This window comes from Lytechinus variegatus, chromosome 14 (assembly GCF_018143015.1).
Source record: "Lytechinus variegatus isolate NC3 chromosome 14, Lvar_3.0, whole genome shotgun sequence".
Lineage (NCBI taxonomy): Eukaryota > Metazoa > Echinodermata > Echinoidea > Temnopleuroida > Toxopneustidae > Lytechinus > Lytechinus variegatus.
The window spans coordinates 21,640,232-21,755,017 of record NC_054753.1 but is presented as its reverse complement, the minus strand read 5'-3'; the positions used below and the strand labels follow the sequence as shown (position 1 = coordinate 21,755,017).

General features: G+C 36.8%; 4 protein-coding genes across 4 annotated transcripts; 2 read left to right on the top strand and 2 right to left on the bottom strand.

Annotated features, from left to right (window-relative positions):
- The first annotated feature begins 6,539 nt into the window (after positions 1–6,539).
- LOC121427799 (ileal sodium/bile acid cotransporter-like) lies at positions 6,540–14,450 on the top strand. Its single transcript, XM_041624360.1, has 4 exons — positions 6,540–7,353; positions 11,948–12,141; positions 12,524–12,728; positions 13,415–14,450. The coding sequence occupies exons 1-4, from the start codon at positions 7,024–7,026 to the stop codon at positions 14,051–14,053; spliced, it is 1,368 nt and encodes a 455-aa protein (XP_041480294.1). The 5' UTR covers positions 6,540–7,023; the 3' UTR covers positions 14,054–14,450.
- An 8,918-nt stretch (positions 14,451–23,368) lies between these two features.
- Positions 23,369–27,946, bottom strand: LOC121427211 (signal peptidase complex subunit 1-like). Its single transcript, XM_041623490.1, has 4 exons — positions 27,762–27,946; positions 27,187–27,246; positions 25,405–25,491; positions 23,369–23,930 (listed from the first exon to the last, which is right to left on the bottom strand). The coding sequence occupies exons 1-4, from the start codon at positions 27,792–27,794 to the stop codon at positions 23,787–23,789; spliced, it is 324 nt and encodes a 107-aa protein (XP_041479424.1). The 5' UTR covers positions 27,795–27,946; the 3' UTR covers positions 23,369–23,786.
- A 52-nt stretch (positions 27,947–27,998) lies between these two features.
- Positions 27,999–68,895, top strand: LOC121427210 (ubiquitin carboxyl-terminal hydrolase 48-like). Its single transcript, XM_041623489.1, has 26 exons — positions 27,999–28,229; positions 33,804–33,924; positions 35,927–35,986; positions 38,749–38,836; positions 39,422–39,521; positions 39,911–39,968; positions 42,360–42,484; positions 43,014–43,122; positions 43,754–43,887; positions 44,992–45,074; positions 45,931–46,113; positions 47,101–47,208; positions 47,695–47,898; positions 48,781–48,944; positions 49,524–49,693; positions 50,683–50,855; positions 53,605–53,736; positions 54,616–54,740; positions 58,309–58,425; positions 59,148–59,323; positions 59,955–60,070; positions 61,385–61,584; positions 62,345–62,479; positions 63,117–63,294; positions 67,636–67,665; positions 68,295–68,895. The coding sequence occupies exons 1-26, from the start codon at positions 28,099–28,101 to the stop codon at positions 68,315–68,317; spliced, it is 3,243 nt and encodes a 1,080-aa protein (XP_041479423.1). The 5' UTR covers positions 27,999–28,098; the 3' UTR covers positions 68,318–68,895.
- A 6,066-nt stretch (positions 68,896–74,961) lies between these two features.
- LOC121427451 (succinate dehydrogenase [ubiquinone] iron-sulfur subunit, mitochondrial-like) lies at positions 74,962–90,677 on the bottom strand. The gene is made up of 9 exons (XM_041623845.1): positions 90,558–90,677; positions 85,033–85,113; positions 84,134–84,192; positions 82,929–83,072; positions 82,154–82,232; positions 80,946–81,062; positions 78,659–78,760; positions 77,574–77,696; positions 74,962–76,185 (listed from the first exon to the last, which is right to left on the bottom strand). Exons 1-9 carry the CDS (start codon positions 90,621–90,623, stop codon positions 76,105–76,107), a joined length of 852 nt encoding a protein of 283 aa, XP_041479779.1. The 5' UTR covers positions 90,624–90,677; the 3' UTR covers positions 74,962–76,104.
- Positions 90,678–114,786: the final 24,109 nt, after the last annotated feature.

The window sequence follows — 114,786 nt, the reverse complement described above, 5'->3', positions numbered from 1 at the left end:
GGACGCGATGAACTGGTCAATTGTCGCCTGGGCATCGGGGGGGATATCTGCTGTGCGGGTGTTATCAGCCTGTTGCTGCGAGGTGGGCGTGGTCGTACAGCTGCAATCACGCTGGATGTGCCCAGGTTGTTTACAACTGCGGGACGCAACCGGGTTAATGCAACTTGAACGATGGTGCCCTTCGTTCAAGCAGTTGGAGCATACTACCACCTTGCTTGTGTTGGTTGTAATTTGCCCTGGGTGGAAGATTCTCCCTTTGAAGAGGCCGAAGGTCATGAAACGAGGGAGGGGTTGGGATGGTTGCTGGATGTAAACAGTCCTATCTCCAGTTAGACAGTCTGTCAACTGCATGCCCATCAACACGGAGCCGTTGGTAGGTGGGTTTCCCAACAGTTTTATATTTCCTCCTCTCTAGTTCGTCACAAATCAAGGAGTCATGGGCTGACAGGGGTATGTCCTTAATTATGAGGCGAATACATCCATCCATTCCATCATTTAAGAATGGATTTTTATCGTATACTGCGATATTGACATTCCTAACGTTCAGGCCTTTTGTGATGAGCTCTATACGGGAGTCTTGGGACGTCAGATATAAACGCCATAAACCTCCGATTTTTTGAATCCCTCTAATGCCGCTACTTTTTGTTGTACGAGCAATGCACTTGAAAAGTTCTTCACTTGATATATCTTTGTCATTACGAGAGGGGATGTCCTTGTGTTTCACAAAAACCGGTTTAATGTCAGTTGAGTCTATTGGAGGTTTAAACCGGGCTTTTTCTGCGTAGGCCGCCATCTTTCAAAAATAGCCTGGGCGTTAACCTCAAAGTTGGAATCTCAAAATATCAAGACCATGCAACAACATCCAGTTTCCAAATAGATATATATGTTATGTCACTATATTTACCTTAGATTCCACTAGTCCTTTTTCAAAATATATGTCCAAAAACGTTAGAAATATAGGGTTTAATCACTCTCCGGGAACGGTCGTGACCTTATCCAGCGAAGTTGAATTGCGCCCTCCATACAGCTGTTTGTAAGTTAAGAGCGACTTTAAGAACGACTGGTGACCCTTTCTTACACGCTAAACCATCACCAATGAACATACCATTTCCAACAAGAAGGGATCACCAGTCGTTCTTAAAGTCGCTTTAACTTACGAACGGCTTTATGAAACACCCACCCGGCCTCCTAACACAAAAATTAGCGATTAATCGCTAATTTGAAAGAACAATTCTGATTAAGATGTGGAGTCCCACAAGGTTCTGTTTGGGGGCATCTCCTATTATGCGTTAATGATATCATAAAATGCTCAAACATATTTTGTTTTGCTCTATTTTGCTGACGATACTATAGTTAAATTATCCCACAAAAAACATTTACTTATATCATCAGCTAATCTTGAATTACTTAAACTGATATCTTGATTTCAGAGCAATAAATTACTTCTCAATTTTGAAAAAGAAAACTAAAAATATATGTTATATTTCATTAAAAAACAGGAGAATCCATGAAAATCCTGATACTATATTTGTTCAGAATAATACCCTTCAATGTGTTCCATCGACAATCAACATTATTTCTTGGCATTACTGTGGACAAGTTCCTGAACTGGAGGACACATAAAGATAATATCTCCTTGAAAATATCAAGAATTATTGGCATATCATATAAACTTAGGCATTTTGTTCCATAAGGTGTTAATGTTGCTTTATCACTCAATTACATTACCACATTATCATATTGTTATATCACTTGGGGTAATTCATGTTCATCTCATATTGGCAATCAAAGAACTCTTCAAAATAAAGCTATTCGAATAATAACTCATTCAGAATATAACGCTCATAGTAACCCTTTATTTATATAAAAAAAAAGGTCAAACATTATTCCAGTTCACGAACTTGTACCACTAAATACACTTATATTTCTGTCTAATTTTCATTTTGGTAATATTCCTTTAAAAAGTTTAAAATGTGTTTATAATTAATACTTTCGTCAATACGTACAACAAAAGGCATAGAATTTTATCACATAAACCCCGTGTATGCACTACCAAAACAATAAACTTCTTTTCATATGTATAGGATTAAACAAATGAAATGATTTAGACTACATGATCAGGTCACCTTTCACTTTATCAAGTTTTAGGGAATTACGTAAAAGGGAGCGTTTTAGAAACTTAAAACCGTATCCATTGTGAATGTTTTTTTTCTGCTGAGTACAATTTGTTTTCTCTGTCTTTCTATCTATCTTTTTCTAGATCACTTTCTTGCTTTTCCTCTGTTCGTTCCCTCATGTTGTTTTTTCTCCTTTACCTCCTTTATTTTTGCTACTTCATGATTTGCAGTTGATGTAAAGGTGTGCAAAACAGGTTGTGTGTTTGATGTGTGAGAGTGGGATTGAGGGGGTTTGTGTGTGTTAATGCGTACATGTAAGTTACATGATGACCAGCCAAGTTTATTGTTCACCCTTTATTTTTGTGTTTTTTGTATTGTAAATTACCTTTAATGTGAAATGTGTTTGACTATATGTTGGGCCCCTATTACAAGCATTGCTTCTCTGTGCCAGGTAAAAATGACAGAGGTAAAAATGGCAGAGGTAAAAATGGCAGAGGTAAAAATGGCAGAGGTAATAATGGCAGAGGTAAAAATGGCAGAGGTAAAAATGGCAGAGGTAAAAATGGCAGAGGTAAAAATGGCAGAGGTAAAAATGGCAGAGGTAATAATGGCAGAGGTAAAAATTGCAGAGGTAAAAGTGGCAGAGGTAAAAATGGCAGAGGTAAAAATGGCAGAGGTAATAATGGCAGAGGTAAATATGGCAGAGGTAAAAATGGCAGAGGTAATAATGGCAGAGGTAAAAATGGCAGAGGTAAAAATGGCAGAGGTAATAATGGCAGAGGTAAAAATGGCAGAGGTAATAATGGCAGAGGTAATAATGGCAGAGGTAAAAATGGCAGAGGTAAAGATGATAAAGATAAGCTACATCATAATAATTATCATCCATGACCGGACTCTTGTCGACGAAATGGGCTATAAAAACTGATTTAATATTATGTTGTTTTTCGTCATTTAAGATCTATACTCTGTCATTTATATGACTAAACTCAAGCATTTTCTTGCCAAAATGATTTCAATTAGTGACTGCATGATGAAAGGATCTTAAGCTCGTAAGCAGAACAACGCTTTACATACAAACCCAACGATTTTTTGGAATGTAAACACCAATGTGTGCATCCACAAACCCTCTGAAACGAACAAGTTCGGGTCTACGTCGAACTACTTTCATAATTTAAATTGGATAAAAAAAATAACTGAACATTCTGTAATAAAAGTATTTTTTTTTTATTTCCAATATGGATCATGATGAATAGATATTGATGTCCATGGCGGATCCGTGGGGCACAGCTGGCCCGTGTTAATTAATTAATTAATTAATTAAAATCTTAGCAAATATGCTAACTCAAGTGTGCCCCTTTTAAAGCGAGACCCTTTTCTGCTTGCTAATTATTTTTGTGGACGAGTTAGTAGGCGAAAAACTTTTTTGCGTGTCATTTTTCAGGAAAATGTGCCCCCCTTGGAAAATCCTGGATCTGCCCCTGATTAATGTGATACATAATGATACAATTATTTTTCAGCAATACCTCAATGCAGCTAGTCAAAGTGGATGCCAGGTTCCCAAAGGGTTTGACGTCATGGGAAGCTGCCCCATGACATTTTATGCACTAAAAATGGTCCATAATTGTTTTTTTTTAATATTTCAGGAGCGTCAGTGAAATGACTTGTCTCTTGATATATACTGAAGATAAAAAAAAACATTTTGATTTCTTTTCTAGAAAATTACATTTCATTAATATTTTCTATACACCAAATATGGGAAAGCTGCTCGCAAATGACGTCATCATTGAAATATAAAAGTATTGCTTTTTAATCTTTGATTGATTTCCTAAAACCCTCACAATATCATTTTATTTTTTTCTGCTATTCTACAATGACTTTTAACTGAGGTTGAACGTCCCCTGTAATGAATTAAGTACAATTGCGATCAAGAGTGTGCTTCAAATTTGAATACAGCGATTTGACATGAGAAGGCCGTCCATGAGAGTCCAGAAAAAATAAGATATTCTAGCCAAAAGATTATCAATTTGGTGCAGACGATCTATCTATGATTTTAAGAATGTCACCCTTTCCATTATTTTTTATTTTCTTAGAACCTTTCTTAGTTAAAGGTATTGTTTAACTTTGTGAGCAGCCGATTTAAAAAATGCTCAAACCAAGATGAAACATGTGTACAAGTGCATGTATGAGAACTAATAAACCCTGAAAACAACCATTATTGAGAATGAAAAGCTAAAACTACAAGGCAAATCCTGATTTTGTAAATAGGCGTCTTATAGACACCAAAATAGTACACATAAGTGTATGGGATGAAATTAAGATGGTGTTTCCGGTCACTTTATATTTCAATTTTTGAAGCACTAAATAATCATTTTCGAACACAATATTTTCTGGGTTTCATTTTTGTAACATATCAGACACAGGTGACAAGTGTGACCTTCTAGCTCATATGTTAACCAATCACTTTAAGCTATGTAGGGCTTACATGCTGGGGCTTTTTGATTTTTTTTTTCATGGGGGTTTAAAACTCTTTTTACCTATACCATTATGACCTTTGCCATTTTTACCTCTGCTATTTTTACCTCTGCCATTTTTACCTCTGCCATTATTACCTCTGCCATTTTTACCATTGCCATTTTTACCTCTGCCATTTTTACCTTTGCCATTTTTACCTCTGCCATTTTTACCTCTGCCATTATTACCTCTGTCATTTTACCTCTGCCATTTTTACCTCTGCCATTATTACCTCTGCCATTTTTACACCGAGCCTGCTTCTCAGGGGCCGAATCCTTTAATTCATTTGTATTGCATTTTTGCAAATATTTTGTTGCATTTGTTTTTTTTATTGGTTGAAAAACCTTAAACTTGAACCTGAAACTTGCAAAATAGGACATCCGGTTCCCAATCACGCACCTCTAAGAGTGAGAAAGCAGACAAGTTCTTTGGAGTGAGATTTGCATCTTTGACCCGTTTTGGGAGTGACAGAGAAAATGAAGCATATTTCTTCCCTATATAGTATCACTCCAAAAGGATTGTGATTAGAGACTAGATTAGTTCTAAGGACAAGTCCACCTTAACAAAAAATTGATTTGAATAAAAAGAGACATATCCATCAAGCAACACTGAAAAATTCATCGGATGTAAAATAAAGATATGACATAATTCCTGGCTGGTGTACAAATAAGGAGACTATGACTTCATCCACTCACTATTTCTTTTGTATTTTATTATATGAAATATTCTAATTTTCTCCTTATTGTCAAGAGTTAAAACAATTAATTCCTCCCTGAACATGTGGAATTAGGATTATTTAATACTATAGGTTCAGTCAAGTTGGTCCTTATTGTCAAATCTACATGTATACAAAATGAAATATTTTATAATTCAAACAATAAGAAACAAACGAAATAGTGAGTGATGGACATCAAAAACTGTTTTACTCAATAATATTGTGCATATCACTGTTTTGTGAAAAATAAGCGAAACTTTAGAATATCATAATTTTTTTCATTTTACATCCGATTTTGATGACATTTCCAGCACTATGCTTGTTTCATTTTCTTTATTTATTCAAGTCAGTCTTTTCTTGGGGTTGACTTGACCTTTAAGAGACTACCACTTCTTGTATTAGTAGTACTATTACTACTACTATTACCACTACTTACTACTACTACTAATATCACTACTATACTTCTACCACTACTGCTACTACTACCACCACCACGGCTATTTACTCTTATATCTACTGCTACACTCTAAAATACATTGGGTAAAAGTGCTCCATGACGGTAATTATGTGTCCAACCGTCATTGGGCATTTCATTTGGGCAGATTTATTTTTCCAGTGTGATGAAAATGTAGCCAATTCCGAAGTAATTGCTGATTATTTTTTTAACCTTACTGGACATTATCGGGTAAAATATTGCCCAAAATTGGCTGGACACATAATTACCCTCTTGGTGGTAAAGAGTTTCCCAATATTTTTTTACAGTGTATTAACTTCTACTAATACTATTAGTAACAATAATTATAACAATAATAATGATATTAATAGTTTTAATAATGATTAGAATTTACTATACACGCTCTTTAAGAGCTAAATTAGCACTTCATGATTTTTTAGAGGGAATAATGACCTAAAATAACAATCATGTAGCATTATAATATCATCTACTTTGATTATAGGGAACGGCAATTTCACTGCTATTTTCTAGAAGGAAAGGTATGTAGATTCAATTGTAATGTTGTTTTTAATGAAAATATCAATCAAAATATAATTGATTTATTTAGAATGTAAGGAAGGACTTTTGTGGAACTTAAAAACCTTTGAATACACATAACAAGCACCTGGCTGTACGGGGAGACCAGCATGGGTGCTGAGTATAGTTAACCTCGGCTACACAATGGTTCAGTAACACCGACGAGACCTTGAAATATTGCTGGATTTCAAATAACGCATTCGTCGTGGATTGGTCTGGTTTTGGCGTTCGTGGTGTGGCCGGGGCGTCAGATATGATTATAAACGGGTCATGATCGTGGTGAGGGCCAATTTTTAGATCGTGTTCGAAACAAGTGAGTTGTCATTGCCGGATCATCCAAACCCATGATGGATTTTGAACAAGATCGAACTTGGTTGGCATGTTGACGATTTTCCAGTGAGGATTTCTGTCTAATTTTTATATATATTATACGGATTTATAGGGTGTACCGCTATAAATTCTTTACCGAGGATAAAAGTCCCTTCCAATTTGATTTTACGCTAATTATTCCACCAGCTTGATTACAAATATGCTCTTCATGGAATTAGAAACAGTGATCTGTTAAATGATCAGCAGAGAAAACATACAACAGATTGTGTAAAATTGAAGATTTCTGTTTCTACATCACTAAAGCCGGTTCTGCCAACATAATGGAGGCGACATTGTCTTCGCAACCTCCTGACACTTTACTTATAGATGGAATGAACAGCTCGATCGCGATGTCCTCTGTATCATCCCCTGTCTCCCTATCACCGATTTCGACGTCGACGGCGTCGATGATGACGTCTGATTTCGAGACCACCATGATGGGGTTTTTGAACGGGACAGAAGACTACCTGAACGGTACGACCTCGGGGTACTCAGAGCCGCATTACCTTACGGTCCTGAAGATCTTCCAGAAATGGCTCTTGACCGTGGCCCTGGTTTGTATTATGCTTTCCATGGGAGCTGTCATCACGCTCAATGACTTTAGAGAAACGGTAAGCGATTATGTTTGTTTTTTTACTTTATGCTTAAAGGGATGATCCGGGCTGAAAGTATTTGTAGCTTAATAAATAGAGTAGAATTCATTGAGCAAAATGCCAAAAATTGCATCAAAATTGGAAAACAAATAATAAAGTTATTGAATTTTAAAGTTTAGCAATATTTTATGAAAACAGCTGTCATGAATATTTATTAGGATGGCTGATGATGTCACATCACCACTTTTTCTTTTGTATTTTAATATATGAAATTAGGTTTATTCAATTTTTTCCTCCAAGAAGTAGAAAAATTAAGATTGGCAACTGATTAGTGCATTAGATATTTATTGCTGCAACTTATTTCATTAAAGGGAGACATATTATTTACACAAGTATGAAATCATGAACATCTGACTATGAATTTATGTAATAACATAAGAAAACGGAAAGTGGGGATATGACATCATCAGCCATCCTAATGAATATTCATGACGACTGTTTTCACAAAATATTGCTAAACTTTAAACTTAAATAACTTTATTATTTGTAATCCGATTTTAATGAAATTTTCGGCATTTTGCTCAGTGAATTCTACTCTATGTATCATTTGAATTCTTTTATTTCTGACATATTATTCCCCACTGATTTAGAATGGTGAAAATTAATGCGACTCAAATTCTTGATTGTGTCTACCATTTCAATTTCAGAAGCTCACGTAAGATATGCGTTAGGCAAAGAGGAGGCAAACAACTGAATACATCCTCACTCCCCCCCCCAAAAAAAAAAAAATCAAATAAATGATAAATACGGTAGTATCAATAACACCAACAGCAATGATAATAATAGTAGTAATTATGATAATAATGATGATAATACAAATAATTATACTAAAGGTAATTATTACTATTCTTATTATTATCATTATTATTATCATTATTATTATTATTAATATTATTATTATAATGATGATATATATTAATGATGATTAATCAAAAAATAAATGACAATTGAAAAATACAGGTTAAATAAGAAATGGGAAAAAAATGAATAGAGCCTTCAGAAATATGTACCGATTTTCATTTGCAATTGCCCTCTCGTAAAGAAACAGTCCTAGACTGAGACTTATTTGAGCTCTAATCTGCGATCTCTACTTTATTTGAGCTCGAATCTATAATATGTACTTTGCCCAGGGGTTATAACACTCTGCATTAATTCGTTACCGTGCATGAAGTAGATAACAGCAAGTTAATCGAATAATTAAACTGAAGATATCTCGTTCTAAGATGATCGAGATTTGTAGCCCGTGACAGCATTCCTGCTCCCGGTCTTTAAAGAGTTACGATCGATCCATTCAACCACAACTATGGAAAGCAACGTCAATATTTGAAATACTTTTTGTTAAAATATTCTGTAGATATGATGTATATTTACACATTAAATGTTTTTCTTGACCATTCAGTTCACGGGACATTTGGCAAATTTCCTATAGAAAAAATATAGCATTTATAGGTTTCCATGTACTCGAGGTTGACTCTTTGTAAGACGGGGCCCGGATGTACATGTACTTGTACAACATTTTCAATGCCCGTTCTTTATCTTGTATCAACATTCGGTGAATTATGCCTGGATATGCAGAGGGCCCAAAAATATGAAAGTGTAGAAATACCCCCCCCCTCCTTCATCCCTCACACTCCACCACCCTTTCTTTCTCTCTCGCAAATAAATGGTCTGACAATAATATTTTAAAAGAAAAGCACTTAGCTGATGTGACACAAATAGTGCAGACGCACTGTCATCCAAATATTAATTTTACAAAACGTTTTCAGTTGCAAAAATATTTGGCTTATTTATGTTTGACTTGGTTCTTTCCTGAATACCCCGTGATATTATTGACACGCTCTTTAGGCACGTGAACATTCTATCACATTCAAATTTGACGAAAAGTTTGACTCGGTCTCAATGTTACTAAAATTCTGTCAGGAAATCCATTATGAGGTGAACTTGAAAAAAAAAACCGGCCATTAACCTTGCACTACTGCAATGTTTAGTTTACGGATTTGAAGTTGTCATTTTGGGAGTATCATTAATTGATCTTATCTCAGAGCAAAGTTATTAAAGGCCCCCACCGAAGCAAATTTTAGGAATGTTTTATTTAGTAAAAAAGGCAGTAATTGGAGTTTTAATGAATTAGCCTTGATAATTTTCACTGGATTAAAGTATCACCAAGGCATAAGTGCTCGGTCCTTCGCGTCAGCATAATTTGATTAAAGATATAATTTATAGCTTTACACAATTACCACATCTCACAAATGACTATAATCTTTTTTTTTTATAAAGAACGTAATTTTTTGGGGGACAACAATGTCACTATTTTAAAAATAGTGACATTGTTGTCCCCCAAAAAATTACGTTCTTTATAAAAAAAAGATTATAGTCATTTGTGAGATGTGGTAATTTTGGTCTAGTCATACTGGGATGATTTCACGAGAATCGGGTCAGTTGACTAGTTTATGACGATTAGAATATGTACATGGGATCTGGTTTTGTCATCGAATCTTACCTTACTATTTTTTTCATTACTTTGCACAATCATGCCAGTGTTGTCATGATGAATAGGCAAGCTCCCTGTAACCTACTGCACCGATAGGCAAATTGTTTCAACATAAAATATATGTGAAATTTGGAGGGGAAAGGTGGTTAAACAAATCAAAAGAAAGGATAAGAATGTGTAGTGCCCTATCAACAATTCTATTATCCATCACAATGTTTAATAATATATCTAACGATTGAATTCGATGTCAAGACTGGATTGCCAGTTCTATTGAGGTAAATGATTCGTTAACAAACCAAAAAAAAAAAAGATTGCCAAAAGAATTCTATCCTTTTAAAAGTAATTCAGAAACATTCTATCGTAATGCAATTTTAATTTTCAAGGGAGTTAACCCTTTTCAGTCTTACAAATTGCACAAACTTGGTAGCACACGAATTACCCGAATGTGTACCTAACCTGATAATAATTTCCCCCATGTTTGCTTGACAAGGGCAATTAAAGGCTAATTGATTATTCTTTATAGACTTTGTTCGATTGATTTTGGTTTAGGTTTGGTTTTATTCATCTATGAAAATCAAAATAAAGAGTCGGGTTGAATATCACTTATGAAAATTGTAACATGATGAAACTAAAAAGAAATAATAATGATATGTCCATCTATATCATGTATATAGCGCAGTTGCTATGTGCATGAACTAAACTGCATGTGCTTTAATCCTTGGTATCATACTCCGGCTGTTGCTGAGCCGCCATATAAATAGGTGCTATAAGCATTCGAGTAATAAATCATACCGGGTACCCATTCACCTCACATGGGTCGAGTGCAGCACAATGTGGATAAATTTCTTGCTGAATGAAATAACGCCAGAGCTGGGATTCGAACCCACGACCCTCTGTTTCAAAGTCTAATCCACTGGGCCACAGCGCTCCAGAAATACGACTGGATCACTTTATCAACAGCGATTATAATGGCTCAATCATCCCGAGACGACCCAAAATGGAAATTCATTGCAAGGAAAAAAAACAAATCTGCATCACAAAAAGTAGAATGTAAAAACTTACCAACTATTGCAAAATATCAAGTTTTGTTTTACACTTTAAACAGAACATGATGACTTTTAAAAATGGTTGGATGGACCATGACCCGATGGTGGATCAGAATCTCACTTGAATTTCATTGGTTGTCCTCTCCAATACAAATCCAGTCCATTCTGTGAACACTGTATACATTAACTTAAATCACTAATGAGACTTTTCCAGGGTTTTCTCATTTATTTCTGAAAAGTTTCCTTACGTTTCTCAGTGACCGATCTTGCTGGGTTATACACTTTTTGTATCATGACTTCTGGTTGGCCCATGCGCCTGACCCAGATCTGGCACTACATTATGTAAATAAATAATTATGTTTCAGGAAAATGGTGAATGGAAAAGTTATAAAAATGGGATTTGGGAGGAAGATAGGGACAGCACCGGTTCGCTATTTAAAAGAAAAAACATCAAACTTGGATTTGAAAAGGAAAGTGATTCGTGCATTCGAGTATACCAGTACGTCTGTACCCATGTGTTGTGTATCAGGAAAGGAGATCGCGATTCAGGAAGTTATCATTTTAAATGTAATATTTAACAAAGTACATACAAATGAAAGGAATAAGTATTCCGGATGTCTGATGATATCCAACTATTGATTCATGTGGCATAGATATCCAGAGGCAGGATCCTACCTAGGAAGGGGGTACCAATAAAAAGGGGGGGGGTGGCGACAACCCCTTACTGTTTCTCAAGTAGTATAAGCGAGGTGCCTTGGCCGAGTGGTCTAAGGCGCCGGATAACGCCATGACAGTCCGGGGTTCGATTCCCAGCACGGCCCTTTTGTAAATGAAAATGCTTGATGCATTATTACCAAAAAAAAGATAAAATGGGAACGAGAAGAAACTCTCTAAAATTCTTATCTAACCTCACCCTGCCGCCTTGTACCACTATCATAATACCCCGATATCTTCCCGTTAATAGCTGCATGCCTTTGTTTTCTTCCTCAAACAATATTTATTTTCTTCTATCTAGTTTCGTCATCCGGTCGGTTTTGTCATCGGGTTCCTCTCCCAGTTTGTGACGATGCCTCTTATTTGTTTCTTGACCGCCCTCGCTCTCCGGCTGGACCCACCCTTTGCGCTGGGACTTCTTATCATCGGTTGCTGTCCCGGAGGGACGGTGTCGAACCTCTTTACGTTCTGGACTAATGGTGACGTTTGCCTAAGGTAATTGATGCAAGTTAATGGTGTAAGGAACTTATGATGCGCACCATTGTGACGAAAAAGATGACGATGATGGTGATGATGATGATGATGATGATAATGATGATGATGATGATGGTGGTGGTGGTGATGTGATGATGATGATGATGATGGTGGTGGTGGTGATGATGATAATAATGACGACGAAGATAACGCCCTTGAGAATTATATTGGCGGGATAGGCCTATATGAATATTTTAAATAGGCTTGATGATAGTGGTTTTGTAAATTATGATGATGTGATGATGATGATGATGATGATGATGATGACCAAAATGATAAATAATGCCAATATAGCTACCTAAACTAGTCTAAGCCCAAATTTCGTTTCCTTCCCGTTAACCAGTGTGTGCATGACGTCGATATCGTGTGTTGCTGCGATCGGGATGATGCCGTTGAACCTCCTTATCTACTCGAGACGATGGACATCGGAGCAGACCAAAGTCCCTTTCATGAATATTTTCACCACCCTCGTCACCATCATCGTCCCCGCTGTCGCCGGCATGATCGTCAGAAGATATAGCATCAAATGGGCCGACAGAGTCTCAAAGGTAGCTAGGCCTACGATGGCTGTTACAAAGAACCCTGGCAGTACACCATATTGGGTGTTTTGAACATTATTTTTATAACCGGATGGTTTAAACATTTACCCCCAAAAGGCTGTTCTAATGCACTTTTTTACAAGATTTTTCGAAAATTATAAGTCACATTGTATTTCAGCAACCCCCCCCCCCCCTCCATGTTAATAAACTTGTAAACACAGTCATCTGGGGGAGTTTCATGAAAGGACTTGTCAGACGTTTTATCCGACAAGTCCCATTTTATCCGACAGTTACCATAGGAACAGTGCCTCAGCCAATCAAAATCATGGAAAGATGTCAGATCAGACAACTTGTCGGATGAAAATATTGATGAAACGCTCCCCAGATTGTGATTTTCTTTATTATATCCCCCCACGCGCGCGCGCACACTAACACACACACACACTTTCAAAATCGATCCACTGTCCCTGGAGATGAAGATTTTGTTATTAATTCAATTGCCTTCAATTCCCAGATTTAATTTGGTTATAATTAATTTGGTTATAATTATATATATTCCCCGAATCCAATATTGGACCTTTTCATGACTTCAAATCTCTTCGTGGCTCATTGCACACTGGGACCAGGGAATTGAATAAATACGTCCTTTAATATGTGTATTTCCCCCTTTCTTTTCCAAATTTGAATAACTCTAGTTCGGAAGCATCATGGGGCTCGCGACGATCCCAGTCTCGATCACCCTGATCGGCATCATCAACCCAGGCATGTTCACAGCCAGCTGGGAGATATGGACGTCGACCGCGGCCCTCCCCTTCGTGGGCTACTTCTTCGGATACGGCGTCGGCCGGATCTGTCGACAACCGAGTTACAAGTGCCGGACCATCGGGTTCGAGACCGGGATCCAGAATTCGGCTCTGGCAGTCACGATCATGCTCCTGACCTTCGCCGACACGGATCTGCTGTATGATATGCTGACTGTACCGTGTTTCTATGGCATCCTCAGCTTTGCTGATTTTCTGTTTTACGTCGCGTTTTTCCGCATTCGGGCCCGCTATCGACGCCGCAATGCATCACGGGAGAAAATAGATAAGGATGACGACGAAATCGAGTATGCTGGGAAGGATGTGACGGGAGAGAAGGGAAAAGACATTGAGCGTTACCATGGCAATGGCATCCCGATGCGGGAAGAACTAGACAAGAAATATCAGCCAATAAAAACAGCGGGAGACGATGACGTCACTCATCAGTCGAAATCTAACGGACAATACCAAATAATCGGCGAAGCCGATGACAGTAAAAATCTGGATATTGCTTTAACGATTAATGAAGATTAGCTAGGATTCGTCGCTTCTAAAATCATAACATTTGATAAATGGCGTTATCAAGATATCTATAGGGCATGGAAAAGTGCACATTGGTAAAGAACGGTGCGGTTGTTAAAGAAATGCATCAGTTGTGAAAAGTTGAGCTGGTGTTTCTTCTTTGGGGTATCGACTAGGGGAGACGAAGATACCCCAGGAGAAAATAGGACAAATTAATTGCCGTTTTCCCCTTTTTCCTAAGATTAAAAACAAATCATATGATATCTACAAATAGAATGTACAGTGTATACAAATAAGGTGAAAATTTACGACTGGTTGCCAATATTCAGCTGCAACTAGAATTATTGCTACAGGGGCCCTTTGCAGAAAGAGTTGCGTTTAAACGCAAACCAAAAAATAAATTGCAAGTCCCAAATGCGCGCTGCTGATTGGTTGAAAATCAAGTTGCGCATGATTTTTAGAGTTGCGATTGATTGCAACTCTTTCTGCAACGGGCCCCTGGTCTTTCATGACGCCTGTACAATGTAAGACAATTGTGTAGCAAATCATAAAACGAAATGTCCATTGAGAATGATACTAAGAATCACATGATTTCTTTCCAGAGTGGAGGGGACGAATATGGGGATGAAGGAAAGGAGCTGTCACTTGATGTTATCTTCATCAAACCCTTTTGCAATGACAATTTCCAAAACCCTATCGCAAATGCAAGGGCTGAAATCTCTCCCCAAAGGTAGGGGACCAGGGGCTGGAAAATTTGAAAGCAAAACAAACGAACAAAAAAGGTTATCACCCCAAAGTAAGGTCATCTCGTCCAAAATACATGTTTCATTTCGATTTTGAATGATGTATTTCTTTGAATCATAAAATACAAAAAATAGTAGGGGGCATTTGATATGTGTCCGCCCACTACTTTTTTGGGTAGGGGAACAATCCTGTATCCGCTTGGTCGTTGGGGCCCGTTGCAGAAAAAGTCGCATTTAAACGCAAACCCCCAAAATCAATCGCAAGTCCAAAATGAGCGCTGTTGATTGGTTGAAAATCAAGTTACGTGTGATTTTTTAGAGGTGCGATTGATTGCAACTCTTTTTGCAACGGGCCCATGAATTCTCAACCACACACTCTCCCTCTTAGGGAAAAAGTCATGCAATCATAAAATTGATGAAGGTCAATGCAAACTCTCCAAATTAATTGCCCCTAAACCAAAAATAATAATATTTAAGTATTATCAGTATACATTTGCATTATTGTTTGCATTTTCAATGTCGTAACATGTCACATTAAATGGTTAACAGTATGTATCGATGTTTTGCCATAACTATACATATATTCTATCGTGTCGCCTTTTTGTTACAAAATGCTATATACCTGTAACCTGGATTCCAAAAGAAACTCAGCCACCCACCTTTACGGGGTCCGACCACTTGACCGAAGGTCCGCGAGACCGAGGGTCCGCGAGACCGAGGGCCCGCGAGACCGAAGGCCCGCGAGACCGACTTTTTTTTCCTTCATCAGGGGAGCGTTTCATTAATATTTCCATCCGACAAGATATCAGATCTGACATCCTATGGTAACTGTCGGATAAACTGTTTACGGGGGGGGGGTAGAGCCAAAACATTTCCCGGTAGTGGGCTGTAGTGAGCACGCGAATCGTGTGAAACACTTACTGCTCGCCTGAAAGGGCTCTCGGGGGGTGTTTCCGATACTTACAGTAGAAACTTACGTTGCCTAATTTCACTGACACTACTTAATCATTACCTCTACTCATTTAACGTTTATTTTTTATGGTAATTCTGCTACATGATCTTGTCCATTCAATGTTTAACAAGAAAACAGGAAATATTATAGAAATAATACACCTGGAACATTGAACCTTCATTATGGGCAATCCAATCTTACATGTCCTAGATTTTTTTCATTTAAACAACCAAAAAAAAGGAAGACCAAGAAGGTGAAAGTTTTAAAGAAAAGAACGTACATTAATTTGTCACTCAATTAAGAGTGCCGGTTGAAATCAGTATTCCTCCGGGAAGCCTGTCCTCGAGGAATGGTCCTCCGGGGGAGTTTTCATGGGGGAGTCGCCCTCCGGAGGAGTAATCCTCTCGGTGAGTTGTCCCCCCCAAAAAAAGAGTATGAAGACGAGTGAATATAATAAGAGGAGAGGAAGACTTGAAAAAAGAAATCTTTCATGTCACTGTATAAAATTTTCGCTCGCGCTTCGTGCTCGCATTGCCTGTCAGGTGATTCACATATCTTGTTCAACATGGAGGCTTAAATATCAAGTTTGGAATTCAATATACAAAACATATTTCTCCTTGAAAATCGAACTTTCATTAATTTGTGTGATTTACAAATTGATGGTTAAAAAAATGCTCTGCTGTAAAAATGTCAGTTTTATGGTCTGAATATTAACATTTTCTGCTCGCTCTCGCGAAATTGATTTATCAGGTACCTATTATTCTCATGCCTTCCCTAAAGTTTTCAAAATATCCCTTTTAACGTCTGATTGTCAAAATGTATCAGCTAGCGCTGCCATGCTTGCATTTTGATTTGTGAGGTATTTATGTCTCAAAAAACTACTTAAAATCCCCTTTTCATGGCAGTTTATAAGAAAATTTCGGCTCCCGATTTGCGCTCGCATTAATGGTTAAAAATATGTCAACTGATTACTGAAGCATCCTATTCATGATTATAAAAGTGCTTGAAATGTACATTGTTCAGGCCATAATATCATCAGATTCCTTGCCCTCATTATGCATTAATAAATAAGGTATCAATTTAATAATTGTCCCTTTTGTTTAATCTCGCGCTTAGCAAGATGAATAAGAAGATATATAGTCATCATATTCATATGATAACATGTCCTAAGGATGTCTAGGTCCTTTGTCCCAAACTCAAAGTAATAATAAAAAATATCAGCTCTTTATCAAGTGCGATTTTATATCCACCTTACAATTTTCCTACAAGTGTTTGAAATATAAAGCTGAAATTGACCCCCTTTTTCAAATCGGAATATCAAATATTTTAAGCTCGCGCTTCGCGCTCACCTTTATTTTCATGCTAAAAGATGTATTTAGAATGCCTAGATTCTGTGTCTAAATCTGAAACACGCGCGCGCATGTTCATTCAGTTATCAAGTTTTTTATCAATATCAAAAACTTTCTGCAAGCCCTTTGTGCTCGAATTATTAATGTAAGAAGATCCCCTCTTACTCATCCTTTTCATGATTTACAAAACATGAATAGTGTCCCGTTCTAGGTCTAAAACTAGAATTTTTCCGCTCGTGCTTCGCGCTCGCATCAATTGTTTAGTTATGTAGCTATCTTTTCATGATTTTCTTTATGTAGAAATGTCAAAATTTTTCTGCTCGCAATTCGCGCTCGCCTTATTTGATTGTTGAAATATGTAACATCTTTATGGCTAACTGCAAGCAGGTAGGCCTACATTTCCGATCATTTCAAAACGTGTATCAAAAATTTCTGCTCGCGCTTCTCGTTCGTAGTAATAATTGCAGGCACATCTTTTTATTCAGAATGTTCAAATTTTAGGAAAAAATACATACAATCAACAACAAAAAAATTGCTCGCGCTTCGCGCTCACATTATTGAATAAGGATTATGATATTATATATTTACGTTGATTTAAAGAATAAAGATGAGAAGTGACTCATATGACTACTCCCTTCAAAGAAACAAACAAAAAATCATCTTCGAGCGGCCGATCGGGGAAAATATGGCTGAAAAAAAAATCCGGGCCCCCTATTTGCGGAGGCTGGATCCGCCCCTGCCCCTCTATACACACATTTGGATATCTATTTATCGAGCGGTCGAAGCGAACGAGCGATAAAGAAAAACTTTTCTCGTTTTTAATCACATTTCATAATATAAATTTTAAAATATTATGAGAGAGCGAAGCGAGCAACCCCAAAATAACCACTTTTTTGGTTTTCAATCGCATTTTCAAATAGAAATTTTAAAGTATGTTTTTTTTTACTAATTACTTAAAATATATTTTCTTCCCTAAAAAGTGGGGGGATATTTGTACACGCCAACCGCCCACTCCAAAAAGTGAGTGTGTGGGGGCGGGGGTATATCCCGGGGTTTACGCCAATGGTTGAGTATTCTGATGTATGGCCAGCCTTTTTTTAATATAGATTTTTTTAACGGATTAAGGTGAGCGAGAGCAGCTAAGGAACAATTCAAAGAAACGTCGGACCTTCCTCGTTTCTCGCGGGGGGGGGGGGTAGGTACACCCCCCTCTCCCCTCCATGCATCCCCCCCCGGAACGCGCTTCCCGTGCTCACTACTGGCACCTAAACTGAAATCCTAGTTACATGTATCGGAAATATCTATATATATACTCGGAAATATTTGGCTCTGCCCCCCCCCCCACCCCCTCCTCTGATAACAGACACCTGTTACGCCGCTGCAACGAGTCGCCTTAAACCACTCGACCGCGTCAACCAATGAAGGGAAAAAGTCGGTCTAGCGGACCCTCGGTCTCGCAGACCCTCGGTCTCGCGGACCTTCGGTCTAGCGGGCTGTCACCAACTTTACAAGGGCACTGCACAAATTTCAATTATACCCCCATTCCACAGAGAACAAGACCTAAAGACCTTTGAAAGACCATGAATTCTGGTTGATCTTTCAGAGGTCTCTCAATGAACCTACAATGGTCTTTGAGGTCTTACGCGAGTCCTGATCAATCTTTCAGTGGTCTTCGTAGTCTTAACGGTTCAAAACAGTATTACAACGGTCTTACAGAAAAATGTTTGTTTTTCAGTGGTCTATCAGCAGTCTTTCAGCGGTCTTTCGATGAACTTTCAAGGGTCTTAATGGTCTTGTAATGATCTTTCGGCAGTCTCTCAAGATTTTTGCGGAGACCATGCAGGAGAGATCATTGAAAGATCATTCAAAGATCATTCAATGAAAGACCAGGCAAAATCCATGGAAAGAATTCTGAAAGATCTCTTGTTGCATAAAAGATCTCCGAAAGAAGGACTAGGAGTCTAAGACCAGTAATACAAGAAACATCCAACTGTCTTTCAAAGTTATTTGAGGGGTCTTTCTGAGCCAATCAATCAATTTCTCCAATCAATTCCCCTAATCAATCAATCAATCAGTAAATCAATCAGTCAGTCAAGCAATCGATCAATCAATCAATCAATCAACTAACCAACAAATCAATCAACCAACCGATCAATCAATCAATCAATCATTCAATCAATCAACCAATCAATCAACCAATCAATCTATTCCCCCATCAATCAATCAATCAATCAATCTATTTCCCCAATCAAACAAACCAATCAATCAATCAATCTATTCCCCCAATCAAACAAACCAATCAATCAATCAATTAATCAGTCAATCAAACAATTGATTAATCAACCAATCAATCAACCAACCAATCAACAAATCAATCAATCAACCAACTAACCAATCAACGAACCAACCAACCAATCAATCTATCAATTAATCAGTCAATCAAACAATTGATTAATCAACCAATCAATCAACCAACCAATCAACAAATCAATCAATCAACCAACTAACCAACCAATCAACGAACCAACCAACCAACCAATCAATCAATCTATCTATCAACCAATCAATCTATTCCCCCATCAATCAATCAATCAATTCCCCCAATCAAACAAACCAATCAATCAATCAATTAATCTGTCAATCAATCAATCAATCGATTAATCAATCAATCAATCAACCAACCAATAAATCAATCAATCAACAATTCAATCAATCAACCAACCAACCAATCAATCAATCAATCTATCTATCAATCAATTAATCTATTCCCCATCAATCAATCAATTAATAAACCAACCAATCAGTCAATCAATCAGTCAGTCAATCAATCAACCAATCAATCAATCAATCAACCAACCAACCAACCAACCAATCAATCAATCAACCAACAAATCAATCAATCAATTAATCAACCAACCAATCAATCAGTCAATCAATCAACAAATCAATCAACCAACTAACCAACCAATCAACGAACCAACCAACCAACCAATCAATCAACCAACCAATCAATTAATCAATCAATCAATCAATCAACCAATCTTTCGAATAATGAAACATCTATATAAGATGACATGACTCGTGATCCAACATGAGATGCTTATCGTTTTTATGCAACTTCTCGTCTCTTTACCTTCTTCAGCAATCAGGAGCCCGGAACACAAAGATAAACGAAGGAGCGTTGTGGCCCAGTGGGTTAATCTCCGGACCTTGAAACAGAGGTTTCCTTCGACAAGAAATTTATCCACGTTGTGCTGCACTCAACTCAGGTGAGGCGAATGGGTACCTGGCTGGAATTTATTCCTTGTAATGCGTGTGCGATGTAATCTCAGTAATTACGGCTGCCAAGTTACAGCTGGGGTATTAATATCCAAGTCTTTTGGAAGCGCATATAGAGACATAATTATAATTGTGATATGCGCTCTACAAGAGCTGTGTATTATCATGATCATTAAGTGATGAAAAGGAAATATAAAAGAACACTTCTTATTGGGTTCTGGTCAGTATTTTGAAGTAAATGTACTTGTAACATTTATCTTGATTGGTTGAGTCAATTTTTTAATAGCAATTTATCGCTCATCTTTGTGTTACGCAGCCAAGGTCATAATGTATTCACTGTCATATTGTGTAACGAGAGATACTATTGGAATAAATGTATCATTATAGATCCTATTTGAATAAATGTATCATTGTACGACATCAGCATCGAACGCAGAGGGCTTCACTAATTTGCAAACTATTTGATACCCTCTACGTTCGTTGGACGTGAGCCTCACATCGTTTGGGCAGCGTATCTCTTCTGTTTTTTTTTTCACTTCCCTCACTTTCTAGCTCTCTCACGTGCCCCCTCCCCCTTCTTTCTCCTCTATCTCTCTCTCTATCCATCGCACCCCCCCCCCCCCCCTACTGAGCCCCAAATCCCCCCATTCATTTCTCTCATCTTTTGATTTAATCATCACTCTCTCTCTCTTTCCAAGCCCCCCCCCCAAAAAAAAAGCGGTCATAATTCCCACTTTTTATATATTTTTTTTTTAGTTTGGTTATCCGTGAATGCACTTCCATGGACACATTTAAACGTTACCTTAAGACACGCCTATTCAATACTTTCTAATCTTAATTGTTCCTGAATCTGAATCTATTAATATATTTGTACTTTTTCTTTCTTTCTTTCTTTCACTGTGCCTTGGGCACTCTGCCGAGTGGATTTGGAGCATTACAAATCCCATATATATTAATATAATTATCATTAAACAAGTAGCATCACTGCATAAAAGGAGGTTAACAATTGTTAAGATATCAGTTCTACAAATTTTAATAAGGTCACTGAAATAATCATAATTGGCATTGAATTTATGGATTCTTAAAAATTTAAATAAAGCAACTTAGCATGAAAAAGAAAATGAAATGAACTGCATACAGATACAGTATACAAATATCAATATATTAAATAGTCAGACTTACATGTAACACATTAAATCAATTATAACCAAATTAAACAATATAAATACTTGCTGACAAAAAAAGGGTATACATGTACATGGAAACATAGACGGTATGAACTAAAAATGAGCTCTAACATAGTTTTCAAGCACAGACCCTGACTGAAAAGCTTTAATTAATCAGGTCCCAATCGGGTCATTACACAGGAGTAGCACAAATCCAACTTCTGAGAGGGGCTTTTTATACCAAAATCTCAGTCAGTGCATTTAGGTTTCATAATTTAGGGGTCATTTCATAACGCTGTTTGTAAGCTAAGGGTGACTCTATTAAGAATGACTGGTGATCCTTGCTTGTGGTAAATGATATTCACCATTAAATGATGGGTGATTATTCAGTGTGTAAGAAAGGTTCAACAGTCGTTCTTTATACCTCGGTCACATTTGCTCTATGGCAGCCATACGGCGAGTCGAAAACAGCTGTGATATTCAATTTTATTCAAACCACCTAGATATTTAGCTGGTACAAAAATGTTATAACGGCTGTTTTTCGACTCGCTGTATGGCCACCGAAAGAACAAATGTGACCGAGGTATAACTTACAAACAGCTTTGTGAAACATCCTCCTGGGGACCTATTCATAAAAGTTGTTATAAAAACAAATTTGACATTACAGTAAAACCAAAATTGAAAAGTGTGCACATCTCATGCTTAAATTAACCCTAAACTTCATCAATAAGTTCCTCCTTAGTTTTTGACGTCCTCACTCAGTTTCTTCTGCATTCAATCAATTACTTATGTGGCTTAATCCTAATGTTGATCAATTTTGACAACATTTTAAAGCTTACAATGTGCTTTATCAAACTCAATAAAAATTCCAAAAAGTTCATGTTGGGCGACTATTTGTGGGGCTTGGGGTAGCTGGTCACATATCAAGGAGTTTCCAGTGATTTTGTAATTACAACTGATTCACAAGTCTCCTCCAATGTGCCACAAATTCACGGGAGGAACTAACTAGGCTTGAGGCACAAACAAATACAGAAAGAACCCACTCAACAACACTCGGTCGTCATCACATATCTTTCTTCACATCCCAAGAACATTCAAATCGATAGGCGATAGGTCATTTTTCTGTGTTTGCACTAAACATTGGAATGCACTACTTAGCACATTCAAACAGTGCCTTTCTATTAAATGTGTTCAAGAAGATGCTCAAATCTCATTTGTTATTGGAAGTAGGTTTTTCATGTTGTGCAGTTTTTATTTCTAGTTTGTACCCTTTGTTGTATTTGTTTCTCTCATTTTGTATACTATAGTGCATTGTAATTTTTGAAAAAGTGCTTTATCAGAAGTAATTATTTAAAGGACAAGTCCACCCCAACAAAAACTTGATTTGAATAAAAAGAGATAAATTCAACAAGCATAACACTGAAAATTTCATCAAAATCGGATGTAAAATAAGAAAGTTATGGCATTTTAAAGTTTCACTTATTTTCAACAAAATAGTTATATGAACGAGCCAGTTACATCCAATGATGACATCACTCACTATTTCTTTTGTATTTTATTATATGATATATTTTTATTTTTTCGTCATTGTCATGTGAAATGAAGTTTCATTCCTCCCTGAACACGTGGAATTCCATTATTTTAACATTTTGTGCTTCAGGCAATGAGGTCCTAATCATCAAATTTGTAAAAAATGAAATATTGTATAATTCAAACAATAAACAGCAAAAGAAATAGTGAGTGAGTGACGTCATCGACTCTCTCATTTGGATGTAAGTGGCTCGTTCATATAACTATTTTGTTAGAAATAAGTGAAACTTTGGAATGTCATAACTTTCTTAATAAATCAACATTTTTCCGAGGTGGACTTGACCTTCAAGGAAACACCCATGTGAAACAAATGAAGGAATGATAAAAGGGAAAGGAAAAAAGCAATCTTCCATTATAAATAAATTTATGGATTAACCTGTTGACAACTGAAGTCTGAAACTCCCATAAGCTCTGCACAAGGCCCATCTAGTTCCAATACGAATTCTAGAGCCGTTGGATAATAAAAGAATCATTCCCTTTTTGAGGTCTTAAGTTGTTCAATACAAGGCTGTAAGAATCTAAAGTTTGTATTCTGATTGATATTGGAATGGACTTTTTTTCATGAAGATAAGAAATAGAACAAACCATCACATTCTTCCAATAAAACAATGAACAAATGACAAAATAAGAGAAAAGAAAATTCAAATGTGAAATATCGAAGGAAATCTATCTGGATTTGTCTTTCCTTTTCCCCGACTTGCGTGCAGATTGTGCTGTGTTTTCAACTACTGGTGCAGCGGCCACATGCTGCTGGGGTTTCTGCCATGCCACTGGGTTTCTCCTGTACATCGGCCAGGGAGGTAAGGTGAGCTGGAAGAGACAAAATAGAAATGAGATTTTTTTTTCCCTTCTTATTACAATGAGTCAGTTTGAACAAATAATGAAACATAGGAAGACAGACTGATCTGAAAAGTATTTTTTTTTCAAAAACAAAGCAAGAACTTTGGGGCTCACATATATCACAAAAGAGGGTCATGGGTTCGAATCCCAGCCTGGGGTAAATTCATCCACACTGTGCTGCACTCGACCCAGGTGAGGTGAATGAGTGCCCGGTAGGATTTATTCCTTGAACGCTTAAGTGCCTATTAATATGGCGGCTCAGCTACAGCCGGGTAATAATATGATACCAATTACCAAAGAGCAGTTGAGTATATGCACATAGTAACTGCGCTACATACATGGACATATTATTATTACATGAAGTCGACAGAGTGTTATTCATTCATTCATTCCTTAATTTACATCAAGTGAAAGACACAATACTTCCTAATATGATATCATAAAATATAATCAATTAATTAACTCTTTTACACCAACCATTCAAAATTTACACTATTTGTGAAAAAGGGCCCCTTGGTCCCGTTTCATAAAGACTTGTTACAATTACAAAAGTCCAATTTCTATAACAAGTTTGTCATCAGCCAATCAAATCTAAGGATTTCAGTAGTGCTAAACTGTTATCACAACTTTGTAAATATAACAAGTTTTATGAAACATGCCCCTGGGCTGTGATCCATCAAGTTTTTTCTGAAAAGCCAAGTGGACTCTATGGCCCGTATTCTGAAGTCTGGTTTAACTTAAACTTAGGTTTAAAGTTGTGGTTTAAGTATGGACAGCCAATTGTTACATAAATCACTAACAGTAGAGATATCATATCATTTCAGCTCATTTGGCTGTAAAATCATTCATAATTGTGTAGGAAGTATTTATAAATAAATGATTTTCTTCACCATCGATGAATCAGGAAAGAGCACAGTAAACATAAGAAAGAAAGATACAACTTAATACAAATTTTGACACTTCCTATAATTTTAGTAGAGTTAGACCATGGTCTAAGTTAAACCGGACTTCAGAATACGGATCCATGAGTCATAATTGTACTAAGATCCGATTGCAATAATATCGCAGGGTGTGCGCCAACCTGCAACGCACTGCAACTGTGATCCGATTTGTTGCAAATAGAAAATCACAGACCAAATCTCAGACATTTGACATATCAAATCTTCCTGCGATTCCTCAGTGATTTTGATATCAGCCGATTGGAACTGTCCTTGATGACGTCACAAGCAGCTGCTGCAGCGCAGACGACATACGCGTAAAAGAGAAGATGCCATTCATCTTGTTACATACAGTAGCTGTTGCAATGTGTGCACTGGCCTGTGATGTCATTGCACCAACCGGTCAGATGCGATTGGCAATTTCGTACAATCGCATTGCATAATGTGCGCTGGGCTTACAGATAAGACTGTTTCATACGATCTTTAAGGGATGGTCTGGTACTTACTATACAGGAGAGAACAAAACCAGCACCGAGAATGTACACCGTCTGTACAAACTGCTCACAGACATAACCCCAGATGAACCCTACAATCTGCAAGGGAATACAAGGTGCAACATTTTATGAATCACAAGACTTCTTATCAAAAATTAATTTAGTAGAAAACAAACTTTTTCTCACTTAATTCCCATTCATTGTGTTGATTAATCAATAACCACACAAAAAGTCTTTCACCCTATTTAATGAATATGTTCTCAATTAATGCAAACATTCACAATTACTTTACTAGAGCATGTAACAAATTCCACAGATGGACCTTTTCAAATGATATATCTAAATATTCAATACGACATACTGGCCCCAATAGTTTAGACTTGAACACATATAATACACAATTTAATAATGCTTTTAAAAGACAAAATATAATCATATAATTATGTGCCAACCATAATTTTATCATCACCACTATTTGATTATGTTCTGTTGATATCTTTGCTTTGTTTTATGTTATCTATTTTTTCTTTGTGTGTCCATACTTTTGTTCTTTTTAATGAATTTGGAAATAAATGCTGAATTGAATTGAAAAAAAAATACATCACAATTTCAGATGGAAAATGAAGGTGATTGGGCGGTAGCGGAATTTTCGGGAGCCTTCTGATAAAATTGGAAGGGTTGGCATCTATGTCGCTATATTCAAGGGATCCAATATTCAAGCAATCATTCTGAACATTAATCTATAAAAGCATGCAATATATTTCAAAACAGTTACATGTAATAGCAAAACTCAATAAAAGATGCTGTTATGAGCTACTGAAAAAAAGAAAACAAAGGTAATAGAAAGAGCAAATTTGTCCCAGAAGGCTAAGATTACATAAAGAATGATAGACAGTTTAATGGAAAGAGGATCCAGAATGGGAGAAGGAAAAAGATGACTAGATAATGGGGGGAAAGAAGAGGAATACAAAAAATAGAAGGATGAGGATGAGGGAGAGGAGGGGAGGAGGATGAGAAAGATGAAGAAGAGAATGTTGAGGAGGGGGATGTGGTAGTGTAAAATGAAGAATAGGATGAGGAATATGAGCTGCAAAAGGGGGGGGGGGTGAAATTATGAGAAAGCACAAAAGGAGAAGAAAGATGAAGAGGAGATAAAAAGGGAAAATGAAAAAGAACACTACATGATTATGAGGAAGAGGAGCAGAAAAGGAGAATGAGGGGGGGGGGGAGGAGGAAGAGGTGGTGGTGGTGCATAAGGAGGAGGAATGGGATGGAAGAGGAAGATGATTTAGAAATGAGATGAGGAAATGCAGAAGAGTAGGGGTGAGAAGGTGCAAAAGGAGGAGAAAGAGGAGGGATTGCAAGATAAGGAGGGTGGAAAGAAGAGGATGGGGAAGAGGAGGAAGAGGGAAAAGAGGATGGGGAGGTAGATGAGGATTGGAGGAAGGGGCAAGAAATAAATAAAAGAGGGGGAAATGTGGAGGAAGAGGAGGAATTAAATGAGAATAAAATGACTGGCAGATATGAAGGAAGATGGATAAGATACGAACGAGGAGGGAGGGGAAGAAGGGGAGCACTGGAAGAGGAACTAATGATCATCTAACAATGTAATAATCATTATCATTTCTTAGGATACAATTACAACTAGCCAATGTATCAACAAATTAGTTTGCAAATAGAAGGCTTTATACATTATTTATGAATATCCTCCAAGGAGATTTAAAACTGTCATGGCTGTGATTTTCATACATGTTGATTAGAGTAAATACACTCAAAATACCAAAATTTACTTACCCCAAACAGCATAATTATTGCCTGGAATATCTGCTCTGCAAGTTTCTGTCCCTTATAATCCTGTGAAACATTTAGAAACAAGTAAAAAAAATAGTTAAGTTTCATGAGTGCTCCTAATATAAGTCACTTAAAATTAAACAAATAGACAATTAAAATGCAAATTTTGAATCTCATCTTGCCAATTGCCTTGCCTCTAACATTCCTCTAGTCTTAGTTGATGAAGTTGATTCTTGATCGATTTTCAAAGAATTGATTTGTTGATAAAAACATTTTGAGGCAGGATTCTGAAAATAAATCCAAGAAAGTTGCCAAGTCAAGATTTGTAGGCGGTAGGGCCTAGTCTATTCAAAGCCTTGCGCCTCCAAAACAGATTTCAAGACTCGTTTCAGTCGATTGGATAAAAAGGTGTGCCGGGCCAAGGCCAAGCTGAAGCTCTCTCTTGATCTCTCCTTTTTCAGCTTTTAATATTTCTTCTCGTTTCCCATCCCCATTCCATTTCATCTCAAGCTCGACTACGACAAACTCGTATTTCAATGGATGGGACCACACTCAAGACACTCGTTCAAAATACTTACCATATGGGTTGGTACGCTGTCTAAAAACCCCATTCTGTCGAGTTTACTTGTAGTTTCTTGACTATCACTGATCTTGACAATAACCACTTGTCTAGAAGGTCTAATATTCAGCTGTAATGAATTTTAATTCGCCCGGAATAATCAATAATACGTGTCAGAAATTCAGACGGCCACAACAAACATAAAACTAACGAGAATAGCGCCAGCTCCGACAAAAGTCTGCGGATCTCCTCATGAATGAAAACACTGTCAGTTGTGAAATTTCTCGCGCGAAAGGGATATTTTGTAGCCTTTGAAGTCTGAAGTAAGTTAATGATCAAGAAAATTAACCATCGTAATGCCTGGGAAAGCCAATGTAGACAAGGAAATTTGGCGATGGACAGAAACAACCTATCCAGAAGAAGTTACGGAGGAACATGTTCGGATTGCTTATCGAGTCAATCTCCCAATCTGTTCGGCGTCTTGCAGGTAAAGTCTGTCGTTAGTTAGTGTTGTGCAGCTTGCAGTAGCTGCACTGAAAATAAAAACAGGATCAAGACATGATCAAGTTCAAAAGTTATTAGGCTCTAGGGCATTATCGTGATCCAAGTCCCCGGTGACTCGGATCCACGGACAATTTTTCACAACGTAAAACATGTCCTACCTGTTTCTACCAACCTCCATCGTAGTTGTGTGTGACTTGTCTCTTTTCAGTCTCCACCAAAGATTGTAGAGCGCCGCGTACGCGCGCTCTACAATCTTTGGTCTATCTTCACTTTATTGGCGTTATAAATCAGATCGAATTGCATCTATATACTTCTTTTCAATCTCTGTTGCTTTAGTTGGTAAATTATACTTTTCATATAAATAAATCATGATTATATTCATCTTTTTATGTTTCCCACACTATGAAATTTGCTTTATTTCGTTTTCATTTTTACTAAATAAATCGGCCCCAAGTATATCCCTCGAACAGTCTCAATTGCTTTATTTCGTTGATTCCTAATTTACTAAATAAATCAGGATTGAATCATCTTTTCAATCTCCATTGCTTTATTTTGTAAATTAGTACTTTTCATATACATAAATCAAGATTATGTTCATCTTCTTATGTTTCCCACACTATGAAATTTGCTTTATTTCGTTTACATTTTTACTAAATAAATCGGCCCCGAGTATATCCCTCGAACAGTCTCAATTGCTTTATTTCGTTGATTCCTAATTTACTAAATAAATCAGGATTGAATCATCTTTTCAATCTCCATTGCTTTATTTCGTAAATTAGTACTTTTCATATACATAAATCAAGAGTATATTCATCTTCTTATGTTTCCCACACTATGAAATTTGCTTTATTTCGTTTACATTTTTACTAAATAAATCGGTCCCGAGTATCCCTCTTCTGCAGACATTGCTTTATTTCGTTTATCCCTAATTTACTAAATAAATCAAAATTGCATCTACTTCTTTTCAGTATATATAGGCTTTATTTCGTCGTACTTTTTAATTATACTATGAATAAATCTCATTATGTTTGTCATGATTATGCTTTATTTCGTCTATCACGATTTAACTAAATAAATCAAAATGCATATCTCTCTCTTAACTGTCTCCATTGCTTTATTTCGTAAGGTACGTAATTAGAATGTCGGTCTATAATTACTCCTCGTGATTCAAGTCCCTCTTCATCCGAATTAAACCACTGTGTCACTTGTTTCCTATTTTCGATGATGAATTATTAAGATCAATAGAATTGAATTAAAACAGTATATATACTACTCCTCGTGATCCAAGTCCCCTCTCCTAAAAAATCAAAACGGCAATTAACCCGTTGATATTCATCTACCCCTCATTTCCCTCCTCTTCAAAACCACTCTGCCACTTTTAGACAGTTTCCTAGAGATGATTAATAAATATTTTCGATAATAAGAATCATTAAAATCAATGAAAATCACATTAAAGACACTATTTAACTGTCTAAAGAATTGTTCGAATTAAAACAGTATATACTACTCCTCGTGATCCAAGTCCCCTCTCCTAAAAATACAAAACGGCAATTAACCCGTTGATATTCATCTACCCCTCATTTCCCTCCTCTTCAAAACCACTCTGCCACTTTTAGACAGTTTCCTAGAGATGATTAATAAATATTTTCGATAATAAGAATCATTAAAATCAATGAAAATCACATTAAAGACACTATTTAACTGTCTAAAGAATTGAATTAAAACAGTATATACTACTCCTCGTGATCCAAGTCCCCTCTCCTAAAAATACAAAACGGCAATTAACCCGTTGATATTCATCTACCCCTCATTTCCCTCCTCTTCAAAACCACTCTGCCACTTTTAGACAGTTTCCTAGAGATGATTAATAAATATTTTCGATAATAAGAATCATTAAAATCAATGAAAATCACATTACAGACACTATTTAACTGTCTAAAGAATTGAATTAAAACAGTATATACTACTCCTCGTGATCCAAGTCCCCTCTCCTAAAAAATACAAAACGGCAATTAACCCGTTGAAATTCATCTACCCCTCATTTCCCTCCTCTTCAAAACCACTCTGCCACTTTTAGACAGTTTAATAGACATGATTAATGAATATTTTCGCTAATAAGAATCATTAAAATAAATGAAAATCACATTAAAAACACTATTAAACTGTCTAAATACTCCTCGTGATCCAAGTCCCCTTCCCGTGTTAAGTTCGTCCAATTTCCCATAGGAGGGGACTTGGATAACGAGGAGTACTATTACTCGTGATCCAAGTCCCCTCTCCTAAAAATACAAAACGGCAATTAACCCGTTGATATTCATCTACCCCTCATTTCCCTCCTCTTCAAAACCACTCTGCCACTTTTAGACAGTTTAATAGACATGATTAATGAATATTTTCGATAATAAGAATCATTAAAATCAATGAAAATCACTTTAAAAACACTATTTAACTGTCTAAATACTCCTCGTGATCCAAGTCCCCTTCCCGTGTTAAGTTCGTCCAATTTCCCATAGGAGGGGACTTGGATGACGAGGAGTACTATTACTCGTGATCCAAGTCCCCTCTCCTAAAAATACAAAACGGCAATTAACCCGTTGATATTCATCTACCCCTCATTTCCCTCCTCTTCAAAACCACTCTGCCACTTTTAGACAGTTTAATAGACATGATTAACGAATATTTTCGATAGTAAGAATCATTAAAATCAATGAAAATCACATTAAAAACACTATTTAACTGTCTAAATACTCCTCGTGATCCAAGTCCCCTTCCCGTGTTAAGTTCGTCCAATTTCCCATAGGAGGGGACTTGGATAACGAGGAGTACTATTACTCGTGATCCAAGTCCCCTCTCCTAAAAATACAAAACGGCAATTAACCCGTTGATATTCATCTACCCCTCATTTCCCTCCTCTTCAAAACCACTCTGCCACTTTTAGACAGTTTAATAGACATGATTAATGAATATTTTCGATAATAAGAATCATTAAAATCAATGAAAATCACATTAAAAACACTATTTAACTGTCTAAATACTCCTCGTGATCGGAGTCCCCTTCCCGTGTTAAGTTCGTCCAATTTCCCATAGGAGGGGACTTGGATAACGAGGAGTACTATTACTCGTGATCCAAGTCCCCTCTCCTAAAAATACAAAACGGCAATTAACCCGTTGATATTCATCTACCCCTCATTTCCCTCCTCTTCAAAACCACTCTGCCACTTTTAGACAGTTTAATAGACATGATTAATGAATATTTTCGATAATAAGAATCATTAAAATCAATGAAAATCACATTAAAAACACTATTTAACTGTCTAAATACTCCTCGTGATCGGAGTCCCCTTCCCGTGTTGAGTTCGTCCTATTTCCCATAGGAGGGGACTTGGATAACGACTAATAGTACTCCTCGTTATCCAAGTCCCCTCCTATGGGAAATTAGACGAACTCAACACGGGAAGGGGACTCCGATCACGAGGAGTATTTAGACAGTTAAATAGTGTTTTGAGTGTTATTAAATTTGTCTTATTTAGTGTTTTGATCATTGTTTCATCAACTTGGAAGAATATACCGCCACAAGAGTGAAAAGAAAGAGACTATTTTTGTCGTTTGAAAGTGTCCGAGTCAGTTGTTATTGTGTCAATGGGAAAACGTGTGGTGGAAGGAAGTCCCCGCTCAGTGAGAAGTTTCGCACCGTTTCGCATCGCGAACAATAGATTTCTTTTGAAAATCTTCCAACCGTGGATTCTATTGAAAGATTGCTGATATTTGAGGTGTGTCTCAAGTTTGTCCCCAGTGACTTGGATGACGATAAGGCCGGCTCTAGTGATAACAGTTCAAGATAAGCATAGTATAGGCCCTAAAAAGTGCAAGCAAAAAAAGTAAAGAGAATAAACTGAAATAGAAAAAAAATGAAACAAGCAGTAGAGGCGCACGGCCAATATGGGAGACTCTCTCCAATAGGGGAGACAATCTCCCACATTGGAGACTTGCTTTGCAAAAGGACAAAAGAAACAACACCAACAAAAGCATGATTTTTTACACCTAAAATTTTGATTCACTGAGGTCAGAAGCCCATTTGTTTTGTGTGTGATTGACAACAAAAATCCTCATCAAAACAAAAGTAGACGGTGAATTTTTAAAGTAGACGGTGAAAAGTGGTAATTTTTCATGAGGAATCTGCTTATCACATTTTTATTTGCCGCCAAGGTAATCCTTTTGCAGCAAATGTAAACAAAGGAAATTGGACTCCAAAACTGGAGACTGTCTCTGAAATTGGATACCCAAATTCTTTACAAAAATCTCTGATATTGGAGATAATCTCCCACATTGGAGACAGTCTCCAATATTGGCCGTGCGCCTCTACTGACAGGTACGTACGGTACCGGCGGTACCGTATGTACGGTACGGTACCTAGGCTATACTCCATAGATAAACTCGTAAAGAATGAAAGATCAAAAATAGAGGACAGAACTAGGGAGAGAAAGGCCGGGGCGCTAATGCAGTTTTGCACCGGCCAATTAATACCAGTATACCTCACCACCAAAACTTGTTCCCAAATGCCATGACAAGTCGATCAGTCACATTTCGATGTAAATTATAGGGCCTACCCACTGCTTTTCAAAATATCTTGATTGATCGGGTATGGCTGTATTTTGGCTTCGATCTTGACATCGTTGATCTAACCGAAGACATCGCTTCACGGATCGCTTGGATTCGCTGTGCGCCGTAATGTTGATATGAACTGAAGTAAGCAACCAAATCATGGGAACATGTGGCGAACAAACTGCCAGCATTCCGCATGTGAATCTTTTGGACGCCAGTCCATATCAACATGACGGCGAGCGGTAAAGCCAAACGAAGCAATGTTTGAGGATTCGAACGATCGATGTCTTCGAGATTGCAGTAAAAATACAGCCGTTACCGCTCGCAATATTTAGAAATGTGACTAGTCATGACATTTGGGAACAAGTATCGGTGATGAGGTATGCTGGTAATCGGCTGGTGCGAAACTGCATTAGCGCCGAGAAAGAAAAGAACTAAACTTAAATGTTATTCTTAAACATTGACTAACTTTTATAGATCTAGAGTGTTCTCTAGATCTCAAAAGAGTTGAATTTCAGCTAGAAATTCAGGGAACATGAATGGGAAGAGAAAGAGAGAGGAAGAAAGTGTTCTTACATCAACAGGCCTAACGTTAACCATGTGAACTGTTAAATGAGGGTTTTGGCAAGTTCCCCCAAGTCTGCGCAGTCCACCTTGTCTGTGTATGCATAACTCAGCGATTCTAGTATGGCAGTGAGTCCAAACTTCGCTCGTGTCCATACTTCGCGGACGGTCATTATCTCAAAAACAAGCCAATATCCTTAATATCTGATATCATTAACATGAAAAGCGACCTAAAATTACCCTTCGGTGAAAGTTTCTTTAGGATGAGTTGAGTATTCATGAAAATATTGGCAAAAGATCAGCAAATTTGTCACCACTGGCGCCCGTTTTGAAGAAATACTCTGAAGTGATGCAAAGTAATTATGGCAATATTCAATTCTCATTTGTCCAGGCGAAACTGCAAGGGCAATCCAAATTGTCTTGTGAATCTTGGTGAGAAGGAATGGCTGAAGGGGATCAGCGATGAACACTGGTATCAGATGGATGACCCGGAAGAAGAAAAGAGGAGAAAGGTCAGTCTGGTCATAGGTTAGGGTGGTAGTCCCAAGGTTAACCTGGACTAAGCCAATGGCTCCTGGAACTGCATTGAATATATTGCTAAACTTTTAAATTCAATAACTTTGTCATTTGTTACTAGTTTTCAGATTTTGATCATATTTCCAGTGTTTAAACTTGGTGTATTGTAATGATAATAATAATAGCGGTATATTTACCCAGGGTAACCACTCCAGTTCCGAAAACTGTTCTCTCAGCGGGCCCTGCTATTACCCGACTAAGCTAGGCTACCTATTCAGGTGCACACAGCTTTTTGAGGAATTACTTCCTGCCAGTGCCCATTTACCTCACCTGGGTCGAGTGCAGCACACTGGATAAATTCCTTGTTGAAGGAAATTATGCCATGGCTGGGATTTCAACCCATAACCCTCTGTTTCAATGTCCGGAGACTAATCCACTGGGCCACAACGCTCCAACATTTGTACTCCATTTAGATACAATTATTTTCAGCCTGGAGTACCCCGTTAAAAGTCTAGACTTAACAGGAATTTTAGTCCCTACTTCTTTGGTACATGTAGGCTTAATTTTTTGCATTCTGTACACAATACTCATGATACATTTATAACAAAGTAAAGATGTTGAGTCCCGGCTCACAGACTTATAGACCAGTTCGGAGTTACTTCATGGGCAATTTTGGTCAAATGACCTTTCATTTTTTTCATCATGATAGGCAGATTTCAAAGCAAGATATTACGTAAGCTTGCCTTACATAGCAGGATGAAGAAATTGAATAGACCAGGTGACTAGAATAGCACACCAATGAACACTTTATGAAGGTATTTGTTGCATTCCTACTTTGAATGCATATCTTAGCATGTTGCACAATGTACTTGACAAACTGAAATACCAGTCGTTCGTGGAAGCATTGTTTTTTGTGGATGTAAATGAAAACGACAATTCAAAAGAATATGAATAATCAAGATATCAAAGTTGGTGCTTATCTCATTAGATTTTAACCCTATATAGACTGGGCTATTTCGACTCCTAAAAAGACTGGGGGGGGGGCTGATTCAGCCCCCCCTTATGATCTCGGCTGTTGATCGCGCGATCGCGACGAAAATTGGCACACGCGTTACCCATGGCATTATCTACAAAACTATAACATCAAATTTGGCAAAAAATCTCATGTCTCATTAATTATGCTAATTTATGCGTAAAATCATAAGTTTGCTCTAATTAATAAAATAATGCCCCTGAAATGCTAATTTTTGTTTCACATACTCTAGATAGGCATCTGATCATATTGATTTTTTAAAAATTTCAAAATCAAATTTATTTTCTTATGTATTCTATTGTTTTCTAAATTTCTTATGTATTTCTTTGTTTTTTGACTTTTTGTTTTTTATTGTTTTTTCAATGGAAATTGTCGGGGACTTTATTTTGACCATAAACAAGATAAAATTAATTGATTTTGAGCAGTAAAAGGAAAAATAATGATACATTTATGAATTTTGGCTAAGAACACTATTTGCATTGGATTTGTACACAAATTCACGTTTTTGAGTAATTTTGGGTCTGCATGCACTTACGAAATGTTGCGTAATTTGGAAACCGCGTACCCGGGGGTCACAATTTTGGTCTCAAAAGTTGCGCGAGACTTGAAAGTAAAAAGTCAGCGAGCGACGCGGTCAAAAAAATTTGCGCAGCGGATTTATCACGAAAAATGTTGAGGGGGGGGCTGAATCAGCCCCCCCCCAGTCTTTTTAGGGTTAAAGCACCATGTCACTTTAGTACAAATGACCTTCTCCTGATCATGCGTAGAATCTTTTGATCATGCGCAGAAAGGAACTACGAACTGGCTTATTGATATGACTCAGGCTGGAAACCATTGATTGGTGAATGTCTTCAAGACTAAATAAAGTAAATCACTTTGTTAATCTTTGCTTTTATAACTGCTGAAAGCCTGCTAAACTTTGCTTTTAAATATTTCTTTTCTGATATTTCATGTTTTATTTTCAGGAGGATTTGGTTGGGTTGAAAAATCTTGGTGCAACGTGTTATGTGAACACATTCTTGCAGGTAAGTGCATGCAGGTTGTGACCGTGCTAAAAAATATAATTTTGATTTTTTTTTGTTTTAATTTCATCATTATTTTTTTTTTTTTTGATTATTAATTATTTATTCATTCATTCAATTATTCATTCATTTACTTTTCTTTATTTATTCATATTTTATTTGAGTTTTTAATTGATTATTCATCTATCAATTTATTATTATTATTATCAATTTTCATAAATTTATTTCTTATTTATTTATTTATTTTATTTATTTTTTATTAATATTTTATAATTATTACTATTTTTAGCTCACCCGGCCCGAAGGGCAAGATGAGCTTATGCCTTGGCGTGGCGTCCGTCATCCATCGTCCGTCCACAATTTCAAAATGCTACTACTTCGCCATTTTAAGTCTGCAATTCTGTTTGCTTTATATGATAGCACTTGGTGGGGCATTCAAACATTCTACACAGAATTTTGAAATTCATTAAATATGCTAATTTATGCGCATTTTTCAAAATTCACAAAAAATGCTACTTCTTTATTTGTTGACCGATTTTGATTTTTTTGCTTCCATCTGGTAGAACTTCATGAGGTACACCAAACTTCTACACAGAATTTTGAAATTTTGATCAGAACAATTTTTATGCTAATTTATGCATATTTTTAAAAATTCATGCATATTTTCAGAAATTCACATAAATGCTTTTTCTTCTTTATTTGTTGACCGATTTTGAATTTTTTGCTTCCATCTGGTAGAGCTTCATGAGGTTCACCAATCTTCTACACAGAAGTTTGAAATTTTGACCAGAACAATTTTTATGCTAATTTATGCAAAATTAATTTATGCATATTTTTAAAATTCACATAAAATGCTTCTTTTATTTGTTGACCGATTTTGATTTTTTTTTTCTTCCATCTGGTAGAGCTTCATGAGGCTCACCAATCTTGTACGCAGAATTTTGAAATTTTGACTAGAACAATTTTTATGCTAATTTATTTGAAATTAATTTATTCATATTTTTAAAATTTCACATAAAATGCTTTTTCTTCTTTAATTGTTGACCGATTTTTACTTTTTTTCTTCTTCCATCTTGTAGAACTTTATGAGGTTCACCAAACTTCGACACAGATTTTTGAAATTTTCAGTAGAAAATTACTTATGCTAATTTATGCGAAATTTATTCAGAAATCACAGAAAATGCCTCTTCTTTATTTGTTGACAGATTTTGATATTTTTTCTTCCATCCGGTAGAACTTCATGAGGCCCACCAAACTTCTACACATAATTTTGAAAATTTTCAGTAGAAAATTATTTATGCTAATTTATGCAAAATGTATTCATAAATCACAGAGAATTCCTCTTTTTCTTTATTTGTTGACAGATTTTTTTTTTCTTCCATCTGGTAGAGCTGCGTGAGGTTCACCAAACTTGTACACAAAATTTTGAAATTTTGTCTGGAAAATTATTTATTCTAATTTATGTAAAGTTTATTCATAAATCACAAAAAATGTTTTTTCTTCTTCATTTGTTGATCAATTTCAGTTTTGTTTGCTTTATATAATAGCTCAAGGTGGTGATACAAGATTTAAACATAGAATTTTGAAACTCATTGAATCTGCTATTTATTCATATATTTTCAAAACTCACAAAAATTGCTTACTTATTTGTTGATTGAGTTTGGTTATTTTTGTTCCATCTGAGAGCTACATTAGGTTCACCAAGGTTCTACACAGAGTTAAGAAACTTTAACCAGATAATAATTAATACTTAATTCATATGAAATTTATTCATAGATCACAAAAAATGTTTCTATGTCATTTCTTCATTAATTTCAATTCTATATCCTCATTTTATGTCACCAATATAATTCACTAAAGTGTCAACTGGGCTGAAATTAAAATTGTGTTAAATTGTGTTGCGAGATGCAGGATGAGCTCCACATCATTGATGTGCTATTTTTAATTTCATTTGTTTATTATTATTGATTGATTGATTTTTTTTTTTTTGGGGGGGGGCTAGTTTTAACAGTCCACTGCTTCAACACTGTAACCTTAGATAAGCATTACATTGCAGTGAAGGGGGCTTTTGCAGGGCTCTTTTGAGCATTACAGGGACGTAAACTCCAGAGCCCCCATATGATTTTTTTCCCTTGTTGTGACCAGGGGACCGTTTCATCAACTTTTTTGTCTGACAAGTTGTCAGATCTGACATCTTTCCTTGATTCAGATTGGCTGAAGGGCACTGTTACTACAGTAACTGTCGGATAAAATGGGACTTGTCCGATAAAACGTCCGACAAGTCCTTTCATGAAATGCTCCCCTGATGAAAGATGAAGGAGGGGGGGCGGGGCAGGGGTTGGATGTAGGTAGGGGATGATATCAGCTTGAGCACTGTGTGTACATCATGAATGTCATACGAACCGCCTGGTACTTTGAGACCTTCATTTCTCAAAGTTTGGTTTAAATGGAATACTTCCTGGGACCTTGATTGTTAATTATTGGCCCTTCAAATTTAGCATTGATGTATGATGATTAGACCAAGTTCATTGACTTGCCCTTTATCAGTCATTGTGTTTGTCATTGTTATAAACTCACCGTCTGAAATGTAAATGTTAAACTATTTTGGGTCCATTTAATAAAACACCCTAAGACATAGAAAGATAGATTAAAAATAAATTGTAAATTATTGTGTAAAAACCTAGATGCTATTATAGCTACATGTATTGCAACCTATTCCTTCTTGTCATTTCATTCGTCTTTCTTTCTTTTAAAAATCTAATCAGGTATGGTTCAATAACCAGCAGTTTCGAGAAGCAATCTATAGGTGGAGGCCATTGGATGAAGAATGGGGAAAAGAACAACCACTTGCAGGTAGAAATGATGCGTTAACTTTCACAGAATTGCCAATTTTGTAATGATTTATGATTATCCAAAAGAAAAAAAAAATTGTTTGTGTATTCTGAGTTTGATGGATTTCCCCCTTGAGCTTCTATAATTTGAATGGAGAGGAATCTATGTAAGGAACAGTCATTTGGTTCCGATTTTTCCTGTTATGATAAGAAGTAGAAGGAATTAAAGGAAAGGGACGGGTGGAGAGTAAGGAGGAGGAGAAGGAGGTGGTGAAGGAAGGGGAGGATGATGAGAGAGATGGAGGAGAAAGAGGGGAAGGAGGAGGAAGAAGGAGATGGATGGGGTAGTCTAAAAAAATGGGAAAATGAAAGTAGAAGGTAAGATGAAGGAGGAGGGAATGAAGCATGTTGTGAAGAGGAGGAGTAAGAGGAAGAAACAATATGATGAAGTGAGAAGAATTCTTGATATTGCTTCTATTTCTTTCTGTCAACTAGCTACAATGTGGACTTCACATGCAGTTTTTAGTCTTTTTTTTACGCATTATGGCATAGTGACAGTTTATCAAGAGTAGATTTCATTTTTTCATTTAAATTATTTTTTTTTCAGATGGTATTTTAGCGGCTCTTCCTGACGAATCCTTGCAGCCCTCTTCAATATGCGGTCACCTGCAGCTCCTCTTCGCTTTGCTGCAATTTAGCAAGAGAAGGTATGCCGATTATTTTGGGGGTTACTGATGAATTATTATAATAGTTTGATCTGCAGTATTGACCACCTGTGCGTAAAGATCACCAGTTTAAACATGTATCACAAAAAATTGTTCACAAAGACTGCCTGCTCTTAAGAGCCCTGGGCCCTGGTTTACAAAGACTTACGATTGATCCGATCAATCGCAACTATGGACGGCCAGCAACGTCAACATCTATTATGCATGTTTTGTATTAATTCTCCCTTTGAAATGTGTGTGTGCTGTGACAGACTTACCGGGCTGAAGCCAGGGTAATAGTTTCTATTTTCCTTGTTAAGAAAATGTCTAAGTGGTACATGAGATGCACTCTACAATGATTATTATTATTATATTGATCTTATTGTCTCTAGATACATTGATCCTTCTAATTTCATCAACTGCCTTGGACTGGATGCAGCATTGCAACAAGTAAGTTGTGGATTTCTTGAGTTGTTACAAAATGTAACTCCTTTTAAATTTATATATGTCCTTACATAAGACTGGAACATGTTCTTAGGTGCCATGTAAGCTACATAGGGGTATAACCTTTAGCACAAGAAAGGGTCAACAGTCATACATGAAGTCTTACGTGAGTTATGAAACGCTTTATAGAACACCCACCAGATGATGGCATAAAGGAGAATCCAGCCTTGGCCATAAAATGTTGTGTTGGGAAGAAGAAAAATAAATTAAACAGAATGGCAAAAGTTTGAAAGAAATCGGACAAGCAATAAGAAAGTTATAGCTGCTTTAAAATTGAGATCACTAATAGTATGTAGATTTCAAATTGGCAACTGGGTAAGTAAATTATGACAAGAGGCAAGGACAACTTTCCCATAGGCCATGTACTTTATTATCAGAGATTTGTGGTTTTCTCCTAAGTACCTAATCCCCTGGGGAAGTAATCTAAATATAATCCTGGTAGTATATTGTTTTATGTCCTCATGAAAGAAAAATATCATTTGAAATAAAACTTTTGGGAAAAATGACATTTTCGCCATAATATGTAATGGAGTGAATGGAAGAGTAGTCCTTGCCTTACATCACTATGACATCCCATATGCGGCCAATTTGAAGTCTCCATGGTATAGTGATTACCAATATTTACCACTTTTGAAAATTCATAACTTTCTTGTTGTTTGTCCAATATTGTTCAAACTTTCACCTATTAACTTGTCTGATTTTTCTTTTTCTTATAAAAACAGGTCTTTATTTAGGTTGGATTCCCCTTTAAGACTTTATGTATTATTTCCTTCATATTTCGATATCTGCTGGTTAATTGTTACCCAACCTTTCAAGTTACTTGACTCCTTGATTGATTTGTTACCCTTCAAATGTCCAATATTGGTCAGTGTATTGATATGAAAAAAGATTTAAGATTACAAATGTTATTTTCAGATTCCGATATCTGTTTGAATTTGTCTTTCAAATCTCTCAGATTATTTAAGATTATCGTGGATATTGTTTCAATTCCATGTTTGACAGTTCTCGATATCCAAACGTAAAATACTGCGCAACCCTAATGTTCGCTAGAGGGTATTCATTTGTCTCGCAATCTACTATGGTCAACAAGGAAATTCGTGATCACTCTCGCAAAAAGTGTTCACTAGCTTACAAGTTCACGAGCTTTCGAGTGCCGCTGCAACTCTTTATCAAGTGACGAAAATTGTCTGATATCGTACTCTATTTATACTGATCTCCAGAAACGTACGCAAGAACGCGAGAACAATAGGTGGGCACTGATCCGTTGTGTGACTGGTCAGGAGTTATGCAAATAACAGAGCTGCCAAGTAGTACGATTTTTCCGTATTTCATACGGAAATCAATTTAAAATACGGCAGTACGCTTTTTCATGATAAAATACGGGAAAAAACAAATTAGAGAAGAAAAGGTATTCCGTGTGTTGCTGCCCTCTACGTTCAATGAGTTATGCTTACATCAAGGCTTTCCGATTAGAATTTTCAATATCTTGGCGAATCAATGCGGGTGACAAGTTCCGAGCGCACACGTAGTTTACAAGCGCAAAGCAGCGGCTCACATTGTGATATTTTGCGACTGGTAAATACGTCTGTAAGGATGATGACGTCATTCAAGATGGCAACTTACGTTGACCGACGGAAGGATCGAAGATGACGATGTTTCGATCATAATTTGAAACGAATTAGCCGTAACTGCGGTCTAAGGTACGATATTTCTGAATTTCATACATTTTTCCGTAAATATGGATGCAATTTCTTTTTCATAATGTGACATTTTATGATTTTATGTGCCAAAAAACGATCGAAAAAAACAGGTTTCCGTCGAATGTTGGATCTAACGTTACTCCTAATACGTTGTCTGTACGTACGGGCCTCCAAATTCTTCAGTCTATGTATTGGAGAGTGATCCAACGCAGTTCAGCGGAACAACAAAAATCTCGGTCTCGTGTGCGACGGTGTGGGGCGCAAAATAATGTAAGTGATCAAACTTTGCCATTATGCATGCATATTTATCTCATGGTAAAAATACGGAATTTTTGGTCAAAATACTGATTTTGGGGGATAAGAATACTGAAAATGCAAAATACAACTTGGCAGCTCTGAAATAAGCCGGGGGTATATGCAAATACGCCGTGGGTCGGCAATATGCAAATGAGACCCAAATTGGCGGGCTCTCTAGTTTCCCGTGGGCGGGGGTTGACTTGCTGAGCGGTCCCTCGATCGGGGCCGGGAACGATCGGGTCAGCGTGCACTGCCAGGTAAGGGGGTATTGTGCTGTTGGATGGTTCGCATCCAGAAATTGGGGATGTTAATGTTATTTTCTACTTGAACCATGTCTTAGGATGCTCAAGAATTCAGCAAGCTGTTGATCTCCTTGTTGGAGGGAACGTTGAAAGAACAACCTGATCCCTTGGTGCGGAATGTCATCGAACAGCAGTTCAGCGGACAGTATTCGTACGTAACCAGGTAATCCTTTGATGCCTTCTGTCGGCATGTAGCAACACTTTGGCTAATTAAATATAAATGCCAGTTCTGGTAATATTATAATGAGTTTGTTCAGAATCCAATCAATTGATCACCCAAGTTTCTTAATGCATGAATAAAAACAAATAAGAATGCCAAAATAATTGCGTGATTGCTGAGGAATTAGAAAAATAAGCATTGCACTGTAGGTTAATTTTCATAAAAATAATATTTCTCTGTCCCACATGTGCTTTTCTGTGTTGGCGATCTTCAATATGATCCATTGAAAACTTAGGCTTCATGATGTCACGAAGTTCATTTTGCTAATATGTAACTGTAACAAGGATATATTGCCCATTAATCTTACTGCAACTAATTTCATATAGCTTTTATGTATTAAACTTTGTGTTTTACCTCCAGTACTTTAAGGAATGAAGGACTTGTAATTTAGATCTGTGAGAAATTTGTCATTACCAGCAGTTTCTCATCACAACTATTATATGTATGATCTGTCTTCGTTGTCATCATATAGGTGCAATCATTGCGGCAACTGTTCCGAGAGGCCTTCAAGGTTCTACGAGCTCGACCTCAACATCAAAGGTCATAAGCAGCTGGAAGACAGTCTGAGTGAGTTTCTCAAGGTAAGGTCATTGTTACAAGCTACTGAAATCCTTGTATATGATTGGCTGAGAGCAAGTTTGGGAGTGAAAAAATTGATGCCAAGTCTCTCTTTGAAGTGTTCCCTGAAATTATGATTAATCAGCTAGTTCTGTGACTTGTGTTTTTCTATACCTGCCACCCCAAAACTCGAGACAAGTTTTTTTTAGGGGAGGTCTCCGTAAGTGGCCCTAGTGGTTATCTAGTGTTCATAAAGGTGAAGAAAAAAGGAAGAAAATTAGCTCAACTGGAAGAGTAAATTTAAATTAAAGATCAGATGCAAGAGTTATTTTTCTGGACTTCTGGGTAATTTCACTAACAAATTGTAACATCACATAATTCAGGTTGTTTAAAGGTCAATGAAGCCTGTTGTAAAAATCTGTTTAATTTGAGTTTTCTTAAGCAAAATACTCAGCTAGCAAGTGGTGAATATGTATTTAACTGACGTTGTTTTGCTTTGCAGTCTGTTGAGTATTTCATATGTTGATATCACATTGAGGTCGGGTCTTTGTCTTTAAGTGAACAGTGTGAGATGCAATTACCCATTGATTTAATAATCAGAAATGGATTTAACTCCTTTTTGAATTAACCTTTTATTCAATCATATTTCAAAAGGAAGAGAAGCTAGAAGGCTCTAATCAGTATCTCTGTGAGAAATGTAACTGTAAGAGAAATGCAACCAGATGCATCAAGCTGCAGACACTTCCACCCGTCCTCAATATCCAACTACTGAGATTCGTGTTTGATAGGTAAGTCAAGGGTAAAAATTTAAAAAGTCCATATTTTATTGTTCAAAATAGAAATCTGAAATAGAAATACCCCCAAACTTAATTTTTCCCAAGTGATTGTGGACTCGGCAGCCACCGAGCAGCACCAGATACGTTGCTCTGCCCCTTAAATCATTTGAAGCCAAACAGGGTAGCAGCAACTTTCATATTTCAATGTCTAGACAGCTGAAATCCTTCTGTTTGAAGGATTTTTAAAACATTTTTGGACTTTTTGAAGTCTCCTACACAGAGATATTGAGGGACGTATATCACATATGCTCACTGTACAGTATTATCCTCTGACTTTTTACATTCAAGTCTCGCGCAACTTTTGAGACCAAATTTGTGATCCCCGGGTACGCGGTTCCGAAATTACACATGTCGTAAGTGCATGCAGGCCCAAAATTGCACAAATACGTGAATTTGTGTACAAATCCAATGCAAATAGAGTTTTTAGCCAAAATTTATAAATGTATCATTATATTTCCTTTTACTGATTGAAGTCAATCAATTCCATCTTAGTTATGGTCCAAATAAAGTCCCCCACAATTTCCATTGAAAAAACAATAAAAAAGAAAAAGTCAAAAAACAAAGAAATACATAAGAAATTTAGAAAACAATAAAATACATAAGAAATTAAATGTGATTTTGATTTTTTAAGTACATTTGATGAGATTCATATAAAGTGTCTGTGTACCAAAAATAAGCATTTTGGGGGGCATGATTTATTTAATTAAAGCTACATTTTGATTTTATTTCGCACAATTTGATCTTGTAGTTTTGTAGATTATACCATGGGTAATGCGCGTGCCAAGTTTCGTCGCGATCGACGGCCGAGATCATAAGGGGGGGCTAAATCAGCCCCCCCCCCAGTCTTTTTAGGCATCGAAATAGCCCAGTCTATTTAGTGTTAAGAGTAGAGAAGGTCAATAGTAACATAATAACATTTTGTGGTTACCCTGGGCTAATAAGAGTCATTATTTTCATTATCTTAACATTTCCATTGAATTCTTCATTGTTGTAAAATGGCATGTCCTGTGGACACTCTCCTTGAGTTCGTTCTATTATGTTTATTTTATCTTTCAGACACAGTGGAACAAAAAAAAAGCTGAACAATTTCTTGCAGTTTCCTGAGGAGATAGATATGTCCAAACACCTTGCCAGAAGAGGTAATTTATATTCATTGGGTTTGGGTCATTGGCACCAGTGTAGGGGTTGGCAGGGGGCATAGTGCTCCCCCTGACAAAACTTTTTTTTTGCTTGCCGGTCTGATATCGTTTGATGGCTGCTTTTAGAAATGGCAGTGACCCTTTGTCTTTTTGTTATAAGGAAATTGCTTGCAACCCCCACCCCCTTTCTGACAAGTTTTCCCAGGCATGTCACTGGTTATTGGTTCAATGAACTATCAATCTTAAATGATAATACATTTTCTTGGACGGTCAGTGGATGTATAGGAAAAATCAGACAATGAATTAGACAAGAGAGTCATTATCTATGATATACTTCAGATCAGCCAAATTGGCAACCGGGTCCTTTCCTATTATGTCACTCCTCACACTTGGTCCTCTTCATGAAAGCTATAAATATTCAGACATAATGTGGTGGACAACTAGTTCTTTTCTGCACAAATATGTATGAATAAATCTAATATTCCATGGACATTCTGAAAAATTGAGAAATTGAGTTAAACTTTTTTCCATATCCGTGGTGAATTGTGAAAAAAAGGATTACACATTTTCTAACCACATTTGTTCATAATTGTATTTTTTTCACCATATTCCCTATTTCCCTTTAATAGACAATTTAATTGACAATTTGGTCTTTTCATCCTTGCATGGCCGTCTTTGTCAGTCAGTAACTATAAGTCCATATGGCGAACCCTACACACATAGTGACAAGCGATTATAAATATAAATCCTATCTTTTTTATGTATCACCCCAGATTGTTCAGACACCAATGTATACTTGCAACTTTGACTTCTGAGGCGTTTTTATATGAAACATCTTTTCTTTTTGCTATTTCAGACAAAGATGCTGTATATGACTTGGAGGCTGTCCTCATACACAGGGGGCCCACCGCTTACTCCGGTCATTACATCGCCCACATCCGTAGCCATGGCGACGGAGGGGCGTGGTATAAGTTCAACGATGAGGAGATTCAGAAGATGGAAGGGAAGAATCTCAAGCTCGGGTGTGAGGACGAAATCTGTGAGTGCTTTATTTGCCTTTTGTGAAAATGATGATATAAATGGGAAATTCCAAAGAATAATTATGAATTATTAGATGCGCTTCTGTGGTATATCAGATGTATTGCATTCGTCATTATGAATATTGCAGGGATTAAATTACATGGGACTTCTGAGAAATCAGCAATTTAGCACAGGATTTGGGTAGAGCGTCGGGCCCCGACATTCAGAGCAATAATTATACACTGTCCCACGTGCGCTTATCTGTGTTGGGGATCTTCAGTCTGAACATTTGTCAACGTAGACTTCAAGATTTCACAAAGTTCAGTTTATGTAACTGTACCAGATCTAGATCCTCGATGATATACTGACAATTAAGCCTTGTTTTACCGACTTTCTCGTGAAATCAGTGTTTACTGCAACTACTTGAATTTCTCTTTAAAGCATATATCCAATGTCGCAGATTTAGGAAGTAAGTTGAGAAAAGTAGCCAAAAAAAGAAAAGAAAATTCTTGGAAATTGCGCAAACAAAGACAAGTGCAATATTCATGCTGGTGAATGGAATATATCCGATATACCACAAAAGCAATATCAAAATGATCATGCAAGGGGGGGAGGGGAAGGGGATTGGATTCCACCCTTGACCTGTAAGGGTTAGTGAGTGATGAGAGCATTCATAACAGTTGAGAATCTGTTTATAGAAGGTTGTGGGTTCAAATCCCAGCCACGTTGTGCTGCACTCAAACCAGATGAGGTAAATGAGTACCCTGTGCGATTAATTCCTTTAATGCCCTGATTGCGACTGATAATTTGGTAGCTCAAGCTAAAGTCACGCAATAATTTACGGGGTATTTGTTTTTTTTAAAGCACTCCAGCTAATATTATTCTGTTGCTTGAGTAAAAAGTAAGAAAAATGTAAATTATGACATAAGAATTTAAGAACACATTCATAATGTAGGTTTGGGTTACTGAAGGTAGCAAAATTCTTTTTTTATTTCTTACTTTTCAGCCGCAGGGAAAGAAGGGAGGCGACCGAAGGTCCCAAAAGGAAACCATGCATCCAAGAATGCTTACATGTTGGTATACACAAGGAGAACCTCAGACAAGGCGAAACCCGGTAAGAATCCTACCGACCATTCTGAAACATCTTTAGTAAAGCTGCATGTTAAGTTATGAGTGACTTTATGAATAACACTAATATGAAGCTTCTGATTTGGTAGATTCACAATACGGTGCTCCATCTATCAGTTGGCAGTGGACAGGCCAATTTGTAACTTTTGGGTCAGCATCAGGATCGAATTACTGAAGAAATAATAATTACCATGAAAAGAAACATTAATAAACACTGTAAATGTGAACTATTATTATTATTGAGAACCCAATATGGCTTAAAATCAGTGACTCACAATAGCCCAGGGTAAATTTGACTCATTACCATATCCAAATTCAATTATACAGCTGTATTTTGTTTGGAGATTTGGCTCGTTTGCTATTGAATATAGAGAATTTATTCTATAAGATGACCGTCAAAAACTTTGAAGAATATATCATTTCTGATGTTCAAGTACTTTTATAAGTATCATTATGTTTGTTTCTTTATCAGTTCCAGAAAGTAATGTTGAGAATTCAGCAACATCCAGCGTGGAAAGTCTGCCGGATTATTTACAGGAGCTCATCAACCGTGACAACGAGAAGTTTGAGGATTGGTTGAGGGAGATGGTTGCAATGAGAACCAAGAATGTGGAGTCTGGAAGATCAAGGCAGCAGGAAATACAAACCATCTACAAACAGATCCAACCTGCAGAGGGTAAGGAGGAGGAGGTGGATGGTGGATGGTGATGACGATGATGGTGGTGATGATGATGGTGGTGTGATGGTGATGAAGATGATGATGATGATGATGGTGATGATGATGGTGATGATGATGGGGTGGTGGTGGTGATGATGATAATGATGACGATGATGACGAAGATGATGACGATGATGATGATGATGGTGGTGGTGGTGGTGATGATGATGGTGGTGATGATGGTGATGATGATGATGATGATGATGATGGTGGTGGTGGTGGTGATGATGGTGGTGATGATGATGGTGATGATGATGATGATGGTGATTGGTGATGATGATGATGATGATGATGATGATGATGGTGGTGGTGGTGGTGGTGGTGATGATGGTGGTGATGATGATGGTGATGATGATGGTGATGGTGATTGGTGATGATGATGATGATCATGATGATGATGATGATGATGATGATGGTGCTGGTGATGATGGTGGTGATGATGGTGGTGATGATGATGATGATGGTGACGATGGTGATGGTGGTGATAGTGATGAAGATAGAAATTAAGACAAGAATGTGATAATATAAGAATGATAATGAGAAGTAGGAGGAAGATTGTGAGCAGGAGGAGGAGGAGGATGATGATGATAGTGGTAATGTTGATGACAATGAGAATAGTAATGATCAAGACTAGGAGGAAAAGGGTAATGATGAAGATGGTGATGATGATTATGATGATGACGAAGATGATACTTCTATTGATAAAATCATGAGAGCAGGATTGTGATCATGGATACAAGGATTTTTTATTATATTTTTTTAAGTTATGGTGATGATCATTATTTTGAAGTTGGAGCAATTTAGATTGAATTAAATTTTATCCAAATCTATGTCTTATAGATGGAAAATGCGACTGGATAGCGACTGAATGGCTGAAGAAATGGTTGCATGAAGATACAATTGTCTCCAAGATTGATCCAATTAATCTCTACAAGTACGAATGCAAACATCGGAATCTTGATCCACACAAAGTCAAAGAACTCAAAAGGATCAGTTCAAAAGCTGTAAGTAGTTTAGTAAAAGTATAGGGGGGGGGGGTGATTTCATTTTCATCAAGTACCACTTTCATATCACATCGTGAAATATATAGTGTAGCTCATCATTGTGTGTATGGTTTGATGTAACACACGACTTCGAGATTGTTTTCAAAGGTAAAGTACTGATGATAAATAATGAACAATTTCGATCTGAGGGACGAGGGTTTGATTCCTTGCCATGGCGTGTATTCTTTCAGCAAGAAATTTACCTACATTTTACTGCACTCAACCCAGGTGATGTGAATGGGTGCTCAGAGCTGCCAAGTAGTACTGATTTTCAGCATTTAGTACTGAAAAGTGAGAAGAATACTGATAGTTTCATATAAAATACTGATTCGTAAAGTTCCAGTTGTATGTGTGGTCCTATGGTATTTTTGGAAAATACTGATTTCCTCACCGAAATACTGATTTTCTGCTTCAAAAATACTGAAATGTTCCTTTTCAGGTTGGCAGCTCTGGGTGCTTGGTAGGTACACATTTCCTCACAACATTTTATTACCAAGTTTGGATTCCCCTTTCATGATATTCTGCTTTCTCTCTATCTAGGCTGACCTGTTGTTCGCCAAGTACGGCGGCGACGGCCTCCATCTGAGGATGACCCAAGCTAAGATGTGTGTAGCTTGCGTCAAACAGAAATGTCAGGTCATGAGGATCCAAGCCCAGCTGGTCGCTGATCAGAAGTTTGTCACTGAGAACACCAAAGCAAAATGTCACAGGTACATGTATAAACAGAACTTGAGAAAATAAAATTCATAATAGAGTCGCGTTGATTTCAAAATTTTGATCTCCAACCATAAAAGACAGCTCTATTTTGACGCCTAAGAAGACTGGGGAGGGGCTGATTCAGCCCCTCTTTTGATCTTGGTCATTGACCGCGCGATTGCGATGAAAATCAGTAAGTGCATTACCCATGACTTCATCTAAAAAAAAAAGGTATTGGAGAATCTCATTACTAATTAATTATGCTAATTCATGCTTAAAATCAAAATTTAGCTCTAATTGAATAAATGGGACCCCCAAACTGCTATTTTTTTCGCAGAATCTTTGTAAAAATATCTGATGAAATATACTTGAAAAAAAAATATCTATCACTTTTTTCTTAAATATTTTATTGTTTTTTTATTTTCTTGTGTATTTCTTTATGTTTTACAGTTTGTTTTCTAATGTTTTAATGGAAATCATCAACAATTTTATTCTGACCATAACTAGCAAAGTTTTGTGCAGTTTTACAAAAATTGAAAAATTATTGGCCTGAATTCACAAAGCTGGTTATGAAAACCCACGGACGAATCCATGGTTTATGCAGATTTCCTGTATAAATTACGCTTAATTTACCCCATATCGGGTGTGTGTTAAAAAAATTCCAATGCTGATGCGCGCTTTTGTCACAGTGTGCCAAATTGACGCCTGTTACCACGGTTAAATACGTTTTTTATTCATGAGTCCACTGTTTGAAGAGTGGACTCATGAATAAAAACAGCGGACTCATTAATAAAATAGCGTGGATAACCATGGCAACAGGCGTCAATTTGGCGCACTGTGACAAAAGCGTGCATCAGCATTGGACATTTTTTTAATATACGCGGAAAAATCACCACCAACCACCAAAAATAAGCGTAATTTATACAGGAAATCTGCATAAACCATGGACTCAACCGTGGGTTTTCAAAATCACCTTTGTGAATTTGGCTTATTATGACCACAGTGAGGATGGTTTCTGGGTTGGCAAGGATTCTCTTCGGCAGTGGAAGAGGATGGCCGTCGAGAAGGTCGAATCTCAGTTCGATGGAGGAGGAGGCGGGGTGACAGAAGAAGAGGACATGGAGATAGAGGATGATGACCAGACTATGACCAACGGAGTGTCATCGGCAACTGGAGGTATGATGCATTATTTTTAATTTAATCCACTTCAGTTCAATATCATGTAGTAGCCCACAGTTAAGAAGTTCATTTTCTTCGCATTTTACATTAAACATTTAATTACATCGACGTAACGTGAGCTACAAAGATTTCTTGTATAAATTGTATGTAAACAGAATGACATACAGATAATGTCAAAGTAAATTTGCGAGGATAATGTTATCAATTAAATTATAGACTTGTGAACGTTCTTTAGCATTTTTTCTTTGATTGTTCAATCAACACGAATTGAATTGAAATGTATATATTCATTGTCTGTTGAGAAAATTAATTTCACATTGGGTTTACAAATTTGAAATTCATGTGTACATAATAAGATAAAACAATAATATTTAATAAAAATCGTCTGGTGGGAGTACAAACATGTTAATCTTATAATGTTATCTTTAGAATTAAGCAAAATGTGTTGATTATTAATATTAGTACAAATATGATTAAGTCATTATTCAAAGGTATTAAAAAGAAATGCAAAAACAACATTGAAATCGTGTGCATCTTGAGGTATGATGCCTTTGTTCTCATTCATTCGCTTTTTTCCTTCTCTATTTGACTGTTCAAACAACATGAAAATGGTAATAGAAAATGCAAAAGCAAGAGGGAAAAGTGCATACGTTTGTCAAATAGAATTTATGCCCTGACAGCATTGCAATGCCACCTTATAGGCTAAAGCTATGCCTTGTATGTGGTAATAGTTGTCTGTGGCAATCTTTTTTTACACTTATGACTTTATTTGCTTCAGGTCTTTAGCTTGTATAGAGCCTTAATGTGCGACATTCAAAAGGGATTTCAGTTACGGATGCAGGATATTGCATTCATTGCATTTTTTTTCATTTTCAGACCAAAATTTAGGTCTATTTGTCATATATGAACCCCCTAAAACAACAACAAATTAAAACATTAATCTATATTTGAAGATATTGTCCCCTATTCTGAATGTAGTAAGTTGGATTTTGAATTTTAGTAAAAATTGTGACATTTTTGTTTTATGCTTTAAATCTGACATTACACATAATAGGAGTATTCATGGACCTAAGCAAAGCATTCGACACTCTTGACCACCAGATTTTACTTAAAAAACTTGAAAATTATGGAATTCGGGGAATCGCACTATCATGGTTTGAGAGTTATTTGTCTGATAGAAAACAATATGTCACTCACAACAATATTTCTTCTAACTTTCAGTCAATAAAATGCGGAGTTCCACAAGGATCGATCCTTGGCCCCTTACTTTTCCTTATATATATTAATGATTTGACTACTGTAACGCCTTTATTATCATTCGTATTATTTGCCGATGACACAAACATTTTTGTTCAAACACTAGTTTAGAAACTTTAGTAGATACATTTAATCGTGAATTACCTAAACTATCTTTATGGTTTAAATGTAATAGGCTCTCACTTAATATAGACAAAACAAACTTTATGTATTTTACGCATACAAGTTCACATATTACTGAGTTTCCATACGACATAAGCATAGATAATATTCCACTCAAAAGGAAAAAAGAAACAAAGTTTTTAGGTGTCACAATAGATGAACATTTAAATTGGAATGAACATATACGTTGTATAACTACTAACATCTCCAGAAACGTAGGTGTACTTTACAAAATGAAAAACATAATTCCTCATACTACACTCGTTCTACTATACAATTCATTAATATTGCCGTATATATCGTACTGCAATATAGTTTGGGCAACGTGTGCAAAAACTAAAATTAATATAATATACTTATTACAGAAAAAAGCAATTCGAATTTGTACTAATTCGCAATATTTATCACACACAAATCCATTATTCCATAAACTAAAGACTCTAATTTTTTTGACATAAACTCATTTCAAAGCTTACTGCTTATGTTCAAATACGTAAATAACATGCTCCCACCTTCATTTCACAATTTTTATACTATGAACACATCTATCCATTCATACCCTACGCGGAACTCTTCTAATTTCCATTTAATCAACCCCAAATTGCTTATTGCGCAGAGATCCATAAGACACCATGGTCCTGATTTGTGGAACTCTCTACCTGAATCTATAAAAAGATCCACGTCTCTTTACTCATTTAAGGCAAACGTTAAATCTATGTTGATATCAGAATATTTGAAGTAAAATTTCTGTGTCGATGTGTCATCATTAAAGCATCATCACCATCATCCTCTCCATCGCCTTCATCTTCACCATTTCACCATCATCTTCATCCTTATCTCCATCTTCATTGCTCAAATTACATTACTGCTGTTTTTCATGAAATGAACTGTTTATCGATTCTGCTGTATTAATGTATTATATTAATCAATGAGTTCTAACCTGGGGTTGTCATTTTTTCAAGCAATCTGCTTATGATGACAATCCTTCTCCTGCAAATTGTAAATGTTAACTAATTTGGTATGAGATCAGTTTTGTTTGTAATGATAATTTTAGTACATTTAGTTATGATTCATGCCAAAAAAAGTTCTCAATATACTATGTTTGTTATGTTATGGAAAATGTATTATATACGAATGATGTAATTGCAGAAGTAAACAATAAAATCAAATCAAATCAAAATCAAATCAAATTTTAATCGTTGATATCCATTAATGGTGATTTGACACATAATGTTACATAGCAAATTGAAATTGCACCACTGCCTACATAAGTGCACAATTGTGACAAACCAATTTTGTGTATTGGTATATTTCTTATGAATAATAGATGATGGAGGAAAGAATGGAACTGTTCCGAAAGAGAACGGAGAGAAGGAGGGGAAGCACACAGAAGTTGATGAGGAAGAGGACGAGGATGAAGAACCTCTCATATTCAATGAGGATCTTCTCTGCAATCATAGTAAGTTATTGATCGGGTTGATGGTGATGATGATGATGATGATGATGGTGATGATGGTGATGATGATGATGATGATGGAGATGATGATGGTGATGATAATTATGATGGTGATGATGTTGATGATGATGATGATGATGATGATAAAGATGATGGTGATTATGATGGTGATGATGGTGATGATGATGATGGTGATTATGATGATGATGATGATGATAATGATGATGGTGATTATGATGGTGATCATGGTGATGATGATGATGATAATAATTATGATGGTGATGATGATGATGATGATGATTATGTTGATGAGATGATGATGATGGAGATGAGGATGATGATTGTGATAATGATGATGATGATGATGATGATTATGATGATGATGATGATGATGATGATGATAATGATGATGGTGATTATGATGGTGATCATGGTGATGATGATGATGATGGTGATAATAATTATGATGGTGATGATGGTGATTATGATGGTGATCATGGTGACGATGATGATGATGGTGATAATAATTATGATGGTGATGATGATGATGATGATTATGGAGATGATGATGTTGATGAGGATGATGATGATGATTGTGGTAATGGTGATGATGATGATGGTGATGATGGTAGTGGTGATGATGATGATGGTGATGAAGATTGCATAAAGCATTTCCATTTATTTGAATGTAGGATAAAAGAGCACTATCAATATAATGCCTTGCTCACTGTCATAGGTACTGTGGCCTGGGTTCAAGCCTCATACTTTCAAATGTCTGGCAGGCGCCTTAGACCACCCAGCCACGGATAATCATAGTGATGATCATATTGTTTTACAAAATGCAAATTTTCAATTTAATCCTGTCAACCTTTTTACAATCAGGAAACCTTAGTACAGACATGAGTCAGAGGAGACTCATCTTAGCTCCTGTGTGGGAGGTTCTCCGCAAATACTTCCCAGAATCCTCAGAATTCAAAGCCGACAGCCAGCCATGCCTTCAATGTCAGGTGGGTAACACTGTAACACTTAATAGTACTGGCCACACAGAAAAGTTGTTCGTGCTAACAGAGCACTGACAGTAGGTCCAGTCACTCCTTCAGATTGTGATGTCAAACATTTTATCTAATATGTAAATACTGTGTTGTTGCAACATGAAGCATCGCTACGACCGCACCGATTGCAATAAGGCCCCTGTTAGCTCATAATGAGCACTAACAACGTTCCTGTATGGCCGGTATTGGCAATTAGTCAAAAAGGAGTTCCCTCCAGGCACTAAGAGACTGTTTTAGACACTATCAGGTTGCCACCATTTTTCTAAGATACAGCTTCTTCTGTGCTCCCCTCATTTTTTTTTTACTTTGAGATACAAGGTCTTAACAACCCCATGATAATACTGTCACTTTGATGACAAGACCTCTTCTTTCAATTTCAGGAAAATTGCCTTGTAGTTTTGATGTCTTTTCAAATTTTGTACTTCTACATTGAATATCAAGCAACTGTTGGATACAGTGTTATGGTAGTCATGTTTTGGGGTTTCTTTCACTTTCCTTAACCCTAATTCTGGCCCCCCCTCGACAATTTTCGCGATATATCTGCTGCGCAAAATTTTTTGACCTCGCCGCTCACTGACTTTTTACTTTCAAGTCTCGTGCAAATTTTGAGACCAAATTTGTGACGCCCGAGTACGCGGTTACGACATTACGCAACATTATGTAAGTGCATGTCAGACCCAAAATTGCTCGTAAATGTGATTTCATGTACAAATCCAATGCAAATTGTGTATTTAGCCAAAATTCATAAATGTGTCATTATTTCTACTTTTACTGATTGATTTTAATTTGTTTATGATCAGAATTAAGTCTGGAACGATTTCCAGTGAAAAAACAATAAAAAACAAAAATTAAAAAACAATGAAATACATAAGAAATTCATAAAACAACAAAATACATAAGAAATTGATTTCCAAACCAAAGTTTTTTTAATTGCGATTGTTAAGAATGCTACAAAGAATATTTTTACAAAAAATTAGCATTCTAGGAGCTTTATTTAGTGAATTAGAGCAAAAAGTATGATTTATGCATAAATTTGCATAATCAATTCATATAAAATAAAATCTCATTATTTTGGAAAATTTTACCATACAGCCTTGTAGATTACATCGCATGCTACCAGCATGCAAATTTTTGTGTCGCTCGCGGGATTTGCGGCCAAGATCTTAAGGGAGGCCATAATGCCCCCCCCCCCCCCCCCCCCGGGAATGACAAGAATCAAAATACCCCGGGAGATGATAGGGGTAACATTAAATTTTCTAATTGATACACAAATTTGTGCTCCAGCTAAATGGGATACAAATTAATGGTCAAGTTTTTAAAACTCCCACCTTGATTTCAAACTTTTCTCAGGGAAGTTATGTAAGTGAAAGTTTGTGGCAATTTGAATTTACAATCTTGTCACATGAATAAGGAAAGAAAGAATATGTGGCAGTCTCATGTTAGAATGTTGAGAATAGTGCTATAGTGAATGACGAAATGCATGCAAGACAACCAGGGGTACTTTTCTTCTACAAATCTGACACCTGTTTCATAAAACATACTATTAGGGGCAATTCCACAGGTTGGTGGACATGAGCTTAAAAATTCAAATTCAATATTTTCTTGAATTTTTTAATACTTTAAGTCCTTCATACATGATAGTTTCAGGAACAAGAAATAAAAAGTTTATTTTCATATGTATACTTTGGAAAAAAATGGTCAAAAGTTGTGTCTTCCATTTTGTACCAAAATACAAGAAAAATAGTGAAAAATGAAATATGCCTTATTACCATTTTGTTATTGCAACAACATACCACTTTATATTTCTGAAGTTTAGAAGGGTCAAATTACTTAAAATACACAACAGCTTTTCAAGTAAATTTGTAGTACTCATTCAAAAATGAATATTGCAACCTGCTCAGGTGATGTAACGTGAGTAACCAAAAAAACTGACTTTGTTTTCTGAGAGAAAAATTCTTCACAGTTAATTGGTGGGATTTTAAATTCTCTTCCTTCAAACAATCTTTGACACAGTGATGACTATCAAAATCATTAAAAAGTGCAATTTTTTTATAAAAATGATGAAGAAAAACTGTAACGTGAGTAACTTTGTAACGTGAGTAACCATCATGTAATGTGAGTAACCAGTAAAAATTATTCAGTTAGGTAACATTTTCTGTGGGATGTCAAGTTTTAAGTCTCATGGTGAGTTGTGAAGTTATTTTTGATTAATTAAAAGCAAAATGAGTGTACACCTCTTTGATGTGACTCTTTGTTCATCAAAATATCAGTGGTCATACAATCACACAAAAAAATGAATATTAGTAGAAGTATTCACAATGTGAGAGTGCATTAGTAAGGCTTGGTTTTGATTAACCAAACTTCCGAGTGTTCGAAGAGTGTTCGAACAACACATTGAATGCCCTTTATACCTGTAACCCTATCTAGACCGGGGTATTTTGGGAGTTGATATGGCCCGGGGGGGGGGGGGGTGGGGGCCTCCCAGGCCCTTCTTGAGATCTCGGCCGAAAATTTGCGTGCAGGTTGTCTTGGACATATTCTACAATACTATACAGTAATTTATTTCATGCAAATTGGTACTAAGCGATTATGCTAATTTATGCATAATTAGTAAGCGAAATCATACTTTCCCTCCTACACCCTAATAAAGCTCCAATTGTTCTAATTTTTGGTATAAAATCTCTTTTTGATGTTCCTAGCAATGAATTTTACACACATTATTGAATTTTTAATGACATGTGTGTTGTTAACCATACATGGACAAAATGTAACGTGAGTAACTGTAACGTGAGTAACCACATTATCTGCACCCCAAGTAAAAGCCATGTGTTCTTTATTTTTTTAATTATATACAAAGTTTGTCTCCCTAATATACTTCTTTGAAATGGATATAATCAACTTTCATAAAAGCCTTGCATGAGGAGACTTTTCACTTATGTCGACTTTTCATTTAATGCATGTCCAAATCATGTAACGTGAGTAACCGACACATTCCAAAGATTTGCCAGGAGCATAATAAAATTTCCCAAGTTTTGTTTTTATACAAAGGATAGTCAGACTGTGTACTTTGTTGTGATAAGAAGATGTTTAGTTCCTATCAATAATAATGGAGTTACAGGTCCAAGTATGAGTCAAGGTGTCTCCAAATGTAACGTGAGTAACCGTGGAATAGCCCTTATAACAAATTTGCAATGAGACTTTAAAGCTACCGAAATCTTTCAATATGATTGGCTGATCCCTATTTTGTTACAGAAACTTTGCATTTATTAATTTAGAACAAGTCTTTATGAGAAGGGCCCTACAGCATAAAAATGCTGGCTTCGTTGTAGTCCTGCGTACTCTTGCTCTGTGGTATTTCTTGCTTAATTGTTCTAGTCCCACATACTCAGTTTTGTGTCATTTCTTGCTTAATTGCATTCCCACATACTCAGTTCTCTGTCATCTCTTTCTTAATTGTACATGTAGTCCCACATACTCCATTCTGTGTCTGTGATTTTATTGTCTGTCCATGACTCTTCCGCAGCTAGCAGATGCACATGATGCAGAGCAGGCTCAGAAGAGATGCAATCTTGCCACAAACCAGAAGAAATCGTTATCGCAGCTGTTTCATGGGAGGAGTAGACCTTCGTGGAAAAAGGGGGTAAGTAGGGGACAATGTTTTTTTGCATAGCTGCCAAGTAGTACTGCTTTTTGGTAGTTATTACTGGAAATGGGAATACCACTGATGGTGTCATGGAAAGAACTGATTTACAAAGTTTCATTTGTATGTGTTGTCCTATGGGATTTCTTTGAAAACACTCATTTCCTCACCAAAATACTAACTTTCAGCTTTTGAAATACTGCAATGTTCTTATTCAAGTGGGTGTTTCATAAATCTGTTTGTTAGTTAAGAGCAACTTCAAGAAAGACTGGTGATCCTTTCTTGTGTTAAATGGTTCACACCAGATTTCCATTTGGGTGGATTTAGTTCCAAAGAAGGGTCACCAGTCATTTGTAAAATCGCTTGTAACTTACGAACAGCTTTATGAAACACCTACCATTGTGGTAGCTCTGTTTTTGAGGTCCATTATTTTGTGTTCAAGGTGTGAGACTTAATTATTGAAAGCACTTTTTGTCCAGGGCCTCATTTCGTAAAAAAGTTGCTAATGATTGCAAATCTTGCTAGAATGTCAGATACCATGACAACACCGACAATTCTGATTTTTGATTGATTCTTCCAGCAAAAGGTGATTTTCTAGCAACAACTCTATTATGAAGTGGGAAGCAGATGTAGATTCAAATAATGTCAAGTTAAAAATTAACAAACGTATACCCGCTTTTTAATAATTGATTTATTTTGTTGATTTTAATACTTGTTTCAAGGAGTCAACGGAAGTTTACATCACGCCACTTCCCTTTGTGGAGGCGTGGCGGAATTTTCTACGGCATCCGGTCAAAGCCGATCTCCCGACCGACATCTCAAACGGTTCTTTCATCTGTGCACACAACGGTCTGATCTTGGATCCAAGCACAATATCACCTATTGATGAAACATCTGGGTAAGATTTCATGAGAGTTGTCAGCTTTGAATAGGTTGTCAGCTCTGAATAGTTTGTCAGCTCTAGTAACCATTATAGTAACAACTAAAACAATAATAATAATCATAGTGATTGCAACGTTTATGCAGAGCTGAACACGGCCAATCCATGCATCTGATTGGCTTAAATCAAATGTGTAGAATGATATCACTGACAAGATGTTTTAAGAACCTTGAAATCAGTCTTGAGAATTGTGTTTTAGCCAGAAGCTGGCTTATTATTATTTTCCTCATAATCTACAGATTGTTTGAGCAGATTTATGGGAAATTTTGGAACCCAATCTCCCCCCCCCCCCCTTTCCCCTGGGCCTAGTATGGTCAATCATCTTCACTGGCATCGACAATATAAAAATGACTCTAGTGCTAAAGATTCTTTGCGAGGCCAACACAGTCTAACTTTAAGAAAGTGTACTTACTCGTTAGTAGAGCAAAGGTTTTGGAATAAGGTTGTTTACCAGTGCAGAAGAATCCTCCTTAAAGGCATTTCAAACATGTCCCTTGGAGAGGATATATAGCAGTTGGTCCATTGGACTAAAGACATCTCTTTTTTTATGCAAGCAGGTAACATCTACCTTTATTTTGTCTTCTTACAGAGTTGCGTTAGTGTGGCCCTCTGAGTGGGAGTTACTCCAAGCGAACTACAAGGTAGACCAACCCATCAGGATATGGAAGGTCATTGCCGATGGGCCGTGCTTCATAACGGAACCAGGTACTCTCCTTTATTCGACTTGTTGCTTACTGTAAACCAAAATATTACTTCTGGGCAATTCCAGCTTGTATGCATGCAAGAGTTTTTGTGGCATCATGGTCCTGGATGTCACCGTTATTGAACTTATAATGGGGTGGAATTATTGTGTAATCTTTGCAGCTGGAAATATAGAAATCCGTTCAATCATGGAATAGCAAATCCAGGAAGGCAAAGGAATGGGGAATTCAAGGCAATATGACTTTAGTGGAACACTGAACCCTAAGAAGACAGGGGGGGCTAATTCAGCCCCCCTCATAATTTTTCGCGATAAATCCACCGCGCAATTTTTTTTTACCGCGTCAATCACTGACTGTTTACTTTCAAGTCTCGCGCAACTTTTGAGATGAAAATTGCGACCCCCCAGGTATGCGGTTCCAAAATTATGCAACATTTCGTGCATGCAGGACTAAGCTTAGTACTACAATTCATGAGAGAAAGAGAAAAATAAGTTTAGGAAAAGAAGTATAAAACAAGTTTAAAGCCTGTGTATAGCTTTGGTAAAGGGTCAATAATGTGATTGATAATCAAATATCATCTAATATGACAGTCTTACTGAAGCGTAGAGACCGTTAGATATTTTTCCAACTGCACTTCTCTGAGAAAATTTCAAATATTCAAATCTTAGATATATAGCGCCCTCTCTCGGTGATGCTTGTTTGAAATTAAAAAAAATGGGCATTCAAGCACTTATCTTATAAATTTAGTGATTAGATATCCAAAAGTTACAGACAAAGAACATATCTTGAAAGTTTCAGCCCATTCCATGATATGGAATAGGATTTAATTGAAAGACAAAAACACACAGATATTTTAATTTGATCGGGTGACCCGATCAAGTTAAATTTCCATGTAAAATCGCAAAATTTATCCTGTAAAACACATTTTCATTTCATATCCTCCACATCATAACTGTTAAAGGGCATATCCATTCATATTAGCTAGCAATGAATTGGAATAGTGATAGGTGCATTTTGGTGGGTTTACCAAAACTATACACAAGCTTCAAAGCTTGAATAATTTAATGTTTCTTTATCAAATTCCCCATTCTTCATTAAGTAGATGCTCAAGCAATGATTATGTCAGAGCATTACAACTTTTCATATAAACTGGAAAACAAGAAACTAATCATTCAGGAAGGTCTAACATATATGAAAACTAGAATTCAGTAAACTAGAAATGAATACACTTTTCTTCTCTAATTCACATGAACAATATAAATCTTCCTAAAAGCTACACTTTACTCCCATTCTGAATATTGTTTTTCTTTTCATGCAGAGCTTTGTCAGACATGCTCACAGGAGAGACTGCTGGCCGAACACCAAGCAAAGTTCACCTACTCCGGGGTCAAGGTCTACATCCGTAAGTTCATGCCGGAGGTCGGGGAGAACTCCAAGGCAGCCATCAGCTTCCTGATGGATGCCACGTCTCCAGGTGGATCCAGCGACCAGGAGAACAAGGATCCCGACTTTCATCAGGTTAGTGTTTTATTGTAATTCAGTTCTTTTGGAATGAGGCGATGATTTGTACTATCCACTTAACTCCCCTTTTGCCACTTTAGTCAGGTCAAATCAGTGCATTTGAAAGTTTGATTATACAGAAAAATGGTGCTATACAAATTTTGTTCATTATCATCATCTTCACCACCACCATCATCATCATCACAATCATCATCATCACCACCATCGTTATCACCATCATCATCATCATCACCACCATCATCATTATCATCATCATGATCATCATCACCATCACCACCATCATCATCACCATCATCATCACCACCATCATCATCACCATCATCATCACCACCATCATCACCACCACCACCATCATCACCACCATCACCATTATCATCACCATCATCATCACCATCTTCACTATTATCATTACTTTTTGCCAATTTGGTCAGGTCAAATCAGTGCATTTGAATGTGGGTTTTTTTACAGAAAAATGGTGCGATAAAAATGTTGCTCATCATCACTATCTTCACCATTATCATCACCACCACCATCATCATAATCACCACCACCATCATCATCACTGCCACCATCATCATCATCACCGTTATCATCATCATCACCATCTTCACCATGATCATCATCATGGGAGCCTGGATAATCTTTGTAGTAACTAGACGCATAGACCGCTCTGCCCCCGTACTGCTACTTTTTATGTGCCAACAAGTCCTAGATTTTCTGTATATCCTGGTTGACTGATAATCATTTTGTTTTCCAGTCTGAACCCAAGCGAATGAAGTTGGAACTAGACAACAACTCAAGCTCCAGGAGGAGTTCGCGGCACAGAAGAGTAAGAGGGGAGAAAGAAGTGATTGTCTCATCAACAAATACGCTCAAAGAACTCAAGATCAAGGTAAGAAAGTGGGAAATGACACTGAACCCGCACAAGAAAATGTGTAAGTTTGACACTTTCGTCCCAATTTCCATAGATTAGATTGCATTAAAGACACAGACTGGACCCCAAATGAAATTGACAATTCATTTACCCATTTTACCAAAAGCTTATCTCAAGCTTATTGACTACTTAACACAGCAATGTAAGGTTTATGCATTTTTACTGCTTGTCAGCTGAACATTTAGCTAAAGAAGGCCTCCAATTATTTGGTTTCGATTAAAAAAATTGTGCTTTTCACTGGCCTCAAGACCGTGACATCATTCTGTGGTAGAAGCGGTGTGATTTCATAGGTTTGTGCACAGAAACACTAGGTGATTTTTGCTGTTTTTCAGAATATGCATTTGTTTTTATTCACTTCTATCACAGGTAAATACAAAATTGCCTTTTGTGTTGCTTATTAGAACCAATGAAGCCTACAGTCTTGGATCAGTTTTTACCATGTTTCATTTCTTGCTCGTTTGGCCCAGCTTATTGCCCTGTCTGCATTCAGATTATGAGTAACAGTGTTTCCTGTCATAGCAATTTAGGGTTAAGGCCTCCTATTCTTCATTCAACTCCCACATTCGCCATTCTACTTTGTGTATGTCGAAACCAGGTCATGCATGCCTTCAGCGTGGCCCCGTTCGACCAGACGCTGCTCTACAGGGGGAAACCCCTTCTGGATAACGAAGCCACCCTGGGCCACCTAGGGGTCACACCCGAAGCCTTGATCACTCTCATCGTAGACAACCCCGTGTGTGAAGACCCCCTTGCCATGGATGAAATAGTCAGAGGTGAGTCCAGGGATAGTGGCCCGTATTCTGTAGTCGGATTTAACTTAAACTCAGGTTTAAAGTTGTGGTTTGAGTATGGGAAGCCAAAAGTATCAAAATTTTTCTTAAGTTGTAGGTTTCTCATGTTTACTGTGCTCTTTCCTGATTCACCGATGGTGAAGACATTCATCTATTTATACTTTCTAGACAACTATGAATGATTTGAGAGCCAAATGAGCTGAAATACAGAGATGCCAACCCTCCCGATTTCATCGGGAGGCTCCCGAAAATTCATCCCAACTCCCGCCCTTACGATTACCATCCTTATCCTCCCGAAATTACGATTTTTTTGCATTGATCAAATTGGATTGGAAGGACATGTATCGTCTGCTAACTTTAGCATGTAGTAACTCCATTACGTTCGCTGCTACTAAATTCTGTGTGAAAAGTAGACAAATAAGGAGCAGCGAAAAGCTGGTGCATGTGATATGCCCGACGGGAATCCACTGTGCACCAGGCCGGTAGGCCCGGCTAGCTTCGCGAGGCGTGTGCGCTCGCGGCCACTGGATTTGTCGAGTCGTGCGGTGGAATATCGTTGTGTGATTTCGGCGTATTGATGGGTTGATATTGACACGAAATGGCGGAAAATCAACTAAAGAAGACCAAGAAATGGTGTGAGAAGTATAAGACTGAATACAGTCTCCAGTACCTGTGTGTTCGGAAGTCGGAAAGAGGAATTTACCATGCATTTTGCGCAATTTGCAGCGTGGACATTTCAGTTTAGCAGGGAGGTCGTGATGATAATTCGGAGGCACTTAACGTTCGGGAGCAAACGGCACAGGCCTACGGACATTGCAATGGCAAGATCTTCGAGCTCCACTAGTACCCTGTTGTCTTTATTTCAAGGGACCAGCGCTGAGCTTTTCTTTACTGGATTTATAGTGGAACATAACCTGCCCATAGCCGATAGTGATAATGCATCCTTATTATTGTTGTTGAACAGGTACTTCTTTTGTCCCCTCATTTTTTATTTACATGTGAAAATGCATATTTGATATTTTTAATGTTAAAAAAGTGGGAACAATGTTTATTTCAAAACATGTGAAATGCCCCAAAATAAGGGTCAGATTGCACCAGAGAGCATCTAGAAACCCAGAGCTTCCAGGGCCCTAAGGCGGGCCCTGGACCCCGGCCACAAGGGTCGAGCGCTCCGCGCTCGAGATGTGCGCTATGCGCACATAATTTGGTGGCGGTTGCAAATCCTCCCTAATTCTGATTTCCAAAAGTTGGCATCTCTGGAAATATGATATCTCTACTATTAGTGATTTATGTACCAATTTGATATCCATACTTAACCCACAACTTTAAACCTGAGTTTAAGTTAAACCTGCTATCAGAATACAGGCCAGTGTTTCATGAAGCAAATACTCGTTGATTTTGTTCTAAGCCGATTACATGTACATGCAAGGATTTCAGAAGCCTAGAACAGCTATTGGTAAAAATCACTGACTGTTTCATGAAATAGGGTCCAGTCATACAAAGAGTTGTGATTGAACCAATCAACCTGAGCTATATGGAAATCATTGTCATATGTAACCAGCCACCCCAGAACCAGCGATTAGTCACCCAAAATGGATTTTGAGATTATCATTGAGCTTGGAAAGGCACATGTTAACCCTTACAATGATATATAACTTGTCAAAATCGATCAGTAGTAACCAGAGCTGCCAAGTAGTACGATTTTTCCGTATTTCATACGGAAATCAATTTAAAATACGGCAGTACGCTTTTTCATGATAAAATACGGGAAAAAACAAATTAGAGAAGAAAAGGTATTCGCCTCACTATAGCATCTGGGAGCTTCCGGGCGGAGATGAAAAAATGGCAGCCGTGTGTTGCTGCCCTCTACGTTCAATGAGTTATGCTTTCATCAAGGCTTTCCGATTAGAATTTTCGATATCCTGGCGAATCAATGTGGGTGACAAGTTCCGAGCGCACGCACGTAGTTTACTAGCGCAAAGCAGCAGCTCAAATCGCGATACAGTATTTTGCGACTGGTAAATACGTCTGTAAGGATGATGACGTCATCCAAGATGGCAACTTACGTTGACCGACGGAAGGATCGAAGATGACGATGTTTCGATCATAATTTGAAACGAATTAGCGGTAACTGCGGTCTAAGGTACGATATTTCTGAATTTCATACATTTTTCCGTAAATATGGATGTAATTTCTTTTTCATAATGTGACATTTTATGATTTTATGTGCAAAAAAACGATCGGAAAAAATCAGGTTTCCGTCAAATGTTAGATCTAACGTTACTGCTAATACGTTGTCTGTACGTACGGGCCTCCAAATTCTTCAGTCTATGTATTGGTGAGTGAGCCAACGCAGTTCAGCGGAACAACCAAAATCTAGACTGAAGCTTTCGATCTCGTGTGCGACGGTGTGGGGCGCAAAATAATGTAAGAAATGATCGAACTTTGCCATTATGCATGCATATTTATGATTTTATCTCATGGTAAAAATACGGATTTTGGGGTCAAAATACTGATTTTGGGGGATAAGAATACTGAAAATGCAAAATACAACTTGGCAGCTCTGAGTAACCCTCACAAGTAGTTGAGCGAATGTAGAAGAAATTTAGAGAAAGATTCAAAGAGTTAGGCGAAAACAAGTTTTGAAGTTTGGATTTCACTCAAGCATGAGATGTGCAATTGTTGTGGAATTTTCTAGTGGTCTGCAAAAATGGTGTCAAAGAAACCTTGCATCTTGTCTTTTATTCAACTTTACAAGTTTAGATTTGGTAGCAAGAAGATGAAGACTTTCTCTTTCAAAAAAGCCACTATTCTACTTCTTTTTTTTTTTTTTGCTTTTGGGAGACAGAATTACTATTTAAGGGTCAAGACGACCTCCTTGCCTGAAGTACCAAATGTTAAAATAATGGAATTCCACATGTTCAGGGAGGAATGAAACTTCATTTCACATGACAATGACGAGAAAATCAAAATATTTCATATTTCATATAATAAAATACAAAAGAAACAGTGAGTGAATGATGTCATCCGTTCCTCATTTGCATACCGACCGAGATGTGCATATAACTGTTTTGTGAAATGAAGCGAAATTTTAAAATGCCATAACTTTCTTATTTTACATCATTCTGATTTTGATGAAATTTTCAGTGTTATGCTTGTTGAATTTTTCTCGTTTTATTCAAATCAAGTTTTTGTTGGGGTGGACTTGTCCTTTAAGCTTTTTTACAAAGAACCTACCCTGGCAACTAATTGTTGGTTTCGGGGTGACAGGTCAGAAATAGTCATTGATTTCTACTAACTTATTTGTTCTGAGCCAATCAGTTTCAAGGATTTCAGTGGCTTATACATGTAAATACCAGCCATGGCGTAATTTCTTTCAGCAAGAAATGTATCCACATTGTGCTGCACTTGACCCAGGTGAGGTAAATGGGTACCCGGCAGGATTGATTCCTTGAATGCATGAGCGCTGAGAGGCAGCTCGAGCTAAAGCCGGGGTAATAATAATAACGCGCCTCGGAATAGAATATTTCTAGATAGATGGCGCTATATAAATGCCTATTATTAAAGGCCAGCGCACACCTTATGACCCGACTGGTCTGCGACTGGCTTGCGACTGAATGAGGGGAGATGAACCGCAGGGGAGTCATAAGCCTCGACACCGCACACCTTGTTGCAATTCGATCTGCGGCTCATGCATGCGTTCTTTGCTTTTTAGCAACTGAGAAAGTGCGCTTACTACTGTGCATGCGCGTTGTTTATCATATACGCGTCGTGCAACTCTGCTGTCTGATTGGCTGGAAGTTTTATTGAGCTTGCTATCCAGTCATAAGGATTCGACATGTCAAATCATTCCGATTTTCCTTGCAACTTGTCTCTGACCGGTCTGTGACTTTCAAGCTGACAAGAGCTGTGACATCACATCTCCCCTCACTCAGTCGCAAGCCAGTCGGCGACCACTCCGTTTGTGAGGTGTGCGGTGGCCTTAATAGCTTTTGGTAAAAATCCCAGACTGTTAATTGTTTCATAAAATATTGTCTTTGGGTTTGTTTCGTAAACTGCTTGGTGCGTTTCGTAAATCTGTGACTGGTCAATAAAATTAGACATTAGTACCAGTCATCAGCAAATTAACCTGTTATTATGAAATGATTGACCTGTCGCATGATATATTTCAGCCATTCATTTAATAAGAATCCTTATCACCATTTTATAATAAGTGAAATGCAACAGGGCCAGTATGTGAAAATAACGATTGCCTTTTGTTATGATTTAATTGTTTCAAGATCCATTTGTAATGCACTGTTCTATTATCTCCTCATACTACAGCATCATCTGTACCAGAAGCTGGTTTCAAAGGTATGTAAAAATAAAAGTAGATATGTAATAAAGGGGTGTAAAAAAAGGCCTGTATGGACCAAAACAAAATCGCAAAATGAAGTTGAAAATTTGTGAAAAGTGGCTCATCAGAATAAATAATATTTCTTCTCCATCTATGAAGTCATTGTCAAAACAAAGATGAGATGAAAGAGTTTTAATAGACTTATTTTTAAGACAGCTGGAAGTTCAACAGATCTTACGCAGTGTGTACATCATATGATTTTGTGAATTTAAACTTAAAACCTCATTTCCTCATTATTTTTATCCCCCTCCCCCCGAAATGCTTCTACACATGATCAATATTTATGTTGGTTACCGTAGTCTTCATGTTAAAGCTTAGTACATGTAACAGCTCTTTTAAACTATAAATGAATGAATGGATGGATGGATGGATAAAAATGAATGAATGAATGAGTGATTGGATGGATGGATTAATTAATTAATCGATGATGAATAAATAAATGAATATATGGCTGACTTGTGGCCTTTTTGTGGGTTTGAGTTGGCATTCACAACATGTACGAAAAATTACTCTTAACATGGCAGATTGTAGTTTGCATTTGCAAGAAAATTCATAAACCAAGTGTCTCATTCGTCCTTTCTTTCAGGGACTGGTCTGCAAAGCAGTTGACCTTCGAACTATGAACTTTGACCCCGTCACTGACAATTCAGGATGCTGATTGGGCGATTTCAGGGATGTACAGTGCATGTCAGAGAGCAAGAGATATATGCTAGATATTGTGTGTTTTCAAGATTGTATCTGTTCAAAAGAAGAAGAGTATTGTTCTTGCTGGCAAACGTATATGAAAAGAGAAATATTTATTGTGCTAGATGATGGCTGTCTGAGTTGATAGGTGGTACTTGTTGAGTGAATGAATGAATAGTTGATGAGGCACGAAAAGTATTTACATATACATATGATGAATAGAGTCTAGTATTCTATATTGAGACCACATGTGGTTTAAGCCTGGCTATTAAACGCCTTTGCTTTCTGGGTGTGCGTTCAGCTGCGCATTGCCCAAACGCAATGCTCAACAACCAATCAACGTAAAGGATTCCTTGGGTTTTACCATCGGATGGCAAAGTTTCCATAATCGTAACTGTTTCAAGGAGTGTGTATTCTGAGAAGAGAGTATATTTCCATGAGAAGTATGGGCTAAAATATGCCAAAAATTCAGGTTTCTTATTACCGAATTGCATTATCTAACATGGAGATGGCAAAAATATGAGTCAAAGTTCATCATCTCATGATCAATGTACACTTGTGATTTGATTTACTAATTAAATTGAGAGCAAGTTTCCTGTGTCTAAAGTGAATGCATTACTTGTACCTGCACACGCTAACATTCTTTTTATGCAAATATAACTTGTGTATTCTTATTCCCTAACAGTAAAACCAAAAATCTTATGCAGATTTCTTGACAATTTTTGTAGCAAGTATCTTTCATGAATTTGTATCAAATGTTGTCCAGCTTATGCTTGTAATGCGTTGTAAGAATCATGTATCATCCAACAATCTTATGTGTAATTCATACTAATGTTGTTTTTATGTCGTTCTTGATGGTTTGGGTTGAGTAAAAATCTATCGGAATGTCTGCCTCTGGATTTTCTGTTACAAAAGAGCATGCCTTGAGTAATGTTCATAGTCTTGGTAGGTGGTTTATAAAGCTGTTCATGAGTTACGAGTGACTTTACGAACGACTGGTGAACCTTTCTTAGGCACTAAATCGACATCAATGAAAATGTGGCGTATATTATATACCACAGGAAAGGATCACCAGTTATTCTTAAAGTCACTCTTAACTTATGAACAGCTTTATGAAACACCCACTTGAAATGTAGAAAGGGATTTGCTTCGTGCAATATTGATCACTTAGCTTTGTGTTACAGGCCTGTGGGGAGCGTTTCATGAAAGGACTTGTCAGACGTTTTGTCTTATTTTAGCCGACAGTTACCATATTAACATTTCTTCTCAGCCAATCAAAATCAAGGAGTGTTTCAACAACATTTTCGTCTGACAAGTTGTTAGATCTGACAACTTTCTTGGTTTTGACTGGCTAAGAAGCAGTGTTACTATTGGAAATGTCAGATAAAAAGGGACTTGTCAGATATTATGTCTGATAAGTCCTATCATGAAACGCTCCCTGACATCGTCTGACAAAAAATGATGATGAATCAATTCTCTGGTTTACCGATATTGTGTTTTGTTTGCCATTTTTGTCAAGTAATTATATAATGTATACCACAAAGAGGGATACTCACAATTGAGTTTCTGAATGAAAGTTGGTGTTCTAATGAATGTCCCTAATGTGTTCTGTGTTAACTATCAAATCCTGTAGCTCCCATAGGCCTTCTGCAGATACCATCTTGTGCCAAACAGTTCACTTGTGAAATTGCCTTGATAATTACTTCTTCTAAAGCGCTTTTTCAAGTTACAAAGGGCTATACAAAATGACAATAGGCAAGTAGAGTGGGCAGAAACTTAAAATAAAACTACATGAAATGAATAACTTCTTGCAATATATCAGAACAAATGAGACTTGATAGTAAATTTTCACCAAAAGAATCATGAAATATGCAAGAGAGTTCCTGCATGATGTCACCATGGAGGATATAATGGGAAATCTGCGCTCGCAACCATAAGAAAATGATTAATCATGGTTCGATCACAGGTTTTTATTGTTTGTCCTCCAACACAGCTGTTCATGTGTGAACCCCCTATAATCTAGTCTGCCCGCACAGACATTTGTTTTTTGCAATTCACATACTGCACAATGCAGAGTCTGAAGTAATGAGACTAGATTCTCTATGTACTGTGGCTGCCTCCCAGACAGAGAGTTTGGCATATAGTCTTTACTCCAGACATGGTATAATTAGTCAAAGTGTCAAATATGAGTCTGTTCTTGTAGATTACCAGTATCTATAATTCTATTGAGAATTGGATCTGTTTTATGGAGGATTATTGCTCAAGACTCCTTGCTAAAATTAGCTCTGTTATGATATTAATGTACACGTAGCTTGGGTCAATAATCACATTACAAATACATGTACATGTACAAAGACATTCAGGACAATCATGGCCATGTCTTCCCGGGGGGGCACTCAGTATATAATGCATAGTGGGTATGTGCCGCGGAGGGGACCCCCACTTTTACACTCAAATTTCCGTTCCAAGGCATAGCATTTTTGCCTTGAGAAAAAGAACACAGAAAGCCGCTCCAAGGCATAGCATTTTCTTATCGAGAAAAAAGAAGAGAGAAATCCGCTCCAAAGCTTCGCATATTTTTCGTTACGCCGCTCCGATCGTGTTGAATGAGCTGCAATTTTGGTGAAAAGCGGCCGCAGAGCTCCCCGGCGGAGGCCGCGCTAGCTGCATCATGCACGCATGACCGTTCCGTAGGGAGGCATACGCGCTCACACGCTGGCGATCCGTTCCAAGGACCCCCGTTTTCACAAACATTTGTCGTTCCGAAGCCCGTTCCGAGGACCCTCCTTTTTACAATAAGCCCGCTCCAAGGCCCCCGTTTTTTGTCTCGCCCGCGGCACACCCCCACCACTTTTTTGGTCGAGTGCCCCCCCCCCCCCCCCCGGGCATGTCTTGCACAATTCATTCTAGTGTAATCATGAGCAGTGCCCACTGCTATTGCTAAATGGATTCAGAATGGACTATTGTCCTTTTTTTCCCTAGGATTTGATCGAGTAGACATTTGTGCTTTATTTGTGTTACAAAATGTCTTTCATGATTGTACATTTCACTCTGTCCCAAAGAGAAAATATGTTGAACTAAATTGCTTGGGTTTTTTTTAACTTCAGTATTATGTGAATGCTGTTTTAGTATCTGTTAGATGATGTCGTTTGATGTAAAGTGTACTTGTTTGTATGCTCTTAATCCGTAACATCCACCTGGGTTATAATTGAACCAACAGTAGAGGGCAGCAATACCACCAAAATTTGAGGCCCTCTACGTTGGTTGAGTTAATATATATATATAGTAAATAGTGGTAGTAAAATACGAGCTGTGATTGGCTGGATTTGTACCACGTGACCTCCCTTCAAAAAGTTATATTGTACATATGTACAATATAACTTTCGATTTTTGGATGGCAAAATCCATGATGGGGGCTTAGACTGAGGGATCTATTTACTATAATAAATAGTGAACGTTCTATCATACAACATTACTGGACTATATGAACTCCAAATATAAAATTATCCCTCGTGCAAGCCTATTTCACCTCGGCCTTCGGCCTCGGAGAAATAAACCTGCACTCGGGATAATTTTATTTTTGTCGTACATATAATCCAGTATATTGTACAATAGATTGTACACTATTTATATAATATATACGATCCCCTGTCTGCAACACTGATCATATACCAACTTATTCCCACATGTATGTGTAGTACATGCACATGTGTTAATTTATTTGGAAAATGAACACTCAAAAGTTATATTGTAATTTGAGTTTGGGTGTGGGTTCGGGGGGGGGGAGGACATATGAAGTCCAGGCTTAGATTTGTCTCAGAGCTGCTAGACTGTACAAGACAATCTTCATCACTCCAAGGCTTGTGCTTGTAATTCATTTTGAAGAATCACACTCGATGAAATTTCATTAAAAATTGAATTTTAAAACTGATTGCTAAATGTTGTGTTAAGCTCTGATGCAAGACATGATGGGGTCTACCGTATTTGAAGAAGTGTCATATGCAATGTATATGTGGGATTAAATAAATTCTGGAACCGGTAACAGCAGAAAATAAAATGCTCCACAAAATTAACAAAATGGGCACAGAATGATTATAACTATGAATATATGATATTTGCCATAGTTTTTTTTAGGACAATGTATGGTATGGTCAGGGAGTTTTGAGTGAACTGATCCCCCAATTACTGAAAAATGCCCATCCGTTTACAGTGTAGTCCCAAATGCTGTATTCTGTGTTAAAAAAAAAAAAAAAAGTTATCTACTCCAGGAAAAGCATGCAATAATTAAATAAATATACTTCCAAGCAAGCCTGAATAATCAAATTTAGTTGATCTAATTAAGCATTCTAACATGATAAACACTTTAGGTTTACTTTTTAACTATTTCCTTTCAAAGTTAGATTTCTATATCAAAACTCCAACTCTTTAATAGGGCTTGAAATATTTACAATCACTTGTGTGAGATAGAGTGCCCTTATTACATTTATGATAAAGATTTAAGAAGTACTTCATAATACCCCCAAGTTGAAATTGGTGAAGATACAATGCCCTTAAAAATAACAGTAATCATATTTCATTTGATCATTTTCACAGTAAAATACATTGTCTCTGTTCACTTTATGTTGTATATACTTGTAGATAAGAGATACTTCTAAAGGCTTATGAAGCACATCCATGTTTCTTTGTCAAGGCTAGTGTATCGATATAAAAATGAAGAATAAATATTTTTGCGTTTTTCAAATTTATGTCGTTGAGTTTTCTTCAGTCGTTTTGATGATTGATTTATTAGTGATTGTGCCTTTGCATTCTAAACTGATGTCTCTGTCCTCTGCTCTCTGTCTTTTTACTCAATCCATTATTTTTCTAATTAGCCTTGTCTTTGTCTTAGAAATATGTTCTTTTTTCCCCAATTTTTTCTTTCTCCTCTCTTGCTTCCTTCTCTTTCCTTTTCTTTTGCTCTCCTATATCTCCATTTTTGATCACCTCATTTTTCTTCCCCCTCTTACTTCTCTAGCTCCTTTCTTTTCTCATTTCTCTTTATTGGTTATTCTACTTTCTCTCTCCTACCTCTCTTACTCTTTGTTATAATTTTCTTTCTCTTTTCTTCTCTCCAAAATATCCTCCCTTGATTTCTTCTCTTCCCTTTTTATTCTGAATCTCCCAGTTTTTCTTCCCTTTTTACATCTTTAAGTCAAATAATGCTCGAAGCATTATTTCAGATCTGAACATGCATTACATGTTTTGCTAAATGCTTACATCTTCTATTAAAGGGGCTGTTGCTAGAAAATTTTGGCAATCAATTGCGAATTTCAATTGAAAATTTACAAGAGATAGATCAATTTTAAACCAATTTGTACTTTTTGATGCAAGAAGCAGACCATTAACAGTAAATTTACCCAGGGTAGCCACTTCAGTTCCGAAAACTGTTCTCCCATCAGGCCCTGCTAATATTATTACCCGGCTAAGGTAGACTACCTATTCGGTGCACACAGCTTGAGGAATTACTTCCTGCAGGTACCCATTTACCTACCCTGGGTGGAGTGCAGCACACTCCTATGTATGCATGATTTTTAATTGATTCCTCCACCTGAAATTGACTTGCGATCAATTGCAAGTTTCTTGCAACATCCATTAAGTCAAGTAGATTTTTGTGTGAAGGAAATAACTGTCCTTTCTGGGGAATTATTAACTGTCATCTTACTATCATCCCCAGACAGGGACTGAAGCTTTTGGTCCAATTTGTGTGGTCCTATGAGATGTGTCAAGGGCCAGAGTCATCAGTAGTTCAAATTGATTTCAGACATCCCGAGCCCCACCATCAGGCGTGAGCTCTGCGAGACTCGAGACGTGGGTCTTGCACATCCAACCTACAACCTACATCTCTTTTTAGCACCAACATCACAGCTTATCACAAATTTTTAACCACTAATTGAAATACTCCATAATGCATCCCCATTTCCTGGCTATTATCTCATGTATTAGGGGGTCTAACTATTTCAGAGGATCCTTGACCACAAGAAAAACAAAACAAAGACACAATAGCAATATGTGTTTGTTAAAATCCACATTCACCTGAAATTTATGTATATCTCAGATTAAAGAACACACATGCCTTGATGTATAACACAAGATTGTGCGTGGTTACAGGAATAGAAGATATGTAATTTGTCACAATACAATATGAATAAGGTTGGGTCAAATGAAGCTTGAAGTTCATTTTGATACGGTTTGCTTTAAACCAAAAAGATTAGGGGCGGGCTGGTTCAGGCTGTTTCAAGAAGAGTTCAGTGTACTTACAAGTTGTGCACAAAACATTTGAAGTGTGGCTGAGGAAGATGCCTACCTGTCTTCCCATCACCCCATCCCACCCTAGTATAACCCAACAAGTGCAGTGATCAGGGGAGCAATTCATGGAAGAACTTGTCAGACATTTATCTGACGATTCCAATTTTATCCAGCAGTTACCATAGTCACAGTGTTTCTCAGCAAATCAATATCAAGGAAAGCTGTCGGATCCGACAACTTGTCCGACAAAAATGCTTAAACACAACAGCCTTTTTTTAGCATGATTTCCAACTTCCTCTGTAGAGTAAACTTTTTCTACAGCAAAACATGTACAATTATACTTTCTATGACGGTAATGAATTTATTGACCAAGGATTTGCATATGATAATTTCCCATTTCATCTTCAAACTGCAATTAGATTAATCAATCTACATGAGGTATATCAATTCAGGTTCAAGAATGCCTTGCAAAATTTGACTGACATAGCAACATATCAGACTTACCAGCAATCATTTCAGCTATATCTTCTTAACGTCAAAGCCATCCCCTTCCCCCAAGATTTGGCTGAAATTGAACAAAGGATATTGACCTACATTCTCATTCAAAAAAAAAATATCTTTTCAAATCATATCAGATACATGTACATATTTTAAACATACTTTAACTGTGCTGTGCAACTCATATAACCCTTTTCTATTTATTTACACATCACATAATCCGAGTAGCAGTCAGCATGTCAAGTCAGGGTAAAACGGCAAAAACCTGACTCACGAATCTACTCTATAAACAGTTCCATTACTCCCGAATCTAGCCGGGTTTTAACTATCACTTAAGCAAAAATGAATGCAATTTGCTTCAGTGATATAACCATTACTCAATATACATGTATATTATTTTTTTTATTCAATATCTGGTGCTAGACTATAATTTCAAATAAGTAACCACTTACATGTACAACCCAAGATTATTAAAAATACTGACCTCTTTAAATAATTTTATCATTTAAATATTGCAGTTCGCCTTTCTGCTGTAGATATGCATTCAGAATAGATTCTGGAAAAAGAACATTTTCCAGGAAATCTGCATTATTTTTTGTCAAAATTATCAAATACTGCAAAAAAGCCAATTTGAATCTTCGGTTTACCCTTGGTCTCATCCAGGCATTTTCTAAAAGTAATTGTTTAATTATCAGGGGCTACTTTAATACACAACCTACTGTGTAAATCTGCCCCATTGGATAAGCTTTAATAATTGCAATGAGTGGGGATTTCCTAGGGCTCTGTTGAGCATTTCGGGGGCAAAATCGCCCGTGCCGCCCATAATAAGACTTTGAATAATGTATTGCATATTGGATCAACAGTTCAATAGGAACTATGTAGTCCCATATGTAGGGTTTCTCGCGGGATTGTTCATCATTCCTCGATGATTATGCGGATGCTGCCGCCTTTGTGCCAAATCCTGCCAGCAGTTTCTTGATCTCTCCAATGGCCCTGCCTGGGTTCAGTCCCTGTTTAGGAGGAAAAAATTATAGGAACAAAAAAAATATTGCTTCAGACTTTCGAAATACTTGCAAACATGTAATATCAATATTTGTTTTATTGTTCTGTAATGTGAAATAAAGCTAATGTCCAGTCCCCCCCCCCAATTATTTTTCTTCTTCACTTGTCTTCTGAGTCCTGTTTTATAAGGACAAACTCTATAACAAGTTTACCACCAGCCAATTAAAAATAACGATTTCAGTAGCTTTATAACAAATTTGTTATCATAAAAAGTTTTATGAAACAGGCCCCTGTAATACAGTGGGACAACAACCTAGACAACATAATTATTATACAATTGCAAGTACATATGTAGCTGTGTAAATAAATCTTGTTAGTCACACAAGCTGCAGTCATTGGCCCGAATTCATAAAGATGGTTTTAAAAACTGATTATGCAGATTTCATGAAAAATAATACTAAATTTATCAAATATAATAAACAGGCATCAATTTCGCGTACTGTGACAAAAAGCGTGCATCAGTATTGGACATTTTTTAAATATATGCAGTATATTAAGCGTAATTCATACACGATATCTGCATAAACCATAGATTCAGTTGATGGCTTTCAAAACCACCTTTGTGAATTTGGGCCATTACAAACCAACACAAGGTGAAATATCTCACACAATTTTAAGGCATAATTGTATATAAAAGATAAATGGTAGTATAATTTTGATACATAATTTTGTAAAAATATGAATTTTAATGTTACTTTTCTATATTGCCCTCTCTTGGTAATGATATTATTTTTTCTTATTGAAGGCCCTTCAAAAACTTATCTCATTATTTCATATATTTTATGAAACAGGCCCCTTGACAGTTTTGTAAACTATTAAAGGGGAAGTTCACCCTGAAGAAAACTTTGTCATGAAAATAGCAGAAAAAATAGTAAAAAATATTGGTGAAGGTTTGAGGAAAATCCGTTAAAGCGTAAGAAAGTTATTAGAGTTCAAAATTTTGGATTTGTGACGTCATAAACGAGCAGCTGCCCCATGTGTTATGCAATATAAAATGTATGAATTTCAAATTTTGTATGGTTCCTGATGCCTTAATTTTGTTTTCTTTTCATGATCGGGTATGAAATGATTTGTCTATTGATATACAAAAGTTACAGTGAAAACCATTTTCAATTTTCTGAGAAAATGACATTTCATTGATTTTTTACCATTCGCTATGTAGGAATGCTGCTCGCATATGACGTCACGAATCAAATAATTGAAATTCTAATAACTTTTTAATTATTGGATGAATTTTTCTCAAACCTTTGGCAATATTTATTATTATTTTTTCTGCTATTTTCACAATAAACTTTTTGTCAGGGTGAACTTCCCCTTTAACTTGTTTTGTGTTTACCTTGGGACATGTCTTGGTGCAGTTCATGATGGTATGGCATCGGTAAACAGAGAACTTGTCCTGGAGCTGTGCTAGCCTCTCGGCCTGGAGCTCATCACGACTGTCTATCATCCAGCGGTATGCCTGAGAGAATTAAAGGAATCATTAGTATAGTAATTGTCTTCACACTACATGTTATAAAGGCATGAAGCAGAGAACTATACAAAATGGAAAATTGCATCTTGTAAGAAAATGAAACAACCATAATCTTGGGGCTAGGCACAGCAGAAAATACTGCAATTCTAGGGCCCGTATTCTGAAGTTGGGTTTAACTTAAACTCAGGTTTAAAGTTGTGGTTTAAGTATGGGAAGCCAAAAGTATCACAAATTTTATTAAGTTGTATGTTTCTTATGTTTACTGTGCTCTTTCCTGATTCATCGATGGTGAAGACAATCATCTATTTATAATTCCTACACAATTATGAATGATTCAAGAGCCGAATGAGCTGAAGTATGATATCTGTCCTGTAAGTGATTATGTAACAATTGGCTGTCCATACTTAAACCACAACTTTAAACCTGAGTTTAAGTTAAACCCGACTTCACAATATGGGCCTAGGTGTTTAAAATTCACATTTTAAAGAATTTAAAAATAACAATGGAGGTAAAAATAGCCGTTTTTAAGATTGACATAGAAATTTCGGACCTTCGTAAACCATCCCCATCACAGAGAGTTGAACGCTATCAAATGCCAGTGCCATTGAGATATTCAAATGTACCAAATGATGGTCCATTTTCAAATGATTTTCAACAGTTTACTACATCTAAATAAGGCACTTGAATTTGCCATCATCACCACCATCAGTATCACCATCACAGGAATGCCTCCTTCAACATGTGGATTACCAATGTTTTTATGCTTGATAAAAAAGTCTGAAAATCAGCGAGAGTAACCCCTTTCTTTGACGAAAAATGTGTTATCTATGGCAGAAAATATATTGAGAAAGACTGTATTCAGACCTACGTCTGATAAGTCATCTGTCCACAACCATGACTACCACAACAAGTTTTCTAAGCCACGTGCAGCTGCACGGGAATTGACTTACCTGCATAAGAACTGCTGGACCTAGGTATTTATCGCCATTCCACCAGTAGCTGGGGCAGGAGGTACTGCAACACGCACACAGAATACACTCATACAGACCATCCTGGAAGGAAACAAAAGGTTGCAGTTCGGATGAATCTCAGATGCAATAACAAGGGCCTTACTAAGAATTGTGATTGATCAGATAACACTTAACTATGAAAAACCATCAATGGGGCCATTCTTGGTCACGTGTGTGGCAGAAATTATGACAAATCATGACTTTAATTACTTATAAATCTAAATATTTCAGAGATTCAGAACTAATTATGATGATTTTGGAAGTTTAATTTCGTTTTGATATTCACAGGAATTTCAAAATGAAATAAAACTTTCAAAATCATGCCTGGGTGATGTCACACACATGACCCACTTTTGACCTCTTACTTTGGACATGCATATTGGAGACAGCTAAAATATTTCCAAATGATAGCTGATAAAACATGTTAATGTTATATAACCTTTGAATTACTAAATCTCTAATATTTGTCAATATTTCGGTCACACAAGCGACCAAGAAAGGCCCAATGTCATAATTTTTCATACAGGAAATTTGAACAGTATCCCTTTGTGAACAAAGAGGAGCACACTGTCTTATCAAGATCATATTTAGTAATAATTTTGAACAGACATATGCATATTCTATGTTAAGGTTATGGCATTCCATACTTATGGTTGATCTGGGGGACGTTTCATGAAAGGACTTGTCGGACGTTTTATCCGACAAGTCCCGTTTCATCCGACAGTTACCATAGGAACAGTGCTTTTCAGCAAATCAAAATCACGGAAAGATGTCAGATCTGACAACTTGTCGGATGAAAATATTGATGAAATGCTCCCCAGATCAGATTCTGAACAGACATAATTGTGGTCGATCAGGTCAGATTTTGAACAGACATACATTTTCTATGTTGACAGTATGGCATTCCATAATTGTGGTTGATCAGATCAGATTCTGAACAAACATACATTTTCTATGTTGACAGTATGGCATTCCATAATTGTGGTTGATCAGATCAGATTTTGAACAGACATACATTTTCTATGTTGACAGTATGGCATTCCATAATTGTGGTTGATCAGATCAGATTTTGAACAAACACACATTTTCTATGTTGACAGTATGGCATTCCATAATTGTGGTTGATCAGATCAGATTCTGAACAGACATACATTTTCTATGTTGACAGTATGGCATTCCATAATTGTGGTTGATCAGATCAGATTTTGAACAAACATACATTTTCTATGTTGACAGTATGGCATTCCATAATTGTGGTTGATCAGATCAGATTTTGAACAAACATACATTTTCTATGTTGACAGTATGGCATTCCATAATTGTGGTTGATCAGATCAGATATTGAACAGACATACATTTTCTATGTTGACAGTATGGCATTCCATAATTGTGGTTGATCAGATCAGATTTTGAACAGACATACATTTTCTATGTTGACAGTATGGCATTCCATAATTGGTGTTGATCAGATCAGATTTTGAACAAACATAATATGCATTTTTGATGTTGAGGTTATGGCATCTTATACTTGTGGTTGATCCGATCAGTCGTAGCCGGCCCTGGGCCCCGTCTCACAAAGATTTACGTTTGATCTGATCAACCACAACTATGGACGGCCAGCAACGTCAACATCTAAAATGCAAATTTGTTCAAAATATTTTCTAAATATGATGTATATTCATAATTCTCTTTTTTAAGTTTCAGTGTGATTCTCTTTATTTTTTATGAAAGAGATTGTGCAAATTTCCCGTAGAAAAAATTATGGTATGGATGAATTTCCATACAGTTGAAATCGATAGGATCAATCGTAGCTCTTTGTAAGAAGGTGCCCAGAAGAGCGTTTTGTTATTATTTGTCTGTGAAGTTATTAGGTGTGACAACTCACCTTAATTTTAATTGACTGGGAAGCACTGTTTCTAAACTAAAGGACAAAACTGAACTTACATGGGATGAAGCATCTAACTCTTCCCAGGAGAACGTTTCATCAACATTTCTCCTCTGAAAGTTGTCAGGTCTAACAACTTTCACTGAAATGGATTGGCTCTTAAAAGTTTTTAAAAAAATTCTTAAAAGTGATATCAGAACGGATGTCAGTATGCAACAAGTTTCTATGAATTACTCGGTACATTATCTTTGTCGCGAATATCGAAGAAGTAGGATGGATCCTAGCATTCCAAAGTCTGGACTAAAATTCTTGTTTCTGATATGATTGTTATTTTAACCTTACCAACTTGGCTCTGTCTTCGACAGACTGGATGAATTGCTTTTCTCCATACTTGATCTCCTCTTTCCTCTGGAGATAGGGCTCTATGGATTTGTATTGGGCATAGAAGTTGTTCATGTCCTGGAGAAATATACAACAACAAAAATAAATTAAAAATACTAAAATACAAATATACAAGAATACAAAATACAACAATACAAAAATTCACATTTTATCGAAACATACAGAAATCTCTGATAAATTGCTGATTCGTTTAAACTGCTCTTCTTTCCTTTTCCGTCTCATCCCACATGGTCTAATCCTAGATTGTCTATACCCAGTTTGTCAACTGAACTTTTGGTCGCATTGCCTTTATAGTCCACTTGCCATTTTGTCTAATTTCAATTTAGGCGATACTGATTTCGTCTTATATCCTCTTGGCCTCAATCCATGTCTGTGTGGTTAAAAAGCAAATGTTCATTTGAAAAACTATATTAAAAAAGTAGACAAAGTGAAAATTAGACCAACTCGGCATGAGACTATTAATCAAAATAACACTAAGTAGATATTAGACCAAGTGTAATGTGTGGCAAATGGAAATTAAACCTACTAGTAACTCATAGTAGATGATAGTAGACCAAATGGGTTTGCCCATGTGAAAGAAAGCAAAATTAAAATTACACCAACTGCTTGTACACTTCTTGAACATAATATAAACCCCTCTCTTTGAATCTCTCTTTCCCTCACCTCTCTACATCAGTCATACATTTGTGTATTTGGATTGAAGATTTAAAAAAAATATAATCATATTCCAATACAGCACACGGAGTCTTGCTCTTTGGAAAGTGCCCCCCTCCCCTCCCCGCTTACTCCTAATTATGCCTGTCTGTGCACAGACTGTTCCACCAAATTGCGATATATAGCTACATAAAGAATGGCCTTGGCATTAAAGCCATTAAAGGTACACTTGTAAACATATAAACTTGTTATCAGTCGTAGATTTGACAAATATTTACTATGTTAATGAACATGTCTACATCTGCAAACAATACAACCATAAATAGTGTTAAGTATTACTTCCATGAACGTCAGCAAGATTTTTATTCACTGGGACAGTCAAACACTTAACGAATATTTACCATAGTAATGCACATGTCTACATCTGCAAAATAACATGACTAAAATAGTGCGAAGTATGACTTCCATAAATGTCAGCAAAAATATCCACTCACCGGGACAAGATCCTTGATGACATACATATGAGGAAGAGGATATATCTTTGTGGCCTTGCTAGAACCTCTGTCAATACGGCTATATAAGAACAAAAAGATGTAACAAAAATACTATATACTCATATTTTTCATAAGTTTGAAAATTAATGAAAAGAGTAAAAGTCATCTGGGGTGAATCACATGTTTTCATCCCATTATATGTTAACACATGTACAAAAGGCTATTAAGAGAAAGTGGAGGGGGAGGCATTTTGAAATACAGGAAATATTCAGCCACATCAATGAATACAAAGAAGTTAAAATTATATACAATTCACACAAGAAAAAAATATTTTTCGACATGAATATCATCCATTGGAAAATTGGACTTTCACCCATGTATAATAAAACATTTTACTTTTTTTGGGGGGGGGATTCAAGTTAACAGACGATGATAAGAGGGGGTGGGTAGATTTACAAGCCAATGAAAAGTAAGGTACCGAGATTTCTGTTGTCATTTAACTTACCTAATGAAAGCCAGTGTACTATTTTTTTTGGGGGGGGATTCAATTTAACAGACAATAAGAGGGGGGTGGGTAGTTTTATAAGCCAATGAAAAATAAGGTACCGAGATTTCTGTTGTCATTTGACTTACCTAATGCAAGACAGTGTACTAATATTGATGATGGGGAGGGGGTGTTGCATGTAAGTCCCAGATGATGATAAAGAGAAGTTATTATTTTTATAAGCCAATGATAAGTGAAGTACTCAAATAAGATTGTTGTTGCTTTACTTACCTTATACAAGCCAGTGTATTGGTCCCATTGATGTTCATGGAGCACGACCCGCAGATGCCCTCTCGACATGACCGCCTGAAGGTCAAAGTAGGGTCAATCTCATTCTTGATCTTGATCAAAGCATCAAGGACCATGGGGCCACACCTATATGTGGGGAGGGGGGTAGGAGACACACACAAATACCAATGAAGTTGATGTTGAAAAGCAAGCATAACTTCATAACAGGTCCTACTTTTCACTAAATTGTTTTGATTTTGTACATCAATTGGACTGTTCATGGGTTTCACAGGTGGCAAAATTGGTACACTTTTTAATTTTTTCACAGATTGTGTATTACATGTACATGATTTTATCAGACACAGACATTCTATTAAACATTTGATAATGATTTTCGTGTTCTTTACATGCTTTCAATTAGTCTTTCCAGCATTTTAAGTGGAGTCTGTCTTGAGGTGTGCATTAAGGTTCATTTCATTGTCACTTAATTTGTCTCTTATACATGTAGATAGAATGATTTAGTATTAAGCGAGTAGGCTTCCAATTATATTTGTACATACATGTAAGAGAATATCCTGATTTACATGTATTATACTCAGGGCAGAGTTAATGTACCGGATGGTGTTTCATAAAGTTGTTCGTTAAGTCAAGAGCAACGACTGGTGAACCTTTCTTAAGTGGTTAATAGTCACCAATGTACATTGAATGGTGAATATCAGTTACCAAAAGAAAGGATCACCAGTCGTTCTTAAAGTCGCTCTTACCTTACGAGCAGCTTTATGAAACAGACCCCAGATCATTTCATTTTCAATGGGAATATAAATGCATCAATGATCAATATCAAGAATTAGTTTATACTGGTAAACCAATTTTATGCTTAACACGCAAATGGCTTAATAAATGACTGAAGTAAGCGGTCATTTTCACAAGAGGAGATTTATGCCGGGTACATCACTAATCTGTATAATAGTATCATTGGGGTGCACACATTGTTACTTTAGATGACTGAAGTTAGTAGCCACTTTCACAAGAGATTTCTACAAGTGCAAACACATTATTAAAATTTATAAAACTGACATAAGGGACCACTTCTACAATAGATTCCTAATGATATGGGGTCACACACTGTAACTTGTGTGACCCCTTTCCTGTACACATAGTGCGGGTTCCTATTAATCATCAAATAACATCATGTATGTCTGACTCACGTGTTGAGATCAACTTCATATGTCTGCATGCGGGGCTTGTCCCCCTCCTTATCTGGATCCTACAAAAAACAAAGAGAAAAGCAAAATTAATGAAATACAGTATCCATGGATGGAAAATGTTTGATGAGAATCAAAACTTGATTAAATTATCATGGCCGTATGCAGCGGCAAGGGTGGGGGGGTCAATTGCCCTCTAGAAATTTTGGAAAAAATCACAAAATTCACCAAGATTCTTCCATTTTAGTTTAGAATAGATGCCAAAGTGTCCCATGAGTTTCTGTCTTTCTGAGACAATTTGTTGGTTTCTTGCCTTCCCCCCCCCCCTTTCATTGAGAATGTGTACATCTGCATTTAATGAAATTGATTATGAATAGAAATGATTTTATTGTATTGAATTGACAACCTCCTATAGGCATATCACTATATTGAGAAACATTGTACCATAAGTGTTGTAAAACTCTACTAAAATAAAGTTCTGATTCTGAATTCCTGATATTGATAAAATTTGTAGTGTTACATGTACATACGTGTATGCTCAGTAGGTCTCTACATTTTGAAAAGGGTAGATTAAATTACCTGTAAAAAGGTTCTATTTGATCAAGACAGGTAGTTGTTTACATACATGTACTGGAAAATAAATATTGAAAGCTTAACTTTATGAACACGAATCCAACAACCCAATATAACAGGATTGAATGATTACCTTCAAATATATGACTTAAACATAAATCAAAAAGTATGTGACTTCTCACATGTAGTATACCACTAGGGATACGCACAGGGTACAAAATATAAATTTAGGGCACTACATATTTTTAACACATACATGTAAAAACTAATGAGCATCTTAAAAAATAACTGATTACCGACAAAAGTAGGGGGGGGGCAAGGGGACTTACCCATCTGTAAATAGAAAAAGTCTTCAACTTTTCAGCTGGTTTATCAGAAGCTGCAGCAGCTGTCTGTGCAAGCCTTATTGCCTGTATGAAAAAAAAACAAGGTCATGCTCGTTAACCCTAACACAAAATAAATTGCATGCATAATTGTACATATAAATACTTTGCAGTTTGCAACCTTTCAAATCTGCAAGTGCGAGAATATTACAGGGCTCGAATTAATCCAAGGCCATCCAAGGCCATGGCCTTAGATGCCCTCAGAAATGGCCTTGATGCCCTTTCAAATATTTGTAGACTTAAGGCCTAAATAACTGCCCTTTTTTGCTGTGGCCTTGGTGCCCTGCGGTAATCCAGTGCATGTGCCCCATTGAAAAGTGCATTTATTATTGATGCCCTTTTTCTGGTGGCCTTGGATGTCCCATAAAGTGAAAACTGCCTGCCCTTTCCCTGAAGTGCCCTTTTAAAAAATGGCCTTGCCCCTTTAAATTCTTAATTCGAGCCCTGATATTATCTGTTGAAAATTGAGAAGGCTTAATTTTCATGATAGGAATTTCATTATTTTTCTTTTCATTTGCTGGCTATTGAAAAATGGTGGTCCCTGTACCCGGGAATTTAAGTTCAATAGTGATTTCCATACATACATGTAAGAAATGCAAAGGATTTGCATAGATCTACATAAGCCAAGACTCCCATCTTTTAAAAACTCAATTTTATTTCAAGGACAACAACTCTGAATTCTGTTTCTGTAGATATCATGCAATCAGTTTCATTAAATACTTTAAGTTAAAATCAAGGCAATTTATTTCAAATAGTTATTCAAGTTTGTTTGTAAAAAATTATTCAGGCATATTATAGGCACCCCCCCCCCCCTTTACGTTGTACATGTAGAACTTTAGGCTATTTTTTTCTATCGTTGTTATTCAAGTATTTGTATAATTATTATGTTATAGGGTCAGCTAATCACAAGGCTTGTTCTTTTCTTGCTGTCCCTCTCATATTCAAACAAATGTTTATTTATTTTGTTGTTGTTTTTTCTATTTTGTGAATACCATGCTTTGTATATGAAGTGTTTTCGAATGGATTTTTATGAGCAAATGAACAGAAATTGAATTGAACTGAAAACACAATTCAGTAGTCAACAGAGTGAGGTACACATGAACAATTTTCAGTAATTCAGAAACTTCATTTCAGTCATCATGTCATTCAGTCACACTAACCCTGTGATGAATCCCCAGCTCAACATTGAAAAAATGATTTCTCCATAATTTACAATTAATAATTCCCTATGGATTCATTCTTGTTTACATCTTCTTATTATTTTCCATTTTCTAAAACTAGGCATATCTAAGACAATACTCTCAAGTCTCATTTCAGAAGTTTCTTGGCAATTGCATAAAATAATCAACCTCTTTGTAGTTACGTCCGACCCCCATTTTTCTTAAGTTTTACTTCACTCCATAAACTGACCAAGTCATGGTCATTGAGAGAAATACAGACTTTCAAAAGAACACAAAATCAGGGACAGAAAATTTCATGGTCACGCATAAAGGAGGTCGTACGTACATATTTCATGGAAATTGCCCTTGGCTTCTGTTTTGAATAAATACAATACTTGGTGAGGCCTAGAAGGATGCACATTTACACTACATGCATACATAGATACAAGGTCTACGAATATGGCCATGTATCTACAATTAGTATGCTTCATGCTTATTGTCCCCTGTACGTTTCCTTTCTCTTAATTCTATTTTTCATTCATTTGAAAGAAAAATTCTCTTTTTTTTTTCAGGGAAAGAATTTCTAATGATTGTCAAATAATTTCACAAGTCCAACTGGTGAATAATTTTCTTTTTTTTATCAAGCATTCATTTTGGGGAAAAAAAGACAATAGACATACATGTATAATTATAAATAGGGGTGCATGCTGTGGTCCACCCTTAAGAAAAAAAACTAAGTATAAGTTCCAACTCCTTTCTTTCTTTTCTCCAAAAACTAAATATTAAAATGCTTTTGTATTTAAAATTGAATTTATAAATTTACCAGCTAATAGACCTAGACTATAGCTATATCAAATTGAACAAGATGCCATGTGATAAGAATCTATTTTCTGCCCCACCCCTTACCCTGCAATCCTTTCAATTTTTGTCCTGAAAACTGACACTGCCTATGACTGACATGTCACAAGTCACAATCCCAAGCTGCCTTCCTGTCTTTTTTCTAGTTCTCTACCGAAATTTCTTGTTTTTTCTTATGTTGCTCTCGTTCCTTCATCAACTCAACCAAGCTTTTTCGATATACCGGTATTAGTAATACCGTTCGGTATGAAAGTCATACCGGTATGGATACCGCCGTTGAAATTTCAATACCGAAATACCGTCATACCAACAGTTGAAAATATCATACCGGTATTTTCTTCTGTATTGTCGTTTATGGGTATTTTTACAGTAAAATTAAGCCAAAACAATAAGTTCTTTGGCTCTCTCAACGTATTTAATGAAATCAGAATCCAATAATCTAACCTCGAAATGAATACATCGCCCTTTAACTACTGTCTGAGCTTCGTTAGCCGCTGCATAAGGCCTCGGCCCCACCGCTACTGATACTGGGGTGCATGTCGGCTCAGCTCCATGCACTCGTGTACACAGCTACAGTAAACAACAAAGTCGACCGAGACGGAGAGCATTTCATGAAGAGTTTTTTTCAGTGGTTTCAACAACAGATTTGCTTTCCGCCAATCACATGCGAGGGTTTCCTAGCTTGTAACATCCCTCTACACAAACAAAATCACTGACAAAACTCTTTTTGAAACACTCCCTAGCCTGCCTTTTGACCACGTGGTGTATTGCAGGCTTCAACGAAGACAGTATCAACCTTGGCTTGCCTTGGGGCGTTGACAGACGAACCACAGGGATTAACACTTGTTTTTTCTTTATGCAAGTTTTTTTTCTCGGACTGCTCTCAACTTGAATCAATGGGAATGTGAACTGAGTTTTTTTTTTTTTTTTTTGGGGGGGGATGCTGTGCATTGACAGACAAACCACAGGGATTAACACTTTTTTCTTTATGCAATTTTTTTTTCTGGACTGCTCTTGACTTGTTTCAATTATGACAAGTTTACTTTTATACTATAAGCCTGCTACAAAAATCGTCTGACCCCCCCCCCCAAAAAAAAAAATAATAACAATAAATAAATAAATACATAAAGAAAAAAATAATACATTAATGAATAAATAAGTTAAATATGAAAATAAAAAAGACAGAAAATGTTGATAACATTAACAGGAAAAAAATGTTACGCCATCCCTCTGTTTATTTTGATCTGTGAAGTGATCGTAAATGGAAGAAAGTGGCTGAGAATATTTGTGTGATTTGTGATGGGTGTTGTATCCGTTTTGTGCTCGTGCGGTCATGAATGAAATAAACTACAGTATTGGATTGATTGTATGATGGTCTCGTGGCATGATAAGATGTTGATCAACTAAAATTTGGCATGTGTGAAAGATGAAATTGACAAACAAGAGGGGAAGATCGAGATTCGGAGAAGAGGAGGATGTTGATTGTTCGTGGTAAGAGAGGGGTGGTGACGGGGAGAGAATGGGCCGATGGGAAAGAGAGAGTGAAGAATTAAGGGGCTGGGGAGATAAAGAAAACAAAAGCAAGAAAAAATGAGTGAGAAAGAGGCAGCCGGGGGATAAGAAGTTTAGGGGGGGGGGGTTACTTTTAGACAACGTGGAGATTCACAAGATAGGGGGGTTCAACACAATGGAAATTTATAAGAAAAGTTATTTACGAGACGTCAAAATTTGAGGTCAACAAACTTTGAACCTTCGACGAACACGTGTTGATGTGAGTGGTAAACAAAAAGGGCGAATCTGGATGTGAATGAGTGGGGCTAGATCGGTGAAGGGAAAATCACCCATATATCCCTGACAGTTTTAGCAGGGAATTTTGGTGCTTGGAAGTTCGGGCATGTACACACGTTTAGCAAAGTAAGTAGCAGTGAGTTTGTGCGGTGTAGCATTTGGCAACTTGACTTATTGATTTCGTACCATGTGCTTGCTGAGATAATTTTGCACACTGACATGTAGGCCTACAGGTAATTCACAGCTCTCGTTGGGGAGAGAGCATGATCGTATAACTTTTGGTAAAGAAAGAGAAAGTTTTTGTCAATGAGAATGGACCATGCTGAGCATTCCTCAGCTGACCACAAGCATCCCCTCTTTATCCGAGGCCATATCAGGGCTAAACAAACATTGGTCACTGTTTGCACAATAAATTGGGAATTTACTCGGTATTAGTCGGTATACCGGTATTGAAGCTATTAGTAATACCGGTATTGAAAATATCAATACCGAAAAAGCTTAAACTCAACCATGTCAAATCATCTTCTTCTTCCTCTTTTCTGAAGATAGTCTAGAAAGACAGCCTACGAACGACTACTTAAAAAGTTTCTTCCAATGTCTGCATGATGGCTGCAGACACTGACAGTGGCAGTGCAAGAAATTAAAACTCGTCCAATTCTAATAGGTCTAAGAAACTCTTAAACTATTAGCCTAGGCCTACTGACTGTGACATTCATTTAATGGTTTATTCAATAGACCTGTATCGCAATAAAAAGCTGAATTACACTAGACCAAAAGCTTCGGTCTCTGTTTTGTTGGTTGTTCAGCTGAACTTCGTTGGCTTCACTCACCAAATACAGAGACCGAAGTTCTAGCGCGATCTGTACAGGGGACTCAATGGCCATATGTTTATGTACTTAAGATCGGATAAAACGGGGAAGTGAATTTGCGCGACAGCCGAGGTAAGTCACTGTTTTTGTTCCTTTTAACTTCATTTTTCTCCGTTTTTTGGCAATTGATGCCAAGAGGGAATATAAATTTGCACTCTGGTCACTATAATTTTCGAAATTTTTATTCATTAAAGACAAAAATTGAAAAGCCCCGACGGGGGGTTTTGCATTGCAAGTCCCCTAATGGTGGCTGCACGATAGCGAGCCGTCTGTGTACGAGGAGAAATTTTTAAAAAATGTTAAAAAAACTCCTCGAAACAGACGGCTGCCAGCTGTCTAAATTACACGTTTTACAGGGTATCTGAGATTCTGAATTACAAAAAATACGGAGAAAAATAAAATTATTCATAGATACATTTGCACAGTAAATTATTGATAAAGTCAAGATGAATAATCAATGAACAACAGGGGAATGTTAATTTTACCACTCTCACTAATGCCAATAGCAATGCTAACACAACAGATTGCTTTAGATCAAGTCAGTGAATTAACTCTTGCGTAATACAAATTGTTGTATCACAGAATCGTGATAAATCCCCATTCGCATTGTGTGCATAAGAATCGCTTGTGCCGCGCTGGAACGTGTTCTTAACATAGGCCTAGGCCTACGCGGTAGTGCCGGTATCCATCCAACTCCACTAACAAAAATTAAAAAACGATATTCCAACTCATAAAAAGATTGATAATAAGGCTTTTCAGTATCAAATTAAATTACGTAAAATATGACAAAGTTTACCTGACATGATTGTGGTATATTTTGCCTCTGAAGCAGAGATAATGAATTTCGGAGTACAGTCGCCATTTCGTATCCGATTTCACAGGTAAACGTTTGTGTATTTTCTAGATGTTATATCACCGGCCGATTTATGTTACAAAAGAGGGTAAGCAAATAGACGTAAAACGAGGCGTTTTGTACTAGTTCACAAGATAATGCGCTACGTGTAGTACAGTGTATCATTGTATCTACCATGAATTGTCTGGAGAAAAGGTTAATTTCTTGACTGCATATCCAGTCATCCTGGGGGAGACGGGGGGGGGGGGGGGTGTTCTGCGCACTCCTTCAATTTGCCCAACTAAAAAAGGAGGAACTTTTCATTTGTGACTTACAACTAATTTTTTGCTTGCTGGCTTAAAGTGGATTGTCCTGGGAGAGAAAATTCTGTTATTATTTTGGCCTGTCAGGTTTTCGGGGGAAAAATAATCTTATGAGTGATGACCCCGGATGATGACCATTTTGGTTTTCATTGTTTTGGCTCTGGCTTGTCTTTTTTTTGGGGGGGCAGGCGCGGATCCAGGAGGGGGCCGAGCCGGCCCGCCCCCCCCCCTATTTTTTGATAATCTGCAGAAAAAGTGTACTCTTTATCTTGATAGAAACTACGAAAAACAGAAAGAAAGGTAAGACAGAGGTAATATACCCATGATGTGTAATTTACAGCCTCGTAACGGCCGGCCCGACCCCGAAAGGAAAAAAAGAAAAAGGTGAGGGAAAAATTGGAAAATAGACTTTATAAGAAAAATTCGCTCGCGCTACGCACTCGCATTGCCTGTGTAATGAATCCCATTCAAGAGGATTAAATGACACTTCTGAAATCAAATTGCACGCAATATTTTAGCTCGCACATCAAGCTTTCATTATTTTGTTCGATTTTCACAAATTGTTATATCAAAAATAAACGGGAGTAAAAGGGTTGCAAGATAAATTGTCTAAGGAATGACGGTAAGCCCGATGGCGCATGAGAAGCCACACAGTTTGTAATTTGGTCCGAATCTGCATTTTATCATCATGCATCAAGAAGAAAAAAAATATTTCCAGTCGGTTTAGATTTAAGAGAGAAGTTGTATACACAGAGGCGTCGATCATGGGGGGGGGCAAACATCGCTTTGCCCCCCCCCCCAAAAAAAAAAAATAATAATTCCGCATGTGCAACTAAAAATAAAATAAGATTGTAATGATACACTGAAATCAGCAAGCGAGATTGAGATACCAACTCGATTTTTATTTAAAATCATGCTCAAAATGTCTGCTTTTCAGATTGGAATATAAAAATTTTCAGCTCTCGCTTCGCGCTCGCATCATTTCTGTACCAAATCACATACTTTTCATAATTAAGTAGGTGAATATAATGTCCCATTTTCAGTTCTAAGCCTTAAAAGAACCCCCGCTTCGATCTGCAATAATCTTTTGTTGGACATATCTTGTTCTTTATTATAAGCGTCCATTAAACTGTCTTTTTTTCCAGATCGAAATATCAAAATTTTCAGCTCGCGCTTAGCGCTCGCATCTATTGTTCTTCTAGACACCCATCTTAATAATTGGTACCAAAAATGCTTAGAATATCAAGCTTTCAGTTCAGAATATAAAGAAATTTCAGCTCGCTCTCTACGGTGAGCACCTTTGGAACGTTGATTCATGATTTTGCCCCCCCCCCCCCATCTGAAAAATGAATCGACGCCCCTGCGTATACATCATCATGCTCAATAAACAGATCGCTATGTACATGGTCCAGACATTTTTTGTATTTTTTTTCTTTCGTATGAGTTTAGAATAGGCTTATTTGTAACACAAATTGAATTTTCATTAAAATTATATAAGTACAGTACAGTACACTACAACAATGAAGGAATTTCCAAGAACACACCATGCATATTTACCACTCCCAAATGTCCTAACTTGTGATTTGAGTGGGGGTAAAGTTGAAAGATCCCCATCCATCGAAGAACATTTGTGTCAATCATCCCCCCAACCAAGAATACCGATCGACACCCATGGGTCAGAATATCAAAAATTTTGAGCTCGTGCTTTGCACTCTCATTATTTAATTGGTGATACTTGTATCCTCTTCAGTAATCACTAAAAATTCCTAATTGAGTCTCTTTTCACGTTACTAAAATAAAATTTCGGCCCGCGCTTCGCGCTCGCATTGTTAAGTTGGATACTTTTATTTGTTCATGATTATAAAAACTGCTCAGAATCTTCAGCTCTAAGGACATAAAATATTAAAGAATTTTAGCTCGCGCTTCGCGCTCGCATTATAAGATCATTATGAGATACCTTATCTTGTTTATACATTAAAACTAACATATACTTAAAACTTCAGTCTTTAGCTAGGACTACCCCCTGAAAAACCAACAACAAAAATTCAGATTATAGCGGCCAATCGAGGAAAAATGTTGATGAAAATATTTTTCCCCCCCCCCCTATTGGCGAAAGCTGGATCCGCCCCTGGGGGGATTATAATACTTTTAAAGAGATGATCCAGGCTGGATACAGTTATATATTTCCATATGAATAGAGTAAAATTCACAGAGCAAAATGCTGAAAATTGTATAATCAAAATCTGATAACAAAATAACGAAGTTATTGAATTTTAAAGATTTGCATTATTCCGGTGAAACAGTTCTAGGCATGTCTTTATGAATATTCATTTGGTGGGCTGATGATGACATATATCCCCCTTGTTCTTTTGTATTTTATTCAGAAGTTCTCTACCGAGAATTAAAACAATTGGATTGACAACTGATTAAGTGCATTTAGGCATTTACAACTTGTATGGAGACACATAATTTACACATGCAAAAAATGAAACAATTATGATTATAAGAAAAGGGAAAATAGGGACGTGACATCATTAGCCCACCAAATATGACGATGTGCATACAACTGGTTTCACAAAATATTGATAAAATTCAAAATTTGATAACTTCGTTATTTGTAATCCGTTTTTTATGAAATTTTCAGCATCTTCCTCTGTGAATTTTACTCTATTAATTTAGATATAAATATTTTTAGTCCGGACCATCCCTTAAAGGGGAAGTTCACCCAGACAAAAAGTTTATTGTAAAAATAGCAGAAAAAAATAATAAAAAATACTGCGGAATGTTTGATAAAAATTGATCAAATAATTAAAAAGTTATTAGAAATTCAATTATTTGATTTGTGACGTCATATGCGAGCAGCATTCCTACATAGCGAAAGGTAAAAAATCAATGAAATGTCATTTTCTCAGAAAATTGAAAATGGTTTTCATTGTAACTTTTGTATATCAATAGACAAATCATTTCACACCCGATCATTAAAAGAAAACAACATTAAGTCATCAGGAACCATACAAAATTTGAAATTCATACATTTTATATTACATAACACATGGGGTAGCTGCTCGTTTATGACGTCACACATCCTAAATTTTGAACTCTAATAACTTTCTTACCCTTTAACGGATTTTTCTCAAACCTTCACCAATAAAACAATCCTGGAACGTGGGTTTCATGTCAGATAAAACGTCCGACATAATCTGCTCCCCTGAATGGTAATTGAACAAGCTATGAATCACGATATACATAATGCGTGCGCGAAGTGCGAGCTGAAAATTTTGGATGTTTTGACTTGAAAACATTTTATTTCTTTACATGTGTTAACATTAAAACGAACTCAATTTCTGATTCTGTAATTGAACAAGCACATAAACCATAATGCAAGCGCTGAAATTTTGATTCACTGACCCCAAAGGGGACATTTTAATCACTGTCCAACATAAGGAAAACGGTTCACTGTTGGTACAGAAGTGCGAGCTGACAGCTCTTGATATATTTACTTGAAAATTTTCACACGTTTTTTTTATAAAGCACAAACTCATATGCGGCATGTACAATTTAACAATCTGTGTATCTCAATGGGAGCACGAAGCCCGAGCGGAAATTTTTATATATTCTGAAGGAAGTTTAAGTAACATTCATTCAGCAAAAATTGCATTAAATGGGCCTGTTTGATGCGAGCGAGAGGCGCGAGCTGATTTTTTTTAATTAGACATTAATTTGGGACATTCTTATCCCTGTCGGAACAGAAGCGCAAGCTGACAACTTTTGATGTTTTGATTTGAAAACTCAACATTTTCACACGTTTTTTAATATATAAAGAACAAGCTCAGATGTGGCATATGCAATTGAACAATATGTGTATCTTAATACGAGCGCGGAAAGCGAGCGAAAATTTTAGATATCTAAGAGAAGTTTAAGCACCATTTTCGGCAAATTTTTCACTAAATATATCAATTATTCGAGCGCGAAGCGCGAGCTGATTTTTTTTAGATTAGGCCTAAGACTTTAAACCGGGTTTTCTAATCGCATTGCGAAAATATCACAATTTAACGAAAATAGTATGCTATTTGTCAATTTTGACATTATTTTACCGAAAAAGTTAATGGAACTCAAAGACTAAGCAAGACTGAACAAAATATACGAAGCAGTCTGCTGTTGGAACTACGCCTGCGTGACCAGACAGTTTGTCATTTTCCCAACAAGGGTAAGTCCAACATCTCAGACTCCACATCTTGTATTGCATCGACACATAAGTTAACCTAATAAAAACTTTGTCTACCCCATTCTCTCCTCTCTATTCTTTCTCCTTCCTTTTGTTTTCCTCTTCCTCTTTGTCCCTTTATTTCTTTCTTACTTCCGTCCCTCCTTCCTTCCTTCCTTCCTTCCTTCCTTCCTTCTTTCCTTCCTTCCTTTCCTTTTTTTTCTTTCTTGTTCTCATTCTCTTCTTTCACTTTTTTCTTTCCTCTTTCTCCCTTCTTTTTTGTTCTTCTCACCCCATTTTCCCCAAACGGCAGCGCTGATTTACCGACGAAATCCAATTAGTGTGTGGGGGTGGGGTGTCGTACGTACCTCCCCACCATGGCCCTGGAAGCGGGGTGCTGGGGCTGCTTCAGCACCCCCAAGATTTTCCCAGGGGGGATTCTCTGGTAGGCGTGTGACATAGAAGAAATGCATAGAAAATGACAAATATCTTATTTTGAAACCCTTTTTGGCTTGTTATTTTTTCTTTTGGCCCAAAACGACCTTCATTTTGCAGTAAAACCTTTTTTTAGGGAGGGGGGGGGGGTCAAATTACACAGGCAGATTCAAGGGGCCTGGACCCCTCTAGGCGGATCATCAAAACAGAACAAAAAATGGAAAGGAAGGAAAAAGAAAAAGAAGGGAAAAAGCATGAGAAAAAAGAAGAGGAAGAAAAAGAGGAAGACGAGTTGATAAAATAGGGAGGGGGAAGACTTGTCAAATAAGTTTTTTTTTTTTAATCTTTCATGTCACTGAATAAAATTTTCGCTCGCATTGCAAGTTTGATGAAATACATAAGATTCTTCCTCAATAGGCTGATAAGGAGCTTAAAATATCAAGTTTTGAAGTTAATATAAAAAACATAATTATTTCAGCTCCGACACCAGGCTTTCATTATTTTGTTTGATCTAAACACTGTCCAGTTTACAGGCCTTGATGTTAACAAATTTCGAACTGTCATTGGGTGTATCGGATTAGTAAATATCATAATAACATTTTCATGAATTCCTATTAATTATATTGTCCCTTTCTTCAGAATGGAACATTTCGAGCTTAGGAAGAGAAATAGGAAGATAGTCATTATTTTCGTATGGTGACAAAATTCCCTTAGAATGTCCCGGTCCTAGGTCAAACAATAATAATAGTAAAAAATATCAGCTCGTGCTTCCCGCTAGCAGCATTTATCAAGTGCGATCCACGATATCCACTACACAATTTTCCTCCACAGTGCTTGAATTTGTATTTATTTAGTTATTCATGTTTTATTTATAAGAAAATTGATAGTTAAGAAGGGCCCTGCTCCCCACCCCACCCCTTTATTGACGGTCCTGGGTGCGTGCCAGCTCACCCACTTCCCGACAGAGGAAGGGTCCCGAAGCATGCAACCGAGCAGAATAGCCCCCTCTATCAGTATTTAACCCTGAACGTTTGAAAACAAATTTGCGCTGTGGCGTAGGCCTATACGCCTGCAAGCTACAGTGGGGAGTTAAGAACTGATGCTGCAGGGGTTCGAGGTTCGAGCCCTGGTCACGTTTTCCTGATAGTGATGTTAAAGAATGGTCCCAGACGTAAATATTCATATCTGACTGATACAAGTCTGACAAAAACTCACTTACACACACTCCCTCACACCCAATACACACACCCTCACACACGCACACCAAAACAAAAATATAATAAAATCAAGGTAGTTTTTTCATTATGAGCTCACAAATAGATATTTATAATAATAATGATAATAAGTATTTCTAATGCAGACTTTCTAATGAATCGTTGCTCAAGACGCTACATAATCTTTGAAATAAATAAAAACATTGGAAATATTGATAATTATAACCATTAATTATAATCAATTTGTGATGTGATCTTGCCAAATGCAGCATGTGGTTCTAAAACTGTGATTGTGAATATAATTTCATGAAAAGTAGAAGTAGCAATGATATTGTGTAGCTTTTCAACGGGTGCTTCTGCATTTATTGATAAATATATCAATCAGGGGTCGCGGAACGGTTCTGAAGAGGGGGGGGGGGGGTGTGCTGCAGTGAGTCGAAAGCAGGGTTGGCTGTGACTAACCATGCCAAAATTCACAATCAGATATTCATTTCTACACTTTTGTCCATGGTTTTGGGGAAAAAAAGGGGGGGGGGGCTGAACCCCAAATGAGATGTCAATCCTATATTATTTTACAGGGGAGACACACTACAAGCATGTTTGCTTTTTAGCAGATCCCTCCATTTTCTCAGATTTTTTATAATGTATCTGATAATTTTTTTTATAATACTTCGTTTTACTTATGAAAAAAAAACATATGTCGTATTTATCTCAATTTATATTGCTTGTATGATAAGTTTCATTTTCAAATATCATTGCACTTATATACGGCCACTTTACTTTGTTATGTTGAAAATGAAATGAAACAAATTGAATTGAAATAGAAACAAAGAAAGAGAGGGGGTAATATGAAGTGTGAGAGTGTTGGTGCGGGTGTAGTTGATAATTTTATAATAATGAAAGGTACCTCTCTTTGACGAAGTTTTGTGGGATAAAAGGGATGGAGCGTGTTAATTTTTTAAGCTAAGTTTCCAAACATCTGGACCGTAATGTCTTATTGTTTTGTGAGTAATAATTAATTTTCGATCGGTTAAATGAAAGTCAGATTAATCTCGAGTAGTAAATGAATGTCGCAATTGTAACCAAAAATAACCATTTCTATATATTATATATTACTGTTTTAATGTTATAGTCATAAAGTTAATGGTAATAATTATGAGAATGAGAATAGAAGTTTTGCCTTACGCACATCGCATGATGACATAACCTTATAAATGTCTCTTCATGTTTTGTAATTATCAAAGATATTGATGCTGCATTGCGATGTGCATGTCGTTTTCTCTTAATTCTGTAAGCTGCATTATTTGCGATATTATTAACACCATGAACATAAGAAAATTTGACGTTTCATTACAAGTGCATATTATATGGATTTGTATTAGCAATGAAAGTCAATGTAAAAGTGTAGTTACTTGACATTTAGTAATACCCCCTTTAAACTCAGGAGATTTCATCAAAGTGTGATTCACAGCCCTAACCCTTTCCCTCTTGTTCCTTCCTCGGGAACTGTGATTCATGCTTAACCCCCCCCCCCCTTCCATCTCTCTCTCACCCCTCACCCCTTCTACCCCTTGCCAGACGTTTGAAGTGTCAGAATGGAGTAGCGTATGTAATAATTTTATGCTATGCGAGGCTGACTGGGAGAACAGTTCCATAAGAGTTGAATTATTAAGTGGCTACCCTGGATAAATAGTAATGATTATTAATATTTTGTTATTATTCTCAATATTATTATTATTGTTGTTCTTGTTGTTATTACTATCATTATAAATATAATTATTATTATTATCATCATCATCATTTTCATTATTATCATTATGAATATTATCATTATAACGCAGAAACAAACTTTTTGAGTTCTCTTTTTTGTAACTGACCCTTAGCTGTTCGTCTTACACATTAAACCCCAACCCTGCCTTTCCCTTATCTGTAACAAAATCTAAATATCAAATCATACATTACATAGGTATATGTTCATTTTCCCTTTATTATTATCTTTGTATTTCTAATAACTTCATTATCCTCCCCCGTTACAATGTTTATTTGTTTCTTCTCATCGAAGCTTATCCTAAAGCCGGGGCATCCGCCTTTTTATTGTATCGGGGATTCAAAACAGGAAAAGGGGGAAATTCTAATTATGCGATGAATAGAATATTGCTCATAGCTTTCACGCACTAAGCGTATTACGAACTATGACAGCGAAAAGGGTAATTGTCGATGATGCGCATGCACAGAGCAATGTGATTAATTATGAAGAGTTAAGCGCCTATCCCACCCCACCCCTCCTTTCCATTGATCCGACGCTTAAGGAATATATATGTAAGGAAAATACGAGGGAAGGTCGTTTTCACCTGATGTAAGTTTCTCCATTAAGACAGGGTCACATGTCTTCAACCCTGGGCCCCATAACATGAAGCTTTGCCATTGATGGTGGAGTTGATTTTTACAAGTGATCAAACACAATAGTCAATGCAATCAGTCATTGAAATCAGCCTATGATCAATGTCACAATGCGACTGTAAGTCTATTTAGTGTTAACCCCTAGTAACCATTCAGCTTGTATATAATAAAAGGAATTTGGGTGGTTGACTCTTGTCATAGTCCCAGAGTCAATCAACTGTATCTTTAAGTAAGTGATCAAACCCGCTGGAGTGTAAGGATTAGAATTTTACTTTGACTTCTTGACAATCTTAGGTCATGAGCATTGGGTCATTTAACTTGATATATTTAGTTAAGTTCAATGGGTCTCTAAAATTCTATAGATGTTTGTTTTTATGTATGAGAGGAAAAGATTGTTGAGAATGTTTGAGATGGGAGTTTTGAATAGGTGAAATTAAAGCTTGGATAGTTAAGTAGTTTTAATTGGATATGTTCAGCGTGGAAGAGTAAAGCAGAGGAATATTGAGAATGTTAATGACTTTGTCTTTGTGAGAGTCAAGATGGAGTGGTGTTTGAGTAAAAGCAAATCAGAAATCGTTTGATTCTCGGGAGAGGAAGACCCTTCCACATTTGGTCTTAACTCGGAGTGTGAGGGTGTGGTTCTCGTAGGCCATTACTTTGGGTGTATGTTGCAGGCTGTGTAGTGCAGGCACAGCGGAGTCTTAATCCCCATCGTTGGCAGGCTGGATCCAGGCAGCACAGGCCAGGTAAAGCCACCACATCTGCCCTCATCTCACCAGGCACGACTGTTCCAAAGAACTGTAAGTTCACTATTTTTATTGGTATAATTAATTATTGTAATTAAAAGCAAAACTTAGTGTTTTCAAAGAAAACAGAAATTCAGTAATTATTTTGCTTATGATTAATGTTGGAGTATTGAACACTAAAGTGCAAAGAATATTAAATGCTTTGTTGTATTGTATAGTAAATCATATTTCATAAATGAAAACTTTGTGAAACCAACTAAACATGAAGTAATGATATAAAGATGAAGTAATTAAATGTTACTAAATGAGACATTTTATTATGGAAGAATTGTTGGTTTATACGCTCAATGACAATGACGATTCCCATATATTTTAAACTGATAGTTATGTGATATATGGCTTGTGAACTGAACAAGAGTAATAGCCAGGATCTGTTTATTGATGTTGTATATGATATAGTTGATGTAAATATTCATTGAACTGAGAAGTTATACTTCTATGAGAAGAGAGATTTCCTTTTGCTATTTAGGGATAAAAGATACCGTAGTTTGTTTTTACATTATTTTCCGTAAGTAGTTCAGTGAATTCAAGCTAGTATATCGTAACTGACTTGTGAAGAGTTATAGTGTTATTACTGGACCTTGTCTATTAGGAGATGGTTATTTATTTACTCTCTTTAGGGACGAGCTGGGCTCGTACTTCATCCTTGAACTCAGAGTTCGTGACTTGTGATTCATCGTAGCAATCTTCGTACTGTGGCTCTCAGCCCTCATCATTTCGTCCGCGATTCTGGACTGGCTTTTCGTCGAGAGTTCGCTCGCTTTACTTCGCGTCGTCGTCGAAGCCACCGCAGCTCGCTGATCGCTCTTAGACGACTATATTCATCGGACCAACGATAGTCATTGACGATGTCGAAGGGGTCCTTATTCTGAACAATATAAATTATAACCAGATTAGATATACTACGGTCCAGTGTATGTATTCATCCAAGTATAAACCCTCTTTTGATGAAACTTAATTGGTGGAATTAATAACCAAAAATATTGTCACGTTTGGATGCCAAATTATTAGGCCTTGATTAAATATAAATAAATCACTCTCATTAGATACATATTGCAACATATTCAGTATAGGTTAATTCATGCTGATGTTAACTGCTGAATACAGTTTGATGTTATGTTGATATGCATGTGATTCATGATTTAATTCTGATTATTCAATTTCTTTAATTATATGTACATTTATAGAGCTGGTCGCTCTGAATTAAATTTATGTTACATATAGATATTGAATGATTGTGTGATTATTGCAAGTGGTAACTACTTTCATTTCAAACAGAACCAAATCTATTACCAGACTGGGAATTTCAGTCCCAAGATCTGACAATCAATCTCTATGCTTAAACGGTGCCTGATGTAAGTTTCTCCATTAAGACAGGGTCACATATCTGTAAGTCTGGGACCCACAACATGAAGCTTTGTCATTGATTGTGGGGCTCAATTTTACGATTGATCATAAACAATAACCAATGCAATCAGTCATTGAAATCAACTCCATGATCAATCACTATGCTTTATGCTCACGGCCACTGATGTAAGTTTCTCCATTAAGACAGGGTCACATATATTCAAGCCTGGGACATTACATGAATCTTAGTCATTGACTGTGGGGCTAATTTTTGACTGATCATACACAATAGTCAATCCACCAATATAAGAAATCAGCCAAAGATCAATCAATATTCTTTATGTTACCGGCCCCTGATATAAGTTTCTCCATTAAGACAGGGACACATCTCGCCATGCCTGGGACCCATAACATGAAGCTTTGCCATTGATTGTGGGGCTAATTCTATGATTGATCATACACAATAGTAAATGCAACCAATAGGAGAAATCAGCTCCATGATCGATCACTATGGTTTATGTTCACAGCCCTAGCTGATGTAAGTTTCTCCATTAAGACAGGGTAACATATCTTCAAGCCTGGGCCCCATAACATGAAGCTTTGCCATTGATTGTGGAGCTCATTTTTTCAAGTGATCATACATAATATTTAGTGGCATTGAAAAGGCATTTTAAACGGGTTTTTTTTTTAATTCAAGCATTGCATTTCCTCATTCTAGCCATCAATCGTTTAAGAAAAAAAAATGCATATCAGTAATTCTGCCTTCTTACTCTGCTTTCACCATTTCTCCTTTTTCACTTTATCCCGCTTTTGCTTTCTTTCTTTCCTTCTTGTTTCTCCTTTCCTTCCTCTCCTTTTCTTTCTTTCTTTCTTTCTTTCTTTATTTCTTTCTTTCTTTCTTTTCTTTCTTTCTTTTTTACCTTCTAAACCTGCATTAGCCCAATTATGTCTTCAAATGTCATTTTTATTTGTTTTTTGTTGAACTGTATTTTAATGTTAGTGTTCTTTTTTAGCACCAGCTAATGAGGAGAGTCTTTTAACAGAAACTTGATTTCTTTTGATAATCCCCAGGCATTAGCTGGTGTTCTTTCCTCTTTTTTTGAGTGGTTTTTTTTTAATTTGATATTGTGTATTGGATGTTGTATGATGATTATTTTCAATGTAATGAATTTGACTATTGTTATGAGTATGTGTATCTGGAAATGAAATTTAAAAAAAATAAATAAAAGTCAGTCATTGAAATCAGCCCCTGATCAATCACTATACGCTTTATGTTATCGGTCCCTGAAGTTTCTCCATTAAGACAGGGTCACATATCTTCAAGCCTGGGACCAATAACATGAGCGCGTCCTGGTCTAGTGGTTCTGACTCTCGCCTTTCAAACAGAGGGTCGTGGGTTCGAATCCTAGCCATGGCGTGTTTTCCTTCAGCAAGAATGTATCCACACTGTGCTGCACTCGACCCAGGTGAGGTGGATGGGTACCCGGCAGGATTATTTCCTTGAATGCACTGAGCGCCGTTGATGGTAGCTCGAGCTAAAGCCGGGGTCATAATAGCAGCGCTTTGTATCCTCTGGCAAAAAGCGCTTTATAAATCCAGCTATTATTATTATTATTATTATTATTATCATCATAAAGCTTTGGCATTGATTGTGGGGCTAATTGTACGATTGATCATACACAATAATCAATGCAATCAATAGGAGAAATCAGATCCACGATCAATCACTAAGTTTTATGTTAATGGCCCCTGATGTAAGTTTCTCCATTAAGACAGCATCACATATCTTTAAGCCTTGGCCTCATATAACATGAAGCTTTGCCATTGGTCGTGGAGCTCATTTTTTACAATTGATCATACACAATAATCAATATAATCAATAGGAGAAATCAGCCAAAGATCAATCACTACGCTTTGTGTTAACGGCTCCTGATGTAAGTTTCTCCATTAAGACAGGGTCGCATATAATTGATCATACACAATAATCTATGCAATCAATAGGAGAAATCAGATCTACGATTAATTACTAAGCTTTATGTTACCCGGCCGAGAAAACAAAAAACGTCATTGCACTTTGGATGCCCCATATCAACCCCAGACTAGTGTGACGTCATAAAATAATCATGTCTGCTTTATAAATCCCTTGAAAATCCCAAGCCATTAAAAGAAAAGTTTTTTCTTCGGTTTGCTAAAACGCACAAAAGCAGACTCCATGAATCTATATCTAGAAAACTGGTACCATTTCTATTCATACGGTTTCATATTCTCACAAATTTTAAACAAAATTTCCGTAAATCCAAAGTGAGTTAATTATTTGTTCTATATTTTGTGCTAATTGTGAATAATTGCAGGGCTCCTTTGTAAAGGAGGCAGATGTAGGCATCTCCCTTGATAGGGTCTACCCAGTTTTTTATGAAGAAAATCATAAATTAATGAAATAAATGAAATGATAAATAAACGATAAATAAAATAAAATGAATAAATAAATAGATGAATAAATGAATAAAATAAACAAGGGAAGAACAACACTAGAAGTTGTTTTTTGTGTTAGAATTATGTAAAGATAAGGATTATGGTTTATTCAATGATGGAGAATAAATTTTACGTTTGGCTTAGCGTGCGGATTTTCCATCGGAGCAATCGTCGCCTGAGCAAATGTCTAGGAACCTTTTCCCCTGCCTGTTAATGAAACAAAATATGCAGTCACATTGATTTTTTTTTGCAAAACCATGCAGACGTTTTCTGGAACGTTGAGAATCTATTTAAAATGCTCGTCAAATCACAATGAAAATCTTAGAGGTCATTGTCGAAATCTGGTGAACCGGGAGAGCAGATCGTCCTAAGATTCGGAGCCGACGAATAATTGCAAATGTATGTTGTTTGTCCAGTGTCAAGGGCGACACTGGTGTTTTGATTCACCGATTTTCGACAAAGACTTCTTTGTCAAGAAGGGCTTTTGACAATAGGTTCTCACCGTCCTAGAAAGCATCTGCGAAGTGGTTGCGATAAATCCCTTGTAGTGTTCGAGATCATCAGAGATTACTTGTATGACTGATACCTGTTCATGCAATGACTGTGCAGCTATCAGTGGACCCGTATAGTAACGAGTTGACGAATACTCATGCTGACCACGAGTTTATATCAGAAGCCAATTAGTTAACCTTAAAATTAAGGATATTGTCGGTGATTTCAAGGGCGTCGCCAGGGTGTTTGATCGAACACCCTAAAATTTTCAAAATCATAAGCAACATAGAAGAGGAAAAACAGGAGAGAATAGAAATGAAGACAAAACGAGAGAATAGAACAGGAGATTAAAATCCCTGGGGGTCCATGTTAACAAACCAGCACCCCCCCCCCTTAGAAATCGTTCCCAGGCCCCTGCCTAAATGGTGAGACAACATGCCTAAGTGACGATTGCAGACGAATTTTGGTGAGTAGCCAGGAGCATCGCTAGGCTTTTTCCAGTGGGGGGGGGGGGGGGGTGGAGGAAACCTTGATTGCCGACAAATATCGGTAATTATTTGCATACTTTATATATTTAGGCTTAAAATTGAATATTTTGGACAGTTTTTGTAATCAAGAACAATTTTTATAGTAATGAATATGATGGTTACATTCAATTTATGAGAGCGCCAAGCGCGAGCTGATTTGTATATTTAAATCCAGTTATTATAAAACAGGACATTAAAAGCAATGTAACCATCATATACCTAAAGTAGTCACTCATAGAATAGAATGGATGCGCAACAACAAATAAAAAAATGGTAAAAGTAAACAAACGATGACTCGAGTACTGACTTGAATTATATAATGTATCACAAATACATACAAACATATGTAATGAAAAACCTAAAAACACAAACATAATAAACTTACTCTTTGCCATACAGGCACCAGTGCATGCATTAAAACGATAAAGAGAGTGGCCTGATGCTTTTTTGAACATTTTGCAAACGCTCTCTGACAGAGAGTACATACACACACGCCCTGCCACCCCTCACACACACACCCTCACACCCAATGCTCTCACTCACACACACCTCACACACACCAGCACCCTCGCACCCCTACACACTCAAACATGATGTTTCGCAAGCTGAGATTAATGATGAAACTATAACCATGCCATGGTCACTCACTAGAAACGTTTTGCCTCCTCACTCTCACAGCAAGTACCTACGAGGCGAAGGAGCCTGGCCCCGGGAAGCGATTTCTAGATATGAATGCATATCCACAAATTAATTGATTTCTTGACAATTTGGTGTGTTCTCCTTTGTTTACAAAGGACATTTTGCAAATTTCCTGTAGAAAAGATTATGACACTAATGGATTTCCATAGACTTACGATTGATCGGATCAATCGTAATTCTTTGTAAGACGGGGTACTGGAATTCTAGAAGGCGTGAGAAATATTAATAAATGTGACACAAATCTACCCCTCTTTTTTACTTGTCAAATTTCTCGGAACCAAAATTACATTCATTTTTTTAGTGATTATTTGTTTTGCTTGTCAAATTTACACCAGCATCTCCAGTTAGAATATCGTTCCCAAGGCCCAGCCCAACCCCATGCATTTTCCCCCGGATTTCTTGTCCTATAGGGAGGGCACAACCTTGCCATAGGCACCATCAGCTCATGATAGACTCTGAGCTCAAGAACCAGTGACTAAATAGATATTTCTTTATTCGGATCGAATATTTTCACAGAATGTTCTCGATGACATAATGCTAGTCCAGGGGCCTGTTGCAGAAAGAGTTGTGTATAAAAAACAACTAAAAGTCAATCGCAAGTCACTAACCGTTCATCCCATTGGTTGAAAGGCAAGTTTGTAGTAGTTAAGGCCTGGTCACACCGCCCGAGCGTTGTTGGAGCGGTCGTGGAGCGGAGAGAAAGAAATCATCACCGCTCGCTACCGTTCACCACCGTTTAACCAAAGTTGGCCTCCGTTAAGGCAGCGCCGAATACGCTCGGCCACCGAAGATGGTCCCTCCTACCGCTCCGAAAGTTTTGAGCTGCTCAAAATATTGCGAGCGGTGAGGAGCGGGCAATTTTCCGCTCCAGCAAAGTTGACTACCGCTCTAACAACGCCCAGTCAAAGTTTGGCACCGCTAGACGAAAGTTCGTGAACGCTTGGGTCCGATAGGCCAACGCAGAAATCTTGAACGCTGGACAACCGCTGCTTCGCCAGCGTTGCCCGGCCGGTGATTAAACGGTTCACAAACTTTGGTGGAGCGGTTGTAAGCGTTTTCCGAGCGGACAGGGGATTGCTGGAACGGTGCTGGGCGTTAAAGTAGCGATCCATTGCGTTGATGAATCTTGGTTTAGCGTTGGTATGGAGGTGTCGGAGCGGTACCAGAATTTGGCTATAAATACGGAGAGAAATGAATAAGGAGCTCATTTGGAATCAAGCTGCATGTTAATATTTTTCAGATTTTAAAGTATTTTTTATCTAATGATCATTTTGATGCCATAAAATTATTTTCAGGATCTCATACACACTTTTAGGCATGTGAGAAGCATAAACCAACATTCACTGTGATCAATCTTAAAGTAACACATAACACAAAGTTTATATACTTCACATTGTTTAGCGTAATTTTTTTTCACAGCCTATAGGTTTTAAGCAGCCAATCAAAATTTGGTATCAAAGTGACGTCATAATGGGCTTTAAATTATGTTCAGTAGATTCTACGCCCAAAATTACCCATAATCTACATGTTAAAGTAAAAATATAACGCGGAAAAAAAATTGGCGCACGTTCAACTCATTCTGGCCCACTGTGCGACGCCCACATGCGCAAAACTCCGCTCTATCAACGCTCGAGTCACCGCTAAACCAACGCTCGCGACCGCTCGCCACCGTTAAACCAACGCTAAAGCTACGCTGGCTTCAGCGGTGCACCGCTAAGGCAACGCCCATGTTTTCGATTTTTCCCCAATTTTGTGAGCGGTGACGAGCGTTGTCGAAATTCGACCCTCTCTCCCTACCGCTCCACGACCGCTCCAACAACGCTCGGGCGGTGTGACCAGGCCTTAACGTTTGATTGCAAGTCTTTCTGCAACGGTCCCCAGATACCGAAGGGGTCACGTGCCTCGATTTTTCCACCAATGAGAAGGAAAGAGCGAGGTTGATTTATTAGCTGATGGTCATGCCCATGTCGTCTGCCAATTTTCTTCTCCGTGTTTCTCACTTGTTTAATTCACGTTAAAATCTTTCAATTTTCACTTTTTTATGTTTTTATTTTTCGATGGGAGGCTTGGAGGAGGAGGGTAGCATTTTTTTGCTATCCCGCCATGTAGACAGGCAACCCTTCTGCACTCTAGTGCTTTTAGAATCAATCGGTGTCATGAGAATCATACCATCAGATTTAATATACAATATGGACCTGGAACGTCACACTAAATAGGCCGACCTATATGCTTTTCACACTGCACTTTTTTTCCATAACCCCGGGAAATTATGTTAGCTCCAATTACCAAATGTTTTGTTTATATGTGATGTACTATTCCTTGTAATTGTACCTGACAGTAATATTTGGTAATACATTCAATTCAATTCAAATTGGTGGGGCTAAGGGGGGGGGTCTTAGCCCCACCAATTCCCCGGGTTTAACCTTAGCCCACTTCGTTTTCACACTACGTTTTAGCAAAGTGGGCTAGCACGGCAAATAGTACGGTACTATCTGGCCCTGCAAAAAGCAGGGTTAGCCGGCTTATTGTAGTGCTAGCACCACAATTGCGGTGCTAAGAGATGCAGTGTGAAACGAAACAGGGCTAAGGAAAGTGGGGATAAGCATTAGCCAATCAAAGAAGTTGAATTGCACGTTATTCACGCTCTGTATGGTTAAATCATCAATATTCATGAGCTGAGGGATAGTTCGGGGTTAAGGCATTAACCACGGTTGAGCAGATAGTATGGGGTTAAGAAAGATAGTGTGAATCGGAAAAAAGATAGTATGGGGTTAAGAATAGTCCGGGGTTAAAGATAGTATGGGGTTAAGGAAATGCAGTGTGAAAAGCATATCAGTGTTAAAATATCAAAAGGAAAGTGTTGTGATATGACAGTGGTGTTGACCTAACACCGTAAATCGTGTCTAACGAAAAGTGTTAATGGTACTCTAGATGGGTATAATATTAGAATTACATCATATTGTTTATATTCATTACTCCTGTAAACAACAATTCATTTTCTGCAACTGGATTAAGTTTTATGTGATATGTTTTAATCGTAACAAAGATATTTGTTCCTTGCACGTCAGGAGACCTCTCCAAGTTTTGTATTAAAGTATGTGTGTCAGGTTCAGCCAACAAGATTGTTATCTATTTACGCAAATTATATTTGTTCACGTTCAGCCATGAGCGTAAATCTGAAAGGATGTACTTTTTAGGACTTGGGGATGACCTATTCATTCATCCCCTCTGATTATTTGATGAGATCAAGATGACATCATGGATTACAAACTATTTACCTTAATTCATTTTCTTGTGTTTGTCCTTTAGTTGGCCTATCAATCAATCAATCAATCAATTTCATGTTTCATTAATCACGTTTGTTTGATTATATCATACCAATCTTCTCAAACCTTCAATATCCTTTAAATTTAAGTAACGTCCCGCAAGTCGTGGGCCGAAAAGCTAAAAAGGAAATTAGAAAAGTAAAGAGCGAATGAAGGCGTGATTGGACTGCGTATCTAATATTCAACGCAATAACGAAACTTGGATTGAGTTTCTGATGAGTACTGAAAACATGGCTCATAGCTCTGTGTTTAACGAATCTTACCGCATGAAATTCAAGTCAGTTGTATGAAAAATGCTTATTTACGATGATAGACAATATACTCAAGTAAAGTGCCATTAACGTTTTCGTGGGACGCATTGTAGTGTACAATGCTTGGTGTGGTCGTCCTTTTTAAACATTACAGTTTTTGAAAAGAGTACACAAACAAATAAATCTTGTTGTGGCCATATGCTCTTTATTGGCAACACCATGAACACTCCAAATCTGAAGAAAAGAAAGTGGTTGTAAACAAAGTCCTAGATCATTTAAAAAAAATACAATTCAGTTCAATGCACTTTTTACAAATATTAACAGTTAAATGCACCAAAAAATCAAAAGTTCATAGCGAAATATTATATTATCATTGGTGTCTGAGCTTACAGTCAACGCAAAGAGTCGTTGTAATCGTTCAGTTTTCCCAAGAATGAGGACTGCGATAAAGTAAATGCAGTAAACATGGTAGAGCAAGGCACACAATTCCAACAAGTAAAGTCCAAGAAGCAATTCGGTTGTGTGCATGTGACAATAGACTAATCTCTTGTCACAGACACACTTGTCTCATTTTAGAGCAATATCGAGTAATGTATACTGAAAATATCCATGGTATTTTGGTACAAAACGATTTTTCCATAAATATTTTAAGACAGCCGACATAATTACAAATTTTGAATGGTCATATGCAATGAAAGCGTATAAATTCATGCACTAGACACTTTAGGTAATATATTTTAATTTCTTTTTTTTTCTGCAATGATACACCGGAAACCTATTTCCGACTTAACTATTTCGGAACCGTCTATAAAAAAAATGTAAAATGATTATATTCCACTTTGTCTGTTTATACTTATATGAACTTCTCTCTTGCGCGAGTTGAATATTTTACTTAATCAACTAGGCCAATTTCCCCTTTTTATATTAGTTCATAAAAAAATCGGCTCGCGCTTCGCGCACGCATTAATAGTTAAAAATATTCATTAACACGCACATCCTGTTCGCGATTACAAAAGGTACTGAATATATATTGAAAGACCGTTCTCTCATTAGACCAATTAATTAATTAGATACATACACTGCAAGAGCTCTGGTGTTGATTTAACACCAGCCCGGAAATTATATATGTCCACACCAGAGAAGTGTTAAACAACACCAGTTTCGTTTTGGTCTAACGCCAGATAGGTGTTTGTACAACACCAAGAAGTATTAAAACAGTATCAGTTTGATTCCAAACTGGTGTTGTTTCAATACTTCTCTGGTGTGGACATATATATATTCCGGGCTGGTGTTAAATCAACACCGGAGTTTTTGCAGTGTATCTTTATCATGAATTCCTATGAATAGTCCTATATCGGAATATCACGTAATTCCAGATAGCATGCACTTCGAGTTCGCATCATTAAAAAGGTGTAGTCTATTTCCTGTTAAATTTCCCCCTTTTCAGATCGGAATATCAACATTTCTCAGCTTGCAGAATTTATCTGGGGAGATCCTTATGCTTTATCATAATTACGGAGGGAAAATTTGCTTTCCGCCCCTCCCTATTGGCGATTGTGTGAAAACATCAAATAATTTTGATTTCATGTAACATAAAAAGGAAGGCGGGAATACGACATCATGAGCCCACCTTTATATTATGACGGCCTACATATAACTGTTTTCACAATGCTAAATTAAAATTCAATAACTTTGTTATTATCAGATTATGCCATTTCTTATGACACTGCGTTTTGCAAAGTGAACTTTCATTTTTTTACTTTATTTACATAGATTTAACTATTTTCAGCCCGAAGTTCCCCTTTAATAAATATGATCGGTGTCGAGTGTTTACAACATTGGTAATAGTTAAACAGCATTTTAAAAGAAGAGGGCGATATGGCCCTTGGAAGCGGGCTGTATGCTATAGGGGGTACTGCGTGTATTATTCTAATAGGCAGCACGGGCGGCACCACCTGGAATTCTGGTAGATGTGAATAAATGGAAAAAAAAATAAAAATGATCTTAATTTTTCATTGAAACCCATTTTTTTAACGTGTCAAATTTCTCAGGAGCAAAATGACCTTAATTTTACAGTGCAGCATTTTTATTTTTATATATTTTTTTAACTGTCAAATTTACATTAGCACCCCCAGTAAAAAAAAATGTTCCCAGGGCCCTGCAAAGGAAAAACAGTGGTTGGTAGAGAAGATCTGAGATTTCGAGATGTTGGAACTTTACTGGAAATGAGATGTGAACCCATTGTATAGGTATATGCACCCTCAGCGTGAAATTATGAGCAGATTGTTCAATTTGAGAATGCGATGTAAATCACATTTTAACATAGTCCATATCGACTGTGAACACTTTTTTTTTTTTCATATTGTTTTATTCTGATTCCATGAACAAAAATATATAACATTTCAATTTAACATTTCAAAACACATAATATTTTACATTTCATATTTGGACTTTTTTCACTAACTTAATACAAGCATAAATCATGATTCTTTGGGAACACACTGGACATGTCACGCCTCCCCTCCCACACACACACACACACACACAAACACACCCACACACATCACAAAAGACCCCTTTCCCTACAAGATAAATGTTTCTTCCCGGATGGGGGGGGGGGTTATGAACTCTCCAAAGTGCCTGCGTCGAGCAAATAAGCCATTGGAAAGAGCCCCGTTTCAGACATCCAGGCGTTGTCGACCTCTTTTGGTGAAGGATGCTGCGGGGTGAAAGTATATACAGTATATCTTCATAAATAGTGTATAATTCACAAAGCAATTAAGTGCTGAAAATTTCATCAAAATCTGATTACAAATAGCTTTTAAAGTTTTAGCAATATATTGAGAAAGCAGTTCTATGCACATCAGGTTGGCTGATGACATCACATTCCCACTTTCCTTTTTCTTATGTCATGACATGAAATCATAATTGTTCCTTTTGTTTCATATTTGTGAATGATATGTCACCATTGTAATAAAGTAGGTTGCAGCAAAATAGGTTGCAGCAATGAATATCTAATGCACTAAATCAGTTGTCATTCCATTTTTCTTTTTTCTTTGAGGGGGGTATTGAAGGAAAAAATGAATAACCCTAATTCAATATAATAAAATATAAAAGAACAAGTGGGGATATGAAATCATCATCTTTTTAAATGTCTTAACTTTGTTATTCCTTATCCGATTTTGATCAAAATTTCAGCCCGGAGCACCCCTTTAAGTCAATATGTTTCATCCCCCCTCATTGGCTTGAACGGAAAATGAAACTCTGAGAACTAAGCTTGTGTGAAAACAGAAAATTATATCAAGGAAACAATTCAATGAAAATTCGACCAAATTTGATAACAACAATTTATTAGTATTTGCAATGTTAAGATCACCAACCCTCCCATTGGTAATAATATGACCAACATTTGCGACGTCACACTCGTAACTCCCCCCCCCCCACACACACAATTACTTTTGTACAATTATTCTTCTACTTATATCGTTACTATTTTTCAAGTCTTTCCATTATATTTTTTTTCATGAGATGACATCTATCAGAGCATGGACCTACTGATCAGAGGTTTCACGAAATCATATAGACCTACTCTCTAGTAGGTCCATGATAAAATATATCAAGGACATAGGATGTTACGTGTTGGTCCAGTTGGGGGTATGTTTACATTGTATAAAAGAATGTGACATCTTATGTGACATCACAAATCTTGACCTCATTGCCAACGGGAGGATCTCCATAGCATTAGTGCCCATTAGTGATTTGACATTCAAATGTTCATAATTTTGTTATTGTTTAATTGGTAACATTTTTCTTTCTATTTGGTTTTCTCCGCTACTTTCGGAGCTCAGCCCTATGGGGGCAGTACTATAAATCCAATATATCACCCAGGCTGTTAGCTGAACGTATCGATAGATACCAATAGTGAAGGTGCCGTGGCCGAGTGGTCTAAGGCGCCTGGTTATACATGGAAAGTCCGGGTTCGATCCCCGGCCGCGGCTCCTATGCCCGTGAGCAAGGCATTTAATCTACAATGCTCTTTTATCCACTTTCAAATAAATGGAAATGCTATTTGCATTATTGGTAACTAGGTGCGCAATTGTTTAATAAAAAATAGAGACAACATGGGTAATGCATAGTTGTGGATATGTAGGCTCTGAACCTGAAGCAGCAATCATCATTCGACGCATAATTGTTCTTGAATTTTCATTGATCTTATTCTTTGATTTTTTCTGTTTTCATAGTTTAACTTGTTCCAAAGGTTCCATTCTCCTTTAACCAGTGTTTCCCCCGTTATAAGGTGATTCATTTGGCGGTATAAGCAATAAATTAATAGCCGGCTGACAGGAAGGTATGCTAACAAGTGCAATAGATTGATGGCAGTTAACGGAACCATCTATCAGTACATGAATGCCATTTTGACTTATGTTTACAAAAGAAAATAGTCTTCTAATCTTTTGTCAAAACAATAATAAGGGTAATTATTTATCAAAATCTAAAAACAAGCAGTTACATACTGCATTATTGAACTACACGCTGCTATTTACTATTTTTTAACAAATGTTTAAAATCTTCAACAACAAAGCTTATTTCATATTTAGTCTTTAAAAGTCAAGTCCATCCCCAGAAAAATGTTGATTTGAATCAATAGAGAAAAATCCAACAAGCATGACACTGAAAATTTCATCCAAATCCGATGTAAAATAATAAAGTTATGACATTGGGTGATGGTTAGGGAAGTTAAGCTTATTTTTCACAAAATATTTCTATGCACCACTATGCAAAATATAGTCAATGTATTTCACTCAATTTCTTTTGGGTTTTTTTTTGGTTGATTTATACAATATTTCAATTTTTACAAATTTTACAATGGTGACCAACCTCACTGGGCCACAAAATGTCAAACAATATTAATTCCCCATTATACAGGGCGGTATTAAACTCCTTTCACATGACATTGACGAGGAAATCAGAAAATTTCACATTTCATTTAATGAAATACAAAAGAAATAGTGAGTGGATGATGTCGTCAGTCTCCTGCATAATTTGCATACCGACTGGGATATGCATATAACTGTTTTATGAAAATATAAAGCGACATTTGAAATGTCATAACTTTCTTATTTTACATCCGATTTTGATGAAATTTTCAATACTATGCTTGTTGGATTTTTCTCTTTTTATTTAAATTAACTTTTTGTTGGGATGGACTTGCCCATTAATAACTGAGCATGGTTTTCTAAGATTTTAAGCAACTACTGTGAAGTTCATTTAGTCTCTAGATGCAAAAGAGCTAATATATTCCCTAAAACACTCCTCTTGGATTGATACACTGCAAAAACTCTGGTATTGATTTAACACCAGCCCGGAATCTATATATGTCCACATCAGAGAAGTGTTGAAACAACACCAGTTTGGAATCAAACGGACGTTTTTTTAATACTAATTGGTGTTGTATAAACATTTATCTGGTGTTAGACCAAAACCAAACTGGTGTTGTTTAACACTTTGGTGTGAACATATATAGATTCCAGGTTGGTGTTCAATCAACACCGTTTTGGCAGTGTACTAGGGACCAATCCCTTTCGACTGAACTAGACATCCGTTTCGCATGTTTAGAGTGCATTCGAGAGTAGTCAATTTCTAACAGCCGTTTTGTTTTCTAATCATGCCTTATTATGAATGGGCTGATGTTGGATG

Excerpts from the sequence above, each read along its gene's own strand:
- LOC121427451 (XM_041623845.1), bottom strand. The coding sequence starts at position 90,623 with ATGGCGACTGTACTCCGAAATTCATTATCTCTGCTTCAGAGGCAAAAT. Across the intron at positions 82,233-82,928 it reads AATACACTGGCTTGTATAAG|CCGTATTGACAGAGGTTCTA; the intron begins GTAAGTAAAGCA and ends GTTCTTATATAG. Across the intron at positions 78,761-80,945 it reads TCGAAGACAGAGCCAAGTTG|GATGGTCTGTATGAGTGTAT; the intron begins GTAAGGTTAAAA and ends GTTTCCTTCCAG.
- LOC121427799 (XM_041624360.1), top strand. The coding sequence starts at position 7,024 with ATGGAGGCGACATTGTCTTCGCAACCTCCTGACACTTTACTTATAGAT. Across the intron at positions 12,142-12,523 it reads AATGGTGACGTTTGCCTAAG|TGTGTGCATGACGTCGATAT; the intron begins GTAATTGATGCA and ends CCCGTTAACCAG. Across the intron at positions 12,729-13,414 it reads GGGCCGACAGAGTCTCAAAG|TTCGGAAGCATCATGGGGCT; the intron begins GTAGCTAGGCCT and ends GAATAACTCTAG.
- LOC121427211 (XM_041623490.1), bottom strand. The coding sequence starts at position 27,794 with ATGGGGTTTTTAGACAGCGTACCAACCCATATG. Across the intron at positions 27,247-27,761 it reads ACAGCGTACCAACCCATATG|GATTATAAGGGACAGAAACT; the intron begins GTAAGTATTTTG and ends AATGTTTCACAG. Across the intron at positions 23,931-25,404 it reads GTTTTGTTCTCTCCTGTATA|CTCACCTTACCTCCCTGGCC; the intron begins GTAAGTACCAGA and ends TGTCTCTTCCAG.
- LOC121427210 (XM_041623489.1), top strand. The coding sequence starts at position 28,099 with ATGCCTGGGAAAGCCAATGTAGACAAGGAAATTTGGCGATGGACAGAA. Across the intron at positions 47,209-47,694 it reads CTCAGACAAGGCGAAACCCG|TTCCAGAAAGTAATGTTGAG; the intron begins GTAAGAATCCTA and ends TTTCTTTATCAG. Across the intron at positions 60,071-61,384 it reads GTGCTTCATAACGGAACCAG|AGCTTTGTCAGACATGCTCA; the intron begins GTACTCTCCTTT and ends CTTTTCATGCAG.